At 33.8% G+C, this 129425-nt stretch overlaps 7 protein-coding genes, 1 non-coding gene and 2 pseudogenes across 9 annotated transcripts; 6 read left to right on the forward strand and 4 right to left on the reverse strand.

Moving 5' to 3' along the window:
* Positions 1-2665: 2665 nt before the first annotated feature.
* LOC121250776 lies at positions 2666-4455 on the reverse strand (annotated as a pseudogene).
* Positions 4456-18404: 13949 nt separating this feature from the next.
* LOC121249287 lies at positions 18405-27608 on the forward strand (annotated as a pseudogene).
* A 7788-nt stretch (positions 27609-35396) lies between these two features.
* On the forward strand, positions 35397-39086 carry LOC121250377 (alanine--glyoxylate aminotransferase 2 homolog 1, mitochondrial). The gene is made up of 9 exons (XM_041149498.1): positions 35397-35819; positions 36005-36235; positions 36347-36517; positions 37064-37207; positions 37298-37477; positions 37666-37891; positions 38294-38407; positions 38547-38633; positions 38823-39086. Exons 1-9 carry the CDS (start codon positions 35586-35588, stop codon positions 38864-38866), a joined length of 1431 nt encoding a protein of 476 aa, XP_041005432.1. The 5' UTR covers positions 35397-35585; the 3' UTR covers positions 38867-39086.
* A 4623-nt stretch (positions 39087-43709) lies between these two features.
* Positions 43710-51505, reverse strand: LOC121250806 (transcription factor TGA1-like). Its single transcript, XM_041150026.1, has 9 exons — positions 51234-51505; positions 49795-49960; positions 49635-49709; positions 48887-48946; positions 48536-48613; positions 48357-48420; positions 46904-47175; positions 45932-46151; positions 43710-44239 (listed from the first exon to the last, which is right to left on the reverse strand). The coding sequence occupies exons 2-9, from the start codon at positions 49948-49950 to the stop codon at positions 44079-44081; spliced, it is 1086 nt and encodes a 361-aa protein (XP_041005960.1). The 5' UTR covers positions 49951-49960; positions 51234-51505; the 3' UTR covers positions 43710-44078.
* A 4305-nt stretch (positions 51506-55810) lies between these two features.
* Positions 55811-69649, forward strand: LOC121248851 (prostatic spermine-binding protein-like). Of its 2 annotated transcripts, none has more exons than XM_041147453.1 (3): positions 55811-55832; positions 66914-67043; positions 69009-69649. In XM_041147453.1, exons 2-3 carry the CDS (start codon positions 66924-66926, stop codon positions 69447-69449), a joined length of 561 nt encoding a protein of 186 aa, XP_041003387.1. In that variant the 5' UTR covers positions 55811-55832; positions 66914-66923; the 3' UTR covers positions 69450-69649. The 2 variants fall into 2 exon arrangements, with proteins under 2 accessions (XP_041003387.1, XP_041003386.1); XM_041147452.1 differs by lacking the exon at positions 55811-55832 and adding an exon at positions 66016-66320 and having other exon boundaries at positions 66905-67043.
* A 1769-nt stretch (positions 69650-71418) lies between these two features.
* LOC121248853 (UBP1-associated protein 2B-like) lies at positions 71419-76963 on the reverse strand. Its single transcript, XM_041147454.1, has 2 exons — positions 75534-76963; positions 71419-71678 (listed from the first exon to the last, which is right to left on the reverse strand). Coding segments are annotated over exons 1-2 (1224 nt in total). The 5' UTR covers positions 76757-76963; the 3' UTR covers positions 71419-71677.
* Positions 76964-87492: 10529 nt separating this feature from the next.
* On the forward strand, positions 87493-87566 carry TRNAV-CAC. Its single transcript has one exon. It is a non-coding gene; the product is annotated as a tRNA-Val (tRNA).
* Positions 87567-90267: 2701 nt separating this feature from the next.
* On the forward strand, positions 90268-96068 carry LOC121250428. The gene is made up of 7 exons (XM_041149562.1): positions 90268-90940; positions 91777-91862; positions 92972-93118; positions 93225-93333; positions 93964-94087; positions 94853-95123; positions 95651-96068. Exons 1-7 carry the CDS (start codon positions 90817-90819, stop codon positions 95756-95758), a joined length of 969 nt encoding a protein of 322 aa, XP_041005496.1. The 5' UTR covers positions 90268-90816; the 3' UTR covers positions 95759-96068.
* A 3290-nt stretch (positions 96069-99358) lies between these two features.
* On the forward strand, positions 99359-99956 carry LOC121248061. The gene has a single exon (XM_041146417.1). It carries the CDS (start codon positions 99572-99574, stop codon positions 99806-99808), a length of 237 nt encoding a protein of 78 aa, XP_041002351.1. The 5' UTR covers positions 99359-99571; the 3' UTR covers positions 99809-99956.
* A 3616-nt stretch (positions 99957-103572) lies between these two features.
* Positions 103573-104387, reverse strand: LOC121250403 (E3 ubiquitin-protein ligase RHA2B-like). The gene has a single exon (XM_041149532.1). The coding sequence runs from the start codon at positions 104276-104278 to the stop codon at positions 103793-103795; it is 486 nt and encodes a 161-aa protein (XP_041005466.1). The 5' UTR covers positions 104279-104387; the 3' UTR covers positions 103573-103792.
* Between the last annotated feature and the right edge of the window lie 25038 nt (positions 104388-129425).

Consider the following 129425-nt stretch of genomic DNA (forward strand, 5'->3'; position numbering starts at 1 on the left):
ATAGTAGTTTTTTGTAACGATTTTTTCCTATCGCTAAAATTAATAAAAAATGGCTTTAGGATTTCGTTGAACCTGCAGCGATTTATAAATCGTCGAAAATGATTAAATGCAGCGATTATTATGAGTATTTGCGACGATTTTGAACACTGAAAAAAGTCTGATTTCTTGTAGTGAAATGCGGCTTATTTCACGGAGTGTACATGGGCTGCCTCATATGAACATTGTGCACCTATTCATATGGGAAAACTCGTGTGCATCCCGTAAAATAAGCTTGCATTACGGTTGTTTTTATGTAAATGGTTTAAAGCTTTGTTACTTGGCTTGGCCATGTTGGATTTGCTGGTTATGAACTTAAGGCTACACCTTCCGCAATAAGCTTTATTTATTTTGCCAAAAAATTTCAATGGTTGTTCATCATTTTCATATTGAAGCATAGAGAGAAGGTGGTTTCTCAATCATTGATTACATTCTAATGATACATCATAATTTACTAGATTATACTGAGAGAAAACTCTAGCCTATATCTCAACTGTCCAATTATAAGGCAGCCAAAAGTTTTCCTATAAAATCTCATTTTTAGAATATATATATATATATATATATTATATATATATAAGATTTGTATGCTTTAATCATAAAGTCTCGCGCAAGGACTTCAAATTGGAAAGTTGGACAAATAGAGTTTTAGCTAATTAGCTCCAAGGTTCCATGAGCCATTATTAATAAATAGAACCAATTTTTAGTTAAACACTATTAATTGTACTCCGAGAAAAATATTTATTTGTTTAAAATAATAAATTAAAATATTACAAATTAAACCAAACAAATTGAATCCTAGCACATAATATATATATATATAGATAAATTGGTTAAAAATGCTTTCTGCTGGTTTCATAGTAAAGAATGAAGGTGAAAAGTTCACACTTTAATACACAAATCTACAATATAATACTACATATAGAAAAAATTGGAAAATGGAACTTTAACTGGGATTCCTGCCTATCTGTGTTAACTCCTTTGTTCACTCCCACCACTGTGTTACTGCTGTCAGTGAGGATATGGAGTGTGTTTGAAGATTTGAACTTATAAAGGGTTAGGGTAAGGGTAAGGGTAAGGGTTAGGATTATGGTTAGGGTTAGGGTTTTGAGGCGTCTGTAGGAAGAGGAAATCAGATCTGGGTGAAGAAGAAGAAAGAATGGGCTTTGTGAAGAAGATGAAGGGGGGTTGACGACGAAGTGAAACTAGTGGCTTACTGAGAATTCGTGGTTATGGCTCTGTGGCTTCGTGGATAGGATGAAGAGACGAGACCCCCCACCATCGTGGGTTCGGCTGTGTCATGGAGAAGACAAAGAGAGGCTTTCTCGAAGATGAAACGTTATCGTGGGGATGTGAGGATGAAGACGAAGAGAAAATGTGGGGGGCAAAATGAAGACGAAGAGACCAGAACCCCTTCTCTGTCTTCGAAACAATGTGAGGATGCGAAATGGGGATGTGAAATGGGGACAGAGACCGAAGCGAAAATGTAGGGGCAAAATGAAGACAAAGAGACCAAAACCGCTTCTCTGTCTTCGAAACAATGTGAGGATGCAAAATGGGAATAGAGACCAGAACCCCTTCTGTTTTCAAGCTGGCAGCAAACGACGTAGTTTTCTATTTTTGCTAAGTTGGACGCGATCCCGCGTCAGGGAATGCAGGTCGGTTATCAATAGAATTATGAGTCAGGCTACTCTGCCGCCCAGAGTAGCCCATCGGTGGCAGAGTAGCCCACTCCACTTGACCGATAGTACATTTTATAAATTTTTTTTTTTATTTTTCTATTTATATATTTTTAATATTTTTAAATATTTTTAAAAAATAAGAAAAATATACCAATATATTTAAAATTACTTTTTTAATCATTAAATAAAAAAATAAAAAATTTCTCCGAACGGTCAAATTTAACAGTCACATTTAGTGAGTAAACTAACTTTTTCCTAGAATTATTGTTGATTTTTATGTATAAGTTAAATTGATCCCTCTTTTCTTTTCTTTTTACTGTCTTATTTTTGCCTGATTTGTCAACATTATTCACTTCAGAATAGCCATGAGAAGACATGATAGAATGCTTGGCATGATGTCACGCGTTTTCCAGGTCCATCGCTGCTCTGTTATATTCAACACTCTGCTAATTAGGTTTTTTTTTTTTTTAAGGCTGCTAATTAGGTATTTTACGTACAGGCAAACCGTACTACTAATTCACAGCTTCTTTCTAAAGTTTATGTGAGGACTTTCTTATGTTTCTGAGTTTAGTTAGTTTAATTTAATTTTAAATTGAGTCTAATATTTAAATATTCAATTAACTCTGTCATCTCAATTCAAAATCTTATTATAAGTGATCCATAATTTTTTTTAACTTAACATATTTTTATGCGTTAGGCTCACAATTTTTTTTAAATTTTTATAAAAAGTATCAAGATCATCTTAACATTCAACTACTTTAAATTTAATTTAAATAGATTATATATAATTTTTTATATTACTCAACTTATTATTATTTATATAGAATTCAACTCAACTAAACTTTTAAGTCTTAATTGTGCACTCTTTCACATGCACATAAACTCAAGTTTTTAATCCATCGACACGCGGCTGGCCTCTTGCTTAAAGATCAGTTCAAAGGAGTGAGTACTGCAGCAGAAAATATAGTCCATAATGAATAATTAAAGACAACGTAACAGCAAACCCAGACATTGAACGCGCGTGCACGTTATTTTTAGACAGCAGAAATAAAAATAAGAACCCAAAATTCTTATTCGTGCAGGCGATAAGCCGGAATGGCAAGTAGATGCTTTGCTCTAGGAGCTGAAAGGCCAAACTCCTCAGTCATGTCCAAATCAGTTGGGAGCATGTTATCAGGAAGCTCCCAATCAAAGCAATGGATAAGTTGTGCAATCACCAGCCGTACAACTAGTAGGCCCAACTGCATCCCTGGGCAACCTCTTCTGCCGGAGCCAAATGGGAGGAGTTCGAAGTCGCGTCCCCTGAGATCTATGCTACTCCCAACAAACCTTTCTGGGAAGAACACTTCTGCATCATTCCAAGCACTTGGGTCTCTCCCAATTGCCCATGTGTTTATCAGGATTCTAGAGTTCCTTGGTATGTGGAAACCATTAACGGCGCAATCTTTCATGCCCTGGTGAGGAATCAAAAGTGGTGCTACTGGATGTAGCCTGAAGGTTTCCTTTACAACCATGTCCAAGTACTCCAACCTATCCAAGTCTGCTTCCTCTACCATCCTCTCCAAGCCCACCACATATTCCAGCTCCTTTTGAAGTTTCTTCATTACCCGCGGATGCTTCATTAGTTCTGAGAGTACCCACTCAATTGCTGTTGCCGAAGTGTCCACTGAGGCAACCAGCATGTCCTGAAAGGAAATCATCATCAGGAAATTAATGCAGTAGAGTTACTAATTAATGAAAAAATACTGGAAATCACATTTTATGTAAAACTACATAATTCCACACTTAATGAGTTCGACTGCGCGCGTAAGATAATAAAAAAAAATACCAAAGTTATGGCTTTGATGTTGGACCGTTCCATATTGTACGCTAATTCTTTAGATCCCACTAAGTTCAACATGGCATCAACGAAGTCATTTGTCTTATTTTCGTCCTTGAGTTGGACATGCTCATCTATGATCTTGTCCAAAAAGTCGTTAATGATCTTGCTAACTGCCTTCATGCGTCGTGTCAACCCCTGACAGTCGAGGGAAGCAATAAAAGGAATGCAATCAGCTAGGTTAGGAGCTGCTGATAACTGCATCACCTCTTGGATTACAGCCTTGAACCCCCCTTAAACCGAGATCATTGTCCATGTACTTCTTCCCAACCACCATACGGCAAGCCATATTGGCGTTGAGAGAGAAAACTTTGGCACTGAGATCAACAACAACACAGTTAGTAGCAGCCTCTTGAAGAAAGTTTATCAGTAGACCAAGCTCTTCTTTTCTCATGGATCTGAAAGAATTCATTTTATGGCTAGTAAGCAGTTCCAAGGAGCACATCTTGCGTATGTTGCGCCAGTAAGAGCCATACGGAGCAAGGACCAAGCTCTTTTGGTCATAAGAGATGTGCTTTGCTGTCTCTAAGTTTGGTCTACTAGCAAACACGTGGTCATGTGCTTTGAGGAACAGCTCGGCCGCTTGAGCGGAGGAGACAACAATGGCAGGTTTCAAGCCCAAGCGCAAGTACATGATAGGGCCATGTTTTTGAGCTAGTCGATGTAGATCTCGATGAGGGAATTCCCCCATTAACAAATGAAGGTTCCCAAAAACAGGAAACCTTCTTGGACCAGGTGGCAATTTCTTACTCTGGTTCCTGCTTTTCCATGCGCACTCTCGCAAGAGATAAGCTGCAAGCATAACTATTACTGGAATTATCGCCCATGTCCAAGCCATGGTATTGGTGGGATTTTATGGCTTCAATGACTAGTATATAAAGGAAGAAAGACTAGTACTAAACTATTTTCACGTGTTCTTTTCACATCAGAGATTCAGAGAATCTGTGCCACCGGCTACTGGCGGCCAGTACTAGTACCGACGTTAATTATGAAGACTCGTGATGCCGTTGATCATATAATTAAGGCCTAGTTTGTTTTCAGGAAACATCTCATCTCATCTCACTTTATCATTATAATTTTTTCAAATCTCCACATAAAATAAAATAAACAATTCAACTTTTTCAATTCTCAAAATAAAAATAATATTAAAAAATATATTCTAATAATATTTTATTTAACTTTTTAACTTTAATCTCATCTCATCCCATCTCTGAAAACAAACGAGTAAGGAAAATGCTATATCTCCTGCTGGGGCTCCCGCTGGGAGCTCCCGCCGGAGATTAGCAATATATTTTAATGTGTTTTTAAAATTTTTTTTTATATAATTTTTTTAATCATTTTAAATATTTTAGAAAAATAAAAAAAATCATAATATTATTAAAAAAATATTTTCTTAATAATGAAGTAAAATAAAAAATTATAAAAATATTTTTTTTATTTTTTTATGATTTTTTATTTTATTTCGTGATTAAGAAAATATTTTTTGATAATTTTTTTTACTTTCTAATTAAGAAAGTGTTTTCTTAATAATATTCTAAATTTATTTTATTTTTTTAAAATATTAAAAAATCTATATAAAAAATAACTTAAAAAAATATATGTAAAATAATACTACAGCCCAGCGGGGGCTGTAGCACTACCCATAATTAAATATTACTGTGTCAAAAACATTGGTAAGATGTATTTAAATGCGAGGTTGGGACCGGGATGTACCTTAATATTACAAGAAAGTTATTTATTCACCACAAGATACTTTCAATAAATGATTATAAATAATCTTTTAATTATAATAAATTAGTTCACAAAAATTTATTTTTCTTGTACTGCTTTTATGTTGCAAAGAATTTTCAACCTAGGTCGTACCCAGCTGTTCATGCTCAACAATTCCACTAAGTCTCAATAAAATATCAACATCCCAATAAACCAAATCTATAAAATAAGAATCTTTTAAAGAATAAAATCCTCTAATAATCATAATACCCTTAAATACTAAATCTACTATTCTCAGATATCATGTCTATGCTTCCTATTCATGATTTCTAGTGAAACCATTAAAATCATCTATAAATATTAAATATAATTAGGGGAGTTATAAAAAATTTAATAAGCAATGAACATATATTAGTATGTAAACATGAGTCAATACAATATGTAGAACAAAACAGATTATCAAATTATTAGAGTGAACTTCATAAAACATTTATTTACAGCAGTAAAATATAAAAAATCTTTTGGCATAAACATAACTGAACAACATCATAACATAACGTATTCCATGTTTAACCCTTGTAGTAGGGTTGTGCAAATCCTGACAACCAACCGAGTAGAAACAAAATGTACAATTTTTTCCTTATTATTCACAGAGTCCTGAATGTGTACACAGGAAAGACTACGCAAAAAATTACTGTCTCCAAAGTGGATGCACCAGAAATAGAGATGTTGGTACCAACATTATAACAAAGGTCACAATTTTATAGGTAAGGTCGTTACATAAACAAAAACACATGACGGAGGTTTACAGATGCAACATCATATCATAACAAAGTACTGAACGAAAATAGATAATCTTCATATAATCATGTACAAAATTTCATATTTTTAGAATCGCTCTTTTTACACATCTGAGAACGTAATGCCAAAAATTGGTTATGTCTAAACAATCATAATAGAAAATATTTTTCTATTCTTATACAGATATTATGAATAATGTAGATAAAATGACCGAGATTGTTTACAATTTTTATTTTTTCATAAAAAAAATGCATATTTTTATAAATCAACATCAGTTCATTCTTTTTATGCAAAATCTAGCATAAGAGCACCGCTTATCTGACTCTCATAATGTATTATTTATGCTTTGAGCAAAGCCCGTACTCTAGGAATATCACAACAACCTAAACCAGAAAAATGTTCGCTCACATGTTAATAATTCACACAAGCATAACTACCTAACTAACAGAAACTCCACAATCCTAATGGTAGAATAGTACAAGTCCATCAATAGTTGAGGTCATAAACAATCCATAATTAACAATTATTTCATCATGGTGCCTCGGTTTCTATAATCACACAACACAACCTCCAATATACAATACACCAATAGTTTAGCTCATCCTCCTCAATTTCACTTCACCATTCACAATACATACGTCAACCAAACAATCACACATTCAAAAACACTTATCCGTCGCTTTATTAAACCAATAACCTGCATTATACAGTTGCCTGACTTGTCCAACAACCAAACACGTGAATCCCAAACAGCCACACAACTCACAACATATCCAACACAATCAGCCCACAGTCATAACTTGTCCAACACAACAACGACACATATCAACCCCATACAGCCTCACATGTCAACCCCAAACAGCCACATAACAATCCCAAACATGCATTAATTACAATCTCTACAATTTCAAACACACAAACATAGACTGTAAAACCTTCAAGTAGACACCAACAAATATAATAATAATAATTAATGAGTTGATATATATTATATAATGGACCGACTAGTCTTTGGCTTTTCTTCCTATATATATGGATGGGTATACGAATTCAAGCAGTCGGCGCCTTAGAAAAGAATGGTCGCAAATGTTGAAAATATTAGTATTGTTATAATTACGTACTGATCAGGCAATCATGTGTGATGGAGCGCTATCATGCATGAATCACAAATATGACAACTATTTTACTATTACATAATAAAATAATATATATTTTTTAAATCCAATCAACTGAAAATAAAAGAAGTAGGATTTTTTTTAAAAAATAAATTAACATTTTATTAATCATTTGTGGAAAAGTTGTTAAAGCTGGTTGTAACTTGTCACTTTATCGATATCATGTTAATTGGACTTCTTCTAAAAATTTGGATTTATATTTAGGGCTAGTTTGGTTAGTATTGAGAATACTTCACTACTATGTATTATTTTATTATTATTTTTACCTATTTTTCACTATTATTTGCTATTATTCAATATTATATCATTACTTTTTTATTATTTTTTTAATATTATTCATAGAATATTTGAGATCACTTCATTATCTAAACGCAACTTAATTACTAGATTTTGGAAGGTAATGAAGTGACAACTATATTTGAAATCAATTAACTTAAAAATAAATAACGGCTCATATTTAAGCAATATTTATATATGTGGGCTTTCTTAATTGATTATAAAGCCAAGATGCTACATGCATGGCAATTATTAGCACTGCTTCAAGTAAGTTTTTATTCAAGTAAATTGGTCTTATTGTTGGATGATATACTAGAAACTCTTCCAATCACTTCAAAGCCAGATTTTGCTCAAGCATGTAAATGTGTCATAAGAAAATAAAAAATAAAAAAATCCTATTTTCTTACAAAAAAACCATGAAGTAGATGTCATGAACTCGAGCCAATGTGCCTAGACTCTCTACAAGATGTGAGAGAGTTATTGCAAAGAGACAACAAAAACAGTAGAATTGAAGAGTACTTGTGTTACAAGTAGAATTGAAGAGTAATTGTGGTGCCTTTGGTACATGTTGTCTGGCAAGAGAAATGTTACGGTCACAAAAAAATTTTACAAAAATAAATTCACAAATTGACATAACTTCATATGATATATATGTTAAATCTACTTTACAAAAGAAATAGTTTTACAATTTAACGTATCATATCAAACCATGTGAGTTTATAAATTTACTTTTATGAAATCTCTTTGTGGCTAAAATATTTCTCTTCAAAAAATTGTCTTGCTCAAATGTGACTGTTTTTTAGGACAATTGATACATCAACAACTATTCTATAACTTCACTACAATTTCATACTAAAAATTTGATTTTTTCTACTTTGAGTTCAATTGTCCTTGCAACAGTTTAAATGTATGAAAAAAATAATTTTATTTAAAGATTTTTATATCACACACCATCCATGTAATATAATTCTATTTGGAAGATAAATTTTAAAATTTGAATATTACGAATCAAATTATGTCAAATGGATAGTTTGTGGTGTAAAGGCTTTCAAATAACACTACTCTTTTTTTAATGTTTAGTTGCTAATTATATCATTTTCTTTTTCTTAATACTTTCGAATAATTGTTAGGTGACATATATGACATCTGCACGGTTCATAGTTGTAACAGCCCACAAGAAATTCACTGGTAGAATTTCTTTTGACCTTAGGAACCTCGTGAAAACCCATACGTTTTTACGAATCGACCAATCGCTCAGGTTTTAGTCTGTCATCATAATCAGCGTTATCACTCACTGTGGTGCTAAATTTACGAGTTTATTTATTTGAGGTAGTTAGAAGTGTTAGAATGCATTATGGTCTACGCCATTAGACTCAGTGGATTATTTAGGATTTTATGGCGCAATAGCCTATTTTCATAATTCCGGACGAAACGTCTGTTGAAAATTGTGAAATTATTTTTAGGGGCACTTCGGGGTTGAATTTCGGTAAACGATTTTCACTATAGGTTAATATGAATATTTAGAATTTTTCAATACTAATTTTATTATGCAATGTTTTGGAGTGAATAGTAACCTCGATAAGCGCACCTAGTGCAGTGTTTTTAAAATCACAGTGTGGAATGCCCAAATTAGGTTAGGGAAGTTTTATTTGGACACTCGGCAAGATCTTAGCCACACATAGGGAATAGTATTAGACACTTGGCACAAAGAAAAACCATTAGATAGATTTGTGAAGGAATCAAGGTGTGAGATCATGCCACCTAAGCAAAACTGTGTTTCATCTGTTCAACCAAATTGTGCCAGACCAAAGAGGGTTTCAACCCTAGAAAAACCCTAAATGGTTGGAATCTAATTGAAACCCCAAAAGCTTGGTTGAAACCAAAACCCTAAATGGTATTCCCAAACCCTAAAGTTGGTCTCCAAACCCTTTTTAACCCCATTTCTAGTATTGTGTTTAATCACTTGATTAAATTACTTCCACATGTTATTAATTAATCAAATCCTTGTTATGGCATCATTATTCAACCTTTTAAACCTTGGGAATTTGATTGGGCCAAGAAAAATTGATTTTGGGCTTGATAGCATCTCAAACCCTAACCAAATCCCCTTTAAACCCCAAATTGAAGCCCACTTGGTGGGGCCCACCAAGGCCCACGAAATTGGCCACCTTGGCAAAGCTTCTTGGAGAAGTTTCCTCCCCCACATGGCAGACCATCCACTGCCATTGGCTGCACCCAATAGTGCCTTGATGTGAAGGAGAAATCCACTACATCGACCTCCATCTCTCACAGCTGCTGCAGGCAGTCCATTCCTCTCACTATTCTCTACTTTATGTCACATAGCCAACTCCAATCAAGGGTCTTTCAAGTCCATAACTTCCCCTTCCAGGAGTCTAAAGTCGTGCAAGACACACTTCTCTCCATTTCATCACTTCTTTTCCCCGTTCTTAGAGAGAAACCCAAAAGCGCTCTCTCGGGCAGATTTCTGTGTATTTTTACGTGGCCATTTTCGACCCTTTGTAAGTATTTTCGCACGATTTTTCCTTCATCTAAGTTGTTCTTCTTTGAGTCTAGTTTCCGTATATATCTTATTCGTCTCAATCCATGCTCATTTGATTAGTAAAAAGTATTTTTAACCATGCAAAGGTCATTCTGGGCGTGAAACTGGAGAGTATGATATGTTTTGGAATTTTTGACCAAGCTAATGGACATATCTTGGTCCGAAAATTTTATGGAGTATTTTTAACATGTTTTTATGAATGTTCATTGAGGTTTTATTGCATGACTAAAGCTTTTGATGATAGATTTCCTTAGATTTAGAAACTTGAAAACTGGAGGTGGGAAAACAGTTTTTGTTTTGTGAAAGTTTAAATATTTCGTGGTATAATCTTATTCCAAAGGCTTTGATATTTTTATATGATGATCCTAAGCCTCTTATATACATTTTAGGATGTTATTTAGAAGATATTTAGTATTATTTTTAAAGATATGATTTTTCTATGTAAGAGGATTTCGGTTTGGCCTAAGATTTGATGTTTTTGGGTTAGATCCATATTTTGTTGAATTTTAGCCATGTGATTTTAAGTTTGATGGTTAGATCTTCTTTAGGACCCATTGTTAGACCATGTGATGTTTTAGTTTGAAGATCACATGTCTTTAAGCCATGGATCAAGAGATTGATCAAATGTAGTTGAGAGAAAAGTTTCTGTTTTGGACTATGTTTAAAACCAAAAACTCCAAGTGTTGTTTTGTGATTTTTGGTGACTTTTGTTTGATGATTTAAAGCATGGTTGATCTTAGAATGATGTTATGAATATGTTAGAGGTAGGATTTGAGTTTTTGGAATTCTTGGAGATGTTTTTATTAAGGTCAAAACTTGTGATTTAAAGGGCTTACTTTTTGTTAAAAAGTTTGGGTCTTTTTACAAAAAGTTTGGTGTTGATGAATAGATTTTTCCTAATGGATATTTTAAGTGTGTTTTTAAACTTAGGATAGGAAGATCTTTGTTACAAAATTTTGGTTTAATCATGAGTTTTGAATTTTGAAAGAATTGAACCAAAATCAAGAGAAATGGCCTAAGTAGGTTTCGGCAATAGTGAGTTTTCCATAGTTGTGAATGGTTTTAAATTTTTCTGAGTTGATATTTGAGTTTAGGACAAAATTTACATGAGGAATGTAAATTTTGGTAATTTTTGGAGATAGGATATGAAATCCTTAAGTTAGGGGTAAAATAGTCATTTTCCCACTTGTAAAGGGTAAAATGGTAATTTTACTCTAAGTTGCCTCTTTTCACATTTCTAATTGCTAGTAATTAATTTCTAACTTTTAGAATACCCTCTTATAGTTCCTCGTGTTTCACACTTATTCTCGTAGAACGCGACTATCGAGGTAAGTTAGCTTTTAACTTACTATCAGTTTAATGTGTATGAGTGATAAGTAAGGGAACTAAAGTGTATGTATGCATGTTATCATATGTTTCATGCCAAGTCATTACATATTTATCTGTTACACAGAATTTATTCTATCACGAATTATTCATCTGTTACATAAGATATTCTGTCACGTATTTCTATACATTGCTATGCATTGCAAGTATGTCACGTTAAGTTAAGTATGCCATCTGTTACATGTATTTCATTTCACGTAATATTTACTGTCATATGTTATGCCATGTTACGGAATATTGTCTGTTATATGTTATGCCATGTTACGAAATAATATCTGTTACATGTATGCCATGTTATAAAATATTTTCTGTTACAAGTAAGACTCAAAGTAAGTCATGTATGTCATCTTCTGTTCACGTCACATTACGCTATGTCAGGACTTCTGTCTTTTCATATTCATGTCATTCCGTCTTGAATACAGTTTGTGTATCTCGAGAACAGTCTTGTTAAGTTATTCATGTCAATCACGACCCTAAGTGCTACGATGGGGTAATATCCTAGTGAAACTCCTTGTTCACGCTGGAGTGTCTAAATAGGTGTGAAATTCCCTGGGTTGACGAAGTACAGTCAACAGGTTGCGAATGGGGCCTAATTAGCTAGTCACCGGAGCGCGCCAGGCACTAACGCCGATTGAGCCAAACTTTATTTTACGTGTGTCCACAGTAAGTGTAGCACAAACAATTCATGGGACCACAACAACTGTGGAGCATGAAGTATGGGGCCGCAACAACTGTGGAGCATACACTACGTGAGACACAGCAATTGTAACACGTAGGATACGTGGGGCCACAACAACTGTGGAGTACGTATTAACGCACTCACAGCTGGTATAGACACATGTGTTGTGATGCGATAATCGGCAGGGACACACGGCTCAAGGGGACCTATGTAGCACCCGTATGGTCACTTTAATGATTAAGTCTACTGAATAAGATTCCAAGTTCATATATTTCACGTTCAAGTCATGTTTCACGTTATGTTATCTTCAAGTTTACGTTCATGTCAAGTTTCAAGTTTATGTCACGTCAAGCTAAGTTTCAGTTTCAGTTCAAGTTATGTCAGCTCATGCCATGTTATGTCAAGTCATGCTATGCTTATAATTTCATACCATGCTATGTCAAGATATGTTATGTTTACTATTGACTTTGATTGTGTATTTATGCCTTTATTGCCATGCATGCATCATTAATCTGTGTGAAGGCTTTTTGTTAACTTGCTGAGATTTGTAATCAAATTTCACTGTGGTAGTCCCAACTATCATTCTCCCCGAATGGTAGATCTTATTACAGGATCTGAAGGAGAACTAGGGATCGACCAGCTGGAAACGGTCGACTAAGTGACGGTGTGACTTAGATGTAGTTACCCTAGATTACTAATTGTATTTTGTAGAGTTAAATCTCCAGCACTCTTTTGTTCACAATCATTTTGGACTAGTATTGTGATCTCGGTTGTTAGTATGCCTTTATGTATGAAGTATGTTTTAAGTATTTGGGATATTATAAGTTTGGTGCATGGTATTGCCAAAAGAAAAAAAAAAAATTCGCTGCGAATATTGCATAATGCTAGACGCATGTTAGGAACATTGCATCTTATATGTCATGAACGAGGGTAGGTAACCTTGTGTTGCATGTCCCGACGCTTCAGATGTCCGTCCGATCCCAAGCGGAATCTGTGGGCATCACAATAGTACTTGACAATAATGCTTGTAAAATTAAGAATAATGATATATACAAGTCTCAAATGTATAAAATTTTGCGTAAATTTTTTATAAAAAAATAGATTCCATCATGAAAAAGTGTGAAAAACTCTTTTCTTAGTGGAGTCTACTTTTTTACAAAATGTTTCATAAAACTAGTGCATTTGGATCTTGTCTCTAACATTACTCTAAAACAAAAGTTTGTCCCAAACACCCTTTTTTAAGGTATGTACTGGATTTTGTCAATGTTACACAAAGCTTCTCAATTCCGTACTGATGCCAAGCCTAGAGACATATTTGGACGGAAGTATCTCAAAATTTTGTAAATATTAGTGAAATAATTTAAATTAATATGTTTTATTGGATTTTGAAAAATGAGGGAGAACAATTAAATTAAAATATAATTTAAAATAAATATTATATTAGAATTGTGAAAATGAATAGATAAAATTAAAATTTTATATGAATATAATTTTTAATATTTATCAAATTAATAGACAATGATAGGAAGACTTGTCAGTTTCTATTTATCAAATGGACAATGTTAGGGTGCATATCAAATGTGCATCCCAATTATGCACACAGTGTAAATGATTTTTTTCTTTTTCATTTAAGAATTTTCTAAACATCCTTAACTATTAAGAAAAATAAAAAAAATATATATAAATTCAGTAATAGTAGTCACTCTCTTAATCATTAAAAAAAATTAAAATATATATGAATAAGCAAATTTGAGAGTCATACCAACATTTTCCTTATCAAATAAATAAGATCCTTCGAGTTCCACTTAAAAATAGTTACTCCACAAAAATCAGAAGTTTTTTCTTTTTTTTTTTTCTTTTCCTATAATGAATCTAGGAATTATTTTTCTCGTGCATAGCACGCATGTGACTAGTATTATATAATTTTAAAAACAAAATTAATAACTTGCTTTTATGAAGTCATATATATCATCAAGTACTACTGTCCTACCATATTGTTTTAAAAAAAAATACTATTTATCATTTTTTTTATTATCATTCTTTCATCATCTCCTTATATGTTATTAAATTATTGACAATTAAGTGAAGAATAATAAGTGATTTTTCAATAATTTAATGCACATAATTAGGGATGATGATAAAGGAGAATATTCAAAAGAATGATGAATTGGATTTTGTTATTATTAGATAACGATTAGTACCAGAAAGGAATATCATCCACTCATCATATGTGTTATTTATTAAATAAAAATAGTATATTTAATTTAAGTTAATAGGTTTTATTTAAACTTAGTAGTCTTGTTGTTTTCTTCTATCCTACTAATGCATTTAAAATTAGTACTCTTTTTATTTTCGTAAATATTATATATATATATATATATATATGTTTGTCGCTTTCTTCACTCAAGCCAAGTTTTTGAAGTTTCTTATCATCACTAGCTAGCTAGCATAAAATAAAGGAGAGTGAAGAGACACACGAGGTGTTTGATAAATTGTATCAACCAACCAAGATCGACAGACAATTCAACAGCTTATATTTTCTATATTTCCTCACACACTTAAATGTACAATATCACAATGTATTTATAGAATACAATAGCCAATGAAAAGCATTCTAGAATAAAAAAAAAAAAAAGAAAAAAAGAAGAAGAAGAAGAAGAAGAAGAAAGATGACTCTCGTATATTCTTTGTTGTAGAGTTTGTTATGCTCCTGTCATGGAGTCCCTTGCATCCGAATTAGGTGGTTGAGAATTTCCTCCTGAAGGATTCGTGTGTGCAGCATGTGATGAGGCATGTGCCTTAATATACCCCATCGATTCAAGCGACACGGGCTGAATGGTGAGGCTTGAATGGAGAGTAGAAAATCTTGCAGCAGAGAGTGGCTTGGTGAGAATGTCAGCAAACTGATCCTTACTTGATACAAATGAAACTTGTAGTGTCTTAGCAGCAACACGATCTCTTACAAAATGATAGTCTAATTTAACATTTTTAGTTCTTGAATGCAAAATACGATTAACCGACAAATACATGGCCCCAATATTATCACACCACAAGGTAGGCGGATGAGTTAGAAAAATCCCAAGGTCCTTTAATAAGGACTGTAGCTAGATTACTTCACAGGTAGTGTTTGCCACTGCTTTGTATTATACCTCAATAGATGATCAAGCAATAGTGGGTTGTTTCTTAGATCCATAGGAAATTAAATGAGAACCAAAATAGACACAGAAACCTCTTGTGGATTTCCGGTCATCCAGGCAACCCGTTCAGTCAGCGTCAAAGAAAGCAGTAAGACTAAATGAAGAAGATGAGGAAAATGTAGACCATAATGAGCAATAAGACGAAGATAGCATAGAATTCTTTTTACGGCCTACCAGTGAGGAATACGAGAAAAATGCATAAATTGACAGACTCGATTGACAACAAAAGAGATGTCAAGCCAAGTGAAGGCAAGATATTGAAGATTGCCCACAACACTGCGATGGAGTTGTGGATCTTCAAATGTCGTGTCATCAAGAGCTGACAGTTTGACAGAGGCAGACATGGGAGTGGAAACCGGCTTGAAATGTTGCATGATTGTGCGATTTAACAACTAAGTGATGTACCGTGGCAGACATGTAGGTTGACGACAGACTTCTATTCCTAAGAAGTAATGTAGATTACTTAAGTCTTTGATAGGAAAAGATGACCGTAAGGCAACAACAAACTCAGTGATAAGTGATGAATTAAAGCTAGTTACAATGATGTCATCAATATAAATTAAAACATAAATGCAATCAGATGAAACAGAGTAAATAAACAAGGATGAATCTGACCAAGATCCATGAAATCCTAATGATGTCAGCTTATTACTGTAATACCTCGTATTTTAGTGTATTTTTACTGAAGGATTATTTTTATTTATTCAAAAATTTATTCTCTTATTTTAAAATTGGTGGATTTTTAGTGGGTTTTTGAGACCCACGGCCACAGTGCATTTGGCAGTGTTCTGTTACTATGTTGCTGTCTCTTGCACCTCCGTGATCCTTCAGAAATTATAATATAGCACTGTAAGTATTTTCTTAAAGAACTTTCATAATTTAAATGTATTTTTGCACTAACACATATTATCTGTGAACTAGTTGGTTATGCCGAACTAAGTCCGAAAAGTTCAAGGGTCGGATGGATTGTGGATGGAGTTGTTGTATGTTTGGTTTGCATTGTTGGTTATTGTTATGGCGTTGTTCATGTACATGGCATATTGCACGCATGATCATGTTTGTAAGTGAAACTGAGTTTTCGTGTACATACATTCATGTTCATGTGTTTATTGAAAACAGAGTTTTCATGTGTTTATTGAAAACAGGGTTTTCATGTGTTTGTTTGAAAATTGGATTTTCATGTGAAATGATTTTGAGTGTGTCTGAAACGACTGGATTGACTGGTTTGAGAAAAAGGAAAAGAGACTGTAGGGATGATGGTAAGCAGGGATAGTGGTAGAGTCCTGCCTGCGATTCCCACCTACGGTGCACGCGGTAGGGATGGTAGTAAGCAGGGATGATGGTTGTGTCCCGCCTGTGATTCTCACCTACGGTGCACGCGGTAGGAATGGTGGTGAGTAGGGATAGTGGTATAGTCCCGCCTGTGATTCCTGCTTACAGTGCTCTGATAAGTATTCATTGTGTGTGATAAATATTCATTGTGTGGAAATGAATTGTAGGGATGGTGGTAGAGTCCCGCCTGTGATTCCCGCCTACGGTGCATGCGGTAGGGATGGTGGTAAGCAGGGATGGTAGTTGTGTCCCGCCTGTGATTCCTGCGTACGGTGCACGCGGTAGGGATGGTGGTAAGCAGGGAAGGTGGTAGAGTCTCGCCTACGATTCCCACCTACAGTGTCCGATAAATAGTTTGTTTTGTGTGAGATTTTTCTGGAAAAATGACGGACTATATTTTTGGGCCAAAATGGATTTTGGCGTGTGTTGGAAATAATTATTTTTCTGGGAAAAATGGTATTTTATGGCTAAGTGTATTTTGTCATATAAATGCATGTTGGTTGCATTAATATGTTTTTATCTCGGGAGTTGTTTGGTTTATACTTACCTGTGGTACCATTTTATGGTATCACAGCTTTTGATGCAAATGTGGATGACGAGCCTTAAGCTTGGCTCCGTTAGCGGAGTGATCTGGGATTACTCCTGTTTCTCGAGATTCGCTTTATCAATTATTTATGTATTGCCTTTGTAATATATTTGGGATAACTGTATAACTCTTTAAGGGTAAATTGTTTTGAATATTTGTATTTAAACTTCTGGTACTTAGATGACTTATTTATATTATCCACTGCGATTTTTATTGTGCACTTTTGCATGTTGCACACACCTGAGCACATTTCGTTGGGATGCGTGACCCGTGTTGTTATCATCCTGACGTCACGATTCCCTTGTTTTTATACGTGAGAGTCGGGGTGTCACAATTACTCAACTTGGAGAACTAACCTCTAGGAGCTTGCTTCAACCCATAGATCGATTTTTGCAATTTACAGACATAAGAAAGAAGATCAAAATTGACAAACATTGGTGGTTGCTGCATATAGACGTCCTCCTCCAAGTCCCTGTGTAGGAAGGGATGTTGAACATCAAGCTGATGAAAAGACCATTGGTTTTGTACTACAATGGAGACAAGGAGGCAGATGTGGCAGGTTTCACAACAGGGCTAAAAGTTTTGATGTAATCCAAACCAGCCTGCTGATGAAACTCTTAGGCCACAAGGTGAGCCTTACGGAGTTCAAGGGATCCATCAGCACGCCATTTAGTCTTAAGCACCCATTTAGCCCCTAGAACAGTTCGATTACACGGAGGAGGAACTAACACCCATGTACGATTTTGAAGGAGAGCCTGGAATTCAATGGCCATCGCATTTCGCCGCTCAGCAAACTTGGATGCCTCTGTGTAAGAGGATGGTTCCTCAGAAATAGGGGCCAAGGCAATGACAGTAAGGGAGAAGGATGGTTTCGAGGTTGGCCAAGGTATGGTGTCGTCGGTGCAAAGAAGGGCATAGTGGTTGTTTGTCTTGGACCTAGTGACCATAAGGTGGCTACTGGGGGGCCGAGAAAGGAGGAATTCAAGAGTAATGATGGAGGAGAAGAAGGGGACGGGAGCTAGGGTTTCTATCAGAGAAGAGAGGAGAAGAAGGTGTTTGGGATGCAAGGGAGGGGGAATCAGAATTAGAAAGTGAGGTTGGGCTGATGGAATCCCGAAAGGGAGTTGAGCTTATGGGCTCAGAAGAGGAAGTGAGGGGCCCAACAGGTAAGATGGTGAGAGGCGAAGTAGAGGAGGGTTTAGTGTGTAAAAGTTGGCCAAGTGAAGTATAGGGGGCCAAAATCTATGCAAAGGGAAGAAGGGTCTCATTGAACCAAACGTCCCTAGACACATAGAGTGGCCCGATGGTAGGTGTAAACAGTTATAGCTCTTGTGATCTGGGTTGTAGCCCATGAAGACACACATTTGAGACTGAATATCCATTTTGTGACGATTAAAGGGCCGCAGATTGGGCCAATAGACAGAACTGAAGGTGCGTAAAAATTTGTAATCGGGAGAATAACCAAAAAAATGCTCGAAATGAGGAAAGATTATTGAGAATAGGTGTGGGCATGCGATTTATGAGAAATACAGCGGTTTGGAAGGCCTCAGTCCAATATTTTGATGGAATTGAGGCATGAACTAAAAGAGAGAAACTCGTCTCTACAATGTGATGATGACGTCTCTCAACACTGTCGTTTTGGGCATGTGAGTGAGGACATGTTATACAATAAGAAATACCAAATGATTGAAGAAAATGTTATAGAGGTCGAAACTCACCCCCCCCCCCCCCCAATCAGACTAAATTGAAATGATATTAAAAGAAAAAGTGTTGCTTACATAGCGTATAAAGGCCAAGAAAGTTGTAGAAACATTGGACTTAGTATGAAGTGGAAATAACCAAACATATTTAGTAAATTCATCTACTATAGCTAGATAAAAAGGGTGACTCGAAGAGGATAGCACAGGTTCTGGTCCCCATACATCAACAAACAACAATTCAAAGGGCTTGTGTGTCCGAGATGGAGAAGATGGATGTGGTAGAACGTGAGACTTGGATTGGGTGCAAGCTGAGCAAAATGAAGGTGTCATTTTTTATGTGACCGGGAGATTAAATTTTTTGATGGTAAATGTTGTGGTTCAGGGAGAGGGAAGTCTGAGGTAGGAGTGCCATGTATGGGAAAAAGATCGTTCACCAATAAAAGCAGTGGAAGTGAGAGGCATGGAGGAAGGGGAGGACTCGGCAGCAGTGGGAAGGACATAAAGGCCATTCCTAACGGGATCCCGAAGCAATACCACTTGAGTGTGCAAATCATACACACAAAAACCAGAGAAATTAAATTCAAAATAAATATGGTTATCTAAACAAAACTGACGAATTGATAACAAATTACGAGTAATCAATGGAACATGTAAAATTTTATGGAGGTGAAAAGAAAATTACCACTCGGAGTTAGAATTTGAGCTGTTCCAATGTATTGAATAGGGATGGAAGAGCCATCTTCAATGGTGACTTGATCAGTGCCATAGTATGAAGTGGAGTCCAAGTTAAGGTTGGATAAATCAAAGATAAAATGGTTTGCAACCGCTGTGTCTGGAAACCAGTAATTTGCTTGAGGAACTGAAGGTGGCAGAGCTATATAGTGGCCCATAAGGGACGGTAGTGCAGGGGCTTGGTAAAACTGATTAAACCGATGATAGCATTGTAACGCCGTATGACCAGTCTTTTGACACACCTAACAGATGGGTCTGGAAGTGGGAGAATTGAAATCGAAATTAGAAGACATGGGAGTGGGACTATGTGCAATGCCACGACCACAACGGAATGAACGCCCATGGCCTTTATTGGAATAAGAGGCAGAGGGCTTGAAGGTGGTATTGTGAGCTGTGAGTGAGTTGCCCGATCGCAGGGATTGGGTTTGATGAGCAAGTCTTGACTCGTGATTGAGTAAGTAACTATACATCTAGGAAGAAGATAAGGGTTTTGGCCGAGTGGTTAGGGATTTAACTAGAGATTCATAGTCTAATCCCAAACCTGCTAGAAGTTAAATTGTAAATTCAGAAGAAGAAAGAATTTGGCTAGCCGCGCTAAAGGATGAGGCTAGGAACTTGGCTTTGTGAAAATATTCAGTTATTTCGTATCCTTTCTTGAATGTGGCAAATTGAAAACATGTTTGCATCATATGAGCTGAAGTTTTGAGCTAAAAAAAGACAATACAGAGTATTCCAGATTTCACGTGAGGTGGTGCATTCAAGCACGTGTGCTAAGATTATGTCTGTGAGTGAGGAATTAATTGTTTGAGATGATGAGTTGATCTTGCAGCACTCATTTCGTGTATTATAGGTTGTTGTTGCCATTTACAGTGGAAGGGGGCACAAGAATAAAGCCATCAATGTATCCAAAGAGTTGATGGCCCTTACGAAATGGAAGAATTTGAGCTTTTCATGGTAAATAGTTGTCTATGGAAAGCTTCAACGTGATGAAGTGTGAAGCGAAATTGAGAATAGCAGGACTTACATTGGGATTTGTTTTATCAGCTTCCATGGGAAAAAACATGGACGTTGGTCCATTAGAGCTCTGGTACCATGAAGAGACACACGAGGTGTTTGATAAATTGTATCAACCAAGATCAGAGAATTCAATAGCTCATATTTTCTATATTTCCTCACACACTTGAATGTACAATATCACAATGTATTTACAAAATACAATAGCCAATGAAAAGCATTATGAAAAAAACAAAAAGATGATTCTCGAATAGTCTTTATTGCAGCATTTGTTATGCTGCTGTCATGGAGTCCCCTGCATCCGAATCAAGTGGTTGAGGATATCTTCCAGAAGGATTCGTGTGTGTAGCATGTGCCTTAATAGAGAGTACGATCAGCCAAAATTTTGTCGATTTCTTATATTTTTTACATACATCTAAGGTTAATAATTATTACACATCATGACTATAAAGAAAAAATACAACAATGTTGTCTCTTCCTTCACTCGAGTAAATTTAAGTTTGTAATGATCATAAAAGGAAACACTATTCTCTCTAGTTTTTCTCTCTACACAACCCCTTCTCAAAAAACTTAGATCAGAGGAGGGGGTTGGAGCTTTGGCTCCTCCCTCCCTCATCCCTTCCTCCCTCATCCCTCCTCCTTCTTCTCTCTAGTTTTTCTTTTATTTGTCTGGTTTTGTTTATTTTTTCGTTCATAGTATGGCAAAATGCAGATCTGTTGTTCTTCAGAGCCAGACGACCACCACACGCCCCACCGCAAGATTCTCAAGGCTCCAATCCTTCAGATTGACGAAGAATCTCGTCGAACAGAGCAGCGCATGAGCCACACGCGCGGCCCAAAGTGCTTGGGTGGCATCCACACGACATTGCAAAGGGAGCTCTATAGCCGCCATGCACGGCTTTTCTAGGATCAGGATCATCGGTTTCTTCAGGCCTGACATTTCACCGTACTTCCAGGATAGCACGTGTCCCTCACGTGCCACCACAATCTCGGTGTTTGCATCTTTGATTTCCTCTAAGGTTGAAAATGCTGATCTACAGCTTTCCAAGCTATAATTCGCTATTTTTCCATATATTTTTTACGTTTTTTATTATTTCCTTTGTTTTAGGTTTTTAAAAAAACACATAATCTCTTGAATTTTGTTCATATAATGTTTTCTCTACTCTATCTTAGACAGTGTATAATTTCACGAATGTTACTATGGAAACTTTTTGTCGTACTATCTATAATTTGGTACGCTTGGAAAAAAATACGCTAGCTGTTCCAAACATGTTGAAAAGAATAATACTATTTTGTCCGTTCAATTTATCCCCTCATTTTAGTATCTCATGTATTTTGATTTGTTTTTAATTTTTTTTCTTTATTTAAAAGTTAAGGAAGTGACTATTAGTATATTGATTTTTTTTATATTTTTTAAAAATGTTTTAGAATGATAAAAAAAATATGAATTAAAAAATTTAAAAAAAATAAGAGCAACAGAATAACACCGCTCGAAAAAAAATAATACTACTTTATCCACTCAATTTTTTCACTCATATTGAAAAAAAACATGTAACATTTTGCTATTACGTACGTTCTTTTGTTGAATAAAATCACGTTTAATTTTTGTTTTCACAACACATGCATTTCATGGCTAGCTTTCTTACAGGACATTTTTTTTTTTTTTTTCAGACAATGATGATCGTGTCATTTGTGAAGAACATGAAAGATCTTGTCTTTTTTGTGAATTGTCTAATTTCTAGGCGGTGGGGATTCTAAAAACTTGTCGTTTATGATCATGAGTATGTACCCAATTTGCTTTCTTAGTCTTTTATGATCATGATATCTTTTATGATCATGAGTATGTATGTACCCAATTTGCTTTCGTATAATGGAAAACTCAAATATAATGGTTACGAATCAAAGACAAACTATATTTTTTGTTGGAAAAGAAATATACGTCATTGCAACAATCACGTCAAGCAACCAGCCCCGGTTTGAATTATTGAATGGTAGATACAAAATCATGTCACAATCCTTTTAAATTATATCATTTAATCTCATATTGTTTAAATATAAATGTTTTTTAATTTTTAATTTTTAATTTTAACTTTTTCATTTAATTATTATTTAATAATTATAAATTTCTCAAACTTCCATACAAAATATAAAAAATAATTTAATTTTTTCAAATATTAAAACAAAAATAACAATAAAATATTATAATAACAAATTTTTCATTTCATTTCATCTGAGATCTGAACCTTCTGATCAAGACATGTGGGCCGTTTATAATTTAGGCCTAGTTTGGATAGCAAAATCTTTTCATCTCACTTCATCTCATCTCATCTCATCTCAATATTCAAACATCATAAATACAAATACTTTTTAATTTCAAATCTTCGTCTTTTTTTATTTAATCATTATAATTTTTTCAAACTTTCAAATAAAATATAAAAAATAATTCAACTTCTTAAATATCAAATAAAAAATTTTATTCTAATAATATTTTAAATTTATAATATTTTTATTCAATCTTTCATCTCATTTTTTAAAATTTCATAAAATATATTAATTCAAATTATTTTACGATTATTCATAAATTATTTTATTAATACTTACAAATTATTTCATCTCGTCTACCGTCCAAATCAAATCTTACTATGCCCCTTCTAGGTCTGTTAGTACCACGTGTTATTAATACCAAAGACTAATTTTTTTTTTTTTTATTTATACATTTGTAGAGGGCTTTGAAACCAATACCTCCATTTTGGAGGATGAGAATTTATGACAATTAGAGGCATTTGGCCAATGGAATCTACTAATGATGCGGCAATATCAAGTCATTTGGTAAAATAAAATTATTATACTCACAAAAAGATTTTAAAAAAAAATTATTATATTCATAAAAAATTCAATAAAAATAAAATTATAAATTGATATAATTTTATATGATACGTTAGATCTATTTTATAATTTAATATATCAATTTATAAATTTATAATTAAAATAATCTAACATATCATATGAAATTATGTTAATTTATAAATTTATTTTTATAAAAACTCTTGTGCCTAAAAAATTTCTAAATATATATACACACAAAAGAGCGGGGCAATGGGGGCATGTAGCACTGACTCTTTAAAATTGTTTGTGAAGAGACCCCTTTAGAACAACAATCTTTGCCTGCCCCTAGAAAGACTACCGTATGGGGTGAGCCATGGACAGCTAAAAGCATCTCACCAGGCTTGGGCAACCTCAGCGTTCTGGGTGTCATTCCAACAGACAACCTTTGGCTACTCAGCCGCAATTAAAGACCATCAGCTAATTAAATGTCACTTCCATGCGTGAAACTTCGCATGCCATGCAAATTCTTTAGCTGAAATTATGATTTACCGCACGTCCCATGAGAAATCTCAGAATATCAGGTAAGTATTAACCATAAGTTATTCCCAACCCCTTTCGCGCTGTTAATTACATAGAAACGTTTTAAGTTTAAAACCTAGCAACTATTTATATTTATGTTTCTCACTGGAGTACTGCTGTCACTAGCTATTTACCTTCATGTACTTTTCCTTGTACAAATTCATTGCTTTTGTTTTTTATACTCAAAATCTACGCACATATAATAAAATTTCAAGTACCAACACAAACTTTACACCCAGAGCTTTAAAAATGGGTTTGTGACACATGCTCCAACTAGTAATAACTGACAAAAAATGAAGGTTTTGTATATATCTTCAAAACAGAAACTCTAGTAAAACAAGAAAGGGCATTTATTATAACATCAAAAAGCCTTTGGATTTTAAGTTGAAACATATTTTGATAAGATCAATATCACCTGTTGCATAAAATCAATCACATTTCAATACATTTAAATCAAATCAAAAGAAACGATCCTCCGTTTTGTTAACTAGGATTAGATGCATTCAGATATCCTTCAATTGGTTCTGATTTAAAATAAAAGGCAAGAGAACACACAAAGTCACTTATTTGCAGATTAGCAACACCTAAAAGCTGGTTTGTTAATTTCACTGCCACCAATAAGCACAATTCATGTGAGAGATATGATCAACGATAGCATTTAGAAACGCTTATCTCGTGCGTGTGCTGTCATTTCGAAAAGATAGATGCATGCATGATTAATTATTGAATATTCTCATGTAATTTGGTTGCTTGGAAAAAAGTTCACGAAAATATTGATCTATATTATCGAAAGGATACAACAAGTTCCATGCCGGCCATATTATAGTCATTTTTGTGTAATTTCACGAATGTTACTATGGGAACTTTTTGTCGTACTATCTATAATTTGGTAGGCTTGGAAAAAAATACCCTAGCTGTTGCAAATATGTTGAAAAAAATAATGGTGCTTTGCTCACTTAATTTGTCTCTTTATTTTGACACATCATATATTTTGATTTTTTTTTCTTTTATATAATAGTTAAAAAATTGACTATTAGTATATTAATATTTTTTTATATTTTTTAAAAATATTTTAAAATAATAAAAATATAAATTAAAAAAAATAGCCTAATAGTAACATGCATCGGGCTAGTACTCTAAGCGGCAGAACAGCACCGCTCGATAACTAAACGAGATCTAAACAATTCATTCTCGAAAAAAGTCAAAGAACAAGGACAAGACTATTGATCCATTATCATTTTCCTTCTTTTAATATTGCAAAGCATTATAAATGAGACGACGTTCACCGTGTCTCTTCTAAGAGCATCTATATTTGTCTATGCATCTCCATATGTAAAGTTATATTTGCATAATATAAGCTTAAATTTCTCTACATTAGCTTATGCATCTCTAAATATTTAACTAGCTATTAAGAGTATCTATGTAAATTTGGAGATCTACTATTCACTCCACAAAATATATTTTACTTATTATTTCTCTCTCCTCCCACTCTCTCTCTCCAACATCCCCCCCCCCCAGGGGATTATTTTATGAGCACATGGGATTCATTTTTGGCGTATATAAATTTGATGTATTTTATTATAGGAATTGCTAAATTTGGATGCATAAAATTGTTGTTTTTGAGCATAGGTTAAATAATGGAATTTCTATTGGGTGCTAATTGCAAACTCTAAAAAAACAAAAAAAGACATTTAGGCAAAAAATTAATAATAACAAAATAATAATATTTTTATTATTATTTTGTTTCAAATATGCATAAGTCAATGTAAAAGTTTTGCTTAAATGGCTAAGTGAATCTCTAAAAGAGATGATTTTGCATATGCATATGCATAACCAATGTGAATGCTCTTACTAGTCTGTTCTAGTTTAATGAGAATTTTCTTACCAAAGAACCCCTACGTTATGTATTTAACTTTGTTTTTTTTTTTTTAGAAAAGCTTGTATGTCTTCTATAGTTGACCGCTACAGTCTATAATTTCACAAGTCACGCATCGAAGGATCCATCTTTTTTTTTTTTTTTAATATATTGGCTAATGTGGCATAAAGCCACGTAAGCCGATTATTCGGCGGTTTCCCACCACAGGTTGTACGTAGCAGAATGAATTTATTTTCATGTAATGTCTGCGTGTAATAGACAGTTCTCTTCGTATATATATCAATAATGAACAAAGACTCTAGTAGCAACTGAATCTGCCTCTCAGACCATATCAGCACAAGTACACCTAGGGTTATAAATGAGTTCGATAATCCGCTCAGTACTCCCTAGGTTAAATGCGAATCGAACTTAACTTGTGGAAAAAAAATTCACCCGTGAAAGCAGATACCTGCTCGATTAGTAAGTGATACATATTCGACACAAATCGACTCGACTTGACTAAGACTCATTAGAGCCCGCTCATTTATGCCTCAGTCGACTCGTTAGCTCGACTCGATTAAAACTCATTCATATATTGATAAATATATACATACACCTGTGTATATATACATACATATATATATCTATGTATTAGTTAATAATATAAGCATAACACTTTTATAATTAAATATATAATATGTAACCTAATTACTTATACATATATATTGAATATACTTCATAACTATATTTTATAATTTATACAATAATTAATCGATAAAATTTATTAATTTCATATACTAGTATGTGAGAATCATATATGAAATAGATATATATTATGATATTACATCTATGTATTAATAATTTATGTAGGCATATAATATATGAGAAAATCTCCAAACCGGTTGGGTGCCTTTTCTTCCTTTACACCAGCCAATAGAATTTTGACACATACACAACTTATTTGTGTTATGATGTTTGCAAGTTTAGTCAATATTTCTTCTCCCTTCGTCAGTTCATCCCATCTCCTCTTTCTTTTTCCCATCTCTTCTTCCCTTTTCCCTTTGTCTCTCCTCTCCTCTCCTCTCCACAACCCAGCTCTCATCTCCTCTTTCTCTTCTTTCTTCCCTTCCATTTTCCCTTTCTCCCTTCGTCCCATCTTCGTCGAGAGATTTTGTGGAGAGTAATTTGGAACGAACCCATCTCTCTCCCTCAACTCGATCTGCAACCCACTTAATTTTTGCAAGTACTTGTAAGTTTTTTAGCTAAACATACCTCCTCTCACTCTGCTAGGGTTCTGCATCTGCATCGGCTTCAATGGGAAAAAGGAACGGGGAGCTTTTGAAAGAAGAGAAACAAGGCCCACACCTTGTGTGTGAGGTGTGGCCGTCGAAGCTTCCATCTTCAGAAGAGTCGCTGATCCAGTTGTGCCTACCCTGCTGCCCGCAAGAGGACATATAACTGGAGTGTGAAGGCGATTCGAAGGAAGACTACTGGAACTGGAAGAATGAGGTACCTCTGACATGTGCCTCGCAGATTCAAGAGCGGCTTCAGAGAGGGTACTCAAACAGCACCAAGGAAGAAGGGATCAGCTCCTACTACTTAAGGCTCCACCAGCCTAACACGGGCATCCTCACTTGAGGAAAGAATCACTTCGTAGCCATCCCTATCGGGGACAGGAGACCAACATGCCCTTATAGAAAATTCTCGATTAAGAGCTTTATCGGTAGGAAATTCCCAACCAAAGCCGGTAATAAGGAAAATTTTGCTGGTCCAATCTTTCACATGAGAATACTTACACTCTAAATCAACCAAGGCCCGACAGGCTCTAAAACTGCAAAGATTCCTCTCCAAATGCCTAAACCCATGAAGGGACCAAAACTCACAGGCTGTTAGGTCTGCGTATTCATCACCCACGGGTTCCAGGACCCGTCGCCACAAAACACAGCAGGCCACCAAGATTCCAAGCATTAGGCACTAATTGAGTTGGAGCAAGCCCTAAGACATCCAATACGTCGCTAACTGGGCTCACGAAGGGCAATCGAAGCCCCATGGTAAACATAGCAAGATAGAGGGCAACAGAGACGACCATACCTTTAGCGTCGATAGCTTTCTAATTGGGAGTCGGAACCTTCAAATCAACGAAATCAAGAATGTTGAAGTTATTTCGGGTGTTCTCCAATTCATGCAAAGTGATGACAAAAGACCAGCAAGAACCCGCAAAAATGGAAGCCGGGGGAGCAACGACAATTCAGGGAGGGGAGTCGCGGGGTGGAAAAGAGTCCGGAGCCAAAACCACTGCCTTACCCTTGGAAGAAGAGGAAGCCATGTAAGAATGAAGAAAATCGCGAGAGAAGAAGAAAGCAAGAACTCAGAGAAGAAGAAGGTAAGAACTCAGAGAAGAAAAATGCAAGAACTTGGAGAAGAAGAAAGCAAGAAATGTGAACGAGGCAGAAGACCAAAAGAAGAGGGAAAATGAGCATAAAATACGAGTTGAAATGAAGTGACAGTTGACATGCCCGAAAGGGGAAAAAATAGCGCATTGACACACCTCGAAAAGGGAAACGACACCTAGAATCAAGTCCCATCACACCATGCGCAATGAGACTTTGCGGGGTAACTGGAGAGGATATTCCGACTGGTTAGCCCCCAAAGTGGACCTAGGCCCTTACCAATAACCAAAACCTGTATCATTATCGAGAAGCCCAGCTTAATACCAAGGGAACCCAGCCCATAACCAATACCAACTGGATAATTATCCAGTCAGAGGCATTCCCTCGAACCTCCAAGCTCTCTACTCTTTAGTTGCAGGTAACCGTGAGGTGGTGGCGGTGAAATACATTCACAACAGTAGCCATTTCCAATAAACTTTTTCATGCTTTAATTATGAAACAAATAAAAGATAAATAGGTATACAAAGAATTTCATGTACCATAAGATGCTTTAGTTCATTTTTAGAATGATTCATCCTAAATTCATTCCTATTATTTTTTTAAAATCGATGTATATAATCTGGTGTTGACCTGTGAACCCGTTGAGTTAATCTGAAGTTGATCTGGTTAATACCATGTCATATTCAGGTTGACCTGAATTGGTCCAAACACTATTATGCATAATCTTAATCCTATTATTTCGTGTAGGGAGTGAAAACCGATACATTCAGTTTGGTTTCAGTCCAAAACTGAAACTGAAACTGAAACTGACTTTTTTCCCACATTTAAAACCTACCGATTATGGGGGAGAAAACCATTAGACTCGGTTTCGGCCAGTTTTGGTCGGTCCACTAATTTCCAATCAATTATGCAAACAAAAACACAAACTCAGAAAACGGCCCAAACAAATATGGAAAACTTCAAAAGTATACTACATATTCAATGATGTATATTGTAAAATTCATAATAAACAAACTTAACAAATCAAAATCGTGGGAGAGGAGAGAGAGAGAGAGAGAGAGAGTCTAAAAGAAAAAGAGAGAATTGAGAGAAAAATGAGAGGACGGTGGGTAATAAACCCTAAATCCAAACCAGGGGTGTAAATCGGTTGGTTCGATCCGGGGGGTGATGGACCAAAATATATTTACGGCGTGGCGACAGCTAACGGGAAGTAGTTTACGGTGGGGTTGGGCTCACAATAGCGTTACGACAATAGCAAGAAGGCACAGCACGACTAATGGGCATCGAGAAATAGAAAGGAGAGAAAATGATTCAAGAGAGAGTGAGGGGGAGAAGAGGGGTCTTGAGTTTTGGACCCCATTGTGCACAAAATGAAGTCGTTCCACTTGAAATGGAAAGACATCGTTTCAGTAAGTTATGGGATTCTTGAAGAATAAGATGAAATGAAAATTTTGTGTATAGTAGTAAGATGGTTTGTGAATAGTAATAAGATGATTTGTGAATAGTAATGAGACAGTTTGAGTTATTTATTGAGTTTTGGGAAGGACAAAGAAAAGTCGAATAAAAAATATTATAAGATTAAAATATTGTTAGATGTTATAAATATATGAATGTAGTAAAATACATTCCATGTATTTGATGAATGACCATTAGAATTCTGACTCATTCATGTATTCCAATTTTCAATGTCCATGTATCATCTTGATTCATGTATTGTCATTCCCTAAGTTTATGTATCGATCATCTCATGCCTATAAAAGGGAGTCTTGAGGAAGATTTGTTGTAGATAGATAGTAAGAATGTAGAGAGAAATAATATTGAGTTCCTGAAGAACTAGTTTCATATATTGTAATCTTTCTATTCTCTTATTACTTTTCTTTAGTTTTATAACGCATTATCAGCACAAGACTCTAGTCAACCTTGTGTTCTTTTGATCTTTGGTAAGATATTTGTGACCCATTTCCCGACCACTATAAGTTTTTATTTTATAAATATTGATATCTAGTTATTGCAATAAAAATCATTCTATAAAATTTTGATATGTTCTATGTAATATTATATATAGTATAATATTATCATATCAATTCAACAAATATTCTTGTCTTCTATATGTTAGTTCGATTTTAAAATCTTTCTTTCTCATTCAATACAATTAAGTAAAGAAATGAAGCATCCTTAAAAGATCGCTCTAAATCAATAATTTTATTGAAAATTGAGTATCTCACAATAAAAGGTCCATTGATTTCTATGGGGTAGTTTAAGGGAGTAATATGTGTACCAGAAGACCGTGATTCTCCAAAAAACTCGTTATGATTAAATACACCTGAAGTTGTAGATTTGAAATTCTGTAGAGAAACAAAATCCACCGATGATGATATGTTTGAAATGACACATATAACATATTCACGTTTCGAATGTGCTCCTGCAGTAGCAATATCGAATGTAAATGTTCACTAGTGGCTGAATAAAACAAGCTATTAATAAAAAAATATCAGTATTGTCCAATCGGTTCTATTCCATTTCTTGAAGCGAATGAAGTCCATTTTCATCAAAGGGAATCTGTGATCGCGAACATGGACGTGGACTTGATAAAAAATAAATAAAAACAAAAAACAAAAAGAAAACTATCTAAATCATGAAACGTATACTGAAGATTTCTCAAAGAAAAGTGCTTCATACTACCAAAAGTGGAACCACACCATGACAAAGCAAGATGAAAATAAAGACTTGTAGAATAAGTCTATAAAGAAATATGAAGCTAAATATCACTACTTTGGTATGAAATTTTATTGGTTACGTACTTATCGTACATCTAAACATTTGGTGAACCTATATCAAGCATCTGAGAAGGGAAAAGAAAAATGGGTCAAAATGAATTTTGTTGACCACAAAAATCCAGAAGATCATCTAACTTATTTTGATAATCTAAATATGATAGTCTTAATTCATCTTGATATTTTTTATTTCTTTGTAGATCCAAATAGAAGAAATTCAAAGAGGATGATATGAGCTCCTGAAGAGCTAAGTTTCCATTGCTATCTTTCAAATCTTCTGAAGAGAAAATTATATTTTAATTAGTAATACATATGCCCATGACAATTAATTTTATTTCTTTATTACATTATGTTTGAGTTGTTATCTCTTAATACATCTTGTTATATTTTTTTTTTTTTTTTTTGCATTAATAAAGTTTTATACATATTTTTAGTTATGAAGAGACAAATTTTATTGATGCATTGATGAATGCTAAGATGATTTGTAAAGATATTGGTCTGGCAGATAGTTGTACAACACACACAATCCTTAAGGATAAGAAATATTTCCAATATTTTACATTATATAAAGTCAATGTCAATACAATATTTAGGTCATCAAACCTAATTGAAGGCTCCAGAATAGCTGACATCCTGTTGCCAAAAGCAATAAAATCTTGTATTGATGATGGTTTGTATTCTTCGAAGTCTAGAAGAAATTTACTGAATTTTAACGATATTTGTTATAATGGTTATCATGTTGAAACCATGAATGAAGGTAGTGATGAATATCTTTAAATTAAAAAAATAAATTTTTACCAAAATCTTATACTTGAAAAATTGTCATCTTTCTCTTCTGGATTATATTATACAGCATTGAAAATCATTGAATCACATGTTGTAATGCACTAGAAATGCTCTAATCTAAAAATCTTTATGCTTTGGCATGATCATCTTGGTCATTCTGGATCAACCATGATGAGTCAAATAATTAAAAATTCATATGAACTTCCTATAAAGAATCAAAAGATTATTTTATCAAGTAATTATCCAAGTGTAACATGTTCTAAAGGAAAACCAATTGTCAAAATATCTCCTTCCAAGGTAATTATTGAATTTTCATCTTTTTCAGAAAGAATCCATAGAAATATATGTGAACATATACATCCACCATGTGATTCATTTAGATATTTTATAGTTTTAATATATGCATAAACTAGATAGTCATATTTTTGTCTACTTTATACTCAAAATGTTGCATATGCTAGAATTCTTGCACAAATTATTAGATTACAGTCCCAATTTTTTTATTATACAGATATGTCTATTCGATTGGATAATGTAGGATAATTAAATTTAAAATTTTGATGATTATTGCATGTTAGTTAGGATTAATATTGAATATTTTATTGCTCATATACATACTCATAATGGTTTAGTTGAGTCATTTATTAAATGTCTACAATTAATTTCTAGACCATTACTTTTGAAAATAAAACTACCTACTCTACTTGGGGACATGCAATTTGGCATGCTACATCATTATTTCAAATAAGACCAACTGCCTATAATAAATATTCTTCATTGCAACTTGCATTTGACCAACCATCAAATATTTTTCATCCTCGTATTTTTTGTTGTGCTGCTTTTGTTCCAATTGTACATCCCAACACACTAAGATGAGTTATTAATTTAGACTTTCAATTTATGTTGGTTTTGATTCTTCCTCTGTCATTAGATAGCTTGAGCCCTTATCTGGAGATTTTAAAGCTCGTTTTGAAGATTGTGTTTTTGATGAAATAGTCTTACATTCAATTGCCCACATTTACATACAAAGTGTTCAATGTTATTTGCGTTTATGCATGTTAGATATACGTGGGCAATTGTATGTAAACGTAATGAGAAAAATAAAATTGTGAGATACAAAGTACGACTTGTTGCATAAGGTTTCTTGCAGAAAATCGTATTGATTATGAAGAAACATATTCCCCTGTAGTGGATGCAATTAAGTTAAGATTTTTTATTAGCTTGGTAGTCACAAAAAGTTTGGATATGCATTTAATGGATGTTGTTGCAATATATTTATATGGATCACTAGATAATGATATTTCTATGAAAATCCCTAAAGAATATAAAATGCATGAAACATGTAGTCCAGAAGTATTTGAGAATAATCTAATTTATCCATGTATTTTCATTAAAAAAAATTTTCAGATTTGCTATTATTGCAGTATATGTAGATGATATAAATCTGGTTAAAACTCTAGAAGAGCTTATAAAAGCTGCAAATTATTTAAAAAAGAGTCTGAAATAAAAGACATTAGAAAAACAAAATTTGTCTTAGTTTGCAAATTGAGCACTTTTCAAATTGAGTTATTGTCCATCAGTCAACATATCCAAAATAAGTTTTGAAGCACTTTTACATGGACAAATCTCATCCTTTTAATACTCCAATGGTTGTCCGATCACTTGATGTGAAAAAAGATCAATTTCGCCCTCGAGAAGATGATGAAGAAATTATTGTTCATGAAGCACAATATCTAAGTGCAATTGGTATTTTGATGTATATTACAATTTGCACACGACTTGATATTGCATTCTCAGTTAACTTACTAGAAAGATATAGTTTTGCATCAACTCAAAGTCAAATGGAATATGGTCCCAGTGAGGCCCCACCCCGTCCCCTGCCTTGTAGCCAAATCTTTTTTATATAAATATATATTTATTATTTTTACTACATATAAATATATTAATATGTATTAAGTAGAACTTTTATATAATACTTTGTGTAAGGTTTTTTTTTTTTAATGGAAACAGACTCGTTTCATTAATGAATCGAAATTACAACTGTGACTTATCAATACATGGAAAATCTAGATTATAAGTCAAACTACGCATCAGCTCTGAGGCTTCCCCACACACAAATTTCTTTGTGGCGGACATTGTCTTAACTTCTAAAAAACTCTCTCCTAACAGAGAAAGCGCTCTATTAAATTGAACTTCACGGCCCCTTCTGTCCTCCAAGGGAGGAAGAGTACGGGACATCGCTATGGACACCAAATCCAATAGCCTATTTCTATTTTATTACTAACTAAAATAACAAATAAAACTACAAATAAAACACATAACCAACTATAGAGCCACAAGCACTGGCGTGAACCCGGATGTCACGCCTACCGTAAGCATTAGCAACTCAAGCCCTGACAGCACGAGCACCCAGTTCACGCACGAACAAACAGCCTCCATTGCGTAGGCGGCACCTATGCACGAGCACCGGCCGTAGCATCGCCCACCTCTCTCGAACGATATAAGTTATAGTGTAGTAAGGTGACCCTTTTATAGAATATTGCCTTGACAATACAAGTCTCACACTTAACCAATGTGGGACTCTTGTATTATACTACAACTTACATAAAATATATACTAGCAATTTAAAAACTACATATTTATAAATTTAAATTTACAATTTGAGTCTAAAAATATGTTTTTGATCACTTTTAGATTTAGAAATAATTTTTGGTCTAATAAATTGTAGTCTATTATTAAAGTGGGCGAGGAGCAAGAGTGAAAAGTTAAAACCCTACCCCCGACCCATGTAGAGCGGGGGCGGGGAGGAGGCTATCCTGCACCAACTATTTATATATATTTCATCTCGCCTGCATAACCTGGTTAGGAAGAATTACTTTTGAACCTTTCTTGCCAAAAGTGCTTATGAAAAAGTGGAAAAGAAGAAGAATGATGCAACCATACACACGGGTAACGGGTTCGAAAAGAATCTGAAGAGGCATAGTAACAAATCAGGATAAATTAGCATTTTCCATAAATGAGTTATTATAGTTGTTACGCTGAAATAGATTCATAGAATCTTCGAAGGTGTCAAGAGTTACGAATAGTTTCAGAAATAATCAATTTCTCTTAATTGTTTTTTCCAAATTTTAGAATATGATCTGAGAAATAAATATTTATCATAAATTATTTATTTGAATATTTATCTCATTCTCAAATTTAGCTCATTTATTTTTAGAGATAGGATAAGGTGAAATGAGATTAAAATTAAACAGTTGAATAAAATATTATTAAAATATATTTTTTAATATTATTTTTATTTTAAAATTTAAAAAAATTGAATTATTTATTTTATTTTATATAAAAATTTAAAAAAATTATAATAATAAAATAAAATAAAATAAGACGAGACGAGATATTTGTCTAAAATAAACGAGGAATCTCTCAACCTTGATTCGTAAAACTCGAATTAAGAAGAAAGAAAGAAAGAGATTCGATTCCAAAAAGATAACATAAGAAATTCAAAACCACGTCAGCGTTTGCTGGAAATAACCACTGCCTTCCTCAGCAGATGCCTCTGCACACAACCACCCTCTGCTTTCGTTTTCGTGATTTGATCTGCCTTTCGTTTTCGTGATTTCTTGATCTGCCATGGCGTTGCAGATGCATCTGCTGAGGAAGGCAAAGTCTCTCTCCGGTTCCTCCCTTTCTACTTTTCCTTCTTCATCTGCTGCTGCTGCCGCCGCTGTCGGCGATGCTCCTCCGCCTCGGCTTCCTCCGTTCGATCACTCCCCGAGATCCTACAAGGGCCCTCTGGCCGATGAAGTCTTCCAGAAGCGGAAGAAGTTTCTCGGCCCTTCTCTCTTCCACTACTATCAGAAGCCTGTTAAGTATTTAATTTAATTTAATTTTTTTTAACAGCACGAGTTTAAATGACCCTTGGATCAGATCTTCTGTTTAATCGCGTGCGGTTATCCCGGCGGGATTTTTTGGTTAATTTAGGAAATCTTGCATGTCATTCATTTTAGAAACAGAAAATCCATCACTAACCTCAAAATTTTGATGCACAGCTTAATATTGTTGAGGGGAAGATGCAGTATTTATTTGATGAGAACGGGAGGCGTTACCTGGATGCGTTTGCTGGGATAGTTACGGTTTCTTGTGGACATTGCCATCCTGAAATATTAAGTGCGATAACGGAGCAGAGCAACCTTCTACAGCATGCTACAACCATATATCTTCACCATGCAATAGCTGATTTTGCTGAGGCATTAGCTTCCAAAATGCCTGGAAACCTAAAGGTTTTTCTTTTATGAACTGAAATTTAGTTTGATTGGCAACAACATTCATTATGCGTATTGAACTTCATGAATGCGAACTTTCAACTAGTGAAACCTTTTTCGGAAATTCAGGTTGTGTATTTTGTAAATTCTGGGACGGAAGCAAATGAATTAGCGATGCTGATGGCCCGTCTATACACTGGTAATCTCGGCATGATCTCGTTGAGGAATGCATATCATGGGGGAAGTTCTGGGACGCTTGGACTCACTGCTCTTAACACATGGAAGTACCCAATACCCCAGGTTAGTCTTTATGGCATAGCAACGTGTAATGCCAACTAGATCATGGATTATCACTGGCTGAGTGTAGTCCGCGTGCGTTTAATGTCAATTTGACTTAGATGGTTGTGTAAAGTTTCTAGCAACGTTCAACATGTATGCGCTGTGAAGGTCAATACCAATAAGATAAGCTATAACCCAGACCATTTCTGTCGTCTGTTTTTTTCTTAATTATATTTTTTGTGTTCCTAAAAAGTCATAATTTTTTTGTGACACTATTTCAAATTTATAGGAAGGGGAAATACGTTACGAGTAATCTTCTGTTTATCTAACATTTTCTGAGCATAACAATGACTATGTCTTTTTCCTTTTCTTTTTTGCACAAAGGGAATTACACACACATAGAAGAACACCCTGAAGCGCTGTCATTTGCTAGTCTATCAATATAATCTCACTGTCCTGCTTGTTTATTTAAAGATATATATATCTGCATGTATGTATATTTGTAAAAGACATTTTTCAAGTATCGCTTTTGATTTGTCTATTAAAGAGTGCGGCAACATTTTGTAGGGCGAAATTCATCATGCTGTAAATCCAGATCCATACCATGGTGATTTTGGCTCTGATGCTAATTGTTATGCCAAAGATGTACAAGATCACATTGATTTTGGTACTTCAGGAAAAGTTGCTGGATTTATAGCCGAAACAATCCAGGTTTGTATTATTTTTCACATGTAAAAATGTCATTACAAACCACCTTGTTACGCAATATTTTAACTGATTGTACAGTTTTGCTAACTATAGGGAGTTGGAGGGGCAGTTGAATTGGCCCCTGGATACTTGAAACTGGTTTATGACATTGTACGCAAGGCTGGTGGCATCTGCATTGCTGATGAAGTGCAAACTGGGTTTGGTCGTACAGGAAGCCACTACTGGGGCTTTGAAACACAGGGTGTCATTCCAGATATAGTTACCATGGCAAAGGTCATTACCTGTTTCCCTATATAATAATATATATTAGGAAGACGCATCATGTTAAGGTCGCATAAGCCATTTGCCCTTTTTCATTATTAGCCTTTTCCTTTAAATACTTGTGATTTCAGTGGATTATTTTATGTGTCTTGTTAGCGTATGCAATCATTTCATTACATCTCACAAATAGCATCTACCAGGGTATTGGTAATGGGCTACCATTGGGAGCAGTGGTGACAACCCCAGAGATAGCAAGTGTACTGGCCCAGAAAATTCTATTTAATACTTTTGGTGGGAACCCTGTATGTTCAGCTGGGGGGCTGGCAGTACTTAAAGTTCTTGACAAGGAGAAGCGTCAAGCTCATTGTACTGATGTTGGTTCACACTTGCTTGGGCGTTTGAGAGCTCTTCAGCAAAGACATGAAAGTACTTGCTCTTGAATTCAACCTCTAGAAAATCTATCCTCCTAGTATGTTAAAAATCTTGTCATGTAGGTTTATGCATATGATTAATGTAGTATTCTAATAAATCTATCTAATGCAAACCTTAAGAAAGTCAAAGTTAACTCCTCCACTTCTAAGATGGATTTATCTGAGTCATGATGAAGAAAATTGTATGAGGGTTTTAGTCTTTGGATCTAAGCTTAGAATTGTTTATCATGCTTTACTTGATATCATGGGCCTCGGTCACTATTGCCCTGTAGCTCCTATAATCAGTGGTAACTAATATTTATCTGTATGGATCTTTCCATTCCAAATCTGTATTTGTGCTTTAGACTGCTATTTTAATACAGATTTCTCATCTGAAATATTTTTATTTTTATTTCAGTCATTGGAGATGTGAGGGGCAGGGGCTTAATGGTTGGTGTAGAACTCGTGACTGACAGGACTGAGAAGACACCTGCTAAGGCAGAAACTGCAGTTTTATTTGAGAAACTTAGAGGTAGCCGGGCACATCTCAAACAACCCCCCCGCACCCCCCGCCATCTTTTTTTCTAAATGGGTTATTAACTATATATTTTTACTTCTTTCTCATAAGTTTCCTTTTGCTATGCTATTTGTCTAATGGTTTCTGGTTGCAGAGCTTGGTGTTCTAGTTGGGAAAGGGGGATTGCATGGAAATGTTTTTAGAATAAAGCCACCAATGTGTTTTACCAAGGACGATGCAGGTACTCTTTATGTCTCATTTTAAATAGTTAAACCTCTACCGATTCGAATAATCAGCCTCTATTTATGTGGATGAGTGTTTATTAGATTACAACGAGGAAGTCCTATCCAAATTTGGCATTCAAAAATTCTTCTAAATGTTTTTTAAAGCACGGTATATGGTAACACTATACTTCTTTCTCCATGTGCAGATTTTCTTGTCGATGCCTTGGACTATTCCATGTCAAGGTTGTAAGGATACACCATACATCTGCAGGAGCTCAGATGCTAATTATGTACTCTATGAAGAACTTATTTTCAATAATATGAAGTGAAAACTTTAGATTTCTGAGCTCGCTCTACCATAGGAAAAAAATATCTTGCTTTTCATGTTTTGTCAAGATGTCATAAATCATGCACCTAGAACCCTGCGGGCCTGTGGATACCTGGAATAAAATGCCTCATTACCCTGAAAATCTTGACATTGTTCATCGTGCAAGAAAATAAAGTCTTTAATTTCAATAAAATAATTATCAGCCTCTTGGAGTTCAGGAAAGAAAAAGAAATTATCCGCTTCTCGTCTTCTGCCTTAACAATGGTGCTGCTGGACAGTGGAGATGGTCTATAAAGAAGGCAACCATTTAGAAGGATTTTTTTCCAGAAAAATTATGCAGAATACCACATTTTATAGCGAGGATAAAAGCAAAAACAAAAGGCAGAAGACATCCAGGGCTAACCCCTCGGTTCTTGGGTCAATTGCAACAATGGTGAATAGTCTCTGGGATTATGGTTTAATTGCAATTACTGGCTTCCAGAGCAGGTTCTTGTAATTGCAGTATATGAACATTAATTTATTTTTGTATCAATCAGATCTAATAATTCTAAGATCGAGATATTAATAATTTTTATTAGGCCTAAATTATATTTAATGGGTCATATTGAATAAGTTCATGAGTAATAAACTATTGAGGTTGATTAAGAGTTTTAATTAGACTCAATAATTAGGTTAAATCTCATTTATTATTTATTGAATGAGTTAGACTCATTTTAAAATTTAAAGATTGGCTATTAGAAATTTATTTCAATTTAAAATTATCGATGATTGATGTCTCATACGCTGTCTCAGTCACTATCAATCCTATATTGAATGAATTATTAGATCATGAGAGAAACCCTAACCCTACTTCCTGCCGTCACCCCCACCCACCATCGATATGAGAGGGACGTCGCAGTCACAGATGAGGCCGACGTGCCCTGGCGTCCTCGCTGAGGGCCGTCGATGTCGGTTCCTCGCCGACGAACTCTTTCTGTGTGTTTCTTTGACGGCGTCGGCCACCGAGCACTTTGATTTCGTCACAGATTTGATCAACTGACCCAGACGACTCCGTTTGGGTCTCCGACGTCAGTCCTTCTCCGGCGACTGGGATTTTGCTACTACTCTTCCGTTACCTCCTCTAGCAAACTGTGATTTGAGCCTTTCCACTAGCCACCGATACAGACTACTTCGACGGACTCCGGCGACCATCTTGTGGGCCTTCAACACAGATCATCCTCCGGCGACTGTTAGTTTTCTCCGATAACTCAGGGATTTTTGGCAAAAAATCCGTTAACTCAGGGCCTCCTTCAGATCTTTTTTTTTTTCTTTTTTCTTTTTTTAAAGAGGATGAAGTGGGAACAATAGGAAGCAGTGGGAACAGATTTGCAGTGGGTTTGACAATGATGATGAAGCACGATGCGGTTTCGTCCTCAATGGAATGAGAGAGTTGGCTGAAAGTTGAATCAAAAACTTTCGTTTTTACGAAAAAGGGAGGTAATATTTTTCGCATTTCGGAAAGTAGCAAAATGATAGTTAAGTTCATGTATCTAGGGGGGACGATAGCTTCGTGGGTGGCTAAAGGGATTGAGGATTGTTTAGAACTTAACTGCCATGAAGGTTTCTTCAGAGAGTTAAGGATGGGTAATAGAGTTTTTAGCATTCAACATCATGTTAATGCAAGGGGTAGTTTTCTCCAGCTCTCTGAATTCCGAAATGGAAGGAGGAAAGGTTTGTTGATGATTCCGGAGGGCGCAAATGGCATTGGATGGAAAGGCTTTCTGCAATCCATTCTAAGTGTCACTAAATCCAAAGCCACTTCTAGAAGTGGGGATGTTGATGGAAAAACAGTGGGAAGGCCTTCCTCAATCAAAGGTGCTTTGTACGCAACAGTGTTGAGGTCACTAGCGGGTAGTCAGGCCGAGATCAGCTTAGCGGTAGAAAGAAAGGGCAATGCACTTGTAGGAGACAAGATCTCAGGTGACATTGGGTGAGTTGGAGGGAGTCTTGTGGGATGTCAAATCCCAATTGAAGGGAGTTATGGATTATGTAAGAGATCTAATGATTAAAGTGAATAAGGGGTTGGACCTAGTTGTGGGTACAAGCGTGCTACCAAGTGTGCCGGAAAGTGTGCAAGCAAAGGGTGTGTCGGCGATAGGGTCGTTGGACGCTGGCATCTTTTCTCATGTCAATGTCACTATGCCTCTGAGGGAGCTGTAGGGTCTCAGGCACCAGTTGCAGATGGGGGTCCCTTTAAGGTCTCGAGTATTTTGGAAGATACAGTCGAGCCTCTTTTTGAAAATACAAACGGGGCAACAGAAGGTAGTGCTTCCCCTCTTATGGAAGCAACACTGCAAGGATCGTCGAGGGGTGGAGCTAATACACACAATGTTGATGGAGGGGAGAAATTTGCGATGGTAACAGATGGAGGGGACAACAACCATATAAATGTTGAGCAACCATTGGGCAAGAAGGATTTGTCATTGATGCCTCGTGTGGGGGAAGGTTCAAAATTGGCGTTGGTGCCCCGTGTGGGGGAAGGTTTAGAGTTGGGAGCACAGTCGAGTACTGCAGCTGGGGATAATGTCATTCCCATGGTTTCTCTTCCTCCAATCAACGATATAGCGGCGTCAACATCCGATTGGATTCTGAATAAAGATAACGGGTTTCTACAAACCTTGGGACTTTCATATATAGAACAGGGAGAATATGAAGACCAATTTAAAACACTACTCACTACAATCGAGGCGAGCCACGCGCTTGAAACCAAATCTAAGTTTAAGAAAAGCAGGGAGTTGAAGAATCTTTCATGGGTAATCAACTACGATACTAAGGGAGGTAGCTCAAGTCGAGGGAAGGGTAAAGGGAGGGCTTTGTGATGTTCGGGTTGAGGATTAGTTTTAAGGAATCTAGGGGATGGGGTCGAGGAGGTGTAATGATAGTTTTCTAATTCGGGTTTGGTGTATTTTGAGTAGGTTTTCGTGGGCTTTTGGGTCATTATAGGCTTTCTTGTATGGGCTAGGTGTTTTTCTTGTATACGTCCAGTATACTTGGTTACTCCTATTGATATATATATATATATATATACATAATATTATTACTTATCAAAAAAAAATTATTAGATCATGTTTTTAAATTCAAACTCTCTTCTTAGATGATCACGACTGAGTGTTCAGCAGATTAGTGTCACTACGTATATCAATCGAGTCCAACTCAAACTGATCGTCATCCTCTCCCAAATCTCTCTATAAATATCTCCAGTCCATGTTATTTGGGAAAAAAATCGTAAACCTCCCAGTTCAACACCATGATCGATTTTATGTCGAAAATTTTAGGAAGCAACACTACAAGGTAAATAACTTGATCATAAATTAGGATTACCATACATTAGCTAATTATATATATTATTATTAAAACCAGTTCCTTCGAAGCTAGTGTTTACGTACCACGCATGTTATGATATTTGTAAACACGTCATTCATTATGTTTCATTCTGCATATTATAATTATGTATGTATTATGCATCTCATGTTGCATAAGATACACAAGTTTTCATAAGATCAAGTATAAGATAAGTTCATAACAGTTAATCAAATGGTCATTCAGATGCATAGTACCAATGTAATTTCAGGGTGGGCATGCAAATCACATACTCAAGTGTGGTCCACCATAGTATGTTAAGAGTACTGCACAATCGGCTTCTTTTGCTGCAGCAGGGAAGTTAGTGCACAACCTTGCACACAGGGTTAAGTGTGTTGATCAGTCATATCAGTCAGATAAATCAAATCAGCTAGTTAATTCAGATAAATTAGTCATGCATAGCATAAGCATCAGTATGATCAGTCATGATTTTAAGTTCTCAGCATGAAGTATTTTATGAAAAATCTTATGTTAAGTATGTAACTATGTCTACGTTATGATGAATTTTTTACTGAGTCATCAACTCATTTTATTTATTTATTTATATTTTTAAACTATCCAAGGTCAGCATAATTATGACAATAGAGCTGGAGGAAGACACTTAGTCCAATGAGGCATGACAATAGCCTAGACCATGTATAGAAATTTTAAGTTATGATTTTTATGGTATGAGCTTTTCATGCATTCTCTTTTATGATCTCAGTATTTTAATAAATAATTACTTTATTTATAGAATCTTTGTACATGGTGCTTCTTTTAGAATAAAAAAAATATTTTTAAGTCAATATTCAGTAGTAGCACTCCAACTGTAGAAAATTTTTAAAAATGATTTTATTATTAATCGTGTGTAAGAGGGTATTACAATTTTTGTCCATCCTTTTATTACACCGTATGGATGGAAGAGAATAATTTCTATTTTATTTTTTAAAGTGTTGACCGCAAATCATTCTTTATACTCTGTAGGTTCAAATTATATAGTGGGGGACACTGATTGTTTAGTAACTATATGAGAGCGGAAGCCTCACTAGCAAATTACCCATATGGCCATCTTGGACCCTAATTACTGAATCCCTGTGGAAATGAAATGTTTTTAGCAAGGACTCTTATGTCATTAGCTGATCCAGAACAAAAAAAAAAAAAAGGAATCTCAGCAGAAAAGATTAACAAGTGGGATATTGGCTCTGATTAACCATTACATCAGTGGCTACTTAATTTCCTATTGGATATTTGGCTGCATTGTGTTATGTATTCTTGACCATGAACCTGAAAATAGTTCATCCATTTAGACAAAATTTCTTTGTTTTCAAATTAGTGGCATTTTGATACTACAACTCAAAATCAAGTTCAGTTAAACTATATCAGTTCGTTACGATAAAAGACGTTCATTTCAAAGCACAAAGAAAGCTTTTACAGAGTGCGCACTTCTTTCGAGACCTCCACACACAATACATCCAACAAATATATACATGACAGTTCCAACTCTAGAACTCAGATCTGAATCTTTGAATATATGAACTTTTGAGACAAGGTAACGTACGAGCAGTAAAAATTACCTTAATCACAAATTTCCCCTCGATAAAATGGCCATTTATATATACAAGTTCTCGATGGCTGGAGGCTGATTGAAAATTGTCAGCAACTTGGATCGTATCTTTATAATGACACTACTGAGAGGCAGGTATGCTGACCAAGGCATGCCACTGATTTTGAGCTTATAGCATCTTCTATGGTGAGACTAAGCAGGCTCACGAGGGCGGGTAGCCCAAAGTGAGCTCAAAGCTCGAAGGCGTTGGAAGTACTCACCCATGGCAAGCAGCCCTCGAGCTGCCTGGCGGATAGTCAGTATGCGGGACATCTGCTGCAGGGTTTCCTGCCGAATATGGTCAGCCTGTTCCAACAAAAGCACATTTCATCAGTGAATGTGGCATCAGATGTTCAGAAAGGTAATTGTGGTGGTACAACTTCCTATCAATGATAATCTGAAATCACAACCTAAATAATAAACAAACAGGTTGTTTCGATAACGAGTTGCTTCTCTATGATGAGATGCTATGACTGCAACGTATAGTTTAGAATGTTCTGAATTGCAGTAAAACTTCAATGTTAATCACTGCATTGCATAGAGATAATTATGTGATCACTCTATGGAACCCAATCATATTTACTAACACTCAAGTTATGACCTATCATTATAAAAAAATTATTAATCAAATATATTGTTTGACGGTCCTTCCAAAGGATTTCGAGAGCTCATCTTGTGTTCTATAGAGTAAACTAACCCAATTCTTGGTAATCTCCCACTCAATAACTTGAGTTAATATCAAAGCATTACAAACTTCCTACTGAAATTATTTTCCAATCCTCAAATGATCTACAGAAATATAATTTAAGAAAAATTTCGAAACTTTCAAGAGATTTATGAGAGTCTTCTAGTTTAGTTTCTTCTTTTTCCTGGGAAACGGGTGGGGTGAGGATGCAAGATGATAGAAATTCTTAAAATTGGAGCCTCACTGCGGCTTGACATGGGAACACTGTTTGCTCTTTTGAGATCCTTTCTTATTTCAGGAGAAACTTTCTAAGAATTTATGCCATTCCATCTCGATCGTCATCCAACAGATTAAAGAGATTCCAAAACAATTTTGTATAATTGTATGCAAGATCCACCATTTATTTCAACCAAAACCTGTTAAACCTTAGTTTTTTAATGATCAGAGCAACAGTGGACTATTCTTTTTCTTGGCAACCCTTATTGATGCAACGTGCGTCTATGGAAGTTAAAAAAAAAAAAAGACAAGACAAATAGAAAATGATCACACCTTCCTCGAGATTTTGAAATTTAGCCGAACCATAAAAGTTTGATAGAAAGGAAAGCTGTAAACTTTTATGATAAATATCCCTTCAACATAAAACTTATCAATGAAGAAAATAATGTAATCTAAACAAAATTAAGAAATGAATACATGAAACATGTAAGAATCTAGGACTTTGCTGCAAAGGTCAATGGTGAGTGGACTGGGTAGTTGAAATCTCACCCACAAAAGTAAAATATAAAAGAAACCTTTAATGGCAGGCACCACACTGCTTTACTGAATGAGGATTTGGCAAAAAAGGAAGGAATGTTAGAACACATCTCTCTAAACTTCAAATGCCATTAAATTTAAGATCTGAAACAAAACTGCCCTTCCATTGCTCAAGGCTTTGAAGATTTCTATGCATTTTGCTTATATAGCCTTTTTAGGTTATGCAATATCTCTGGAAAATGATGGGGATGGTTACGCGGACCATGATGGATAAGTGAAAAATTCCTCCCATTTTTCTTTCAAGGTATTTGTCCTACTCATAGAATCCATTTATATGGAATCCAAATTGCTCTTATAATCGGTCAGAAGAAAGTATTTTCAGTCAGCAATGGGCAAATTATAAACTAATAGATTGCATTCTAGCCTTACTTAATTGACAAGGAAGAACTTTAGTGATCTTAATAGAGATTTCAGAGAAGAGACTGGTGCATAAAGAAAGCAACACAAAAATCAGCCCCACTGTCGGAATTGGTTTGTCCATGAGAAAATGCAATGCATACCTCTCTCGCAAAGGCCATTAGAGCTTCCAACTTCTCCATCGCATTAGTCATCTGCCGGTTGCAACTTCCTTCACTCAGTTGACCAGCTGCTACAGTGTCAGCTAGAGTTTGCTGGAGTCTCTCCATACCTTGCGAAAGAGCATCTTCCGCTTGCTGACATGAATGTTCAAGATTAAAAACATCTGAAGATTGTTGTTCCGTCATGGGCTCAAGCTGAGGCCCAAGCACCTGTAACAACATCAATACAAGAATTATTTCATATTTGATTATGTAATTACAGAATAATGGCATTAAAAGAAATGCCCGCAAATTCTTCAATAACATGGAGAAGAAGCCCGAATTTAATACAAACTTGAGGTTGCCACCAGCCACGTTCAGTGCTTGGCCAGCCAAGATTTTCAGACATTATGCCTAGCCAACCCCAAACATGATTAATCAGATTAATTTTTCTTTATGTTTATATGATATGCTGATAGTAGGTTATGAAATATGCGTAACAGTCCCAAGAGTCTTTAGTGTTGCTGTGTATTGTTTAGAGTGCATGTCTGGAACCACAGTTGGGGGAGGGGGGCATTAGCCCTAGTAGAATTAATCACATATGATAAGCTTCCCTGGTGTTAGTAATAGATGGCGATATTTTCCACTAAAATGCACACATAGAGAGTTACAAACAAGCACAAAGTATACTATATAATAGCATATTCTATTCTTATGCATGCATGTATCTGTGCTTTTTTGTTCATTAGAATGTCAAAGTTTTTCGGTTGCTTCATATATATATATATATATATTCATGATTTCAAATTATGCACAAGGGACTCTTTTGATCAGTAGAATTTATTAAACTTTTTATTTGAACTGAAACCAAGTTTACAGATCTAAAAGTGCACTTGGATGATACAATTTCTACTCCAAGCTGTTCCTATGAATTGAGAAATGCATGAACCCCACATATTGATTGAAGATGATCAGTACATCACCTTAAGAAGTTTTGAAGGGCGAACCCCTCCAATCCACAAGAAGAAGCGCTCAGCTGATGTTTTCCACATGCCAGACATCATATAGAAGACATCAGCTCTTGTGGCAGTTGCTTTCATACGGAAAAGTTCAAAATAATGGTTCATGCCACTTTCTACTAGCATTCGAAGCTCTGTATCAGTTATATGAGCATTCAAAGCATTCCTCAAGTCACAAATCTGTCTATTTTGTTCTTCCATCCAGTGTCCATACTCCATCTCAAATGTAGTAATCCCTGCAAAATCCTTAGTGTTAGTTAATTCTAGAATACTATATATTGAAAAAATAAAGAAGGGGGCTGAGGGAAGGATACGAGAACAAAAATAAATGCACAAGATATAAAACCATAAAGGATATCCTCAGCATGCAGAGAAATCATACATGAAGATAAATAGCTCATTAAGGAATTTGACTGTGGTGTTACAACTACAATTCAACCTTCTGAAAATTGTGTTTATGAAGACATCATTTTTTGGTGGTGCACTAATGTGCATTGTGTGCGTGCATTGTGTGCATGTGTGTAGTGATAAGTTATAAGTACATAATCTTTAATTTTCTTTTGGTAAATGAGAATGACTATTGTACCTTTCCAGGTGGTAAAGAAAGTTGAAACTATCAAGGTTAAAAGGGAGAGCTGCAAGTACATGCAGAAAACAATCACAAGAAAGACAGATACATATGTGTACTTGTTGCTTGAAACATTTACACTGGACAAGGTGCATGGAGGTAATATCGTTGTATGAGCTGCTTTGTTACCTTCTTTTTTCCACCAGATTTGGTTGGATATAAACATGTGGACCTCAATGGAAAATGCATCCATCCAAATCATCCCACTTCCCTTTACCACCTAGCAACCATACAACAGAAATACCTCTTCCTCCCACCTTTTTCCCTTCTCAATTTTCTTCTTCCCTCCTCTATCCACCAAATGAAACATACTATAAAGGAATTAGCCACTTGTTACTAAGATTTCTCTATTTGCTAGCAAGAACTAGAAACCTAATAGCAAAACATGGAAGGCTGAACATTTGTTATGCTCAGAAACCTAATAAGTTCACTTTATTCAGCCAAAAATGGAAAACAAAAAAGTTCACTTCCCACATCTCGCATAAGTGATAAAGGGGAGAAATGCCTACTGCTTCTGTTACAGCCCTTGAACTTCAACTTGATAGCTCATTGCATGAAGGACATAACACTAACAATCCAAAATGCAACATTTATCTTTTCTCCTAATAGTATCACTAGGAACTTAAAATCAGAAAGCACTTCAGTACTGTGCATTTCATTGTATTCACCATCAAACACATCAGCTACCAACCAGTCTTAAAGACATGCAAAATAAACAACTCAGGAAAACATTGAGACTGAGAACATTAGATTCCAGGATAATAGATTTTGACATATGGATTAACATACCTGAGTTTACGGTCCCAGAGAACCCCAGATGACCGGCATCTAACCCACCACCTATATACAAGCCCTGCAGTAAAACATCAACTGCTTTTATATACTTCTGGGATGAAAAACATTGTGCTGATTAATAATAATACATCAATGCCTCAAAGATGACAAATAAAAGCTAATCTTTGTCAAACCTGTTGTCGGGCACGCTCAAGCTCTTGCTCTAATTGAATAAGTTTCAAACGACTCGTTTCCAACTGCTGAACATAGGCCTGCAAAGCAAAACAAAAACTTAATATGTCAAACCATTTCTCGCACGAAAAATTCTTCTCATCAGCCACTATTCACTACCCCACACCCCCATACCCTATGAAAAACACATTCACATCCTACAAAAAACACCCCCACATCCTATGAAAAACACCCCCACACCCTATGAAAAAGCTGTAGGTGTGGAGTGTGAAGTGAATAGTGGCTGATGAGTAGAATTCCTCTTTCTTGCACATATCTTGCATCGAAGGTCTCTATCTCAGTGTGTATTCGACCTTCTTCCGCAAACGACTTTTACGAGCAGCCTCACGGTTTTGTGCAAGACGCCTTTGTACCTGCAGATTTTGTGTAAAGTTTTAAACCACAACAGTTGTCGGTGCTGTATTGAGTTAATAATTAAACATGATCAGTAGTATGCCAAGCTTATGGGTTGAAATCCTCAATCATGAGCATATACACATCTGTTGAGATTATCCATATCACACAACGTGTTACCTTCACAAATGAATTAGTGGCAAACAATGGATAAACCCAAGTCATCATTCTCGATAAATTTATATACAAAACGCCAGATTTTCTTTCATATAAGCAGTCTAAACTGAAATATTTCACCAGTAGAAAGGCATTAAAGGTTATATATATTGACTAAATTTCAGAACTGCTAACTTCTTTAACAATTTTCAAAACAGCATATTATGAGAATATCAGTAAAGCATGCACCACAAAGAAATTAAAACAAAAAACAAAAAAAGGAAGACAGAAATCTAGGATGCAAATAAAAGTTTCAGCGTTTGCAGGCTTCTAAGCAAGATACAATACATTCAAACAAACCATATGCACAAGAGCAAAGCTAAAAATCAAAAAATAACAGGCATTAGAATGTGGCCAAGGGGGACTAAATCTAAACTAGCACCTTTTGGTGAAGTTCTTGGATGAAACCATTTTACCTGAAAGATTCCAGCCCTCCAATGCAAGGTATAAGAAAACCTAATTATCTTGCAAACCTTATATAATCACCCTCACCTTATCTGTGGGTTTTGTTGCTTCTTGGTCATATTGGTTAGAAGGTCCCTCTGTTCCATGAGAAGCATCCTCTGACTAAAATACCATATAACAAAAATGAATAAGCTCAAGGAGAATTTGACCCCAACTAACAAAACGCATAACCTTCAAACCTTTTCACCTGACTATCTAGTTTCACATCCTCCACGATCAAGGATGCAGACGCATTTAGATTACTGTTGCTTTTGAAGTTTTCTCCCCACATGCCAATCTGGTGGATAGGGTCATATACTCCTATCCTTCTTGAGGTGACAAACTGGGCTGATGGAGAGTTCATGCTCTTTACACTGATCATAGAGGTAACTCAATAAGCCTTTGGCATCAACATGAAGGTAAGAAAGATAAATGCATAAATTAAACATAGAAAAGAAGCATATTCGATCTTATAAGCTTGAGATTTCCACTTTTAGTGCAAGAACTCGATATAAATCAAGAAAAGCAGATGTGAAATGGCTGGTTAATAGTGAATTCCAAACGACAAGTGCCCAAACAATGTAATCCCAAGAAAACTTGAAGAATTAAACTTCTTTCCTAATTTTTGAAGCTCCTTGCAGTAGGAAATATAACTGTGCCAACAGTGAGATTCAGTTACCCTTCATCTGGATGTTGAAATTTTTTTCGTTATGAAACGAGCTTGAAGTGCATACTAATCACACAATATAACTCTTTACAATAGTGAGAGCTGCTTCTTGTGTCGGATGAGAACCAACTTGGGTAGGCATGCAAGAAAGGAATTAGAAGAAATCGAAATCAAACAATGGCCACCCTCGTGAAAGTGTCACCTCCAAAGCTTAAAAATACCAGCGGAGAGGGCCAGCCAGGAAAAATGCTCCTCTTAAAGCCTTTGCTATCAGGCCACAAAATACACACAAAGCAGAAGTTAGCTCTGCTTCAGGGACAAATTCAACTGCTTTTTGTCTTACTCCCGGGCTATAACAGATTCAATTCCAACAAACAAGATATGAAATTTTTATTTTTAAGGAAGCAAAATAGCAATGACCTATGAACTTTCATTTGAAAATACACCAGAAACTTCATGATACTTTGTCTTTGAACGAGAGATACATAGGAACTGACAGATACATGAACTACGAGCGGTAAAGACACTGAAAGTGACCAATTAACTGTCTACGAAAGGAAATTTCCCAATCTCTTTCTTCCATTGAATACACGACTCTACCATCTCCATCAAAACCAATACACACTCATAAGGATCACTGATTCAAAAACTTCTAAACCATTAGAAGGGGAAAAAAGGTCTTCCGTTCTACGAAGTACTATAACAGCAATCAAAGGACCAATGAAAAGTCAAAATAAAAACACAAGAGAACAGAACCTTTAAACTTCCAAATTATTCGCTACTTAAAACAATTAAAAAAACACTCAATAAAAGAGAATCAAACATTTCCTCACGCCAAGCTAAAGCTATTCTTGTTATTAACAACAAACACCATAAAAACTCAAAGTCCAACTTTCTTTTTTCTTTTCGTCACCCTTCCCGGCAACCAAACAGAGTCCAAGCATGGCCAATTTTTTTTTTTTTTTTTTTTTAAACCGAACCTGGATGAAAGCCAAAGCTCAAATCCCAGCCCTGGGAGCACAAAAAGCAAGCAGAAACCTCCTCCGCCCCAATCGAAGCCCTAGCTCTCTATCTCCTTCCTTCAAAACCCCAAGTCCCATCATCTTACAGCAGAATCGAATGAGAACAACGACAGCTTAAAAGCGACCTCCAAAACCATTTTTTTTTTTTTAAATAGTAATTTTAATTTTGAAAACACTGTTTGATTAAGAAATTAACAATTGCGAATAAAAAATTATCACAATTATTGAATAAATAAATAAAAATATCCCCATTCGATATATAAAAATGCATAGTAGTATTTGTCATTTCTGTGTCATCGGTGAGCTACGTAGAGTCGAAGATTTGTTGCATTTAAGCTAAGCGTCTTCGTCGTCGTAGTCATATTTCCACTACCACTAACGTGCGCACCGGATAGGCTCTTCCCGCTTAACCTGCGCACGCCTGGTGGCGGGGTGTGTGGATGACGTCATTTTTGGCGGGGTCGTTACTCAGAGTCGAATTTGCTAACGCACGCGCGGACCTCTCTCACAAATGAAATTTGTACGGTCATTTCAAATCTTCAGTGGCTCAGTCGTCATTTTCCTAAGGCACGTAATTACACGCGCTATATTGCATGTTGGGGATTGGCGTCCTATCATTTGATTCTTCGATTTGTTATTTATTTTTTATTTTTGTTGGGGTGGAAGAAAACTAACGGCTATTGGATGGGGACCAGTCGGGAATTTTAGAAATTGTGAAGGTCATAGAATGGAGAGGTGGGGAAATATAGAATAGGGTATAGATTTTTACCCCATAAATGATATAAATTAATGAATATTATATGGGTGGGTTGGGGCCACTGCAGAGATATGTGGAGAATGAATTGCAGATATTGACAAGTGAAACTCTCAACCTTATGTTTTGAAGTGAACAATTTGAATTTGCATGTGATTATAATGAGGCATTGGGCCTGGGTCCCCACCCAGGGCCCACTAATAAATAAATAAATAGTGGCACCAATTAGCAACTAATAATTGTTAGCTTGAAAAATGAATGTCAAGTTGTATCTATTCTTTATATCCCTCCTTTCAATTCTTATATATATCTCTACTTCTTTTATATATCTTTTATTTGCAGACTGTGATATATATATATATAATATATGTATATATGTATGTATGTATGTATTGATTACATAGCTAAGCCTCTATATATGTTCATATGCAAGCATGCATCTTTCATCTAGATAACATGTATAATATAATTATATATTATATATCATGCGATCAAGGGGTATAATCCATTTCCGTAACATGTGACACCACTTGTTATATCAATATGTAGAGTATTATTTAACAAAATAAGTGTGTGCGCATATATATATATATATATATATATATATATATTCTCATATGCATGAAATATCTATATATATAGACAGTAATTGTTGATACAAGAGAACGCCTTTTTAAAAGATTACGCAGTAGGAGTGGATCGAATTAATTGGCTCATATAGAATAAATATTAAGCCACTTATAAGCCCTCATGATGAGGTACTGTTTTATACAATAGATCATAAAATAAACAAAACCAAACAAAAGTACCGTGAATTTAATATGAAAAGAAATATAATCATAGATATAGATCAATAGTATACTGATATAATATTAATCTTAGAGCTAGCCGGAGTACTAGATTATTAATGCTTATAAGTTATCTTTAATTGGCCGAATGCTATATAATATATATATATATATATATATATAAGATTCGAATAATTGCAATATTCAATGTACGTAACCCTAATTTTTATATATATGTACGACTGACATAAGGTACAATTAAGTACTGAAAACATATATAGTATTGTTTTGTGAAAATTACGAATTAGCTAGGTTGAACTTTTCATCATTTCATGCAAATTGCAAACCCCAGCTTCTTCCTCAAGATTGCAATATTGGTTCATAAATTATGAAATACCGATCCTTCAGAGAGAGAGAGAGAGATAATAACTACAAGGCAAGCATACATATGATATGATAGACGCACTAATGCATCGATCAGACATCCCTTTTTCATATTAAATGGTATCTGAGATCAAAGGCGCCAACCCGGCCACATCATAAGGCTGTTTGTCACACAAGACATGCATATCCATTTAAACAAATATTTTTTTTCTTTTCAATTGGATGTTTTGGTGATCCTCCGACGTTAACTAATATAATTTGGCCCTTCGGATCCTATAGGGACAGAATTAGTACTCAACTCAACACCATGGATATTTAATGTTAGGATACAGTATATTTTTTTTTTTTTTCAACAAAAAAATGTGTGAGAGACTGTAAATAGCATTTCTTTTAAGCAGGAGCGACTCAAAGGCAAGGTAACTTAGGCACTACCTAAGGCCCACAAAATGCAAATTAAGGACTATTTTTTGCAATTGAACATAGTCCACATAAATCTATTATATATTCTCTTTGGAAAGAAATTCATAAAGTTTCAGTTTATTTTATACTTTGCTCTAAAAAATAAGGTCCTTACAACTTAAATTATTTTTTTAAAGAAAAAAAACCCTTGTGCTGTGTATTAAATACCAATTGATCTTCTCATGAGTACTATTCCATTCATATCGCATAAGAGTGTAGTTAATGCTTGAGAGTATAATAAATGAGGATATACATGTGATATAATATGAATAATATTTTCTAAAAATTTTAAAGTATGGTACTGTGTAAAAAAGACTGTTTTGGTCTTAAAAATATTTTAAAACATGGCATATATTCTAATATTTATTGTTTAAATATATTTTTATAATTAAACTAATACTCCAATCGAAGCATTAATGATATGAACATTTACCAAATTAATGTATAAATCATATTGCTTGTAGATTGTAATTGAATTTCTCGTAACAGTAGTACTAGTGTTCTAATCAACTCAACATGTGATCACAAGAATTATATGTGTGTGTGTATGAATCATACTATCTATTAAAAATGATATATTAATGAATGTTGATCAATAGATCATCAGCGTTTGTATCTTATATATATAGCTAGAGTACTCGTAAATGTTGATTTTAAATCATTTATATATATATTAAACATGGAGTATATCATTATATTATAATAATAGAAAAGCCTTATTTTAAGATTTTGCGTTATGCCTCAATTAATTTATTGAGGCCGTCCTGCTTTTAAGTTTCTAAATTTGTGTACGTAATAATTACTCATGATGTCTTGCATGCATTGATATAAAATCATGAGAGGTACAAGACGGATGGTCTTTACCAATCCAAATCAATATTATTATAATAGATGAAGTACTATAAAACAGAATTAAAAGCGGGCAAATGACTAGTTTGGATGGTGAGTTTATACTATAAGAATTGAGATAAAAATTAAAAGTTAAATAAAATATTATTAAAATATTATTTTTTAATATATTTATTATTTGAGATTTAAAAATTTTAAATTATTTATTATATTTTATATAAAAATTTAAAAAAATTATAATAATTAAATGAAATAAGATGAGATGAGATGAGATTAAATATTCTAAATCTAAAAAGGATCTAAAAGTCTAATCATTAATTATTATGTGGCAAAATCAAGGAAAAGATCACATTCAAAGATCAAGACGGTTGCATGCATGCACGCAGTCTATTGTTTTGGCCGCACGATCCTTTGGTGTTTTCATTTCCAGTATAAGTATTAGAATTATTGGGCGTTTCGGATATTTGACTGCTTAATTTGTTGTATTGTTTGCGTGGGCGCGCGGGCCAAACATGCCATTGCCAATGAGAATGAAGTATTTTGAAAACCCTATGACTCAAGTGATGCCACGCGTACATACGTACGTACGTGTAGTCGTTTAAGACAGAAAATCATGGTGGCGCATAAGCTGGCTCATGCTTAGGACGCACGATCGTAGAGCTAGCTAGCGGCGCAAGCCTTACGTCAATTTGATGAAGCCACTTCAGCTGGCCGTCTATTTTCATTAATTAGATCCGTTTAGATTGAGAAATAATTTTAATTCATTTCATTTTATGTTATTATTATAATTTTTTAAAATTTTTTTATAAAATATAATAAATAATTTAATTTTTTTAAATCTTAAAATAATAATAATATTAAAAAATAATATTCTAATAATATCTTATTCAATTTTTAACTTTTAATTTTAATCTCAACTTATTTTAAGGTTGTATTTAGATGTTGAGTTGAATTCAATTGAATTAAGTTCTTTATGAATAGTAGTGAGTTAAATAGTAGAATGAGTTAAATAGTAGAATGAGTTATGTAGAGTCTATCTAAACTGAGTTTAAAGTGTGTTTGGATATTAAGATGAGTTTAATACTTTTTAAGTAAAATTAAAAAAAAAGTTTTGGATCTCACGTATAAAAATGTTTTAAGTTGAAAAAAGTTATAGGTCTCACTTGTAAGAAAGTTTTAAATGAGATGAATTTAATAATTTGAGAATTATGTATTTAGATGTTAGATTTAGATTAAAGTTAGACTAAACTCAACTGAATTAAAGAAATCAAACACAGCCTTTATCTCAACTCACTATCCCGCTACCTTAATCTTGCTGCAAGATGCACTGGCTACGTACTGAAAGTTGGCTAGAGAGCTATACATAAAAAGATCAACTTGAAGACATAATGTACAAAGATGGTTGCAAAAATAGGAGAGTGATTCTTAAAAGAAAAATAGATTATTTGCTATTAGTTATTTTCTATTAAAATGAATATTTTTAATCAAAATAGATTATTTTTATTATAAATAATTGTTTTTATAATAAATAATTCATCATAAATATTTTTTTTCATAATAGATCGTGAAAAAAGAAGTTGGAAGAAAGATCCCTTCTCTCCGGTGAGCGCCTGTTATAAATAAGGATTGTATCGAAACTATATATATGTGTGTTCAAAGAAATTTTCATACGTATTTGTGAGGAAAAAAAAAAGAAAAAAGAAAATATGGACCATGCTAGAGCTACAGAATAAATCTACCGAAAAGTTATACACTGTATAAATTTTTTTTCCTTCAAATATTTTTGTAAACTCTTTAGATATTTAAAAAAATTATAAATTCATTAAAAAATATTTTCTTAATCATTAAATAAAAAGGAAAAAGGAAAAAATAATTCGGTATAAAATTTCAATTTAAGTGTTTTTGGTATAAAAAAAAAAAAAATCGGTATAAAAACCATTTTTTTTTTTTTCACAGGACTGATCATGATCATGATTTACATACTCTACGTGCCTAGCTGGTTAATTGGTTTTTATACATACGAGCTAGCCCATATGATCAGATGGTAAACTGCATTCCATGGTAGGACGTGATAGCTAGCTGTGTAGATGGGGGGAGAGAGAGAGAGAGAGTAATTGGCTAGTTGCAGTACCAAAGTCAACCCTTTATTTTTGGCATGCAGCTGTACTGATCATGATATGTCAAACTATAATGTGAAATCTGTATTTCATAATGAGTATAATGACTGATTAAAAGTGCTATAGAGTCATTTTGCAGATAATACAGTAACCTGTAATTCAGTCACCTTTTCTAAGTAATTTTCCACCACTCAAATATATAATTTCAGTTTATTACAAATTACTAGTGATCAGAAATGATCTTTATCTTTTATCCTCAAATTACGCTTTCTTATTTAAAAAAATCTAATTGCAAGTAATTCTGCATATTAATACATACAAACATTTAATATGATTAGTTAAAAAGTAAATTTTATTGAAAATAATATTAATTTAAATTTAAAATATAAAGGTAACAATATTAATACGCAGATTAGTACATAAACTTACTTGTATATAGTAAAACTCTTCTTATTTATTACCAAAACTTGACTATGAACCCAATCCCCAATTTATAAATGTAGAAGATAAAATATAATAGAAAGAGAGAGAGAGAGAGAGAGAGGGGTTCGAACTTTATTATTGTCAACAATTCTTGAATATATATGAAATATGTTCCTATTTATAGATAATTAATGAGATTAGAGAAATAATAGAAATACAATAAATCGATAATACAGATTGATTTGCACAATAAACATATATATGAATTATCCATGATATCCTAATTACTATCACTGGTGATTTAAGATCTTTTATATTATGACTAGAGGGACCTTTAACTGGTACAAGTTGCATGTCATTTTTATTTTATTTATTTACTCTTCATAACTTTTTTTGCATGATATTTAATTATAAAGTACTGGTCTCCCAATATGTACGTCTGTGTATAAAGAGAAACATTACATGAATAGAGAAAGTGGCTCCAATTAGCTGTTATTGTCCTACATGAAAATTCATCAAAAAGATAGAAAAATACTCTCAACTTGTTTGAGAAAAAGAAAGCAGAACTTGAATTTTACAATATATTAGTTATTGGATATGGCTTGGTTTTAGGTTTGGAACCACAAATTTCATGGATTTTGTTAATATTTCTAAATACTGGTTAATTGCCTTTGCCAGATCACAAACCTACCTAGCTAGCTAGCTGCCACCTTCCAACAGAAAAGAAATGTAATTACAGACCCACTTTTTTTCTTTTATGATCCTTATCTGCCTATTAGACAGAAGAGAATCTCTAGGCCTAAATATTCCACAATGCATGGTAATGGATACCTCCTTTGTTCCGAGTCTTTTGAAACAATTTCATGGATTTTATTTTTTTCATTTTTTATTTGAGATTGTGGTTTTGAATTCCAGACTTTTATTTTAAAAGTTATGAATTATGTCAACCAGACTACATATCTTTCACAAAATTTTGTTAATATTTTTAAATATTAGTTAATTGCCTTTGCCAAACAAACCAGCTAGCTACTACATTACTTTAGAATAGAATTGTAATTAATTACAAACCCACTTTTTTCTTTTATGATCCTTATCTGCCTATTAGACAGAAGAGAATCTCTAGGCCCTAAATATTCCACAATGCATGGTAATGGATATCTCTTTTGTTCCGAGTCTTTTGACTTGTAAAAGAGATTTAGGATTCAATACTTCTTGAACTTTTTTTTCCTCCTTTTTTGCTTTCTAGTCATACTTTATGGAAAGAAAGTACCAAACAAGTTTGATGCATATCAACCGAATTCAAATCTGCAATCCCTTTAGTCAACTTGGATTTTAGCATAACATCACCAAGTTACATACATCATAATAATGCTGCCTGTGAAAACAAGATTAGGAGGGTTTGTACTTGATGTCAGAGCTAGCCTTTGTACATATATATTTTTAGAACAAAATAATAATAATAATAATAAAATTTGGTTTCAGATCAGGGTTCAATGGCATCAATATGTATCTATTACAGGTCACAATTATAAGCAACTGTGATATATATTGTGGATATCATGAACTTATATACATATCTACTCAGGGAGAAGAAGCTTTAAAAAATGAAGAGAAAGGATAAGTTTAAATAATTAAAAAAAAAAAATTAGGTCATGCATGGTGCCAATGTTCATATGTGTAAAGTTACAATGATGGTGGTGGGTGCCTCTCAATGGTTGGCTGATTCTATAGTGATTTTCCCTCTCATATAAATATATATATATATATATGTATATGTATTGTATATATTCTGATATGTGACTTGTGTTATTTTCTTTGAATAACGAATCATGATCATCAGAAACGTCACGCAAACACTTTGCTTTTTCCTTTTTGTGGTGTTATTCTTCAGTGCAATCTAAAGTGGCTTGGCACTAAGAATAGCTAGTGTGGTTTCACAAATTTTGGAGATTGAAGAAAAATTATGAGAATTTATTAGATTCTCTACCAAATTTTTTGATGCCATTTTGCTTTCTGTCTGTGTCTGCCTCTCGATGGATGACCATCTGAATCATTTTTGTTCACTACCTAAATGGAAAGTCCACCATATGCATCAGGATCGAAGAGCACAATGATATTGCTGTTTCATCGATCGAGTACTTGCATTCATGGCAGGCCTCCTTCCTTTTGTTTTATTTTTTTCATTACTACATGAGGTGGGGTCTTGGAGATAAGAATTATTTAAAGAAAATTAAAGTGATTGCTTCTGTACAATGATACCCATTATAATATGCAGCTAGTTCATAACATCTACTACTTTATTTCATTTTGGTTGTGCAAATATTCCAATATCATTCACATCTGCATCATGCATACTGTATTTCTTTGGGATAATTTATTAAACATTGTAATAAAATACTATGAAAACTTTATGCTTTCAATTATCTAATAGTGCTAGCTAGATTTACATTTTCTTAATTAAGAACTACTCAAATATTCAAGAGCTTAGCTAGATGTGTACATGATTATGATTTTTTTTTAGTTGAATTGGGGGAGAGGTGTTTCGAACTCCAGACTTCTATTTTGGAGACCGGAATTATGTCAATCAGACCATAGACCTTTGGCAAACCTGTGCATAATTTTTAGGATCTACAAAGGTTATATAAAAAAAATTAAAAGTACTGGGCTCTTAGTGAGCATGAGAAGCCAATATATATTAATTGTAGTTTTTAACAAGCGTGTAATCTAATCTAATCTGCTCCAAAATAAATAATTACAACATTATCAACAAACGCTACCAAACTAAGATTATTTAGTATATTTTATTCCACGTATAAAAACCACAAAATCTCCATATACAACAAAAAAAAGAGGAAACTTATCACTCCCAAAAAAAAAAAACAGCTCGATCTAATACTTTTTAGAAAGAAAAAGTTTGCAAAATTAATTACAATATTATATATATATATATATATATATATATATATATATATAAAGAATATGAACAGATTCACTTATCCACTTAGGTGTAAAGCGGGCACACTTTTGTCAACTCTTGGAATGGAATGCATCAATTATAAAGATGGCCTGGCAGGAGTCATATGAAAATGCATGCATATATGGATACACTTCACTCTTTGTCGAAACTTTTAAAAGGCAGTTAGTTAGTATCAAAGTACACTTGAATGTCACATATGATCGATGCGTGCTCTGATGGCACCACCATATGATCATGCGTCGGATAAACGTCTCACCCATCCGATCGTACAAAAGTAAAAGGTACTGATGCAATAATCTATTTTTTTACTCCCATTTTGTATTTGTTTTTGGATCATTCTGGGCTTTTAAACCCACGCACTACAATCCAGCCCAAGTTTGAAACGCGAAATTCTGAGTTGGGTAATGTTTTAATGGGCTATTGCCACAATGGGCTGGCTTCTTCAGATTCTAACTCATAACCTACCCAAATGCCAGGTTAATGATCTCCCAGCTACTGGTTTGGTTCAATTTCTGAATTTCATTCCCTTTTCATCCCTCGCATGAGGTATTTCTTCCGGAAAAGTTATTTATACACAATATTTTTCACAATAAAATATGTTAAATAAGAAGTAATTTTGTAAAACATTTTATAAAACTAACATTATTTTACAAAAATATCATTATCTTATAACATTGTTGTAAAATGTGTTATGAAAATGTGTTGTGTGTGTATCAATACTTTTTCTTTGGACGCTGAGAAATCAATGAGGAATTTTTTTTGGATTTTTTTTTTTAAATAAAGATAAAATCTTATGGGTTTTTGTGAAAGTTGTGGTCCCACGAAGATGGGTTTGGATAATGAGGATTGTTTAGAAATATTTTGAGAATTTTCTTATTATTTAAACTTTATTTTTTAGAAAAAATGCAAACTGAATTGGGGTTAACACTATCCATCACCTAGGGCTGTAACTGAGTCGAGCCGAGTCGGTCTTTGGCTTGCAAAGCTCGACTCCACTCAAAATACTTGAGCTCAAGCTTAAGACCGAGCTCGATTTTTTTTTTTATTCTTTATTCGAGCTCGACTCGATAAGCTAAACTCTTAACTCGAGCTCGAACTGTTTATTTTTTTATTTTTTGAATGAGATTTAATAATTAAAAAATAAAAAATAAATCTAATATTAAATTTATACAACTAACAAATAGAACCTCTATTGATTATAAAATTTTTAAAAATTTATAAATAATTAATATCTAACTAGTTGATATTTATCTAAAATAACAATATATTATATACCTACATATATTATTAATACATACATTTAATATGATAGCATAGATCTATTTCATATATGGTTCTCACATATTAGTATATGAAATTATTAAATTTTATCTACTAATTATTATACAAATGATAAAATATACTTATGAAGTATATTCACTATATAGACATAAATAATTAGATTACATATTATATATTTAATTATAAAAGTGGTATGCTTATATTATTAGTTACTACATATATATGTGTGTGTATGTATATACATAGATGTATGTATATATTTATCAATATATGAATGAGTTTTAATCGAGTCGAACTAACGAGTCGACTCGAGCATAAACGAGCGAGCCTTAACGAGCCTTAGCCGAGTCGAGTCGGGTTTTGTTGAGTATGTGTCATTTACAATTCGAGCGGGTATTTGTTTTCACGAACGAGTTTTTTTTTTACGAGTCGAGTTTGATTCGAGTTTAACCGAACAAGAACCGAACGGACTATCGAACAAACTGATTCATTTACAACTCTATGAGGTCACCTCTTAGAGCCACCAAGAGGTGAGATAATTTGGTAAGAGCAGAAGTGGGTTTCTGAAATAATTTTTAAAGGAGCTATTTGAAAAAGCACAATCATAAATGTAATTCTTTAAAAGGCCCCTAAGCCATTGCAAGAATTTCTGTTATTTCCCATAAAATTAAACATAATTAGCTCAGCCCAAGGTCCAAGCCACCTTTAGCATTTAAGAACACTAGAAGTGGTTAGCTATTTTTTGGCCAAATTTTGGTTAAAAAATTTACTTTTTTAAATTTAACAAACCAATTTTCAATAATATCAAATAACAAACTCTTTAAATATATAACTATTTTATTAAAATATTAATTTTGATATTTTTATTTATTTTAATTATAATAGTAATTAAAATATTTATCCGTTATTAAAAAGATACACATTAATCTTTTAACATTCATATTATTCCAACAGATATAATCGATATTTTTTACAATAATTATATTTTTCTAACGAATATATTTTTTCAACTACTATAAGATGTATACTGAAAAACATGGATACAATTTCGAAAGAAAGAAATTGAAAAGGAAGCCAAGGACAAAGTACAAACATTTAAGGAGGTTTAAGGAGGGGAAAAAAATTTGTTTATGTGGTTTCCAACACTACCCAGCTAGAGACTTCTCAATAAAACTTGCTATTCAAATATACAGAAGCAACCATTAAAACTAGAGAGGGCATCTCAACTGGTTAGCCTCTAAGGTGAATCTGAGTCCTTGTGAGTAAAGCCTGTATCATTATTAAGAGGTCCAACCCAGTACCAAAACCGACTGGATAACCAACAAGTTAAAAGAGGTTATTATTTAAATTTGTTAAAAGATAAATCCTCATATTTAAATTTGAATTCAAATAAATGATAACTACTATCCGATAAGAGAATAAAAATAACTCATAGAGTTCTATATAAAGGAAAAATTCAAGTAAATAAAGGGATTGAATTATTGTTATTATTATTATCATCTTCAAATCACTGACTTAGATATTGGAGGTGTTTTCTCGAATTTCGTGCTCTTTACTCTTTAGTTGCAGATAATCGTAAGGTGATGACAGTGAAATACGTGCATAAAAAGAGCAATACACAAATCATTTAACTGTTAATACTATATACAATGATTGATCCAGAAGCTTCAAATATTACAAAAACAAAAGTTGTCAATAGAGAATATTTAATGGATGAAAGATTCAAAGGTGCAGGCGATGATCATGTGTTGGTTCTAATGGTTGTCACATAAAATAGATTATTTTATGGCAAAAAAATAATTTGGCTGGCAATTTGGGTTGACTAGATTTAGGTAGCCAAGAACATGATGGACAAAATTACTATAGATTTAGCTAATTTGATGTAAATGTATTTTAAATAAATTAGTTAAATCTTAACTAAATTTTAACTATATCTCACTACAACTGTCATTCATCAATATATCTTGAAGTTTGGATTATCAACACCTCTTAATTCATCATTACAACTTTTTCAAATCTTAACACAAAATATAATAAATAATTCAAAATTTTCAAATCTAAAATAATAATAATATTAAAAAAATAATATTTTAATAATATTTTATTATTTCAACTCAACTCAACCCAACTCATTTCAACATCCAAACGTAGTCACAATTCTATTTCAAATTAAAAATAGTTATAATAAAATTGAGATTATTTTTAATGAAGTGACACAATTATATATATATATATATATATATATATATATATATGTGTGTGTGTTCTTTTTTTTGTCAAGACAATTATATAGGTTGGTTGTAAAATAAGTTGTAAGTGTAACATTATCTATACATTTTCAGTAAAAGATATTTAAAAAATAACATTAGTATTTCTTAAATGGACTTGAGTTTTTATTTTTATATTAGTGATAAAGTCTCCGATCGAGACTCATTTAAAGCGAGATGTTAGACCTACTAAGAGAATTAAATAAAAAAACGAGAAAAAGAAAAAAAAAAAAAGGAACTATTTCATAGACTTAAATGACTTGATAGGTAATTGATACGTTAGATTGTAAGAACTTATGCCATGAAATTTAATTTGAAGTGTTAAATGTGAAATAGACAAAGATCTCAATTAAAAACATTTAAAAATAGGGAATTGCTACATATACAAAAAGATTATACAAAATAAACTCACAAACTGATGTAGTTTCATAGAATACTTTAAATCTAGTTTATAATAAAATTAACTTTACAATCTAATGTCTCACATCAAGCTACATCAGTTTGTGGGTTTACTTTTATGTAATCTCTTTATAGTTAAAGTATTTTCTTTAAGGAAAAATCTAATTGTAAGTGATTCTGCGCAATAATACGCGCACTCATTCAATATGATTGGTCAGAAAGTAGATTTTATTGAAAACAATGCTAATTTAAATTTAGAATATGAATGCAACAACATTAGTACACAGATTGGTTCGCAAACTTGCTTGTACATAGCAAAATTATTTCCTTAAATATAAGGAAAAGTCTTTTTACAAGCGAGTTCGCACACCAAATCGCATAACAATACTAACATGTAAGGCATCCATTTAATGAAATGGTGCGAATTAAAGACAAATAATTTTTATGACAAAGATGACTTTTTTTTCTCTAAAAAAAATTATTTTCAATAAAAAAAAAACCATATTTGCATTGATATGCGGTTTGCCGCTTGTACCTAGCAAAGTTTAATGGAAAAATTTAGTTATAAGCAAATTTGTGCATCAATACGCGTATCAATGCTAAGTGAAAAGGTAAACTTTAATAAAACGGTGCGGATTTAAAAATGAATATTTGACAAAATAGTCTACGTCAATATTGATGCACAGATTGATCCGTGAATCCACTTATATGTAGTATGTAGAATGGCTCTTACCAAATTGCTGGAGGGTAGCAATAATTTGTCAGAGACAAAAAAAAAATCAAAATTTCAATTTATATCGACGTATAGAAAATATATTTAAATTCCTAGGTTTAGGGAAAGTAATAATGTAGATAAGAGATAAGGGTTAGAATGATTCAAGCTTTGTCGACATTGGAAAGTACAAAGAGTTGCATAGACTCATGGAGTCGAGTCGAAGATCCAAGACGAAGATAACGAAGAGGTGATGTGTGCGGCGTATAGAGTTTCGATGATACGTAGAAAAAAAAAAAATGATACACTGCTACTTTGCTATAGATCGAAGACCAGAAAATTTATTGGTGTGAGGTGTTTGAACCGATAGGTTTATTCAAGTCATTCTTTTTACTTTTGGATTTTTTTTTCCTATTTAAATTTTTGTCCTCACCATAAGTAACGACAATATCATTTATGAAAAAGAACTAAATGATAAGTTCCAAGGACTCCTTGAATCCCACCTGTCCGATTTTTATTTTTATTTATTTTTTCTTTCTTTCTTGCATTGAGATCATTGGATCCACCTTTATATTTCTTCAATTCTATCCCTAGAAGCCCAGTCCATTCTTTCCTCACAGGACCAAAAAAAAAAAAATAATAATAATAATAAAATAATTTATAAATAATAATATTATAATTCGAATTAAAAATTTATTAAATTTTTTTAAAAGAAATAGAAAAAATTAAATAAAAAATATTATAAAGTTAAAATATTATTTTTTAATATTATTTTATTTTGAAATTTGAAAAGTTGAATTGTGTTTTATTTTTTGTTTAAAAATTTAAAAAAGTTGCAATGATTAATTTGAAAATGTTTATATTTAAATAATATTTGAGAAGTAAATGAGATGAGCTTAGATCTCGTTTGGATAAATAAACGATTTTATCTTATATTATCATTATAATTTTTTTAAATTCTTACATAAAATATAATAAATAATATAAATTTTTTTAATTTTAAAATAATAATAATATTGATTTCATCTCATTCTTGAAACTGAATTTGAATGAGATGAGATAGAAATTATTTTCAAACATCCAAGGCTCTGAAGTCCGAACCAAAAGAATATAATATAAATCCTCGTTAAATTATAGTTGAGTTAATTAATTGAACTATGGTTCAAATGCCATAAACTACATTACACGTGACTCGTGTGAGACTTTAGAAAGAGAGGAATAAATTTTCATTTATATTAAAAAAAAAACAAACATTTTATTTTATTTTCCAACAATCTATAGAGTAAAAAAAGGGTAATAAAACCCACACTTGTCCAGAATCGCTCTCATTGGGCAACCCGAAAATCAATCCGTTTACACACCGTGAGGACCCTGCCCGTCCTGCCCGATACCTGACTGAAAAATTACGGGCAGTCAGTCACCACCAGTACTCTCGCTTCCCCTGTCTCTCACTTCCCCCCGTCTCTCTCTCTCGCCCTTTGAGGCCTCTGATATTTCTATATCTTGCTCTCTCTGTCTCTAGATCACGATCGGACGGTCAATAATGCACGGACTCTCTGCTGCTTGATTTCTCAAGTTTTAGAGTCTGAGACCATCAGATCCAGCATCTCCTCGCCCAGATCTTGCTTTCTGGTATGGTTTCGCTTTCTGATTCTTTATGCATCTTGCGAATTTATCGCCTTTGTATAGATTTTCGCTTTGATTTCTAGCGGTTTCAGCTTCGCCCCTTAATTCCTCGCTTATTATGCAATTTATTGTGTTAGTTTCTAGCTTCGTGACAATCTCGAGGTATCAAGTTTTGTTTTGTTGAATATAATCCCGATTTGTTTGAATTATATGATTTCCGGCCAGTTTTGTCGACTTTTGCACCAAAACCTCCTTATCTTCCCTCGATTATGCTATATCCGGTAAAAATACGGCTTTATTCGTCGCCGGAGGGTTTTCTCTAAGCTGAAAAGTGGCCGTTTGTCTTTTTCTAATACTATCCGTTTGAAACACCTTTATTTTCACTCATTTCTTTATTTTTTATTTTTTTGAAAATTTTTGCCCAGATTAGAAATATATAGTTTGGCTAAGAATTTTCAGTGTCCGTCTGTGTGACGTACATGGCGTAAGATCCAACGGCTGCGATGAGTTGGTAACGGATCTGACGGTGGCAGCTCACGTATTTACTTGGTGTTTCCTCAGGTAATATATATATATATATAATATTTATATATATATTTCGTTTGCGGCAAGATGGAGGCGAAGCATGGTTCAGTGGTAGCTACACTTGGTTTTGGTGCGCTAATGTGCGCCGGGGAGGCTTTAGGGACCTTGCTGCTCTCGGCTCTGGTGAAAACCCTGCTTTCCGCAACGGTAACTTTATTGACTTCTATTTTTAGGCTTAGCTCTCTTTATTTTCAGTTTTGACAACCTTCCGGTTCGGAATGTTACGGTTAGGTGGCGTATGTCCTTTTTCTCTGTTGTTTCATGTTTGTCTTATGGGTCATGCTAATATTCACCGATGGTTTAATTTTCTTTATCCTGCGCCTTTCTGCCGTAATTTATTAATTATTATTATTTTTTTAAGTATAAATCTGATTTGTCGCCGGTTGTTTGCTTTGCGCATCCTAAACTTAAAGCTCGGCCGGGTTTGGCTGTCCGAGACCGGCGGGGTAAATAAATGCCAAGCAAAGTAATTGGATGGTTTATGGGTGTTTACTAACGTGCGCTGTGAGTAAAACAAGTCCGGAAGTGGATTAGGAAAATGAATATTAATCGTGGTTTTGGGAGTGGGCTTGAGTTCGTTGTTGTCGCACGTGGTACCCACCCAACATAAAACTAAAAATCTTTTGTTGTCCTTTTCTGTCGAGGAAAAGATCAAAAGCCTAGCGGATTCGGTTCTCTTTTAAGTACGGGGGCCTCACTGCTTTGGTAGTAGGAATATTCTCTTGGAGATGCCTGTTACCAAGTATTCAATGATGGAAAATGTTTTGGGTCCGACAATAGGTTGCGATAGTTTTTTTCTTTTTTAATAATTAAGTATTTTTTAATGATGTGATTTTTTTTAAATGTTTAAGAGGGTTTAAAAATGAATGAAAAAAAATAATAATTAAAGGAAAAATAGTCTTGTCTGTGACTTTCATCGTGCTACACCCTCGGTGGGTGTAACAGTGTCCTTCAATGTTTTCTTATTAGGAAAAGGTAGTGCTACTACTACTGATATTGGGTCCCAATTCTGAGTCAGTCTCGACTCTCGAGACGTGTAATTTTTTTTTATACATTTTTTTAATTTCCTTAAGTATTAAAAAAAAATTCACAATATTATTAAAAAAACATTTTTTTAATCGTTAAGTTAAAAATAATAATTGGGTGCCTCAAATGGTGGTGTTAGTGTATTTTATTTAATTTTTTTAAAATGTTTAAAAATGTTACCATGGGAAATTTGTGCCTTTTTTTTAAGTAAAAAAATAAAATTAAAAATTAAAATACACTAGGGATACTTTTGGGGGCATATTTAGAGGGCATCCTAGCATCACCCTTCTTATTATCTCTCTTACCTCCAAAATTGCAAAAAAAGATATTGAAAAATAAAAAACAAACAGTTATTTTATTTTTATATATCTTATATTTGTTCTAAGCGAAGTAAATAATGGGCATCACGTCCTGATGTAGAACTCTCACTACTTTTATTTTTGTCACTCGTGGAAGTAGAATTCGATTTATACCAGCTTGTGTACGTATTTGATATTAGAGAAATTTGCTGGTATAGAATAATAGCTTGAGCTCAAAGCAAAAGCTCGCACCAATCTCAGAACAGTCACTTGAGGCCTAAGCTAACAGAGAAACTCGATGCTCTAATAGTGAGCCCCAAATTGTTGAGTCCCAATTATGTGTTCTATTCTCAATTGTCGTTAAGTGGGGGGAGCCCTCCTCCTTGTCTGTAGTCAGGCTTGAGGCTACAATTGTCTGGTTTTCACCCTTTCAACCTTGAACAGGATAAGTTAATCTTTACATATTTATGATGAACTTCCAATGCCATGGATTTTTCCGTTCCCCCCCATGTAGCTGATATGTGATACCTTTTAGGGTGAGATTGAGCAGGTATATACTAATGGGGGAGCATTGTTGCTTTAGCTTACTGATGGAATATTTATGTCGTTTTCTTTTCTTGGATGGAAATTGTTTATGCATTTAATGATCATTTGCAATAACTGGCCTTGCAAAATTATGCAGTGCATAACCTTTTATTTTTCAGCATAGTTGCTTATGTTTCTTCACTGTTTATATTTCTATTTTGCCTCTCTCTCTCTCTCTCTCTCGACCTTCTATGGAACACAGCTTCAGGATCCTAACATCAAAGGAGATCAATGTACCCAATACCAAGACAATCTGGTTGATGCTGATGGAGATGATGGCAATGAAGATGACGAGGAAGATGATAATGATGGTGACGGTGGGTTTGAAGAAGGCGAAGACGAGCTGTCGTCTGAAGATGGAGGAGAATATGGTGGCAACCCCAACAACAATAAGAGTAACTCAAAGAAAGGTCCAGATGGTGGTGGTGCAGGTGGAGCAGAGGAAAACGGAGAAGATGGAGAGGATGATGAAGACGACGGTGATGACCAGGATGAAGATGAAGACGATGATGAAGATGACGACGAGGATGATGATGGTGGTGAAGAGGAAGAGGATGACGGGGTAGAGGGAGAAGAAGAAAATGAGGAAGAGGAGGACGAAGATGAGGAAGCACTCCAGCCCCCAAAGAAGAGGAAGAAGTGAATGAAGAAAAAGAGTGGAGCCTCCCACAAATACCGACTCTACGTGACTGTTGTCTGCATCCCAGGAGGAGGCATGTTTAGGAAGGTGGTTGTATGGGTAATTATATTTCTATTGCACGATTAGAGTACTGTATAACTATTGAGCTGCGGCAATGATAAATTTGACCAAAAAAAAAAAGTTATGGTTTCGGTTTTTAGCTACTTTTGGTCAGGTTCTAGTGTAGAATTTTTTTCTCTTTTTAAGTAATTTGGTTCGGTGGTTTAATTCAGTTGAGTGAAATTTGGGAAAGAATTGTATCCAATAAACATGATATTAACAAAAGATGCCAAACGTTCTATGAAAAGGCAAGTCCCGGTATAGCCTTGAGGCAGACGCAAAAAAATTCGTATTGATTTGGATCAAGAATTAGATTTTCTAGCCATCCAGTGGTTCAACAGCCAATCCTAAGTAGAATGGTGGAAAGGGAATTGGGAAAGTAAGTTCTAGTCTTCTTTCTTTCAATCGGAAACTTTTCTTTCGACTGGCATACCATACAAACAAGGGTCAATTTACTAAAGTGACCCTCCAACTCTTTCAATTTAGGCGTTTTAAAGGTGCAAAATTTATAAACCTTTACCAAAATCCCCCGATCAAAAAGACAAAAATCAAGGATCTAATCTAGTTGGCCACCAAGCAGATGGTCCTTGGAGCAAAACAAAACCATTTTTATCACAATGAAACCTGTTCAGTCCACTCTCTAATTCATGCGTAAAACCATTTTATGAATCATTATTGAACAGAATATCAGCAACTTTTACGATGTCTCCCAAAAAATAAATATACCTATTCTCCTATCTGCAATAACCTTTTGAATATCCCACATAACGGCTAAGTTAATGAGCACAAAGTTCTGGATATCAAAATCTGATTAAGGGCGAGTGGATTCCAAAACACATCATTGTCAATTACCCAAATCATAAATAGAATATGTGTCTCTATGAGATGTAAACATAAGTACAAAATGCATTCATTCTATATCAATCAGATTAGAAATAGTCTTAAACTATCATATATATATATATAAACCATATAATTAATATGTAGTAATTCTAAGATTAACTTGGTTTATTCAAAATGTTCAGAGCTGGGCTTTATATATTTCATCTCTGTCCCACTCCCATCCAATTGCACTTATTTGGACTGCCTATCAATCCGTGGAGTAGCTCTTTAAAAATAAATAAATAAATCAAAAATCAAAAGTTGATTGGCTATGCCACATCAATATAATGGGATATAAGTGGAATGAGGATGTAGCAACTTCTATATGAGTTCTTACAATATTTTAAAAGGAAAAAAGACTTCAAAAGAATGGCATTGTGTTTTGCACTGCAAATCAAATTCTGTGCCATGAACCAAAAGAATAATCTTTTATAGATACAACACGTTTGTGTGCGCGTATGTGACAGAATAATCAAACCACAGCAAATAGCAAACTTAACAAAGGAAGTGAAAGAAAACAGAAAGACATCAGAAATAATAATAAAACGAAATAAATTCAAAAAAGTTAATCCATACCAAATAGCAAACTTAACAAAGGAAGTGAAAGAAAACAGAAAGACATCAGAAATAATAATAAAACGAAATAAATTCAAAAAAGTTAATCCATACCAAATAGCAAACATAACAAAGGAAGTGAAAGAAAACAGAAAGACATCAGAAATAATAATAAAACGAAATAAATTCAAAAAAGTTAATCCATACAAGGAGGTTAAAGAAAATAATCAAATAAAAGGGAGAACAAGAATAAAAGAAGTCAACCAACTATTTATCATGTTGGCCAAGTCACGAACTTATGAAATACTGTAATAGTTATATTAAAGAGCCAAAAGCATAGTCTTATGCACACACACGTGTGTGTGTGACAGAATAATCAAAACACAGCATTTCAAATACTGCAAAGGAAGTGAAAAAAATAGAAAGAGATCAGAAATAACAATAAAACGAAATGACTTAAAAAAAAAATGAAAACAGTTAATCCTTACAAGGAAGATAAAGAAACTATTCAACTAAAGGGGAGAAAAAGAATAAAATAAGTCAACCAACTATTTCTCAAGTTGGCTAAGTTACGAGATACTGGATAGTTATATTAGAGTTCAAAAGTTTTCCCTATGAGTAAAACTTCCACAACAAGAAATGTTGACCCAGAACAAGCTCTTAGGACATCAATCCTCAAGTTCAGCAGCACTTCATCTGCAATACGGAGCCCAGGTATGTAAGGCAGTAAAACAATGAAAAAAATAACTAGTGTCTCAAAATGTTTTTGATAAATTTCTAAATAATGAGGAAGAGAAGCATTAATACTAAAAAAGTAAAGGTACTAAAAAGAACTCTATGACCATCGAAAATCAGAATCAGGTCTAAACCATCCAATAAGAAATTTCATCTTGTAAAAAAAAATCTAACATTTTACAGTCAACCATTCAAAAAGAAATGAGGTAGGTTGCTGGTGCGTTCAAGCATAAAAATAAAAGTAAAAAATCTATTTAAAAACAATAAATAATTTAAAAACTGATAGTAAGGAGAACAACATAAGTACACAAGAAGATGAAAAGGGTCCCGATAGATGTTACAATAATATATTTAAAAGATGGGTAAAAAAGCAGGGGAACAGAGGATATACCACTGAAAGCAATCAATCCTGTGGACAGCATAAGATTTCAATTGCATCTTGTATCATTGGGAAATCATGCTAAAAAGCAAAGTTACCCATTCAACAATTCTCACAAGCAAAAATGGCAGGTATCTGTTTGTCTTTTTCTTTGTTTGGCCCCCGGGGTGTGTGTGTGTTTTGGGGGGGGGGGGGGGGGGGGGGGGATAAATGACAGTTCAAATTCCACTCGGTGAAATGGGCCACAATTTGCTCTCTCATTAAAGAATGAGGTTTGGGAATCCGGAACTTGAAATCTTTCAACAAAGCCTTGCTTGGCAAATGGTTATGGAGATATCACTATGAGCAGGGGGCCTTGGGGAGAATCTTCATCTCATTAAAGCATGGGAACCACGGGGAAGGTGGTGTTCTAATGAGGTGAGTGGGCCTTATGAAGTGGGGCTATGGAAGCATATATTAAGAGGTTGGGACACATATGCAGCAAATACTCACTTAACTGGGGCTAACGGATTGAAGGTCAAATTTTGGCATGTGTATGGGGCAATAGGGCGCTCAAGGAAGTTAATCCACAAGTTTATGGCTTAGCAAGAATGCAAGAAGCCTCGATTGCGGATCTATTAATCATCTCCAATGGTCTTCCCCAATGAAATGTTACCTTCCTTCAAGATGCACAAGATTGGAAAATTGAAGTTTTTTCGGCATTCTTTGACCATGTGTACTCCACCCAATTGTTGGGGGAGGTGAAGACAAGATATTTTGGTGCCCCTCTAAGAAAGGGATATTCACAGTCCGATCCTTCTAGCACACCATGGCCACGCACAACACAAATACGTTTTCATGGAAGAGCATTTGGAAGACAAAGGCACCTTTAAAGGCAGCATTTTTTGTATGGACGGCTTCGTTGGTGAAGATTCTCAATCTAGACAACTTGCAGAAACGTAGAATCATGGTCATGAATTGGTGTTCTATGTGCAAGAAGAGCGGAGAGCCTGTTGACCAGCTACTACTTCATTGTGAGATTGTCATGACTTTGTGGAATGAAGTTTTTGTTCGTTTGGATTAGCTTGGGTGATGCCAAGAAGAGGGACAAGCTTGGGGAGTGAGATTGGATAAAAATTTTGTAAATAGTATTAAGACAGTTTGTAAATAGTAGTGAGATAGTTTGAGTTAATGTTTTATGGGGGTTTTAGGAAATGAGAGAAAAAAAATTGAATAAAAAATATTATTAGAATATAGTTTTTTAGTATTATTTTTGTTTGTGGATTTGAAAAAGTTGAATTGTTTTTTATTTTTTATTTTAAAGTTTGAGAAAGTTGTAATGATTAGATTGAAAATATTTGTATTTGAGTGATATTTGGGAAGGAGATGAGATGAAAATTTTGGGATGAAAACTTTTTCCAAACAAGCCCTAAACGACCTCCTAGCTTCTTGGAGAGGCATTTGAGGCAACTCTCAAATTGCATCCATGTGGAAGATGGTACCAATATGCCTATGGCGGTGCATTTGGAGGGAGAGGAATGATAGAAGCTTTGAAGACCAAGAGCGGTCAATGGATGAGCTTAGAACTTTGTTTTTCAATATTTTACTCCATTGGTCGATTGTAATTGATTTTCATGGCATGACCTTATATCACTAAACTACTACACCTAGGTGTTGCCCTTGTATATGTCCATATACTTGGGCTATTGCCTATTCTTTTGATCAATAAAAATTTGTTTACCAATCAAAAAAAGTGTTTGTTTGGCCAAGACCTGAAAAATAATCTTCGAGTGTCTGCTGGTGAAATCTCTATATTGAAGTTGTGTTTGTTCTGATGTCAAACTTTTGTCACGGAAGTTTTTAACATTTTCTATGTTGCTGCAACTAAAATCCTTAGGCCCGGTTTGGATAGTGAGCTAAGATGAGATGATTTGTGAATAACAATGAAATGGTTTGAATTAAGATTTTTATAGGGTTTTGGGAAAGGAGAAAGAAAAAGTTGAATAAAAATATTATAGAGTTAAAATATTGTTATAATATAATTTTTGTTTTGAGATTTGAAAAAGTTGAACTGTGTTTTGTTTGGAAGTTTAGGAAAGTTGTAATGATTAGGTAATGATTAGATAAAAAAGTTAAAAACTTGAAATTGAAAAGTGTTTATATTTGTGGTGTTTGGAGAAGGAGGTGGTGGGACGCACAGGAAAGTGGCACTGCACAACGAGATGTGGAAGGAGCCCAAGCTTGGTCCAGAAATGGCATAAGCTTCATAATAGTGTAAGCCATTTCCACCTCTTTGTGTATAATTTCCATCAACCACAAAAAACATTAATTTTTCCCCAACAATGACGTGTAGTTAATAAATAACCTATCTGATTGTTATATTCCAAACCCAAAAGCCAACTTATTGGATTATCTCAGTGCTTTCTAACAAAACCTCACCAAAAAAAACAAAAAAACAAAGGAATGACGTTGTATGGGGGTACAGTATCCAAAACAAAACATAACAAATCAAGATTTTAGAAAGCTTAATATATGTAATACACCATAAAACCCGGGAATTAAAGTGGGGATTCGGGAAAGATGGAATTCAGGAAAAAAAGGTTCACGATCAATATCAGGCCAATAAATAAAAGCAAGTATATGAAAGACAATTGTACAAAGGTGAAAAGAGCAAGAAAATTATACCAATGAATGTGAAATTGGAAATTAAAAAGGAAACAAACGAGCATTTGGGATTTCATGTAGAACTGAAAGTCATAATTTCTTGAAAAGGCCAGCCCAAAAAAGCACTACAAATAGCCACACAAACAGACCTGACACCTTTATGACAACCAACAAGGAGAAAACATTGCCTCTTTAAAAAGAAAACAAGGTGTAGTGTCAAAGAAAAGAGTGTCACGGGTTGGAAGCCTTGATGGAGGATGATAAACTGTTTTACTGTTAAAGAGCAACGGTGTATAGCCAAGCAATACATATTAGCAGCCAAAAGCCAACTTGTTCTATAGAATAAGCTGAATAACCAATCAGACAGTCTATTGTCATCTCGTAAAAAAAACATCAACACTGGTGTACATGATGAAATTCATAATCTACTTTGTACAGCCATAGCTAGGGTTCAATTGTGTTTCTTTCCTACAAAACAATTGCTCTTACAACATTTTTTAAACTAAATCAGGTAAATCCCGCGCCCAGATTTTAACCAATTAAAAAAAAAAAAAAAAAAAAAAAAAAGGGTTTCCACGTCTATCTGCAAGTCCCACTATTACATTTCCACGAGATTAAAAACCGGAGCTAGCCATATAACAAATTAGATATCATATTACTGTGCAAAAGTTTTTACTGCCATCCGATCGGTTGTATAAGTAGAGAAAATCAGAATCAAAATTGCATAGAATGTATGATTATCAACTATATACATGACTATAAGATAAAAGAAATCTGATTGAAATATATCATACCACATATATGAAGGGTACCCACTGATAGAGCCACCACCGCCCTGATTCCTACCGGCACTCGGCTGTCCCACCTGCATGTTTGGATACAAGTGCTGCAGACCCACACCTGACCCGCCGTGAACCCCGAGGAAAGACTGATTTCCCCCGAACTGGGTGGTCGGGATCACGCTCGGGTTCAATGCACCGGCCACCAATGCCGGGTTCAACACCCCTGCAGGTGCCAAGAACCCGGTTTCTGGACTCGGAACGAACCCGCTGTACAACGGGTTCAGGTTCGGGTGCTGCCCAAACAGTGCCGAATTCTGCGCCGCTGCCAAAACCGGTGGTCGCTGCGCTTGTACCGGTGGTTGTGCCGCCACATGCCCCTGCACCAGATTCTTGCTCTTCCCATCGGTTGCCTTCTGGCAATGCAATCGGTGCCCCTGAAATGTTCTAAACGGCTCTTCCAGAACCTTCTTGGCACCGGTCTCGCTCTTATACACGAACAACGCAAAGCCTCTGGATCTTCCGGTGGTCTGATCGAACCCAAATGGACCCGCCTCGATCTCCCCGAATTTTGCGAAGAATTGTCTCAATATCTCGGCGTCGGTATCGGCTGGCACGTTGTTCACGTAAATCCTTCGCGCCGCAACGTCCTGGGACTGCAATGGTGCCCCAGGGCCCACGGAAGCCAGCTGCCACGAGGCGAGTCGGTTGCCGATCTTCTTCGTAGGGTTCTTGAGAGCCTCTTGGGCGCTCTTCCGGGTCTTGAACAAGACAAAGGCGTATCCCTTGGCTTTTCCACTGACCTTGTCTGTGACGAGGGTGCAGTCCTCTATCTCTCCAAAGGGCTCAAAGGCAGAGAGTAGTGTCTGGCGAGTGGTGTCCCAGCCGAGGCCATGTACGAAGATCTTGCGGTGAGAGACGTCGCGGTCGGCCACCTGGCGAACAAGGTGGGAGAGGGAGGGGTGCTGAAGAGCGGTGCTGGAGATGAGGTCGATAAGCTGGCCTTTGGAGAAGAGCTCCAGGAGTTTGGGGAGGGAGTCGGAGTCGGAGTCGGAATCGGATCCGGAATCAGTGTTTAGGGGTTGTTGTTGTGGTGGTGGCTGGGGTTGGGGTTTCCGGGGCTTTTCGGTTTTGGGTTTTTTGTTGGAGGTGCAGGTGGTATCGACTTCTTGTTGTAGATCGTCCTTCTTGGATTTTTTTACAAGCCTTCGCTTTTTGGTTTTGGGTGTCGTCGCCATTGGAGAGCGAGATGGACTCTTTGGAGATGATGGTCTCAGCCTCTCAGGACCGAACAGAAACCGAGCAGGCAGTTGACTAGACTCGAGGTTAGGGTTTTACGTGGACCCAAATCCAAGTACCAAGTACAAGCTCATCGTGTACTGCACCCAAAAAATGCTCTGATATCAGATCATTACAATCGCTAATGTTGCGTCGTGAAGTATTCTTATGTAAATAATGGTAAAAAAAAAATATAAAAAAATATTAAATAATAATAAAAAATTATAAATAATAAATAATAATAAAATATTCTCAACATCGAAACTACCCTTTTAAGTCTAAAATTTAATTAAGGTTTATTTGATTATACAGTTTAAATGAGAAAAATTTAAAATTTAGAAATTTAAATTTTGACAAAAGTCAAATTTATCGGGGATATTAATTTAAATTAGACTATTCATCTCAAACTCAGAATAATAATATAATATTATGTATTTTAATAATAATTTTTTAAATATTTTATAAATACACTCTATATATTAATTAATAATTTAATTTTTATTTAAAGTTATTGTTTTCCACTATTTTTTCTTCAACCTAATTATCCAATAAATACACTCTAACTAAAGAAAAAGAAAAAAAGAGGAAAATGAGAATTAAAAGTAGAGTTGTAGAACAGTAGAACTTGGAGAATATTTTTAGACTACAAAATTATTTTGAAGATAAACAATAGAACTCTAGATTTGGAGAATAATTTGACTTTATTGTAGCTCAAAAGTGGAGCATTAGAATTTTGACTACTCCAATACATATCACTTTAATAAAAGTTAGGTAAAATTTGACAAGGCACTAGCATTTGGCTAAACCAATACCAATACTCTTAGCCAGAAATTTTTAACATCCGCATAAACAAGTCGATTTTATATTTTCTAAGAGCATTGGCAATGGTTTAGAGTAATAATAATATAATATTAAATATTTTAATAATAATTTTTTTTTATTTTACAAACACACTCCATATATTATAATTTAATTTTTATTTAAAGTTATTGCTTCCCCTTTTTTTCATCAACCTAATTATCTAATTGTAGTCATTGAGAATATTTTTAGTGTAAAATATTATTTTAGAGATGAATAGTAGCTGACCAAATTTGAAAAATTAGATGAATTTACTGCAGCTCAAAAGTAGAGTCTTGAAGTTTTGACTACTTCAATGCAAACCATTTTTAAGCTACTTAACCAAAATTTGGCTAGACACTGACATTTAACTAGGCCAATGACAATGCTATTAGTGCATTCAAGTTGTCACGATCCAACTTCTAAAAATATAGTAAATCATATAATAAGTGGCTCTTTTATAACTTATAACTTTTTTTATGTTAGATTTTTTTTAAGAGTTATCACTTTTGGTTATACAAATGATATGATATGAGATGAAATAAGACAAAAATTTGTGAATAGTTATGTGATAATTTGAGAATAATTGAGAAATGATTTGAGTTGAATAAAAAACTTTTACGGGGTATTGAGAAAAGAGAAAAGAAAGTTTAATAATAAAATTATAGAGTTAAAAAAATGTTATAATATAATTTTTATTTTAAAATTTGAAAAAGTTGAATTATATTTTATATTTTATTTGAAAGTTTGTAGAAGTTATAATAATTATATAATGATTAGAAGATAAAGTTGAAAATTTGAAATCGAAAAATGTTTATATTTAAATAATGTTTAGATATTGAAATGAGATAAAATGGAATGAAATAATTTCATATATTTATGAAACCAAACCAAATCTTAATCTCTTTCTCAAATCATTATGTAGTGTAACAAAGGGGTACCCATAGTGGGCATCCCTTCCCCTTGTGAAGTGGTCAGTCTGGGGTTCCACTTAGGCTGCATTTGAATGTTGAGTTAAGCTCAGTTCTTTATAAATAATAGTGAGTTAAGTAGTGGAGAGAATTATGTGAGGTCATCTAAACTGAGTTTAAAATATGTTTGGGTGTTAAGATGAGTTTAGTACTTTTTATGAGAAGTTAAAAGAAGTTGTGGATCCCACGTGTAAGGAGATTTTGAGTTGAGATGAGTTTAATAATTTGAGAGTTGAGTGTTTAGATGTTAGACTCAGTTTAAAATTAAACTAAATTCAGCTGAGATTAGCCGAGTCTTGCAACCAAACGCAGCCTTACATAGCCCCTCCCCCCTTTGGATGACACACTTGCATCACAAACGATTTCTCTCAAAATTATTCTCTCTAGTCACGGCATCTAAGATGTGAAATTTGTGAGTGTTGCTCTGGTATTACCACGTAGCACACTCTACTATCAATGTGAAGATCGTGTACGAACAACAACGCTGGAGAATCTGTGAAACAATCGCATTAGATCTACGATTTACCAACAAGATAATATCGCTTCCGCTGTATACTTTGATCTAGTATTTCTAACATTAGTATCAAAGCCTAATCGATTATTCTTGATTTGGTTTTATCTTGCTTGTAATGATTTATTTTACGGAATATTTTATTGTGACGTGACTTTTTATTCCAATTATTTGTAACCACGAGCTGCCCAATGTGGTCATTATAGTGGTAGAGCCATTGCACAGGAAGTGACAGGGGCCCACGCAAAGAGGAGCACATGGCCTTGGTGTGGTTGTTCACTTGCGGCATAGCAACCACCGTGATGTGTCCCGCACATGATGGTGTTCTACACCTCGGTGATGCGTGCCCCAAACAGTTGGTTGCACCCACATGACATGTATCCAAGGGTGCTGCAATCGTGCACTGTGTCATAGACGTAGACTAAAAGGATCTATACATGAGGTTGCGACGAGATCTGCTACGTGCTACACCGCATATCTGGAGAAGGTAAAACGTCACTCACCAGTACTACGACCCCACGGAATGGCATGATGCAGCAAAGGTACTGTCGCTGAGCAAGGTGCAACTCCAGAGTACAGCGATGCTGCAGCAAGCACCAGGCATAGAACTCTGCACCATGGGGGTGCAACAGGTTAATCTGTTGTGGGAAGATCCGCTTGCAGGGCCACATGCAGAGCTATGTGCTTTGTTGTAGGTGGTCGCAGTGCAGTGATGTTGCGCACGTCTTTGTCGTGTCTCTCCGACAAGGGTGGTGCAGCAACTAGCAATGTCATGCGCAGTGCTGCTCATGAGAGCACTGTAGCCAATGGCACTGCGCCTGCCCAGGGTGATGTGGTAAACATTGTCGCGCATCAAGCCTAGCAGCAGTTTCACCCATGGAGGACCGCAGGCCACGACGGTTTAACCTAGAGGTGCGACGATCTCAGCTGTGTGCGCAGCCATGCAGACGCTGCTGGCACTGCATTCAGTAGCACAGTCGCAGGAGAAGCATCTCTACACACTATTGCGTGATGCTACACTGCCATGGCGCGCACCATGGAGAGCGGCATGCCTGCAAGCATGGTGGCTCTCTCCTTGAAAAAGGTGATGTCCTCCATTGCGCGCACCATAACAGTGATGCGAGCTCTGCTGAGCGTAGAGGAGCATGACTCTCCAACACATGGTTGTTAGCGTTGACTGCCGGGAAGAGGTGATGTTGACAAGGAGCAGTATAGTAAGTCGCTGCCTGCCATAGATGGGAGAGCCCCATAGTGTGGCTGATAGGGTGGCAGTGACTGGGAAAAAAAAAAAAACCTATAAGAAGAAGATTCCTACGGGTGAAGGAGGATATATACATACATATATATATATATATATATATATATATTTAGTGATGGGAGCGCTTAAGGTTTGGGCTTAACATCTCATTTGAGCCGAGAATATTTTTTTTATACGTTGAATTGGTCTTGACTCAAATGGTTGGGTTTGATCATTTTAAAATCAAGTTTCGACCTGGCCCATGTAAATTTGTTTTTGCAAAACCCATATGTTTTAAGTAAAAAAAATATAGTTTGGTTTAAATTATCTTTGGGCTGAGAACCTATTTTTTTTAAATCCAGCATGTATCATAGCATGTTAAGGGTGCTAGTGGACTGAGTTGTGAGCCCAACAGGCACAGGCCTGCTCTGCAGCTGGGCACCCAAGAGGGTGCGGCCTAGTGGTTGTCCAAGATCAGGGGCACAAGTTTTTGACAAAATGCTTAAGTGATATTTCGAATCTAATTTCTCACACACAAGGGCCATAACCTCAACCATTGGGCTAGAGCTTATTGTTAGTGTGCTTGTTGATTTTATTTATTAATTCAACATGTAATTGTGATATAAAATATTTATATTTTTGAAAGTAGTTTTTTGCATGATTATAATTATTGAATGCATGCTTGCCATGATATTATTTTGTCATATTTGTTAGGTATTAAATTTTATGTCATAAATTATCTAGATTATTATTTTTGGGTGATTAATAATTATTTGGATGAAATATGATGTGATTATTTTTGTACATGTATTGTGATTACATGTAATTGTATGAACTTATTTTATCACTAGTATTTTCTAGACTAATTTTAGAAATTAGTCTTTAAATTTTTTTTAGATGTGATAAAATAGAGGATTAAGTAGTTCGAGTTTGTATTGTCCATGCTTATGATTGGCTCAAAATGAAGTTCTTCGATCTGAAAAGAATTTGTTTTTGCATGTGACTAACTTGGTAGATTGCTTACTTAGTGGGAGAATAGTTGAGATTGACTTAAAATTAATCTCTTATAATATATAAATTTGCGTAAAAATTAATTTAGAAATTAATAATTAGGCATTGTGACACAATAAATGATTAAGAAGCTAACAATTTTTCAATCTTGCGACGTGTATTAGTTATTTTTTGTTCTAACTTAGATTAATGAGGCAAATTTCTTAGATATGTGTGCAGTTAAATGCGCATAGATTAGTAACTTTGAGATAACTGAAAAGAAAGACTAGAGATTATGTATACGACTTAATTGTCGTATTAATCTCCTACATGAGCAATAGTTGGAAACGAATGAAAATTATTATGAGTGTTAGATAGCCTTAGACCATCATTATTATATAAATCTCTACGTCTATAGTAAAATTAGAAGTGTGCGTGGGACTCATGCACTACATTTTTTATAGAAGTTGGAGGGATCAACTATAAGATAAAACTAAACCACTATTTTGCTTTTGAAAATCTTATAGGTAATAATGGAATTTGCGCATTGTTTTTTTTTTTTTGTAATGCAAATATTAATTGATATTATATTTGAGTTTAAACATTATAATCTTGAAGCAACTTAGATTAACTAACATATAAGTATATACTTTCTAAAACTTGCTAGTATATCTGGCAAGTAAGGATATTAAAATCTGAGTCTACAAGAGTGTTAAAGACATTATTGATTGGCACATTCATTTTAAAGGTTTTATCAATGCAACTCCCTGTGGTATTAGCACTGGTAATCTTGCTCAAATTTTATTTCTGTCTAGCGAGAACAAATGGTTCTTAAAGATATATGGATTTAGGAGCACCCTTAAGAGTAATGTAATACCAAACATCTTGGAAATTTGCATGGTAACTATAACAAAAGTTTGAATAATTAGGTACGACTTAATTAAGCCTAAAAATTTTGTTTATGGTTGCACTGATACAAGATAGGTTTTAGGCTAAGATTATTTATCTCAAAGTTTTTCTTTTCTCTCCTATAGTGTATCGGAGAATATGAAAAATATTGAGTAAATAAGAAATTTAGATATATCGCTAGTTAGCAGCTAAAATGTCACATACTACATTTGTTGCACAAAACGATATTTTTATTAGCGCTTTTAATGCAATATTACAGAAGTCTAGACCTAATTTGATTTAAGTCTCATCGAAAACAATGGTGTTAGTGAGAATTCTTAGAGGTTTAGGAGTTGGATGGTCACTCATTGACTCAGTGATATTATTTCTCAGGTGGAGAGATGGTATACCAAAATGCGTCATTAAGGCATAGGATGATGAGAGTGAAACTTAAGAAATTGAATGTTTTCTCACTAATGAGATCTCTCTTTTATTTAGAAGAGTCAAAAATTAAAAAAAAAAAAAGAAATGAGCATTTTCTATGTGAAAGTTTCTATACATGCACACTAAGGACTTGGATAATGAAAATATTGTTTCATCATATAAATGCGATTCAAATTTTTTTTAAGGAAAATATATTTTTTCAAAATCGCAATCGTATAAGTTATATAATAAGAACAATTATCTCACAGTTTAATAACTTGCTGGGAATAAAGTTATAAATGAATCATGGCGCAAAACAGTTATTACATCGCACTTGGATTGATGTAATATGGAGTTGCGGCTTTAATTCTGATTTGTAGTCTTTAGATCAAGTTCATTCGCCATTAAGAAAAGTTGAATGATTATTTTGTACAAACGTGAATTCTATTAAAAATCTAAAGGATCTAAGCTTGATTATTTTTTGGTTGAGTCAAGAAAACTACTCATATTTTCAGCTAGGGTAGGAAATTGTGGATTTGAGTAATACTTGTTTTCTGGAATGAACGTTTCATTCTACATTACCTTATTTTCATTCCACATTACCTTAATATTAATATTTTTACTTTTTATAAAAGATCACCAAAAATAGTGTGAGTAATTCAACTAATGTGAGTATATATTTGAGTAATAGTGTATCACTAGTGATAGTGACTCTCAAAAGTTATAGAATATAAAGATTTTCATAAATAACGTGGAAGTGATATATTAATATTATTTCGTCGTTTAGAGACTAGAAGAAAATATTTATAATATGGCTCCGCCAAGTGTATTCAATTCACATTGTAGGAATCTCAATATAGAATCTTAGATTCACTTCACTTATATGATCCGACATGGGTTGTTGATTTGATTAACACAATAAAAGTGAAGTTGATAGAGTTATAGATCCATCTATTGACACTAATTGAGTTGTCTTTAGATAGTTATTAATCACATATTTATTTGAACTTTTATTAAATGAGTTAAATAGCTGATTCTCATAGAAGAATTATATAGTTAGCTTTGGTGATGTTTAGGCATAAAGTACTTTGAGCGCATGATTGTTGCTAATATTATTTTATTACAAAAACTGAATGAATGTTGTTGGTGCTATTTACATGCGGTCTAAACAAACCATCTATTGAAAGATACCCAATGTATTTTCATTATTAACGACCTATTGAATAAAATATGGTTCTTTGAATGTTGTTGACAATATTAGAAAAGTGTCATCCTAAGAGGTATGACGAACTGGTTGTTTTAGATAATTAATTGTTTCATAATAAGAGGTTTTCCATACTACAATATGATAGACATGAGTTTGTGAAAAGTAACTAAGACTTCACGTCTCGTGAGACTATATATAAGAAAACAGTTTCTATGAGCTTTTGCTCAAAATCTATAGATAATTAATGAGATAGACAATACCAAAGAATCTAATTTTGCTTATAGACAATACCAAAGAATCTAATTTTGCCTATACTATTTGGTGTTTCTATTATGATTTGCTCATGAGAGTTAAAGATTAAGATTTTGCTAGAGGGTAAACATGTCTTACTTGACTAAGTGAGTTTGTGATGCGATTGTCATTAAAAGTAATGACTAGACTATTATGATTGTCTTTGGGGACAAAGGTCCCAATCACTTTACCCTTAATGAAAAATAAATTATGGTTATCTCACATGTTTTTGTTAAGTACAAGAAGTTTATATGTAAGCTTGAAGTCGCAAATTAAGTTTGTTGAATGACATTTGTAGTTACTTTGTAGATTCTTAAAAATCGCAGTTGGACTTGCTAACTAGAATTTAAGGTTTATATTGTGAGTTTGACCTAAATGAGATTAGCGATGAGTCATCGCTGACTTTATGGTTGGGTAAAGGACTTTTATATGTAAAAGCAGAGTCTCTTGGTAAAAGCATGTTTTGAAAAGTTAATACACATTAGAATGCACAAGGAGAGAAATGGTCATTAAACACCACTTGAGAGTTGTGATTAATAATTTGTAGTTGATCATGTGATTTCTCTCTACCTCATAGTATTGCTCATCGTACACATGATACTGATGTATTCTATGATCATATGGCGTGATTTGAAGCATTTTTGGTAAGCACACACATTCACCATAAATTTATGAGTTATGGTGAAAAATGTAAATTGATAGGTTTAAATCGGCTCACTCACACGAGCAATCACTTTTGGTGATATAAAGGGGTAGCGAGCAAAGATGAAACAATGTATCACTCATAACTTGTTCAGAAATGGACAAGTTGTGAGACACAAAAGATATATTGTTTTAGTGAGAGTTAAGATGAGATCCATCATATTTAAAAGGATTGTGCTTGGTTATCCACAATTCATGTAGCCTGTAGTTTAGCAAGATGCGAGAACCTTTTTTGCTCTTCAAATAGAAAGCAAATAGAAGGACTCGGATTAGGCGCTGAGATAGCGGCTAGACTAAGATCTGTATGGTGAATTGAGATTAGATATACGCTATTTCTTTGGAAAGATAACTCCACCATAACATGTATGCGCTTTTGCGACAACATGAGTGAATCGATCCTTGCTTTTTCACTGAGTGAGTTTTGTAGGTCATAATTGATGACTTTAATTTATTTATATCCTTAGGAGATTTTTGACTATGTTACGAGGTTGATGTTTTAGTGTTTACTACTTTGGCATGTTATCTATGACCATGAATGATACGATCTAAAGAAACATTACTGGGAAACGATTAAACTGAAACTAAATAACATAAGGGCAAATGGAAGATTATTTGGTAACACATCAATATTGGTGTGTACTCACTGCCGATAAGTTATGTTGCTTCTTGAAAGTTGCGACATAACTGTGAGTACATTATGTTTTATGGAGATTGAATATTATTCTGAGTCATTCAGACTCAAGAGGGATTAGAGATACTTAGTCTGATGTGACCAAATGAGTCAGGATATAACGAGACACTTTTAGGAATGTTGCTATGCTGGTCTTCTCTCCGAGAGATTTGATATAGTGCTCTCATTTTCTTTTATAGCTGTGTTCAATGGTCGGACAACCTATTTGTCATTATGAACAATATTGAGAGATGCAAACTTAAGATCTTGCCCACTATGTGCGAGTGAGAGATGTAAGAAAGGCGCACCCATAGTGGGCACTCATTCCCTTATCTTGAGGGTTATGAAGTGGGCTAATTCATGAGACTTGATGGCTGGCCCTTAATGGCCAGCTAGAGGTTACGCTTAGATGGCACATCTCCCCTTTGAATGACACACTTGCATCACAAATGATCTCTTTCTCAAAAGTATTCTCTCTAGTCACGGCATCTAGACTGTGGAATTTGTGAGTGTTACTTTGGTATTACCACGTAGCACACTCCACAATCGATGTGATGATCGTGGATGAACAATATTGAAAAATCTGTAGAACAACCGCACTAGATCTACGATTTACCAACGAGGTAATATCGTTTCTGCTGTATACTTTCATATAGTATTTCTAACACGTAGAATATATTATTCACATAATTACAAATTAAATTATCTCATATAAATATTTTACTAAATATGTTATATATAGCGGCTTGATAAAATAAATTTTCTTTTTATAAAAGAATTGTAAAAAACTTATATATCTTGTCAATACAAATAATTTTGAGTTAATTACACTTTACCGTCTCAAATTTTTACTCAATTCATAATATACCTTCAAAACTAGTAATTGCATCAAAGTGGACCGTCGAACTTTCAAAAGTTTCCAATCCCTCATTTTGTCTACAGCAACATCAAATCTAACGAAAATTTACTGCAAAGATGTAATTTTCAATTAATTTATTATCATTGACCATATAAAATATAAAATAATATATGCTATCAATTAATAACAAATCATTAATCATATATAAAATTATTTTATATCTAAGTTGCAAGCAAGTATGAATAATCTATGTATACAATGAAATTATTTGATATTCATTAACCATATATAAATTAATAACAAAATTTATTTAATGATTTGTGATTTATTATTAATTAATAGCATATATTATTTTATATTTTATATGGTCAATGATAATAAATTAAATGAAAATTACATCTTTGCAGTGAATGTTATGCACATGAGCAGTACGTGTAGTGAGTTTTCGTTAGATTTGACGTTGCTAGTATACGGAAGGGCCGGATTGGGCAATTTTGAAAATTCAAGGGTCCACTTTGATGCAATTATTAATTTTGGAGACACATTGTGAATTGAGTGAAAGTTCAAGAAGGCAAAGTGTAATTAACCCAATCATTTTTCTATTTTCTCATTCAATTTGTTTTATGTTTGAAAAATAATTTAGCCACCTAGATTTGCATAAAAGTAAATTTAAAAATTGACATGATTTAATATGATACGTAAGATTATAAAGTCAATTTTATTGAAAAATATATTTAACATACAATATAATATCACTTCAATTTATGAGTTTATTTTTATAAAAATTATTTATAGTTATATTTTAGCAAAAAAATTGCTAGAATCAAAGAAAAATATCTCAATTAGGAAAATAATAAACACATGTAACTTTTTACAATATTTTACATAATTATGTTTTAAAATAAGAAATATTTTTATAAAATACCTTATAAAATAACATTACTTTATAAAAATATTCTCATTTTTAAACATGCGTTGTAAAATGTATTGTAAAATATGTTACGTAATTATCATTAGTCATCTAATTATATATAAAGAAATATATTTATCCGAGTAGGTGCTGCGTTTTATGCTGCGTTTTATTCAAAGGGACAAAACTTGTGAGTCAACGTCTGGGTGGTGTAGTTGGTTATCACGCTAGTCTCACACACTAGAGGTCCCCGGTTCGAACCCGGGCTCAGACATCTAATGATTCTCATTTACTTTTTTTTTTTTTTTTGAAAGAATTGATTCTCATTTATTAGATGATTTAGATCAACGTGTCTCAAATCCAATCGTCCGTGACTCCGTACAGCTCACTTTTGAGAGTAGACGGCCTACTCCAACCACCACAATAAAGTTCTTAATTAAATTTGTCCAAATTTTAATTAAAAAATTTGCTTTTATAAATTTAACTAACTACTCTTTATAGCATTAGCATCTGCGCATTAGTTTCATTAAAGTTATTTTTAAAATTTAGTTAAAATTATATATTTTTCATAAATTTAAAATCATTAAAGTCATAATACCATCTTGAATTAGTCAAAATAATAATACAATATTAATTTTTTAATAATATCATTTTAAAATTTTTTTTCTATACTAATCATATGTTAATTAATAATTTTATTTTTATTTAAATTATTATTTCCCAACTAATTTGTTTCTTCAACCTAATTATTCAACAAACACATTTTAGAATAAAACATATAAAATATTAAAGTAGTTGGCTTTGATATTTTTGAATAAAATATTACTTTTGAAGATGAATAGTATATCTTCAAATATAAAAAAATACTTAGAAATACTATAGCTTATAATTGAAGCCACTAGTATTTAACTACTTCAATACAGATGATTCTATCTTCATTTCTTCAAATTTTAAAGATAAAAATGAAAATGGAAATGGAAATGAAAGTAATTTGGGCTACATCGGATTCCCTATACTAACTTTTGGTTTTAGGATTTGTACCTACAAGTCCTAAATCATTATTTTGATTTTTGTATTCCAAATTTAATAATAGATTTAGTTATATTTATTATTCCCACTCTTTTTTCAAAATTAAAAACAATATCTTAGAAATCAAACTTTCTTATTTTTGTTACTAATTTTTATTAATAAACACATTTTTACAGTGTTATGTACGATTTCAATTCCCTACTAATTTTTAAAATTTAATGGTTACAAAATATTATTGTTGGAAAAAATGAATTTTGACAAAAAAAAAAATTATATTATTCTAAAAAACATAATAATTTTGAAAATATTATTATTCTTGCAAAAAAAAAAATAATTTAATTCTTTGTTTAAAATATTCGTTAGAGAGTAATAATTCAAAAAGAAGGAAAACGATAAAAGAGTGAATAGTCAATGTTGTATAAGGAAGTGAGAAAAAATAATAATAATAAAAAAAGAATAGGAAGTATGATGTAGGCAGTTTAAGAAAGATGAGTAAAATTTAAGAAACTAATTTAGGAAAAGATGACTTTTAGCTAAAATTTAGGAGAAATTTTGCTCATCCGGATGTGGATGCTCTTAAAAATACCAAATAACAAATTCTCTAAATCTATCACTATTATATTAAAATATTAATTTTGATATTTGCATTTACTTTAATTTTAATTTTAATTGTTATTCTATTAAAAAATAACAAACTCTCTAGTTTTCATTGGGATATATTTATCTTGATCAATTCTTATTATGTTTACCTGCAAATTTTTACACCTTACAATAGAAACACTTGTTTGTGGATTTTTTTGGAATGGTGTGGATTTTTCTACAATTTTTGTTTGCTGTGCGATCAAGATTTATCAAGAAGAAATATTTTATGTCTAAAATATAAAGTTTGGAATAAATAGAATTTATGCAACTTCGTTAAATTTTGGTCAAATTTTTACTATAGTTATCTCACTACTAGTGCTCTAATTCTGAATTCTTCCTAATTGCTAATTTTTGTGAGAGCTGATTTCGAAGTGGCTGATAAATAAATATTTGCAAATTTTATGGTGTAAGTTTTGTATATTATTGAAAAAATATATACCCATATCGTTAGTGTTATTTGTCTCTATTTTCTCGTATCCCCTTCTTGCTCATAAAAGAAACCCTTGTTGGAAAAGGTAATTATGTCATCAAAGGTCTTCCTTAAGTTTTCAAAATCAAAAGGAGGAATGCTTACGTATCTTATTTGCCACGAAAAGAAAAACAACAAATAATTAATTTTAAAAAATAAAAGAAGAGAAAAATGAATGGATTGTTGAGAAGTTTCTCTCATTCTGAAAAAATGATATTAACAAGCACGTGGAGTGTACAAATATCGTATAATTCATTTGAAAAAAATAAATAAATATGAAATTTATATAAAAAAATTTTTAAATAATAAATTTCATTTTTTTTAAAAATAATTACACGACACTTTCAACTATATGTATTATTACTCTTTGGCAATTTGCTCGTTGCTTCTACTTATGAGATAGGTTGTGACAGTCACAACCTTATAAGGTGATAATAAGCTTCCAATGACCGTGTGTATATTTAGAATATCTTAATATATTTATAAATAATAGTGAAATAGTTTGAGTTAAAATATTTTATTAAGTTTTGAGAAATGAGAGAAAAAAATTAAATAAAAAATTTATTTGTTTTAAAATTTTAAAAAATATTATTATTTTTTATGTTTTATTCAAGAGTATGAAAAAATCATAATAATTAAGAAAAAATTGAAATTTTGAAATTAAAAATATTTTGTATCTTAATGATATTTGAAGACAGGGAATTCCCTTCCTTTCATTATTGGAACTTTCAACCTCCTCTCAATATTAAATAATTAATAAATAGGACTGTTTCGTTTTTATTTTCTTTTCAGAGGTAATTTCGTTTTTTTCTTTAACACTTGCGGAGGTAGTTGACAACAAATCAAAGTAATCATGATTCCATGAATGAATCCCTAAAGATTTTATTATGTCAAACTCATAAAATGTCAGCACGATGAATCACTTTCAGACGAAGAGAAGCTCTCAATTCACTGAAATCCTCTGTTTGAACAATTATCTGTAATTTATGTCAGCCAATGCATCATTCATCCCCCTATCAGATATACAGGATTCGCATGCTCTGTCTATAGGGGAAAAGAATCGTCGAGGAGGGACCAAAAAGTTCGAGTGAAGGGACGCAGTAGTCAAACGGGGAAAAGCTGCGATCCAAACTCGAAAATTCTGTATTTTTTACTAGCCACTAGCAATCACCATTGGAGAGACTTTTGTTTCTTCGTTTCCCCGAGTCACCGCTGTTGAATTTCCTATCGGACCGGGACCAAGACACACAAACACACAGAGTGATAGAGAGCAAGCGAGAGTCAGGAATTAGGGTTCTTCTTTTGAATTCATAGTTCTGGACTCATTCTCCGGAATTTTCTCAACAGCTCTCTCTCTCTATCTCTCTCTCTCTCTCGCAATTCAATGGCGGATCGCTCGGACTCTTCGCCTCTCATGTCTCCGCCGCCGATGGCCAAGCCCAGCGATATCGACCTCGAGGCGGGCCCCGGCGAACAAATTCAATGCAGAATTTGCCTCGAAACTGATGGTGATCTTCCCATTTAATTCCTTTTTATTTCGACAAGTCACAATTTTTTCTCTCGAAATTCCTCTGTTCAGTTGCATATCTGTAACATTTAAGTTATATGTAAGTATTAGTGTAAGTTTGAATTATATGCTTTCTGTAGAATTGGTTTTCGGAATTTGTTTTAGAAATTTAGGTCAACTAAGTTAATGAATCGTACAAGGCTCACGTGTAACACCGAGTTTTAAAATTTTTGTCTTTATTATTATTTTTCTCCTGAGTTTCTAACATGAAAATGAATTGAGGGAGAAAAGGTGTCAATCTGATACAACCTCCTTTGCAAATTGTTACTCGGCGATAATATTTTACCGTGTTTTGCTCGAGGAACTGCGTCGAAGTTGGCATTCTCATGCTTTACAGTTTTGTAAGATTCTTACAAAAATGTAAAATTAAGTGAACTAATGCAACAACTGCATTCACCTGGCAAAGACAATGATTAATACGAAAATTTGGAAGCCATTGAGTGCAGCAAGTTTAGGAACTTAATAATGAGAGTTGGAAGGTTATGGTTCCTCGTAAGGCAACCAACTACCTGCTCTTAATGTCTCAGCACTCGCACAAAATATCACCTAGAAAGGTTATAACCAAGAAAGCAATACGGCCAGTTCTCTATGAACCTTCCTTATTTATGTTATTCGGTGACAAGAAAGAACTGGGCTGTTATTTTGTGTAGGGTGATCGGCCAATAATGCTGTATTTTTCCCTTTTTCCTTGACTACTAAAAGTATATTTAAGAGTTGAGTTCAACAATTTGGGCTTATCAGCTTGTGCTCTCTCTCTCTCTCTCTCCAACCTCTCAGGTAGGGATTTTATAGCTCCTTGCAAGTGCAAAGGGACATCAAAATATGTACACCGGGAATGTTTGGATCATTGGCGAGCTGTAAGGGTATGGGTGCCATCTCCGTCTTCATAGCTAATATGTTGGATCATGTTATGTGAGGCCCATACTTGTAATCTGACTTAGTTACTGAACTCCAGTTTTGAGTCTCTTTCACCATTCAATCACTTTACATTGATCAAAGTTTAAGATATTTTATAGTATGTACTCTGTCAGTTCTCTAATATTGCATTTATTTGTATATTCTGCATTGCTCATCGTCTGGTGCTTAAGTTGGAGCTTTTGTCTATTTAATAACATTTTCAACAAAATGGATCTTAGATGTTTTTATTCTTATCTATCTATCTATTATTATTTTAGCTTGTGAAAAGGGGTATTCATCTGTTCAGTTTTCTTATAGCTTGAGTTTGCAGTGTTTGTTTTAGACACATTTGCCCTTGTAAAATTGCACGGGCAGACATGCATGGTTTTTTTTTACTTTGAAGGATAAGTATGCTCATTATAAATTAGAGAAATCAAATGCTTGAAGGTACCGACACAGAAGAAAAGTCATAAAGCAAAAGTAGTTTCTTTTATTCTTTTTTGTTTATATTTTTTCTGCTAGTTAGAAGGGTTTAATTATTCATCTGTTCCATTTCTTTTACAGCTTGAGTATGCAATGGCTGTTGTTTTTGGATTTGAAGGCGTTTTTCCCTTAAAATTGCAGTGGCAGACATTTATGGTTTTATTGTACGTGAAAAAATGACTATATTTTTATGTGAAATTTGAGAAAGTCACCATTACTAAGGCAAGATGAAAAGTTGTGAACCATATCGTGTCATTGGGGTGCATACAAATGTGACAGGGTGCTACCACATATACATCTTTTACTTATAAAAAAAAATAAATGTGACAGGGTGCTTGTGGAAATATATTAAGAAACTGATAATTTGAACTTTTCTCGGTAGTCTTTGTTTCTAACTAAAGTGGACCTCAACGACTATCTTCACAATGGATGCACTTGCTACACTTAGATGATCACATTGGAGGCAGGCTTTTGATGATGTTTGCAAAATCTGTTGGTTAACCCAAATTACTGTAACCTTTATACTGATATTCCTCTTGTATTCTATCATTTTCTTTTTAAATTTCTCTGCATCTTACATTAACTTCTGCAGGAAGGGTTTGCTTTTTCTCATTGCACAACCTGCAAGGCCCCTTACCATTTGAGAGTTCATGTTGCCGCTGATAGGAAATGGCGAACCTTGAAGTTTCGGTTCTTTGTGACTAGAGATATAATATTTATATTTCTGTCTGTGCAGCTTGTACGTCATTTTTTCTCTACTTTTAGTTGTGTTCTTGCTTCTTTAGTTTTTGATAAATTGGTTATTGATATTTCTGTTACTTTGTCTATATGTTTATTCTTTGCAGGTGATTGCTTCACTCACGTATTTGGTATATTTGATAGATGGTTACCAGCAGTTCTGGCTTCGTCTTGCTTGGGGTTTCGATAGTGAGCTTAGTTTCTATTACATTTGTGGTAAAATCTTAAGAACCCAACTACCAGTTGTCAAAATGCTTACAGAAGTATGCTTGGTGTGGACAGTGTTAGTCAGCATATTTTCCTTGTAAACTCTTGTGTGATTCTTGTTTTGGGTCACCTATTATATGCATATTGCGTTCTTTATAGATTGTTGTGGGGCCATTTACATTTATTTATGGTTTTAAGCAACGCATATAATGTTACGTGCCTGTGGAACATATTGGGATGATTTTCATGCACAGTGTTAAGTTTCCTATGTATTGAATAAAGTTATTAGTTTTTTAACTAGAAAAAAATATCCAAAGGGTGGTGGATTTTATGACAACCAATTATGACAGTACAATACCCAAACTTCGTTTTTCTGATAAGAAAATGACGGGGGCAGCAGAGTGGTGGTGCAGGAATTGGCATTTATCAGCAGTTGATGACTGGTGAAATTCCTTACGACTATAATCTTTGGACGTATTTTAGCTTCAGAAATGGATGATGATAATTAAGTACAGTTTGTCTTTGATGGTTGGAGACACTAATGACTCAAAGCTATATGTATCGACTGTCATTACACCTTTTGAACCAGTATATCACTGCTGTTTCTAGTGTTGTTAATATGTGCATTGATGAGTACAGGTGCTCTATTGTTTTTTGCACTGCTTGGGCTGTCTGGGTGCTTTATAACTTGCTATGATCGAAGGGTTCGCAATGATTTGGCTCAGCCTTGTCGAGAATTATGTCTTTGTTGCTGTCATCCAGGGTATGGTTCTGTTGCATATATTGTTGAATCATTGGTGCAGTTGCTCTGATGGTTCAAGTCTTACTGTCTGGTTGTGGCTGTCATTATCGTTACTACCATATCGATTCTTTTGAGTATATTCTATTTTATTAATTATTTGTCTTTGCTTTCAATTATACCTGTGTGATATGTAAGAGCAATGGGACCAAGTTAAATGCCAGAATCCTTTTAGTACTTCGTGGGTTTCATGAGACGCTTGCTTGCTAGTGCAAAGATGCATGCCATTGTTTCCCCCAACACACACCTGTCTAAAGTGGTGTTTTCAATTCTGAGATATATTCCCAGCACACATTGTAATTCCACCGTGAGTAATGCCCTTCTATTTTTGTTGATATGGACATGTATTCTTGCTGCTCATGCAGTGGCAGCTCTGCTATGGTATGATCCTTAGCATGTTAGCTTATGCATCGCATCACCATTTGTTGACTTCGTCATTCACCGCAAGTAGGCTGCAATTTTTGGAGACACCTTCCATCTGCCTTTGTGCTGCCTCTTGTATTATAATATATATCGGCATTAGTCATCAGGAAATCTGGTGAATTTTTTGTTCTGGAGTTATTTTAGGTTGAACATTACAAAAAAATATTACACATTAATATCTGTACATGAGAAATCATTTGGTTTTTGTTTAATAATAAGCTATATGGTGTGCTTGTCTATGTAAAATACGAAAAATTATCAATAATAATGAGTGTGGTGATGAAATTTTCCATTATGCTGTTGCAGACTGTGTGCAGACTGTCACTTACCTGGTACTCTCTGTATGTGGACTGACTGCACTACATGCTCCGAAAGTTGCGCTGGGATGATAAGTGAATGTGGTTGCTTAGGAGGTGCTGGTGAAGCAGGGGTACCGTTGTTATTTATAATGGTTTTGATTGTTCTGGGACTTTTTACTGTGATTGGAATATTCTACAGTGTTTTGGTGGCCACAATGGTAGGGCAACGAATTTGGCAGCGGCATTATCACATACTAGCGAAGAGGATGCTAACAAAGGTGAGTACAGTGACCTATATTCAGTTTCTTTCTCTACCTTTGTTATATGATGATATACTAAACGGTTTGGTGGTGCACTACTCAACAACTCAAACTGCTAGCTTCCCAATTCATAGCTGCACAGAAAGCGACCACCATTTCATCAATGAGTAATAGTTTTGTTGAAGAATTAACCCTTTAGGACTGGATAATTTATAGAGATTTAGTTTTTGGATCGTATTGGAGGTGTTGGCATTGGAACACCTGTGTTTGAAAGAACATCCATCTTAAACTTAGCATGGTAGGCATATCAGATATCTCTGGACCTGGCAGCATACCAATTCATTTTGTGAGATCGTGTTTCTTTAGTGACTGCAGAGGGGTATATCTGAAGTCTTTTTTCCCCCTGAATTGCCTTTCAAGTTCCAAAATATGTTTCTGTAGATAGTCATGCAACTTTTATGTTCATATTTTTAACTATTCTAATCACAAATCATTATAAGATTATTCGGTCCTGAATGTGAAATTGGTTTACTTTTCTTTACCAGGAATATGTGGTTGAGGACATTGACGGTGAGATGACAGGATCTGATTGGTCTCCCCCGCCCCTCCCGCCGGAGCATGTTCAGCAGCTGAAAACACTCGGTCTCTTATGAAATCAAAGCTTATATTTCATGTTGGCAAGAATAACATGACGCAGAGATAGACTGGCCCTGTAATACGGTGAATCAGTCCCTACTTTGGGGGCCTTGGAATCTTGGCTGACAAAAAGCTTTTAGCAGTTATTGAGAAAATCTCAAAGGCTCTGTTCAATCAGTCTTGTGTAAAACCACCAGTGGATGAAGAAGTTTCTGAAACTCACTGTTACCATTAGTATATACTATTACTTTCCCTTCAGTGAGTGTAAGAAAACAGGTAAATGTACCCACCCAGAAGAGCGAGCATTCTAATAGTTCTTTTATCTTATTTTTTAAAATACATCATCAAATTTCACTTTTTTTATTTTACGTACTAACTTTTATAATATATCATACATAGTTTATCTATTTTTTTTTCGTATTATTTAAATAATATTTTTTTAATCTTTTTAAACATTTCCTTTCTACGAATAAATTTGTAATATTCATATATTTTTTTTTATATTTACAATATATTATTATATACAATGTAATATAATTCAATCTTATACACACAAAATAAAAATATATAAGCCAAATAAAAGTTAAAAATAAAATCAAAATATGAAAAATTGGATAAATAATATTTCCAATATATTTTTTAGAAAAATAAAATAAAATAGAGGTTTTAAATGATGAACAATAAAAAGAATTTGTATTGAAATATAAAAGTAAAAGTAAATGAGGGAGTAAATAAAATATAAATAATAAAAAAACTTGTTTGAAAGATGAACAATATCCGCTACATGTAGCAAATTATTGTAGCAATTTGTATTTTACATGTTCTTTTAAATGATCGGATGAACTTATTTTATAAATAATTCTTTAAATAATTTACATTTTTTATGTTATACATAAACCATTGAGAGCATTCTCAGTGCTTCATTTATCCTATTCTTTAAAATATATCATTAAAATTCACTTTTTTTATTTTATATATTAATTTTTACAATATGTCATACATCAATTTATCTATTTCTTCTCTATATCATTTAAATATATATTTTTTAATTTTTATATTCATTTAAAATATTTCTTTCTAACTACCAATGAAGTTGTAGAGGAGAGCAAAAATAATTAAAAATATTTTAGAGTTGTGAACAATATCTTCTACATCTAGAGAATTACTATAGCAAAATATAAAATCAAAATCAAAATACAAAATTTATTAAAAAGATCTTTTGATCAACTTTCTTTATATATTAGAGAAAAATATATTTTACCTGAGCTATTGTGAATGTTCTAACAGCAGGTTATACGAATGATACTGTCATGGAATATTCTCTGTGGTAAGAGTATTTCTCTCGCTTGGATAGCTTTTCCTTGATAATAATGGGTTTGGCAAACTCATGAAAAAACGACCCATTTTCTAGATCTTCCTTTTAAGGAAGAAAAAACGGAAGAAAATATTCTCTGAGCCAACTTTAGACTTCATTTATTTTCATAATTATTTTCATCTTATTTATAATTTTTTCAATTTTTAGTATAAAATAAAATAAATAATTTAATTTTTTTACCTTAATTGTATAATTTTTCAAACGCTGACGTGTTCTGGTGGGTTTTTCCAGGAGTTTCGAGAAAGCTACCGCCTATACCAAGTGCCAAGTGGTAGCACCCAAGGGGCCGAGGCCCAAGAGTACACAACACGTGGCCACCTGAAATACGATGATGGGCGGCCACTGACAACGGAAAGGGACTGACAATTGCCTCTTGGTGGTTTCTCACCGACCAAACTATACTATTTAGTTTGAAAATAACTAAATTATTAGAGAGGGGCTACTAAGTACTATGCCGCCCCACTCTTGCTGGTGTATTACCCAGCGTTTTTTTTTTTTTTTTCATATTTTTTTAATATATTTAAATATTTTTAAAAATAAAAAAATATATCAATATATTTAAAATTATTTTTTTAATTATTAAATAAAAAAAATTTTTTACCCAACAGTCAAATTAAGCAGTAAGAATGAGGCTGTTTCTCAAATTATTATGTATCTAATTACGAAATTATCATATATTCAAACCTGAACCACTTTGGATTATTATTTTTTACGGGGAAACTACAGATTAACAAATATCTGCACTGAAAAAATCAAAAACAAAAAGACCGACCGAATCGATTGTAGTACGGAGTCTCGATTCCTAGAAATCGAAAAGTTCCAAAATCGATTTAAATTTATATATATATATATGTATATATTATTATACTCTTCTGAATATAATTATCATTTGGAAATAAAATTTCCAATTAATATGAGTAATAAAAGAGAAAACACTTGATGACGTCCTTGTGCTTAAACACTGACGCATGTAAGACACGTCCTAAAACATTAACAAGGTTGAATCGGTATTACTTACAAATAATATTGTTGATTAATGAGATTTACAAGGGTCAGTTTTGATAAAAAAAACAGTTTTATCTCATCTTATTTTATAGTATTATTAAAAAATTTTTAAATTTTAATATAAAATATAATAAATAATTCAAAATTTTTAAATTATAAAATAATAATAATATTAAAAAATAATATTATATTTAACTTTCATCTAAAATTATCTCATTTTAATATTAAATAGAATTTAAGTGTTAGATATATAAATATTTTTTTATTAGAAAAAAAACCCAGACCCTGTCATAAAAAAGTATAAAAAGTAACTTTTTTTTCCCCTTGCAGAGTTCCTTTTTTTAATGATTTGAATGAGTATTAGGTACAAGTCTTTCTTCGTTAAAAAAAAAAATAGACTCTAACATAAAAAATATATATATATATATATTTTTTTTTTATGGTAGAATGTATTATTTTGCAAAGAATCTGCACGACACTTAGGCCTTGTTTGAATTTAAAAAGTATTTCATTTTATCTTATATTATATTTTTATTATAATTTTATTAAATTTTTACATAAAATATAATAAATTATTTAATTTTTTCAAATCTTAATTTAACTTTTTCAAATTCTAAAATAATAATAATATTAAAAAATAACATTTTAATAATATTTTTTTCAACTTTTATCTAAAACAATCTCATCTCTAAATTCAAACCTACCCTTATTTACATACCTAAAACTTGTGTTTAAAAGCTTGAACTGACTGGATACATGATGGGAAGCACAAAAAAAAGTAGGGGATGGTTGCATGAGAAGGAACATTCAAAGGGTAAACACCTACGATGTTTCCTCAGAATAAATAATAGAGAATCCTGATGAGATATGCTTAGGATTTTCTTATATTTATTTATTTTTGTTTCTTTAACGATTTTCCAATGATTTTCATTATTTTAAGGGTTTAGGATTTTTTTGGTAAGATAAAAATCTATTCATAATTTATTTTCTCATCATATTTTTATCATTATGTAATATTAAATGAGAAGTAAAATATAATAAATAATATTTAATCCTTTAGAATCCCATCTTATTAAAAGAATAATGAGAATTAAAATAATAAATAGTATTAATCGTTTTGCTAGCAAACCGCCTTCCATTTTATTGCTTTTTTTTTTTCAACGTTCGGCCTACAACATGTTCACAGGACCCAGGAAGCACTAAACCACGTCCAAGTACCAAAACCACCAACTACACAACATAATAATATTAAAAAAAAAACAGCAGGAGCCTTCAATCTTATCCAAAACAGTGAGCCTGCCACTCTCTCTTTTTTCTCTCTCCTTTAAATACGACTCCCAGCAGTTGATGTTCCTCTCCATCAAGTTTTCAATCAAAGAAGTGAGATCCTCGAAAGTACAAACCAACTTCAGTTTTTTCCCAAAAGTGTCTCAAAAATCAAGAGTCGGAGATGTCGGATATAGCTATGTTGGTGGCGGAGGAGTATGAGAGGAGGGTGAAGAATGCAAGGCAAGCTGGTGGTGCTGAAAGTGGGTTTGAGATTGACATGTCTTCTTGTGCTTCTGTCTTGGCTCGGAGCCTCAAGATGAAGATTGCTGGACTGGGGAAATTGGAGCTTCTTGACTGGGTTCGGGAGCCCAGAACCCAGATTAGTCTTGCTGCTTCTACTGGTTTCTTCTCTGCTTAAATTCCCCCCCCCCCCCCCCCCTCCCCCTCTTATTTATAAAAAAAAAAAAATGTCTTTTTCTTGAAGATCATCTGTACATGAATTCCAATTTCCTTGTTTCTGTACATCTTTATATTATAATCGAAGCCCGAAAAGGGTTCGTTGTTAATGATGTGTTGAGCTTATAATCTTGTGTTTCGAGAATGAAAATTGATCGGAAAATTGTTTAAAAAACAGGCTGAATTGGAATAATAGGGGTCCAGAATTCGCAAGGCAGGGCTAAGATTTGCATTTTGAGTGGGTGCAGGTTGAATCGATCTACAACTATGAATTAAATTCACTATTTGGATTTTCGGCATTTCTTTATAATTCGCGTAACGGATTTGAAAAATGGTTAGTTATTCAAATAATAATTTGGGAAATAATAAACAAAGTTGGCTTTATTAATTCTCAGAATAAATATGGGCCGATTGGATGTTTGGGCACGTTGGATACGGTATCTGCCCACAGAATGAAGAAGCTTGGGCCTAGACTCTTGGTGAGGTTCCTGGAGGCCTCATGGTCTTCAAGTCATTTTCTTCTTTAGCAGATGTACGAGTAGTAAAATGACATCCATCATATTGTTTATGAGTCCGTTTGGCTCATGAAACGAGACGAGTTGAAATAGTTTATAAATAATAATGAGATTATTAATTAAAATTAAATGAGATAAGATGATTTCATCTCATATCTGTATCTAAACAGTTCCTATGTGGTCCGCAAACATGGTCATATTCAAGTTTTCAAGCATGCTTAGCTTGTGCAATGATAATTTCGTACACTTTCTTCCCTTATCTAATAAAATTCTCCGTGACATTAAATTTGGTACATTATCGTTGTAGCGTATGAGTCTCACATTAGGAATATGAATTACCCACGCATAGTGTAGGTTATAAATGTGATCATGAGTGTCAAGGCTCACATTAGTTATTTATAAGATAAAGTTAAGGCTTTATAAGTGGTTCTAGAAAAGTTTGAGATTGACTAATCTTTTTTTTAGTTAAAGCACATGTGATTAGCATTTTTCTTGAATCATTAATAGGGGAGGAAAGCGTTACGCTCTCGCTTCCAGAGTCACATCATGCACTACTCCAGTTTTACATTTATTATGATTTTTTAATACCATACGTAATGAATGAACAAAGGAAAGTGCGCTATAACCCGAAAAGATTGGTTTGTTTGAGTATTTTTTCTTCTAATCACTCATAAAGTTCATTTTCAGGTTGTAGGTAGCCACATTGTGCGAGGAACGCCACTCTATATGAGTGATTCAAACTCCCAATGTAGGAAGGGTGGCTCTACACTCTACGGCTCCCACCAGTGTATTTTTTTAACACTTTTAAATTTTTCTTTTAAAATATAAAAAAATTTATAATATTATTAAAAAATATATTTTCTTAACCATTAAGTAAAAAAGATAAAAAATCTCAGCAGGAGCTACCAACGGTAGCCTCCAACGAAAAGAGTAGCTTTTTCCACGTAGGAATTGGGTACGTTTCAATTATGGTCTTTTAAGGAGAGCAGCAATTAATTTGATCAATACTTCAGGCCAAACTATTTTTTCAATATAAAGATTTTACGAATTATATCATAGAATCCATAATAATTACACGTCTCATTAGATCCGGGATGTAATATATTATATAACACTAAGTTTTGTTCGTTATTAAACTTATCTTAATTTATCTCAACTTATTATTATAATTTTTTTAAATTTTAACATAAAATATAATAAATAATTTAATTTTTTTAAAGTCTAAAATAATAATAATATTAAAAAATAATATTTAAATAATATTTTATCATCTCAATTCAATTCAATTTAACATTTAAACGAATCCAAAATCATCATGCCGCATGCAAATATGTAATGTTTAGCTTGGTTATGATACTTCTGTCTTCCCTACCCACGTGAACCACTTTATATCCACTAATATCTTATCAAGCCCAATATCCCATCTTTAAAAAAACAAAATTAGGAGTACCGTCTATCTTAAAAGCTCCATTATATATATATATATATATAGACCATAAATAATCGTTTTAGGAAAGGAAAATGATAGTATGTTTTAAGAGTTTGCCTTCTCATTTTGACTGTATATGTATATAATTTTTTAAAAAAATATTTTTATTTAATAGTTAAGGAAGTGATTTTTAATATATTAAAATATATTTTTTTAATTTTTTAAAAATATTTAAAGATATTTAAAAAAATATAAAAAAGAAAAAAATATAGAATTTGTATTAATGGGCACGCCTAGCAGTTAAAGCTGAATGGCACACTAGCATCACTCTTTAAAAAATGACTTCATGTACTATTATTCGCTTCAATATTAGATTGAATTTATGGCTCAAGAGACTGTTGCATGCTTAATAAAGAGCCACTTATTCCGTTGCACTCCAATTTAAAAGCTAGAAAAGACGTACATGTTGGATTTGAGAAAAACGTTCATGAAGGAAACTAATTTTATAGTTCAAGGATGACAAACAATTTTGAGAGATCGAAATATCAGTCTGGCCTCCATTTTTCAATGTTTTCAAGCTCGACCAATAACATTTTACGATCATATTCAAGTATGCATGATCTACCCCAACAAAATTATGCAAAGTTCTGACAAAGCATACATCAGTGTCTTCTCCATTTAGTTTATTTTACCAGCGATACCCATTTGCATAGATTTCCAGTGCTACAAACCGAAAGCAATTGCAGTTATTAGTACTGATTTGCCGTATCACAGAGGCAGTCTAATCTCTTCATCATGTTATTCATGTGAACAAGAAATACAGAACTCTTTGAATTCATGAGAGGCAAAAGTGTTTCGATCGAGCGGCTGGAACATTCTTGGGATGGAGACGTGTGATGGCGAAGACCGGTTGTCACTTCGATCTGTTAAGAGATAATATAAATAATAAAATGTAGCTCTTCACTTAAACTTTCAAGACAAGTAGTGATTTATAACATTCTTCGTGTTTATATTTTAAATCTTTGGAAGCAAATTTCAAGCACATCAAGCAAATTATACCATGTTGAACTAATTAACTAGTTAATTATATGATCATTCCTACTATGAACTGGCCTTCCCTCTAAAGTACTGTTTTCGCAAGTAAACCAATCTCCACTGGTCTCTCACACAACTAAAGAAATTAAAAAAAAAAAAAAAAAACGAATTTATTTTTGTGAAGTTAGAGATGCTTCCATTAATTCTCCAACTTACAGGAGGTGGTAGTTGGAAGCAACTCACAAAATATCTTCTGAGAAAACGGTTCCAACTGCCCTTTTCACCCATCCGGACCTTCATAAATTGTCATATAATCTAATTTACAGAGTTTTCGGTTGTTGTCAATGACATTAATGTTTCATACTCTCAACACAATTGATGTGTAACTTATCTGTTACTGAAAAGCATCATTCATTCAGTAAACGGAGTTCTATGTTCTGTGTTTTGGCTTCTGCTGCTGCATGCTTCCCCCTCCCTAATGACATGAGTTTCAAGATTACTTCTAGATACTTGACCTTTCAATGCTTATTATTCACTTACTTTTGACTTTGATGATGAGATCTTTATAATAAATCAGTTTAACCACAGATAAATCAACAGGGGAATTTCATTTACCAAGTTTTGTAATCATGATTATTGGTAAAAGGCCCCTTAAATTTTCCATGTTCCCGAACTTAATTGATATGTGTTTACCCTGATTACAACCCTTTGCAGTTTGCAGAAATTTTACCAAGTTCTGATCCCATCTGATATCTGTCGAAACTTGGGAATGAATTTCATTTAATCGGTATGAAAGTTTCACAAGAGCCAGAAGTCATATTTATATTGAAATGTCAAGTATTAAGAAGTAAGTTGGGAATTCATCTTAATATCCTTTCCCCAGAGTCACTTAGACAAACATTAATCCGAAGAAATATGAAATTTCTATGTATAAAACTCAGGACCTCAACACTTTCGAAGAGAGAACTCAAAAAAATCTAGGAAAACCAGTGCCATGTAATGCAGATAACGTTAAAATAACTTCCTCGTCACTCTCATCATAATCCACACGGTCTCGCATCCTGTGATAACTTGCAACAGCATCATCCGGCAAAACTTTGTTCCTGCAAAGTGGGCAAGTGGCGGAACAGTGTTGCAGCCACCTATCCAGGCAATCCTTATGGAAAATGTGCTTACATTTCAGCTTCCTAATTTCCTCGTCTTCCTTGAATTCTGACAAACACACAGCACATTCAGTCTGCTGATTCGTCCTCAATCTCTTGGCGTAACGAGTGGTGGGATTATTTTCTTCGATGAGGTTGAGGTATTGGTTGGAGGTGATTAGGCTTTTATCGGACTTGGGGGTTAATCCCATGATTGACGTGATGAGAATTATAACTTCAAGAACCAGGAGAGTGAAGAAGGCTTTGGTTATCGTTTTGAGGTGGTCGAGGAATTCAGAGAGAGCTGACATGGCTGCTTCTGCACAAAGTGAAATGGGGTGCTCAGAGACTATACAGTGACACTAGTTCCTATATATAACAGCTGTCAATGTGAGGCTAGCTACGTTGTCTATGCTGCTTTTTCGTGTATATAGAATCATAGATGTTTTGCACTGGGGTTTCATGTGAAGTTGTGACAACTTGAAACCAGTCCGTACCAAATGGATGAGTGTGCAAGGTTCTTTCTTTGTCACGTGATTGTCTGCATCCGAGATTCCGAGGGATGGACGGGCATAGCCGACTCCCTTTTGTCTCTTTTGTTGGTGGTATTCATATCCAAGGAATAGAATTAGTTTGTGTTTGGTTGGGGGCGTTACCATTTATTTGTTCTTTTCTCCCTTTTTTAATAGCTCATGAAAATGATGCACTTTGGTGTGGAAAGGATTGATTATGCTAGTGCAGCTTAATGTGAGATGTAGGTTATTTTACTCGCTAGAGTTCTAACTTTGCTTCTAGGCTTTAGGCATATTGCCGCATATATATATATATATGAGATCTATCTTCTTATTCTTCTCAACTTTAAACAAGGGAAGAAAGCTTATTTTATGCTACAAGAACTTGGTCTACTTTTATATTTGAATAATGCTAGATACAGTTATAAATTATGCAAGCGTCGCGCTATTTTTGAAAATGAGTAGGGTCTACTATTAAAAAATTAATTTTTTCATGTAAGTCTTATATTTAATCTCTTTTTAAAATAAAAATGTAGCATTTGTATATTCTATAACTGCAAATATCATTTTTCTTTATATTCTTAGGCCATACTGTTTTTTAATGGTTTTATGCCATACTTATTAGCGATAGTAGTGTAGAATGTGCAAGCAAGTATAAACATCTTGTATGCATTCGAGTTCAGGGGGTTTTGAAGTTTTATCAATGTATGGTTTTATTTAACATATATAAAAAGAAAAAGTGGAAGAATTGGATCGGGCTCCACGAGTTGGCATCTATAAGTAAAAGCCTAGTTTACTTAGGAATTGGTTTTGTGGCCTGGGCCTCATTATGGAATGGGTTTAAGAGCATGAAAGAGTTTTGCTGTTAGCCGGAGATTAGGCAAAATGCCGAATAAAAGAACAGAGTTTCTATTTATTATTATTTTTATCATCGTTTTCATAACGTGATTTTAAATGATTGATCTATAAGTAAAAGATAATAAATATTTTCCAATTATTAGATGCCACATCGTGAGATGGTGCAAGGAGGATGGTAAAAATGAAAGTGGATAGCATTACTCATAAAATAATGCATATATATGTTACAAGAGAAATTTTACTCATCAGTTACTATTCACTCTTACATCTCACACATATATTTTTTTTTATTGGGTGTGGGGGTGTTTTTCATAAACTTTGGGAGTATTTTTTTTTTTTATAAGATGTAGGGTATGTGATAGTGAATAATGACTGATAAAAAAAAAATTATATTACAAAGGAAAATGCTACCATTCTCCCTACTTTATACCGCTTACTATGTCCCTTGATGTGGCACCACATGACTTAATAAAAAAAAAAATACAAACATAAAAAGATAGAAATAATCTACTATTTTAGTCTTCCTCTTTTTGTGTTTTTGAGATCCATTTTGTTTTAAACATATATATATATATATATATTTAATTTTATTAATGAGCCATGTTGCATCACATTGTGGTGTCACATCAAGGAGAAAAATGATCAGTGATATAAATTAGGAGGCATAGTAGCATTATCCATATTACAAAATAATGTTAATTTTCATATCTTATTAAAATAAGTCTACAATTGGCGTAACTGATTTGTTTTATAACAGAAAATATTTTACAATCTAACATATTATATCCAACTACATCACCTTTAAAAAAAAAAAAAAAACTATATCAGTTTGTAAGTTATATCCTTTTGTAGATCTCCAAATATTTCATATTATCAATTTTATCATATTTTCTTACCGTACTAATTGATATAATATATTTTAAATAGTTATATAGATTAAGTGCTTATATAAAAAAATTACTTAAATATTCTACACAAAAAAACAGCGTTCTCTATATTATGCTATATAGTTATACAGATTAAGTGCTTATATAAAAAATTATTTAAATATTCAACACAAAAAGCAGCGTTCTCTATATTATGCTATATATATATATATATATATATATATATATATTTCCTCCGTTAATATTTATGCTATGTTGTTTTGGTCCACCTTTTGTATAACCAGTTTGGTGAACTGCCTGCAGTTAAACCTCTATCGATCACATGCAAAGTGGGGCCTTCTATTAAATGGCAATATTCTATCATCCTAGCTAATCCTACCATGCACTTGGATCTCAAACTTACATATCATCAGTACAGCTGCTAATTCAGATCAGATTAATTTAACAAATTAATTCCATTTCTATTATCTGATCTGATGATCTGCCTCTCCGAGTTCATGTGACGCCCCAATTCTCATATATAAAAAAAATACGAAAATCGTTACGTCGAGATAATGACAATACGATCATACATCTAAATAAAAGTGTCAAGTATGTGTACATATAACAATGTACAATAAACAATGCAGCGGATAATATAAATAAGTCTACTAAGTACTAGAATTTTAAATACAAATATTCGAAACAAATCATCTTTAAAAAGTTATACAGTCATCTCAAATAAAATATATACAAGTCTCAAACCAGAATACGAATGATCCCAATCACTCTTCGGGCGGAGCCGAATCAGGCTCACTCTCATCCTCTTTTGCATCAAAGTCTACGTTAACATAGAACGGTACCGCAGATAAGTATAAACCAAATAACCACGAGATAAAAATATATTAGTGCAACTAACATGCATGCATATGATGAAATATGCATCAGATCCAAAAATATCATTTTTCCCGAAAATTGATATTTTCCAACACACGCCAAAATTCCATTTTGGCCCAAAAATAATAATCCGTTATTTTCCCAGAAAATGACCCAAGTCAATAAAACATTATTTTCTCATAAAATAATCACATAAAATCCTTTTATTCAATACACGCTATTTTTTCAGAAAACAGTCCATTAATCTATTAACCATATGCACCATGATCTCCCCTAAGGACCATCCGCACGTCCTGGCTTGGTAGCGATACCCAGTTCCGTGCCTAACGCGTTCGTGGCCAAGCATCCTCTAGCCTCCACCAGCAGAGGGGCCACAGAGTCGGCACGAGACCATCTCGTCCGATCCCGTTGTCGTTCGGTGACAACCCAGGGGACGTTACAAAGTATATTCCGCTCCCGAGTGACTATAGGAGTTCCATCGAGATAATGTCTCATCTCGACTTTGGGTCGTGATACACACGCACCCAAAATGCTTTAACACATGAAAACTCAATTTTCAATAAACACATGAACATGAATGCATGTACACGAAAACTCAGTTTCCTTTATAAACATGATCATGCGTGCAGATATGTCATGTACATGAACACCATACTAACAACCAACAATGCAAACCAAATACACAACTCCGTCCACAATCCATCCGACCCCCGAACTCCTCGGACTCAGTCCGACATGTCTAACCAGATCACAATAATATGAGTTAGTGCAAAAATATATTTAAATCATAATAGTTCTTTGAAAAAATACTTACAGTGCTATATAATGATTTCCGAAGGATCACGAAGGTGCAAGAAGTGGCGACTCAGCAACGAAACAGTGTAAAATACACTGTGGCCGTGGGTCTCAAAAACTCACTTTTCAACGGGACCAAACCAAGATCCGAAATTGATAGGGTAGGGCTTAGAGATGCCAGTGAAGTTAGTGGTGGGCGTAGTTGGCCGTGGTTAGCGGCGTGAGCGGCGGTTGAAGACCAATAAGTCCAAAACGGAAATGGAGTTGGATGTACTTCACCGGTGGTAGATCGGAGCTGGGAATGGGTGTATTAGGTAGCTGGGAGGTCGAGAATGAAGTAGTGAAGAAATGGTGGTCGGAGGTGGTGCGACGGCTGCGCAACGGCGCAAGGAATGTCGCGGCTAGAGGCCGCGCGTGAGAGCTAATGGCGGCGTGAGAGAGTCTGAGATTGAAGGGTGGTGGTCGTCGATCGGTGGGGAAGCAAACGGGAGGGGCGGTGTCGATCACGGCGGCGCGCTGCGGTGGCTGGGTGGAGAAGAAGAAAACGCACGGGGAGAAGCAGGGGAAAGAAATGGGAAGAAAGAAAAGAAAGAGAAAAGAAAAAGAGAAAAAGAAAAGTGATGAGAAAGAAATGAGATCCAATCCTCGCATCTTGGGTCACAAAAATGATCTAACGAAAAATATTTCAAAACAGCAAGTCAATTAAAATAATTTAAACGTAATGATAAAATGAAAATAAAATAATTAAATCTAACAATCAATTAATTTAAAATAAAGAACAATTTAAATGCATCACAATAATAAATATTAAGAAAACATAACTAATTAATTTTCACAATTTAAAGATCATAAAATAAACCATTTACAAATATCCGACAATTTTAAAACAAGAGGATAAATTTTTTTAATTAATAAAAATAATCCTTCAATAAAAATATATTAAAATACGGAATATTACAGTTCAAGTTTGAATTCATTGTTAGAAACTTGATATAACTATGGGTTATATTTGGAAAGGTAGTCAAATATGTGAATTAATCTAACCCATACAATAAAGTCTCTAATGTAACAAACGATCGATTACCTCGAATTCGGATATATAATTACCAAGATAATTATAAACATTGTGGGAACTATATATTAGCCACGTTGTTTTGGGTCTTTTAAAATATCTCCTATATATATATAATATATATATATATATATATACACCACGTGTACGAAATTTCTCTTTGCTCCATCCATCCCACATATCAATTCCACTCACAAGTGGAAGTCTCGAATGACATGATATGACACTCTTAATTATCCGCTTATTATCAGTTTCAAGGAAAACATATATCGATCCCTGCCTTTAATTTTTTTCTTTTATCAATGCAAACTTTGATCTTGAGATTTGGTATAGATGTAAATTAAAGGCAATGAGATTTTGGTTAAGAAACGAAAAGATTTTACAAATTTACATGATTTAATACCATACGCTAGATCTATTTTGTAATGAAAGTAATTTTATAATCTAACTATCATTTCAAATCATGTCAATTTGTTATTTTACTTTTATAAAATCTCTTTGTGGTTAAAACTTTTTTCATTGGTGAAGGGAGAGTAATATAGGTATGTTTGGGTGTCAAACTCATTTCAGTTTATTTCAAACTAATGATTGATATGACTCCCTATTTGTTTAACTTAATTTTCATAAAAAAAAAATATATAATTTATTTCATATATTCAAATACATCTTAATAGGATTTATAAATATTATTATTTATAGATAAACTTAAATCATCTCAATATTTAAACGTAACATAAATGAGAAGGCAGAGAGAAAGATCTAGGAGCATATATGACAATGACTGTTAAGACTTCACAGCTTGGTGTCACTTTGAGACAAATATCATCCAGAGGTCCCATTTCATATGGATAACAATAATTCTGCAAAGACCAAACGTATATATGTTATAAATTCATAGCAAATTTGAAAGTCATACCCACGTGATATATCCGATCTATCGGGTACTTCAGCCCACCCACAGCAATATCGTAGTGCGTGCGTGCGGCCGGCCCTCACGGGTAAGCTCTAGCGATAAGTGTTGAGAAGTATCGAGAAATATTGTAAATACTTGTGATTAGAGATTAAAGTGAGTTTGTACGTTTAATTAAGAGTATTTTAAGTTGTTTAAATGCATGAAATATATTGAGTTATTGATTTTTGAATAGGTATTTAAAAAATGTGTGGGTCTTATCAATAATTGATTTTTTTTTTTAATGATGATGGTGAAATGATGATTTTATTTATATATAATAATGATAAATATTTTAATAATTTTATTTTTTTCATATATAATAGTGATAAATATTATGGTAATTTTATTTTTTATTTATATATAATAGTGATAAATATTTTAGTATTTTTTTATATATAATAGTAATAAATATTATAGTGATTTTATTATTATTTTTTCTTTCCTCACTTTCTCTCTCTCTTCTCTGGCCCGATTCTCCCCATGCTCGATTCTCCTTCAGCCCAGCTCGTGACTCCCCCTCACGCTGGCGACCAAGCCAACCACCACCGATCTCCCCCACGCGCAGCTCTCTCTCCCTTGCAGTAACCCAATTGAAACCCATTTCTCTCCACTTGCGCTGCCGTGCGTGGCCACCTAGGCCACTGCACCTCCACCACCTTACACCGGAATGCACACTGGACTCTTCACTACTTCGACTATTATGGGAGAAAGTAACTGAGAGAAAAAGGGAAGAGACTGAGGGAAGTTGTCGGTAGGGTAGAAGAAAGGTATCAGGGAGGGTAGCCGAGAGGAAGGGAATGAGAGAAAAGGTTGGTGTGAGAAATAATTATTGTCTGTGGTGAAACAGTATTGAGATGCCCATGGGTCTGGAACGAAGATGGTTTTATTGTGTTTGGCATGTGGAGTATTTTCATCCGTACGAAAATACTTGGAAAGTGTTGAGATATCTTCGCTACCCAAACTGTTAATTAATTGTTGGATTGCTATTAACCTAAACTCAAGTTAATGTTCAACAGTCCATGGACCTTCTTTTAGTTTTCGCATAAGGTGCAGTTTGAATAGTGAGATGAGATAATTTTATATGAAAGTTAAAAGTTGAATAAAATATTATTAGTGTAAATGGTTTTCTCCCCTTTTCTTAGTGGGTCTCAAATGAGCAAGTAAAGGAATAAGAAACGAAGGTCCAGCCCATAACAAATAGACTCATCGGCTCGACCCACAGGTAGACTATCTTGGACGCAACCCCCATGTGGGAGCATACTGCAGGGGGATGAGACTCACCATCCTGGAGATCCCTCAAACAACGTCTTACCCTTGAGATATCCACGTAAACAAGCAGGAAGTAAGGGGACTATCAATCCTCTAACAATGTGACATTAACGGACCATCGAGAACACTAGCAGAGTAAAGCAAATCAGAGAACCACGCCGCATTAATAGCATAACTACCCAAGCTATACGCCACATTAATGACGTCGTCGCAGAGGCATGCCACATTAAAGGACTTTGACAAAAAGAACAGTAAAGAGGGAATGGAATCCACTGGAGCAGACACAATCTGTCCTCAGGCTCATGATATAAATAACAATTTTCAGGTACGAGAAAGCTCTGATCTTTAGACTCTCTTATTATTTACAAATTTCTAAAATATTCTACTAACTTTGGTATCGGAGACTCTTCAGCTCCAAGGCCACCCTCTCCTAACTGTTTTCTATTTCATTTTTGCAAGCTAAATTTTAAAGACTTGAGTTGCTAGAATCTAACATAAAAACGTACGAAACAAAATGTTAAAAATTATAATATTATTTTTTAATATTATTATTATTTTGAGATTTAAAAAATTGAATTGTTTATTATATTTTTTGTAAAAATTTAAAAAATTATAATAATAAAATGAAATAAAATTAGATATAATACTCAGATTTAGAAGTGACGTACGTGCACTTTTTCTTTTTTTTTTTTTTTTTTTTTTTGGTGGAGCTAATTGTTTTTCTGCAAGAGAGAGTACTGACATGCACTGCCACCGAAAAGGACCCAACTTTTTTAATGTATCATCACCCACTTTCCCCCCGCCCTCTTCAATGCATGTTCTTAAAAAACCTTGGATTCGCGTGCCACTGTTTCCTATCTCTGCTTGTAATCCATCTCATATAATAATAATTAATAGGATATTACCCTAAACACTTCATTTGTGGGACGCAAACGCTCTATAAATAACCCCCCTCCCCCACCTTAGAGCCATACCAATCACACCAAAGATACAGAGCAAAACCACAGGTTTCTTAGACGGACGGAGTTTTGTTGTTTAATTAATTTGCAAGTCATGTCGTCCATTGGAGCTAGCTGTGCTGCAGTTTACGTGATGAAGAGACGCCAAGAGGAAAAACTAAAGAGAATGGAAGAGAAGAGAGGGAGTAATATAGGAGGAGGAGGAGGAGAGAGCAACAGCAGCGGGAAAGAGATGATAAGGAAGGTAGGTGGTTCTACAATACTTGGAAGGATCAGTAAAAAGGTCCATCCCGGATATTTTACCTCTCAGAATTCTGCTGGAAAGCAGCCTGATCGTGATCAAGAGATCACATGTAATGATAATCACGTATAGCCGTCTAAGCTTTTTATCGATCTAGACATATATAATATATAGCATATATGCACGGTATCTAAATTAATTAGCTTGGCTGCTTAACGTGGCATATTATATATATATATATATATATATATATATGTAGGGGGGTTTCGATCGAGCTCGATCAATTGTAAAATGCTTGGCTTGTTTGTGAGAAGATCGATGTAACTTATATTAATGCATGTGAGCTTGTCTACAGTCAATAAAACAACAACAGTACTACTTGTTTCTATTATTTAATTTGGTTTGGTTTTTTCAATATTTCAAGTTTCCAAAATCTTATAGCAAAGCTATTTAGTTTAATTCCATTTCGCCAGCTTGCACATTTATATTAATTTGGCATGCAACTTTGGCGTATTTAATCTGCATATATGGGCCGGGGAGTATCACATGAACCACACAATTAATATATTAATTTCGTTTTTTCTGATATATATTAACACTAATAATCTCATGATCATCATGACTAGGATTGATCTGATCTTTATGCTACCAAGTACTGCATGACATAAAGACTCCACGAAATTGTGGCTATATTATATTTATCGATCGATGGAGAGACAGGGAAAGGACCTTGGCACATAGACAGAATTAATTAACTTGGTGTGTATATATATATTATATATATCTTACATGCAAGATGCGCATGCTCGCAATAATTCAGCAAGCACATACATTATTATAGCCACTTAAATAATTAATCATGAAAGTCTTCGGGATCGATAGTGGGAGAGACGTACGTAATTACTATCAAGTACATAACTTTTGCAACTTAATAATTCACTTATAAATTAATCACCGTGGAAAATGTTATAATACTCTCTCTCTCTCTCTCTCTCTCTATATATATATATATATATAATCCATTAATTGTCAACACACACACACATATGAGCTGACCATAATAATGTGTATGCCTTATATTGTGAGCTAGCCAAATATAATATATATAGTAAGTTGAGATATGAAACTTGTGGCAAGTATTTACGTACTGAGAATATTCTTTATTTATTTCTCAAAGCAATTAATTAGTTGATTTTCTTTAAAAATAATTTTCGTTCAAACCCTTTTAATTAATTAATTAGTAAAATTGTTTCGATTGTATAATTATTGTCAATGAAGTACTGTGAATGCCAACTTCGCTTAAATGATATCCATGACAATTTAATATTGGAAAATGCTAATTGTACGTATACGTAGCCTTTTGATTTTGTTCTCTCAATTTGATCGTTCATGTATTTTATTTTATTTTATTAATAATTAAGAAAATGACTATTGAAAGTGTAAGAGAATTGACCAAATCATAGGTGTCTCCTTCCTCACCCCCCTCTCTCTCGAAAAAATCCAAGAGCTTCAGATCTAATTTTCGCCAAAAGGGGAGGAGGCTTCGACTTCCTCCTCCACCTCCCTCTCATTCATTCCTTCCTCCATTCGCCCACATTGTCTATCAAGGTTTCTTTTACTTAATTTTATTTTATTTTTTTCAAGGCCAAAAAAGATAGTTTAATAGCTTTCCGGCAATTTTCGAGAGACACGTGCGACACAAGCAGATTCACAGGTTGAAAATGATTCAGAGGAAAGTGGTGATTTTGCAAAAATCACCGTATATGTGGTTCTCACGTGCCACCCACATCTACGTGTGGTCATCACGTGCCACCCACATCTACGTGTGGTCATCACGTGCCACCCCTCCCGGCAACTTTTCTTGACACACGCAGTAGATCACCAAACTCACCACCACCAGACTTTTCAGATTTGATCTTTATGGCTGAAAAAAAACAAGTGTGTTGTTTGTAAAAGTTGAGTCATCTCTTTCTATGAATGGTGAAGTTGAGTTTCTATTTAAGTAGAGAATGTTGTCTCTTGGACGTTTATCAGTAGAGAGTAAAAACAATAGTGAAAACAAGACCAAATCAGTCTCATTCCAATTTGCTACATCTCTCAATAAAACAGCAAGCAATAAAACTCATGCCTTGTCTGCTCAACTTGGTGTTGCAGCAGATCTCTCCACTTGGCACTTTCGTTTGGGTCATCCAGAGCTCAAGTAGTTAATTTATTAAAGTCTAAGAGATGTAGCAAGGGCTTTGATACCATGTAAGATTTAATAAACACAATGTTAGAAGGAAAGCAGCGGATACTACTATGAGTATATTTGATTGATATATATATAGATGTTACATGCGTATTGATTTGTTTGCCGTAGTTACATAAGACTTATCTATACAAATTCAAATATTATTTTGATTTTAAGATAGGATAACAACTAGCCTAACAACTAGTCTTTATCATTTTCCTCAGTGTTGTGTTTATCTTTATCTTCATTTGTATCTTTTGTATCTTTATCCTTAACATCTCCCTTCAAGCTGGGAGGGAGTTCACGGACTGAAAGCTTATCCCGAAGAAAATGAAAACGAGATGTAGTAAGTCCTTTGGTGAAGATGTTTGCCAGCTGAACATAATTTGATAAGTATCGAAAAATAATCTCTTTTTGAACAACCTTCTCACGGATGAAGTGATAATTGACTTCTATGTGTTTTGTCCTTGCATGAAAGACTGGATTGGCTGCAAGTGAGAGGGCTTCAAGGTTGTCACACCAAAGTATAGGAGGAGAAGTGCATAGAACTTGAAGATCATAGAGAAGCATGCGAATCCAATAAACTTCTGTTGTTGCAAATGTCATGGCTCGGTACTCTGATTCTGTGCTAGAGCGAGAGACTACAGGCTGCTTTTTGGCACTCCATGATACTAAGTAGGGACCAAGAAATACTGCATAACCAGTTGTTGATCGACGGTCCATCACATCACCTGCCCAATCAGAATCACTGAAAGCCTGAAGTTGCAAAGAACCTTTGGCAAAATGAAGGCTTTGATGCAGGGTGCCTTTTAAGTAGTACAAGACACGCTTGACAGCAGACCATCGTAGAGAGGTGGGAGCATGCGTAAACTTACAAAGTTGGTTAACCACAAAGGCTAGCTCAGGACGTGTGAGTGTACAGTACTGAAGGGCACCCACAATTTGTCTATAGCTGGTAATATCTTATAGAGGGTCACAAGTGGTTTGTGAGAGCTTGGTACCTACTGCTAAGGAAGTAGAACAAGGTTTAGCTCCAGCCATCTTGGCCCTGTGAAGTACATCTATAATATACTTGAACTGAGATAAGTAAAGATCTGACTGATCCCTAGTGACTTGTATGTCGAGAAAATAATTCAGAGATCCCAAATCTTTCAAAGCAAAATCTTTCTTTATGCAGGAAATGAGATTCATGATCAAGGAGATATGTGCACCTTCTACTTTTCACCAGGCTGTTAAGGTTGCTGCTTGGCGTGATGCAATGAAGGAAGAATTTCAAGCTCTACAGACTAATGACACATGGTCCTATGTCTAAGGCCAAGCAACCGAAATGTGATTCAAAATAAATGGAATTTAATAAACACAATGCTAAAAGGAAAGTAGCGGATACTGCTATGAGTATATTTGATTGATATGTATAGATGTTACATGCATATTGATCTGTTTGCAGTAGTTACATAAGACTTATCTGTACAAATTCAAATATTAGTTTGATTCTAAGTAGGATAACAACTAGCCTAACAACTAGTCTTTATCTTTTTCCACAGTGTTGTGTTTATCTTTATCTTCTTTTGTATCTTTATCCTTAACATCCCCCTTCAAGCTGAGAGGGAGCTCACGAACTAAAAACTTGTCCCGAAGAAAATGAAAACGAGATGTAGTAAGTCCTTTGGTGAAGCTGTCTGACAGCTGAACATAAGTTGATAACTATCGAAGAATGAATAATGTCTTTTTGAACAACCTTCTCATGGATGAAGTGATAATCGACTTCTATGTGTTTTGTACTTGCAAGAAAGACTGGATTGTCTGCAAGTGAGAAGGCTCCAAGGTTGTCACACCAAAGTATAGGAGGAGAAGTGCATGGAACTTGAAGATCAGAGAGAAGCATGCGAATCCAATAAAGTTCTGTTGTTGCAAATGCCATGGCTCGGTACTCTGATTCTGTGCTAGAGTGAGAGACTACAGGCTGCTTTTTGGCACTCCATGACACTAAGCAGGGACCAAGAAATATTGTATAACCAGATGTTGATCGACGGTCCATCACATCACCTGCCCAATTTGAATCACTGAAAGCCCGAAGTTGCAAAGAACCTTTGGCAAAATGAATGTTGTGATGCAGGGTGCCTTTTAAGTAGTACAAGACACGCTTGGCAGCAGACCAATGTAGAGAGGTGGGAGCATGCATAAATTGACAAAGTTGGTTAACCCCAAAGGCTAGCTCAGGACGTGTGAGTGTACAGTACTGAAGGGCACCCACAATTTGTCTATAGCTGGTAATGTCTGGTAGAGGGTCACTAGTGGTTTGTGAGAGCTTGATACCTGGTGCTAAGGGAGTAAAACAAGATTTAACTCCAGCCATCTTGGCCCTATGAAGTACATCTGTAATATACTTGGACTGAGCTAAGTAAAGGCCTGATTGATCACTAGTGACTTGTATGCCGAGAAAATAATTTAGAAATCCCAAATCTTTCATAGCAAAATCTTTCTTTAAGCAGGAAATGAGATTCATGATCAGGGAGATATGTGTACCTTCTACTTTTCACCAGGCTGTTAAGGTTGCTGCTTGGCGTGATGCAATGAAGAAAGAATTTCAAGCTCTACAGGTTAATGACACATGGTCTCTATGTCCAAGGCCAAGCAACCGAAATGTGATTCGAAATAAATGAGATTTAATAAACACAATGCTAAAAGGAAAGCAGTGGATACTGCTATGAGTATATTTGATTAATATATATATTGATCTGTTTGTAGTAGTTACATAAGACTTATCTGTACAAATTCAAATATTAGTTTGATTCTAAGATAAGATAACAACTAGTCTAACAACTAGTCTTTATCATTTTCCTCAGTGTTGTGTTTATCTTTATCTTCATTTGTATCTTTATCCTTAACATCTCCCTTCAAGCTGAGAGGGAGTTCACAGACTGAAAGCTTGTCTCAAAGAAAATGAAAACGAGATGTAGCAAGTCTTTTGGTGAAGATGTCTGACAGCTGAACATTAGTTGATAAGTATCAAAGAATAATGTCTTTTTGAACAACCTTCTCATGGATGAAGTGATAATCGAGTTCTATGTGTTTTTCCCTTGTATGAAAGACTGGATTGGCTGCAAGTGAGAGGGCTCCATGGTTGTCACACCAAAGTATAGGAGGAGAAGTGCATGGAACTTGAAGATCAGAGAGAAGCATGCGAATCCAATAAAGTTCTGCTCCATGGCTCAATACTCTGATTCTGTGCTAGAGCGAGAGACTACAGGTTGCTTTTGATGCTTTAGGTGCCTGTTTTAGGGCATAAAGTGATTTATGTAGTTTACACACATGATTGGAAGTGATGCATCAATAAAACCAGGCGGTTGTTCCATAAAAACTTCCTCTTCCAAGAACCCATGTTAGAAAGCATTTGAAACATCTAACTGCCTGAGAGGCCAGTTATGATGGACAGCAAGAGCTAAAATAATTCTGATAGTAGAGGATTTGATTATTGGACTAAAAGTCTCAGAATAATCCAAGCCATCTATCTAACTGCTAAAAACCCTTGGCTACAAGTCTGGCCTTAAGTCTTTCTACTGACCCATTTGCCATTTGTTTGACTTTATTGACCCATTTATTTCGAATCACATTTCGGTTTCTTGGCCTTGGGCATAGAGACCATGTGCCATTAGCCTGTAGAGCTTGAAATTCTTCCTTCATTGCATCACGCCAAGCAACAACCTTAACAACTTGGTAAAAAGTAGAAGGTGCAGTAGGTAAAGAATTTGAGGTAAGTGCACACAAGGGATATTTAGTGGAATAGTAAAGATGAAAGTTAAGAAAGGTTTTGGGTTGAGAGGTTCCTGTTTTAGAGGGTGTGAGCATGGGATGAGTGTTTGATGAAGCCATTGGAGGTGAGGGATCTACTAATGGGGTGGAATTCTCAGGTAAGTCAGGACTGGGCTTGAAGAGTAAATGAGAGCAGTAGTATTCAGATGTGAGAGATTATCATCAGAAGATAATGGAGATAAAATATGAAGGGGTAGAGGAAGTACCTGAACCACTGTTGATGGTTTGTGTGAAGTTGTTCCCTGCAACATAACAGTATTCTTTTGACTAGGCTGAAATAAAGATGAGGCTGTTGTAGTAGCTGAAAACTGAGCTTCATAAAAAATAACATGACGACTAAGATAGACACGATTGGTAGAAGGGTCAAGGCATCGATACCCCTTATGATTAGAACTATATCCAAGAAAGATGCATTTCTTAGATCTATATAGGAGTTTATGATGATTGTAAGGTCTAAGTAAGGGGTAACATATGCAGCCAAAGACCTTGATAAAGGAGTAATCAGAGGATTTATTTAGCAGGAGCTGAAATGGAGACATGTTGTTGAGTATTGTAGTAGGTAGTCTATTGATCAGAAAAATGGCAGTATTGAATGCTTCAACCCAATAGGCGAGAGGAAGATGAGCATGAGTCAGCATTGCTAAACCAATTTTAGTCACACATCTATGTTTCCTCTCAGCAACACCATTTTGCTGAGGGATATGTGGACAGGACATGTGAATTATACCAGTGGATTGAAGAAAATCTTGAAACTGTTGAAAGGTGAATTCACCACCTCCATCAAATTGTAGGCGTTTAATTTTCTGGTTTAATAGGTTATCAGCATAGCATTTGAATTTAAGAAAACAAGAAAATACTTCTGATTTAGTATGCAATGGATAAATCCATGAAAATTTGGAATAATCATCAATGAATATGATGTAGTAACAACAACCACTAAGAGAAGAAATGGGAGAAGACCACAAATCATTGTGTACTATTTCAAGTGGATAATGAGATACAGGAGTTCAGATAGGAAAAGACAACTTTTTATTTTTAGCCAATTGACAGGGTGTACAAATGGAACCACTGTGTGAATGGCCTTTAACAAGAATTTGACTCTTATACTTTAATAAATTAACTACTTAAGCTGCTGAATGACCCAAACGAAAGTGCCAAGTGGAGAGATTTGCTGCAACACCAAGTTGTGCAGACAAGGCATGAGTTTTATTGCTTTCTGTTTTATTGAGAGATGTAGCAAGTTGAATAGGATAGAGTTCATCTTTACTTGGCCATTGTAAAAGAATTTGCCCCGTGAGGTTGTCCTTCACAACAAAGTAATCAGCAGTGAGTTTAAACCAGCACCTATTATTTTGACAAAATCTTTGAATGGAAAGAAGATTTGTAGCAGCGGTAGGACAATTTAGTATATGATGTAAGTGTAAGGGTAAAGAATTTGTTTTAATCTGAGTGAAACCAATGTGTGAAAGATTTGTACCTACTGCAACTTCATTTTCACCATGATAAGGTTCACTGATTTGAAGATTGCTTAAATCAGCAATAATATGATTATTGGCACCATTGTCAGCTAACCAAGTTTGATTATCAGGGAAAATATCTTGACTAGTAGTAGTCATTGTAGCAAGTTGAGTTGGGGGATGGCGTCCTTTGTATGCAAAATCCATTCTGTGATAGCAATCAAGAGCTTGGTGACTAAGCTTGCCACAAATTTGACATTGGGGTCTATTCTGATTAAAGGACGAGGAAGACTCAGGTCGAGAGGATCTCTGTGTGTCATTCTTCTTTTTTGAGGAAAATAATGCTGGTTTTGTTTGAATGAACCACCAGGTGAGTATCTCTTTTGGGGTTGTTGGGATTATATTTCTTTTGATGAGAATATAAGGCAAAGCCACCTGAGTCTGGGGTAGAGTTATGACTGTTAACCATCATTTCATAGTTGAGCAATTCTGTCTGAAATTCATCAAAAGAAAATGAAGTTTAACGAGTTGCAAAAGAATAAGAGGTAACAAATGCATGAAAAGATGGATTTAAACCACTAATCAAGTAAGAAATTAAGTCATCATCATCAATTGGCTTTCCAACAATTGCCAGTTGATCAGCCAAAGACTTAGTAGTCTGTAAGAATTGACTACAGGTTTGTGCTCCTTGACGCAGTGTTTGTAATTGCCTCTTGAGATGAGTCACTCTAGACTTAGATTGAGAGGCAAAACGTGAGGCCAACAGAGTCCATACTTGTCTTGAGGTTGTGAGACCATAGACAAATGATAAAACAGTCTCAGTTAAGGTTGCATTTAGCCAACTAAGGAGATATTGATCCTTTCGTTGCCATAATGTAAAGCCTGGATTGATGGTTGTGGTTTCCTTGCCCTCAAAATCAAGTATAAACTTGTGAGTACAAAGTTCAGATCCATCAACAATTCCAAACAAATCAAGGCTTCGAAGAACAGGTGTGAGTTGTGATACCCAAAGAAAATAATTAGTGTGATCCAGTTTGATGGAGATCAGGGGAGCTAAATTTTGGGCAGTGAATGTAGTAGAGATGGGGATGGCATCTGAGGAAGACATGGTTGGATCGAAAAATGTGTTAACCCAAGAAGGACTCTGGTACCATGTAAGATTTATTAAACACAATGCTAAAAGGAAAGCAGCGGATACTGCTATGAGTATATTTGATTGATATATATAGATATTACATACGTATTGATCTGTTTGCAATAGTTACATAAGACTTATTTGTACAAATTTAAATGTTAGTTTGATTCTAAGATAGGATAACAACTAGCCTAACAACTAGTCTCTATCCTTTTTTTTAGTGTTGTGTTTATCTTTATTTTCATTTGTATTTTTATCTTTAACATTATTTTCGTTTACGATGTCATGTTTGATGTGTGAATATTCTAGAATGTATTCAGTCATGAATGTAAATTTTTTTGATTAATGAATAATAACACATTTCCTTAAAAATAAAAAATAAAAAGACTGTTAGGATTGATCCGTATCAACAATCAAATCATTTCGTACACGTACGTACGATATTCGAGCATATATGCGATCATTTACATTACTCCTTGTCCAAACACAGCACTAACAATACTCCCCATATTTTAATATTTTATTATAAGTGGGACTCTTTTGAAAAGGTAAGAGATCTTGGATTAATATATATTTCCTTGCTTGTACTCGCCATGTTCTGTACATGTTGCGGACTCCAACCCTTCAAACTTCGTATCAAATTAAATCCACATTTGTTGACCCCGTTAATGAATTAGAGCATTAATATAGAAAAAAAAAACATATTTTATTCTTAAAATTATCCGTATCATTTGGGAACTTTTTTTTTTATCAATTGTTGAACAGAGAATGAACGTAAATTATTCGTTTTTATATTTACTAATAAGCATAAAAATGGTGACCTAAATATTTGATCTAAAGTTTTTGCAACTGATCAGTAATTTTAATCATGAGTTTACTTCAATAATCTCGTCTAGAGAAATGATTTATACAAATTCTAATATATAAAGTCGTCTGATCAACTAAAGATGTAGATATAGACGATCTTTATGAAGCGATTAATCTTTATTATTCTTGCTCGAAACGATATATGGTTGATCATGTTGATGATGGTTGATAGTCATGAATGAGTACAGCTTGCCCATTCCATGCATGCACGCATGCATGATCTGGGATTTGTTTATTTCATCATGTTAACCAAACAAAGTAGTTGTGTATAGTGGGCTGAGAAGTCTTAAATACTAAAAAAATATTCAACTCTATCAAGAGAACGAGTGAATTAAGGACTTTGATCAGCTTGTTGTTGAGATAAAAGGATATAATAGTACCACTAGTTCTCTTTATTATAAGGACCATTAATGCATGTAGAATATTGTTGATGAACGAGCGCGACCTGCAGGCCAGCCACACAAAACTAGAGGCCACAAAAGGTGCATGAGGGATTTCGGTCACCCTTTTAATACTTCGCATTAAAAAAATTAAAGTCGAGTTGGCACACACGATTTGCCTATTAATTGCATGAAACAAGTAATGACCAATTAAGGAACCCAGCTTCATCTTCTTCCTCATCATCACTCAAGATTAATAAGCGTAAATTAATTAAGTTGGAGATCGATCTAGTACCTAACAAATTAACTAATTTATTATATTGATTGTGACAAAGAGTGTTATCGATATTCATAAATAATTAGGATGGATTATATTAATTAATGAGAAATGATAGTTACAATCGTGAGTACGTAAATGTCATGCAATCACTTTGAAAAAAGTAAATTAATACGAAATTCACATGAAAAAATAATATTTTTTTTAACAATAGACCCTACTCTTTTTCAAAGTAACTGCACGATACTTGCGTATATATTCCATAACTGCATGTAAGATTACTCTTACAGTTGTTTATACATTAATCCACATGTATGTAGTTGATTTAAATAAGTAGAATGATTTGTCCCACACACTGTTTTTTAAAAAAAAAAAATAGTAAAATCTGAGATTCACGTGAATAAATTTATTTTTTAATAGTAAATTCTATTTTTTTTATAAAAAAGTATGCACCGCAAGCACGCTCTAAAATTATATTTAATATTACTTTTTAAATAATTGAAAAAGATACAACAATTAAAGAAAGATGATGGTGGAGTTATTTAAATTATTTTTGCTTGGGTGGGTATTGAATTTGTAACATTTATTTCTAGTTTTTCATATTTTTAATTCGGTACAATTAGTTCAATCCTGATCACAAATAATTTTCTTCTCGCGTTTTATTGTGATAGAAGATTGAGTCGAAAATATAAATATACCAAGAAATGATTATTTTTGTGTATTTTCTTCTTGGTCCTTTGATAATAAGTCCCGATGCATTCACGATTCCATGCAAGGTTAGGATTCATCACAACCCAAACAAGTTTGGTGAGATTAAGGCTCGTTTGTTTTTATAGATAAAATGAGATGAATTGAGATTAAAATTAAAAAATTGAATAAAGTATTGTTAGAATATATTTTTTAATATTATTTTTATTTTAAAATTTAAAAAAATTAAATTATTTATTTTATTTTATATTAAAAATTAAAAAAATTATAATAATTAGATGAGATATAATGAGATATGATGAAATATTTTCTAAAATCAAACGAGGACTTAATTTTGCTTGATTTCTAATACGGAATCTATCATGATTTTCGTAGAAATGTTGATTGGGCCTGAACGTAGTTGCATCTTGGGCCACAACTACTTCCACAGAAAATACCCACTAAAAATTTGTACGGAATTATATATTTTTTTAATTTATTTTATTTAATAATTAAGAAAGTATTTTTTTTAATGGGTTTGTATTTTTTAAAAAATAAATATTTAAAGGGTTTAAAAAAATAAAACAAAAAGAAAAACTTTTTACACATCGGTAGAAATTTTGGATTCATTTTTTATGTGGATTAGCAGCACTCTTTTTAATTTAGAGGAGAGGCCCGAAAGTTTAATTAAAGAGAAATGTTAATATGTTGTCTAAATTTACTCCCTCACTTTGACTGTTTATGTATTTAATTTTTTTATTTAATAATTAAGAAAATAATTTTTGGTGTATTTGAGTATTTTTTTTAAAAAATAAATATTTAAATATGTTAAAAAATATATAAAAAAAATAATAATAAAAAGATAGATTTATAGTAGACAGTATGCACAGCGGTTATTGCTAAGAGACAGCCTAACACTACTCTTAATTGAAACCACCGATCATGTGGCGGTGGTACACAATCAGCTGATCATGTGGCATGCTTTGTGTGAGTTCTGCTTACTGTTTCAATCGCGTGAATATCTCCATCTAATCGAGTTAATAAAAAGATAAATTCTATTAAGAAGCCCCTCTTTGTTCAAGAAATTGTCATTAAAATTTGCTCCCAAAATTATATATATGCTATTATAAAAAAGTAACTTCTTGCCCACAAAACATTTTTTTTTTTCCATTTCCCTTCTGGTAGTAAAAAAATAAAAATAAAAATAAAAATGTTATCTTTCATCCATGTTGGTATTTAACCTTTATTATAATGAAGGCACAATTATAAATCATTCATCAATCATTAGATTAGTCTTTAATTTTTAAAATAATACAATTTGTCTAGGTGACTCAAACCTCGACAAATCTGAGGCCTACGGTAACGGTTTGGGAGTGTCGGTACACTACTCGTACGGTCGTATTTATATTTATAGAGTAAATAGTTAAAAAATACAAAAAATAAAATAGATAATGAGGTATGCGGATTTAAGTGATTCGATATAATATTTACGTTCACGAATCGTTTGGAGAGGTAAAGCCACTATGATGGAAATATTTTTCAATCTCTTATCTTTCTCTACAATGGAGGTCAAAGACCCTCTTAACTTGGAGAATATAATATCTCTCTAGAGCTTCTTGTAATGAGGTTGAAGAATATTCATCTTCTCCGTTTTCTAGAATCCCCTATCTTGGGAGCGGTCGATGAGAAATGTTAGCTTTATATCACTTCACTATCTTCTTCGCTTGTCTAAATTTCATTCTTCAAATTTTTTCAATTGTCTTGTTACTTCTTTTTCCTTCTTTGCATCTTGATTATTGCTTTATTGTGGACTGGGCCTAGTTCATCTTGGGCCCGATATATTTACCCCCAACACAATTAATAATTAGTGTGCAATACTTATCAATATTACGTGATAAAAATGTGAATGTAAAGTCAAATCTTAAAATTAACAAAAATGATATATTTATACAAATATTTAATAAAATATTATTATTTTATAAGTTTATTAAAATATTATTTAATTAAATTCCAAAAATAATAGATTGTATTCTACAAAAAAGTGGCAAAAATTGGACCCAACTGATAAAGCTGTTCTAAGTGAGCATCAAAGGAAAGTAACTAGTTGCGTATTCTGACTACTACCTTAAGGTAAGTACTCATACTGTGAGCATGGGACAGACAGAAAGAGAGAGGGCGTTCAGTTGGGCAAGCCACACGTGAATTGGCCCATCCATTAGTTTCCTAGTCAATCAATACACATTAAGAATTAGTTTGGTTTCTTAACTGCATTTAGTTCAATTGAGTTTGATTTAAATTTAGACATCTTTTTATATTTAAATACATAGTATTAAATTACTAAACTTATCTCAATTCAAAATTTCTTTACACGTGAGATTCATAACTTTTTTTAACTTTTTATAAATACATTTAAATTCATCTTAATATTCAAACACATCTAAATTCATCTTAGATAAGCTCCACAGAACTCACTCTATCATCCCAACTCATTACTATTTATAAACAATTTAACTCAATTCAACTCAACTCAATATCTAAACACAACCTAATACCATAATTATCTTGGGGGTACTTGGAACTATCTTACCAAAAGAAAAATAGTCCTTTCACTTTGTTATAATCCAACATCCCTATTTTGATTGCCCCAGTAATTGTACATATATAAAGAGTTAGGCTACTTTGCTGGCCATGATATTTTGCTCAAATTGACAGTTTGTTATTTTTTATTATTTTTTATTTATTTTTCATATTTTTTTAATCTATTTAAATATTTTAAAAAATAAAAAAAATATCTCAATACACTTAAAATTATTTCTTTAATCACTAAATAAAAAAAATTATCAAACGATTAAATTGAGCGATACAACCATATCCTAAGCAAAGTTTTGAATACCGTACCGGAAGTCGTACCGATCAAGGCACTGGAACGAAATATTTCGGTACCGGTACCGTTTCGTGTACCGTTTCGGGATAATATTTCGGTCCCGATACTATTTCGGTACCGGTACCGGTACCGGTACCGTTTTGTATACCGTTTCGGAATAATTTATACTTGAATAAATTATATATATACAAGCATTAACTGTATTCTAAAATAACAACAGAATAAGTCATAAACTCAATACTTCTCAATACAAGTCTTAAGTTTTAAGTTACAACTAACATAAAGTTATAAACATCAACATTATCATGATAAAGTCATTAACGTCACCACGTCATCAAAGATACTCATCCTCATCAAAAAGACAATAAGGATCAGGATTCGACATGTTAATCAAAATATTTTCATCAACGTCATCACTGTCATCAACATCAATACCAACATTATCATTGTCTTCCTCATTTAGTGAGGCTAATGGCTCCTCAATATTTGCCCAATCCAAATCTTCTCCATCAAGAAGCTCAGATTCTTCACCCACTCATTCTTCCATCAAATCAATATTTTCAAGATTGATTGGATTTAAAGCATCTCTTCCCTTTTTTATGCTCCTGTAAAAATAAAATCAAACATAAGTGAAAATATTATATATTTTTCAAGAGTGAAAACATTAGTATTAAAAAAATTTACTTCTCTCTCAGCTTCAAGTTATAACAAACAAATACTAAGTCATTCAAACGTTTATGCACTAATCTATTTCTCTTCTTCGAATGAATAAAATCAAATGTGCTCCAGTTTCTCTCACATCCAGTTGCACTACAACATTGACTTAGCACTCGAACAGCAAACCTTTGAAGCGTTGGAACCTCGCAACCAAATTGGGTCCACCATGCAACTATAACAATAATGCAATTATAAATTATTAATCAGTAAAAATAAAATAAGATAAAATTTAAAGTACAAAGTCACATTATTTAACAAATGATATTGATAAATGATAATACCTGGATTAATCTTATCACGCTGGCGGATTGCTAAAGAATGTCCAAACTCACCTATTGCATTCTTATACAAGTCAAGTTCTGCAATGATCTTATCTTGATTATCGGGATCAAGTTCCATCTTCATAACACAACTGTTGAAGCCTCTTACAACATCATTTTTATTTTTAAAATTGGGGCTATAGTAAATTCCAGGATTAAGAAAACAACCCGCCGCATGTAATGGACTGTGAAGCTGCCTATCCCATCTTGAATCAATGATCCTGGTGAATGGACTGAATAAACTAACTTTATTATTGCATCTTGCTTTTATGTTCTCTTTGGCTCTTTCCATTGCATCATACAAGTATCCCATTGTAGGTTTCTCATCCCCGTCAACAAGTCGTAGAACACGAACCAAAGGCTCACTAACTCTGACAATAAATTGACATTGAGCCCAAAACTCTTTATCTTCTAAAACGATCTCAGCTATCTCCTTCCCTATGTTACTCTTAGAATGACTTGATGCAATCCATTTATCACAAGTAAACATTTGTCTGAGTTCTTTCTTAAACAATAGCAAACATTGGATACTTAAAAAATTTGTCGCAAATCTTGTAATTGCAGGACAACACAAATCATGACCTTTGGTAAAGTCTTTTCTCATCAATGCCAAAACCCAACCATAGTTATAGATAAATTTTGTTATCTTTTTTGCCTTTTTTATAGCATCATCAATAAGGGGAAAACATATTGAATCAGAAAAATTCTCCAACATTAAATCTATGCAATGAGCTGCACATGGGGACCAGTAGAAAGAGCCATACTTCTGTTGTAACTTTTTTCCTGCAGCTTTATAACTTGCATCATTGTCCGTTATGAACTGCACAAGATTCTCAACTCCAATTTCTTGAACAACCTCATCAAAGATATTAAACAATGTTTCAGCATCTTTTCTAAGGCCAGATGTATCAACAGACTTCAAAAATATTGTACCTTTCGGACAATAAACTAGAAAGTTGATTATTGATTGTTGCTTCTGGTTTGTCCAACCATCTGCCATTAGTGAACAACCGGTCTCATTTCAAACCTTCTTAATTTGTTGCAAATAATCTTGAACCTCATCTACAGCCATCTTTAACAAATTTCCTCTCAACTCATATAAAGATGGGCCTTTGAATCCTGACCCGATGGCAGTCATGGCATCGATAGCTGGTTGATAAAACTTGGATTGAGCTGCATTGAAAGGCAGATTATCATCATACCACCAACGTGCTACAGCCATCTTTGCTTTTACAATCATCTCATTTGAAGACATAGAACTCTTAATTGAAGGTTGGGCCCCAGGAGTTGTTCTTGGAGCAAAAAATCTACTCAATCCACCCACTGACTTTCCAGTTCCAGATTCTTTCGACTTCCCCTTACCTTTTGAAAGCTGAGACTGTCCCTCTATACTATTACCATCATCAATATCATCAGATGTTAAATCTATATCGCCTCCAATCTCTGAACTTATTTTTCTTTTCTTCTCTTTACTTTTTTTCATTTCATTAAGCAACTCATTCATTTGCTATTTTACATCTTCAGTGACCTTTTTACATGCTTCTACATCGCCTGGAATCCCAGCTAGATGATACTTCAACCGAGTGATTCCGCCACCTCTAATTACTTTATTACAATATAAACATTCGATATTATTTCTTGCCCCTGGCACTGCACGTGCATGGGCCCAAGCTGGATTTTCTGATCTTACAAGAGCAAGTGCTGGAGTTGAACTTGAAGTCATACTACCGGTTGATTGATAACTAGACATTTATAACTATTAAAGTATAAAACATTAACACTTATAAGTAAGCCATTAAGAAGAAACTCAATCAAATCTAAACTATAAACAAACATCTATAAAATATATAAACAAACATCTATAAAAATATAATCTATCAAAATATAAACAATAAACAAACATCTATCAAAATATAATCTATAAAAATATAAACAAACATCTATCAAACATCTATAAAAATATAATCTAAAACATTTATAAAAATACAAACAAACACTATAACAATATAATCTAAAACATCTACAAAAATATAATCTATAAAAATATAAACAAACATCTATAAAAACATAATCTATAAAATATAAATAAACATCTATAAAACATCTATAAAAATATAATCTAAAACATCTATAAAAACAAATACTATAACAATATAATCTAAAACATCTACAAAAATATAATCTATAAAAATATAAACAAACATCTACAAAAACATAATCTATAAAAATATAAACAAACATCTATAAAAATATAAACAAACATCTATAAA

This window comes from Juglans microcarpa x Juglans regia, chromosome 2D, assembly GCF_004785595.1.
Source record: "Juglans microcarpa x Juglans regia isolate MS1-56 chromosome 2D, Jm3101_v1.0, whole genome shotgun sequence".
Classification (NCBI taxonomy): Eukaryota; Viridiplantae; Streptophyta; class Magnoliopsida; order Fagales; family Juglandaceae; genus Juglans; species Juglans microcarpa x Juglans regia.

Bases quoted from the DNA above. Each gene is read 5' to 3' on its own strand.
- LOC121250428 (XM_041149562.1), top strand. From the start codon at position 90,817: ATGGCGGATCGCTCGGACTCTTCGCCTCTCATGTCTCCGCCGCCGATG. The intron at 90,941-91,776 runs GTGATCTTCCCA...CCAACCTCTCAG, and splicing joins AATTTGCCTCGAAACTGATG to GTAGGGATTTTATAGCTCCT. The intron at 94,088-94,852 runs GTATGGTTCTGT...ATGCTGTTGCAG, and splicing joins CTTTGTTGCTGTCATCCAGG to ACTGTGTGCAGACTGTCACT.
- LOC121248851 (XM_041147453.1), top strand. From the start codon at position 66,924: ATGGAGGCGAAGCATGGTTCAGTGGTAGCTACACTTGGTTTTGGTGCG. The intron at 67,044-69,008 runs GTAACTTTATTG...TATGGAACACAG, and splicing joins AAACCCTGCTTTCCGCAACG to CTTCAGGATCCTAACATCAA.
- LOC121250806 (XM_041150026.1), bottom strand. From the start codon at position 49,950: ATGAACTCTCCATCAGCCCAGTTTGTCACCTCAAGAAGGATAGGAGTA. The intron at 48,614-48,886 runs GTCGAATACACA...TTTGCTTTGCAG, and splicing joins AAAGTCGTTTGCGGAAGAAG to GCCTATGTTCAGCAGTTGGA. The intron at 46,152-46,903 runs GTGATGTACTGA...ATGTTGTTACAG, and splicing joins GCCCTTCAAAACTTCTTAAG to GTGCTTGGGCCTCAGCTTGA.
- LOC121248061 (XM_041146417.1), top strand. From the start codon at position 99,572: ATGTCGGATATAGCTATGTTGGTGGCGGAGGAGTATGAGAGGAGGGTG.
- LOC121248853 (XM_041147454.1), bottom strand. From the start codon at position 76,756: ATGGCGACGACACCCAAAACCAAAAAGCGAAGGCTTGTAAAAAAATCC.
- LOC121250377 (XM_041149498.1), top strand. From the start codon at position 35,586: ATGGCGTTGCAGATGCATCTGCTGAGGAAGGCAAAGTCTCTCTCCGGT. The intron at 35,820-36,004 runs GTTAAGTATTTA...TTTGATGCACAG, and splicing joins TCCACTACTATCAGAAGCCT to CTTAATATTGTTGAGGGGAA. The intron at 38,634-38,822 runs GTACTCTTTATG...CTCCATGTGCAG, and splicing joins TTTTACCAAGGACGATGCAG to ATTTTCTTGTCGATGCCTTG.
- LOC121250403 (XM_041149532.1), bottom strand. From the start codon at position 104,278: ATGTCAGCTCTCTCTGAATTCCTCGACCACCTCAAAACGATAACCAAA.